Source organism: Lytechinus pictus, chromosome 10 (genome assembly GCF_037042905.1).
Source record: "Lytechinus pictus isolate F3 Inbred chromosome 10, Lp3.0, whole genome shotgun sequence".
Taxonomy (NCBI): Eukaryota; Metazoa; Echinodermata; class Echinoidea; order Temnopleuroida; family Toxopneustidae; genus Lytechinus; species Lytechinus pictus.
In genome coordinates, this window is record NC_087254.1 from 2,106,946 (window position 1) to 2,251,124 (window position 144,179).

Below are 144,179 nucleotides of genomic sequence, written 5' to 3' on the forward strand. Positions count from 1 at the left end.
GTGAGCACCACCTACTTTTGAAAAGTTAGTGAAAAATGATTTGCGCAGAACTTTGAAATAGTTATGCGAATAAAAGTAGACCTTGTTCATGAAGAACACGTGGAATTTAGCTAGTAATATTGATTTGAAGATATTTCTTACCTTTTTAAACTTGTTTCCTTGCCCAAAACACTTCGAAGAGTTCATTGCGCCCCACCCCACTCCCCCACACACCGAGGCCATAGTAACGATATTTGCTTTACACTGCGCTATGATTTACATGAAATGGCTTAGGCGGGATTTTCATTTTGTTAATCATTGTCAAGCTTGGGAAAAGTGTGGAGAAACAAGTATTAAATGAAAAATGAAATGTAAACCCACTTTAAATGATAAAAACTTAGTGAAAAATGCTGGGGATGCCTGATATAAACTTTTCATATTCAGTTATGTCCTCAGATCCAAGCTAGCACAAAAAGGGTAAAAGTTGTGCTTACGAAGTGTTTTTCTAAGTGTAAACTTTTTTTGGATACGCACTGTATTATATATATGTATATATATATATATATATACAGTGCGTCCCAGAAAAAACGAAACCAAGATTTAGCGATGATTTATCATAACTTCATCATAAATAAAATAGACAAATGACCTATCAATGTAAAGCTTAGAGTCTCCTCTTTCATCTGGTATTACTTAGATTATTCCTCATTCACGCATGAGTGAGCAAAAACAATTCGAAGAAAGGATGCCAAAAACTCATTTGGCGGGGGGTATCTGAATTTCAAAAAGAAAATCACATGACTAAAAAGTTCAATATCTACTCTTTTCTTTGATACCTTAATCACAGAAAATGGTCAAGAAGTAAAAAAGTTATGATCCCTCGAAACAATGCTTGTATTTCCATAATTTCATTAAATAAACGTGTTTTCAACGGTTTCCCACAGAAGCTATCGCACGGTAACAAAAGACTTCATGCATGGCTGATCGTCAACAAAAAGGAGTGTCGAGTGAGTTTGAACGCTAGCCTGTAAAACCTCTTTATTTTCTGAAATTATTGAAATTCAAGCCTTATTTCAAGTAACCAGAACTTCGTTATTTCTTGACCATTTTCTGTAATTGAGGTATCAAATTAAAGAGCAAATATTGAAACTTTTTAAAATGTGGTTTTCTTTTTAAAACCCAGATACGGCCCGCCAAGTAACTTTTTGGTATCCCCTTTTCAAATTGTTTTTACTCACTCATGCGTGAATGGAAAATAATCTAAGTAATTTCAGATGAAAGAGGAGATTCTACGCTTTAAAATGGTAGGTCATTTGTTTATTGTATTTGTGATTTAGTTATGATAAATCATCGATGAATCTCGGTTTCGTTTTTGTGGGACGCACTGTATATATATATATATATATATATATATATATATATATATATATATATATATATATATATATAATACAGTGCGTATCCAAAAAAAGTTTACACTTAGAAAAGCCCTGGGAATTAAAAATACACAACATGTGGGTATTAGTTCGCTAACTATAATGATACTCCGCAATAGGCCTATAATACCCCTCCTTATATATATACATGTAGGATGGGGGATCGGGTGTCCGGACACTTTATATTTTTGAAGCTTTCTTTTTTGTCTTTGGATTACACTAAAAATATGAATTCAATAGTTGTAATCATCTTCCATTTTGTTCTCCATAATATTTCCTTACATTTTGTACGAAAAATTGATGAAACTTCGCTTGTAAATTTTTCCAAATGACTTTCTAAAATTGATCGTCCGGACACACAACCTGTCCGGACACACAACAACTGGGTATATATATTATATATATATATATATATATATATATATATATACATATATATATATATATATATATATGGGGTATTATAGGCCTATTGCGGGGTATCATTATAGTTAGCGAACTAATACGTAGGCCTATACGAAACAAACATTTCTTTAGAACTTTTCGACAAATAAAAGAAAGGAATATACATATATATTTAAATATATATTTATATATCAATTTCGCACAATGGTGTGTCTGGAGTAGGCCTACATATCCCGGTGTTTGCACATAACACGGCTCCACACGGTCTTCAATCAAGCGAAAAAAGTCTGTCACAAATAATACTTTCATCTGATAGGCTAGACTAAACCCCAATATTGTGTGTGAAATATATGATCCCTATGTTGTAATGTTTTGAATTTCCAGGGCTTTATCAAAGCGTAAAATCTTTATTGATATGCACTGTACCATAGGCGGATCTGGGGGGAGGCCGAGGAGCCCGGCCCCCCCCCCTATTGGCGGAGAAAAAAAGGGGAAAGAAAGAAAAAAAAGAAGGGAAGAGAGGGGAGAAAAAAGAAGGGCAAACATAAGAGGAAGAAGAAAAGTGAATAGAATAAGATGAGGAAAATAATTAAGAAAATCTTTCATGTCACTCTAAAAAAAATTCGCTCGCGCTTTGCGCTCGCATCGCCTTTTAGGTGATTTACATATCTTGTTCAATATGGAGTTTAAATATCAAGTTTGGAAGTCAATATACAAAACATATTTCATCTCGGAAATCGAACTTTCATTATTTTGTGTGATTTACAAATTGATTTTAAAAAAGTGCTCTGTAAAAATGTCAGTTTTTTTGGTCTGAATAGTAACATTTTCTGCTCGCAAATTTTGATTTATCAGGTACCTATTATTTTCGTGTATTCCATAAAGTTTTCAAAATATCCCTTTTCAGGTCCGATTGTCAAAACGTATCAGCTAGCGCAGCCGCTTGCATTCTGATTGGCGAGCCATGCATGTCTTAATATTGATTATACAACAAACTACTTAAAATCCCCTTTTCATGACAGTGTATAAAAAAATAAGGCTCGCAAATTTGCGCTGGCATTAATGGTTATAATTACAAAAGTGATTGAAATGTCCAGTTTTCAGGCCATCATATCATCAGATTTCGCGCCCTCACTAGGCATTAATGAATAAGATATTAATTTAATAATTGAATTGTCCCTTTTGTTTCATCTCGAGCTTAGCAAGAGGAATAGGAAGACGGTCTTCATTTTCATATGACAGATCACAATATAAAAAATGTTCTGCTCTCGCTTTGTGCTCGCATTATTAGTGTAGAAAGTTTCCCTATTACTCATCCTTTTCATGATTTTCAAAACATGAATAGTGTCCCGTTTTTAGGTCTAAATCTCGATTTTTTTTTCTGAGCTTCGCGCTCGTATCAATTATTTAGTCATATAGCTATCTTGTTCATTATTATAAAAATTTATTAAAATTTTCCATTCTTTATGTAGATATGTCGAAATTTTTTCAGCTCGCGCTTCACGCTCGCATGATTTGATTGTTGAAATATGTAACGTCTTCATGGCTAAGTGGCAGTCCTCAATATGTAGGGGAAGGCGGGGTAAGTTGTGACACTTTTTTGCATTTTGCATGTTAGAATTGATATGACTAATAATATTGTAGAAATAAGTACCTAGCCTTTAGATTTGATTCTTGGGAAATATTTTTCACCTATATATAGCTTTCTACTCCCACACTGAAAGTCATTGTGACCTTTGAAAAAAAACGATGTAAAATGGCTCAACTTGCCCCATCTGTGGGGGTAATTTGAGCCACATTATGGGGTAATTTGAGCCACAAAAACTATGTACAGAATGTATGCAGGATGAGCCATCATGTCAATTTTTTTATTTTAAGTCTTTTTTACTTGTTAGTTCTCTGTAAATAGAGGTTTTCCCGTCCAATTTCGTCAAAATTTCAACCGATTTAATGATGTAATAATTCAATTTTGCAACTAATTTGAATGACCTATAAGATCAACATTTAAATGGCCAAATACTTAATTCAATTTAATTTCATTGGTATACGATTTCATGGTTATCTCATTTACACATGTATAAAGAACGATCAAATTAAAATAGCTGAAGAAGTGTTTTAAATTCGCACCAGTAGCCTCCTTGCGAACGTTTAGGAATTCAAAATTTTTCGTTGGTGTCTTTTAAATTTCTTTTGAATAATTATGGAAATGGGTTTTACTTTGAAACTGGATATTTACCATTTTACTGAAATTGATCATCCATCCAACAAACCATCATCGGAACAACGACTTGTTTTTGTTCAACTTTCATAACTATAGACTGTGGTCAATACCATGTCTCTTATCCCTTCCCCCAACACAATATAAATTACAATTATGTAAAAAAAAAAAGAACAAGAAGAAGAAGAAGATGATGAAGAAAAAATACCTGCCATAGGCATAGGTCACCCACCCACTCACCAATCACTAGAAGAATAACCGTTTACAACCATATCCTATAAGTGTTTCATGAATTACGTCTTTATCAAACATAATGGAATAAAATGAATCTAACTAAAAAGATCAGAAAAAAATAGAAAGATAAGATGAAGTTTGAACGAAGTAGTGAAAAACATTGAACACAGAACGTGTTATCTGAATTTGGAGGTTAAAGTGCAAATATGTGTGCCAATAAATGAAATTGAGAATGGTATTTAAGGCAAAATTAAACGATCAGTCCGTCGTAGCGAAATTAAATGACAACTTTGGGCCATTAATTTAAACGAATTTCTTTCTAAATTGAATTTCTACAAAATTCAAAGGAATGATATAGAACGGAATTGATATGCTGAATAAATGAAAATGAACTATGTGTGCAGAGGGTGGACAAAAATCTTTGGAATTTGAACTTCCTTTCATCAATTTGAATGCAACTCTGATGAAATTGGGCGGGAAAACCTATACTAACATCCTCTAAAAGTAAAATAATTGTCATGTGAATTTGCTCCTTTCTGCCTGCATATCAATGGCTTTTTAAGATTTTTTTTAATTATGATACATTACCATAAGAATTACTATGGCTCAACTTGCCCCATGTTGGCTGGCTCAAATTACCCCATTCCGAACTTAATGCGATATTTTCACATCCACACATTTCTTATGCATCCATCATCTAAAAGATTATGACAAGAATGAGAATTCATACCTGGACTAAAAAAGCACTTATCTATTTTTTCAGTAAAAAATTTTCAGCAAATTTCAGCAAAAAAGTAAAAAAAGGGTGTACCTTTTTTTACTTTTTTGCTGAAAATTTGTATTTTTCCCTCTAAAAAATTACTTTTAGTTTCAAAGTTGAAAACAATATGGTGGGGTTAAGGGTTATGTAATGGGTCATCAATACATGACACCGCTACAATATCTGACTCATTCATTATTGGCCTGGGGGTGGTGGCTCAACTTGCCCCTATGCTCAACTTACCCCGTCTCCTACCTTCTCGATCAGTTCAAGACGCATATGAAAATGTTCTGCTCGCGCTTTGCGCTCGCATTATTAATGTAAGAAAGATCTCCAATTACTCATCCTTTTCAGGATTTACAAAACATGAATACAGTGTCTCGTTCAGTAGGTCTAAATCTCGAAATTTTCCGCTCGCGCTTCGCATCAATTGTTTAGTTATATACCTATTCTGTTTAAGTTACAAAAACTGCTTAGAATTTCCATTTTTGGGGTAAAAATGTCAAAAAATTTCAGCTCGCGCTCGCATTATTTGATTTTTAAAATATGTAACGTCTTCATAGCTATAAATGCATGCAGTCTTTAACACGTACTTTTCCATCAGTTCATTTCTGCTTGCGCTTCGCGTTCGTAGTAATTATTTAGTTGCATAGGGGAGAGCGGGGCGAGTTGGCCCTCAGGGCGAGTCCGCCCACCACGTGATTAACCCCTTTGCTGTGATTGGATAAAAGTTTTGCTTATTATGTAATGACAACCTATCCATAAGTAACAACACACGTTGATGAGAGCTCACATGCTTGGAATCTGAGAATTATACATTTCGAGGCCACGTAAGTAAAAAAATAAGAAATAAATAAAAAAAATTCCACTTATGAATGCAGTTTAAGTAAGTTTTGTTGTTCGAAAGGCGTGATGTTTAGCTACTGGAATATACCGTTGATACATTGAAATACGTTGTACATTTTGCGTAGAACAAGAGAAAAGAAAATGGCTGCCCCTGGGGCGAGTTCGCCTACTTTGCGACGGGGCAGGTTCGCCCAGGGGGCGGACTTGCCCCACAGGGGGGCGAACTCGCCCCACTCAGTATGGCTATTTCTACCTATATGCATTTGTTTTTGGAAATTTTACGTTCATCCTTCAGATGTCGCTTAATAATGTTAAAATGCGTTTAAAATACACGGAATCTCATGTAAAAAAAACCCAATTTAATAACAGAATTTCAGTATTTCATCTCATTTTTAAGTGAACAGGCAATTTTTAGGGCTAATCAAAGTTCATAAGGAAAAATCGTCCATAGATTTTTTAAATTCATTTTTTTAATTTGGTGCCTAACGATTTACTGAATGTTTGTGTATTCTATCTGGACGACAAACATGAATTTGAGTTTATTTTTTTACATAATCATTAGCATTGGTAAAAACGAATTCATACGTTTGTTGCTAGTTTATTAAATGTTATTGAAAGAATAATTTCATATATTGTCAGAGTCAGAAAAGATGGTAGATGTCAGGTTTGTATATCCAATTTTAGTAAGTTCTTTTGTTTAATCAAAAACCCCATTACTGAAAATGCTTGTTTCTTTTCCTATGTTTGCAGAATGGTACGAAATTACCAACGGAAAACATGTAATGAGTCTATAGGCCATTAAATGTCAACAGAGGAAGGCACCAGGAAGACCTCCGATATATTTCAAATACCTCGAACAACATTGAGGAACAAAATCAAGAAAGTTAACGCTTGCCGGAGAGCGAACGGTCATCTGAGAAAGTCAATTTTGGTTTATGATCAAATACTTCTGCGGTCATATTCATGAAGTTTAAAGCCAGCACTCCCATTAACAAACTATCAATATGCTTTTTAAAAGTACCTCAAACTTTATCAATATAATTAGTATATATCACTCTAAAAAGAAATGTTAACTAAACATTTGAAAGGTTGGAGGAGTGACAACATTTTCTAAATGTTGCATTTACCACTTTAAATGGCTCTACTCAACACTTAAAATGTTGGATTCAGCTTTATACAAGGTTGGATGTAACATTTGGAAAAGGTTGTCACTCCTCCAACCTTTCAAATGTTGATTTAACATTCACATTTTTAGAGTATATATATATATATATATAACTTTTTGGGGGTGGAAAAACAATGCTACTATACGTTAAGGTTGGTAGGAGCATTTAATAATTAGTGTTAATCGTAAGTACAGTGTTGTTTTTTTACTTTCATAATGTGATTAAAGAAGCTACAAAATGGTCTCATATATATTTTAACAGAATCCACTTGCCAAACAAAATGGCTTTATTTTGACATAACATCTCATTTGTTTAATCTTAGGTTCACTCTAACGTTACTTATTTAATTATAGTGAAATTGCTTTCGAAGGAGATTAAATACAATTATCTGACTGGCAAAAGTAAGTTTCTGTTTTATGTGCTGTCATTAGTGTTATCAGATCAATTAGGACACATATATGATATTCATTTTAGATACGATAAATTTTTAGAGTTACAAATGATCTGGGTTTGGAATGGAAGTTTCGTCATAGAACTTAAAGAAAATAAACTCAATATGTACTTTGAAGATAATCATTAGACTAAATCACCTAATTTCATACACAGTGAAGACAATAGACAGATAAAAAAAGGATATTAATGTTATTAAGAATATTTTAAAGAATCCTCCATTGATACTGTTAAATGCCCTATTCAGATTCAAGTTTAACAACATATTTGGAGCCTATATTTTCCCACTAAAATAAAGTGTATAGGCCTGCCTGTATTGTAAACTGTAACTATCTGTATATGTTCAATTTTTCTACTAAATGATAATAATCTCTTAATGATAATAATTTCTGCTAAAGAAAAGAACAGGTAATCTATATATTGTTGCCATGCTAGCACTAAATTCTTCAAATTTGAACTTAGTTTTTTTTTAGGCATTATATATTTTACGCTGACTGTTAACTGCTACTTTATATAGGCCTAAATAACATATAAAGATAATCGTTATTAGAATTCATGGACATTTAAAAAAATACATATTGCCTTAGTTGTATTTTTTAAAACAAAACACCGAAAAGAAAAGGAGACTGTGTATAGGTCTGTTTTAAACATAGCATTAATACACAAGCAGAGGAATTATCAGGAAGTGCACAAAGTAGCACTGAAATCAAACTATAACTGCATTGATTGGTAAAAAAACTTTTTATACCTCCGGAAAACTTCTTGTTGAAGATAAAATTACAAGTAGGCGTATTAGGGCCTAATCTTCTACGCCCTGCAATTTATCTTAGTTCATTCAATTTGTTCCCATAAAACATGTGTTGTAAATTTATCTTGTTTCTTGTTGGCTGCTATCGAATAAATGTTTGTTACCTTTGAAAACATCATTTTAATCGTTTTATATATCAATATTTTGTTATGGGCGAACTCGCCCCACCCATCTGGCCAACTTGCCCCAAGGTGGGGCAGGTTCGCCCTGTAGCGAAGATTTTCTTCACGGCCCTTTTTTTCAAAACCGTGTGTATGTCCTCGATGAAAATATGATATTAGCTAGATATTATCTTGGCCTTTTATAATTGATAAGACACGACCTTCCTGCTAAAGTAAGCACGGCTCTAGAAGGGCGGGGAAAAAATGGGGCTGACTCGCCCCGCTCTCCCCTACACATCTTTTTCAGGATAACAAACATTGCCCAGAATGTTCAAATTTAGGAAAAAATACATAAGATTTCCAAAAAATTTAGCTCGCGCTTCGCGCTCGCATTGTATAGATAAGGATTATGATATTATATATACACAACAAAAAAAGTAAGTCCCCCCTTGAACAAACATCAATAATTTCCGAACCAATGCAAGTTTTTGATATACTTTTACATGAGCGTGTAGGTAATTTTATAAGCTACCCTCTGAGTAAATGTTATGGACGTATTTTACGTCATGCTTCAGTGAGCACCGTCAGAAGGCAAAAATGTCACTTTTCAAAAGTCACAAGCCAAAAATCATGACTTTGATTCCATTTTATTTGAACTGATTCCACATTCTCATCATGAAAATTAGTCAGAGGGCTTGTAAAAGGTACTTTCTAAAAGCCTATACAATTTTTTGGGCTAAATTTCACGGTTGAATAAACACAAGTCCAAATTTGCTATAATTGGGTTTTTTACACATTTTCATCAATAAAAATGATAGAATATGATGACAGTTATTTTTGGGAAGAGTATTTTCAACAATATTCATCGTTTCACGGTTCACTGAACATTTATTGAAAACAAAAAAATACGATTTTCGAATATCATAGGCAAGTATTGTTTCATTTTGGTAACTGAAACTGATCTTTTATCAACTTTTTCGTTATGTTCATGACCAATTAATATGCTTCAATGATTCAAAGGCGTTTAATTAAACATTCACGCTTGAATGAACATGTGGAATGTGATTAGCTCTTTTTAACGTTATTGGAAAAAATGCAATTTGTAACTATGGATATCTGTCACAAACCTCCTTGCATGGTTCATTTGATTTGATTTTTATGAAAATCCCGATGTTAAATGCATCAGTGAGCACACAATATTCGAAAATTATGCAAATGAGAAGAAAGTTCAAGGCCTTGGCCCCACTTTGTGCCGTATCGAATTGTTATTTTGGTGTGCGCGCCTTTTTGATAGTGTTACTTTGAAGCCGTGTGCGAAGTTTCATGAAATAACTGTTGGCAGAAGTAACAAAAACCGTCCATGAAACAAACCCCTTATTTCATATTTGTTAAAATTTTGACTTCCTCTCATAGACTTGTGTACATTATGGGTGCATATGTTTAAGAATAAGTAACCCCTTATTCAATATGGTGGAACTTTTTTTCAAGGCTGTATTTAGCAATGTCATTTGGCAGTAATGTTTATCAACCTATGGGCAGAATTCTGTGCAAAAATGAAATTGATTTGTTTATTTACGGATGAGTGAGCACGCATCAAAGTGGGAAAATGGGTATTTTCAATGTCACAGACTTATTTTAAAGGGTAATAAGGTGAATATTGGGGGCAGGTTCGGTTTCAAATGTCACCCTAATTGCTGTTGTTTTTATCATCCATCATTTCTATCACCACACACTTTCCAAACTTTAACATTTTCATGGTTGAGCGAGCACATTCGAAAACTTGGAATTAATACTCTTTATACTGCATAAATGTATTCTTTTCCAAACAATTTCTCATGATCAGTTTAATTTATGGACAAATCAGTGGTGGATCCAGAATTTAAAAATGGGGGAGGGGCCTATAATCGGGGGAGCCACCAACATTCTCAAATTTTAATATGACCTAACAAGTTATAGAGGATACTACCAAAAACCCTATGATGATACGTCGCAATACAGGGGCCGCGGAACATTTTCAAAGTGTGGGGGAGGGGCTGAGCCAAAAGTGGGGGGGGGGGGGGGGGCTGACCCATGCAAAAATCACAATCGTATGGTCATTTTTACATTTTTGTACATGCTTTTTGAAAAAAAGTGGGCCGGCCCCCACCCCGCTTCCGCGGCCCCTGCGATATTGTGCTCACTCAACCATGAACATACGATATCAAAATTGTGTGTGGAGTGGCTAAATGATGGATAGTAAAACAGCATAACACCATAAAATTCACCTAAACACAATTTTTGCCCAACTTTGTATTTGCACAATCTGAAAAAACGACTCTTGTGACTTTCAAAAATTGTCATTTTTAATTCAATCTTAAATTACTCATGCATGACACAAGCGATCAATCTTATTTTTCCCTAGGAGTTGCTTAATGAGTGTAGAAAACCACCTACGAAATATCATATCTCAAATTAACTCCGTTCAAAAGTTACAGCAATTTGATTTAGGGGGGACTTACTTTTTTTGTTGTGTATATATATGTTGATTAATAAGAATAAAGCCAAAATAAGACTAGCCCTTTAAAGAAACCAGAAAATCGTCTTCGAGCGGCCGATCGGGAAAATATGGCTGAAAAAAATTCTGCCCCCCCCCCCCTATTGGCGAAGGCTGGATCCGCCCCTGCTATACATGTACTGACACGAAAATTGCACAAATTAAGGAATCTTGTCTGTTTTCATGGTTATTATTACCTCTTTTTTAACTTTCAGTTCTCATTTATTTTCATCATAAACATGAATAAAGAGTACTAACGACGAAGATTCAAAACGGTGGAAAGAATGGGCGCACACAGGGGCGGATCCAGGATTTTCCAAAAGGGGACACAATTTCCCCAAGGAAAAATCTTTTTAATTGTGCCTCTCAATGGGGGGGGGGGGGGCATGAAGCAAAATAGCATTCAATTCAGAATATCAAGCAGCACCAACAACAAACATGAAAATAATCTCACACACAACATAAAAACTGCCAAATTCTACATGGTATTTATTTTCCTTTTTCTTCTAGCGCTTTGCTCTCTCATATTTATAACATTCTCACATGTAAAATATGACTGCAATTATGTTATTCATATAAAAAAGGAAGGTGATAATAATCTCACACACCATATAAAAACTGCCAAATTCTACATGTTTTTTTTCCTTTTCTTTTTCTTTAAGATGAAAGGGAGTATATTATCTCCACTTCTTCTGTCTCGGGAGATCTCTATGCCATCACCTCTCATCCCCTGTCATCTCCTTCTCCTCTTCCTTCATCTCCTTCTTCATCTTTATCCTTCTTCATCTTCTTCCTCTCTTTCTCTTCCTCCCTGTTTCTTTCGCCTCCAATCTCCCTCTCATCATCTTCTCAAAGTCAACCCTCTCGTTTCAACCTTTAAACTCATTCATGTGGATAACAGTAATCAAACAATGATAAATAATACTGTGAATAATAAGCATGATTAACATTTAAAACCCGTTTTCCAATTAACAACTTACTTCATTCAATATCATTCATTTGTATAAAATGGAATCAAATAACACAAGATTCATACAATATAAATGCTCCTCTTGTTATTATAATAATAATAATATGCAACATTTTAAAAGCGCATAATACAAATGTTTCTAAGTGCTGCATGCTATTACCCCGGCTTTAGCACGGTTACCCTGATCGGGCGCATCGAGCATTCAAGGAATTTCTTCCTCCCGGGTACCCATTTACTACACCTGGGTCGAGAGTGGCTAATATAGATAAACGCCTTGCCAAAGGACGCTAGTGCTGTGGTGGGATTTGAACCCCGGACTTATTTTCGCCCGAAACTTAAACAAATATGCATATCTTTATATCTTTATAGATGACATGATTTTCAATAAAATCGACTTAGCCGATTTTTACATATTATGGTCTTGAAATGAATAAATAACTGATGAAATTAATAGGTGACTTGCCATAGACAGACCACCTAAGGAAGAAATTACAAAGTAACATTGCTAACACACATCCACAGACGATGCTAAAAGGTAATTCTATTAAGAACGTCCATCCCCATATATGTGAGACCTTCCTAAAATGATCCCTCTCTGTTTTCTATTTCATATGAAAAGATCTCATGTTATCGCTTGAGCAGCTTATGAAGTTAAAATGGAGATAAATGAGGTTTAGGCATAGAGAAAGGTTTTAATTTCTAATTTTTATAAATTAGAAATTAAAACCTTTCTCCGAGTTAAAGCAAGATTGTATAATCTCTGGACCAGTCTACCTATCCTAGCTGCTACTGGGCACTCCAAATTATCCTTCACAATAGTAGTATTCCTCTAACTTGTGTCAATTAATTGGAAATGGGTGCAAACTATCACCTTTTGTGACACTGTATTGAGAAACATAACATCCTAAAATAAATAGTAAAATCAAAATACTATTCAAAGAGTAGTGTCATTTCTACAATGCTGCTTTCACTGGTTCATTAGTGCTCTCTTTCTGGCCATGACTTAGGGCAATCTGTTTCATAATTATATATTGAGTCCTGCTACAGAAAATCATACAAAACTTCAACCAAAATCAAACATAACTTGATTTTTAAACAACCTAGATGCAAAGACAAACTAACAGGCCTGTTAGCCATCATCCTCCCTTAAGGATCAATTCTTCCAGTATGTTAGCCTTTCCAAAATATTCACAACTCAATGTCACATTAGTGGCTGCGATTATTCAAGACTTGATTACAGCCTTATTCTTCCTTTAAGTGCCTCAATCAGTCCATGGATCAGTGATATATTTCATTTTACAACTGGAAACTTGACTTGAGATCCCTTGAAGATTGTTGATGTAAGGCATCGATCAGAAATCAATATCATCCTCATCATGTTTCATCTTTGCTAGGGTAGATTCCATCCCAGTTTTATTCTTTGACATGAGAGGTCTCAGAGCCGTTTGTAAACTGGAGTATAACCGTGGAAACAAAAGTTCCTGGGCAGCCAACAACTGCTTGACTCTGTGACGTTCCTGTATGGCATTGAAAGGATTAAAGATTACAGTAGGAATGACAGTCAGAATAAGAGAGATGATATTCGTTCAATAAACAAGGAAGTTATATGATTTTAGGCATATATCTTTCTCATCCCATTACACTGATTTCCTATCTAGTTCTCCCATTATGCCCCCCTTCCCCTCCCCCGATTGTACGATTGCAGCAAAATTAGCAGGCAAATAATCCATGACATAATCAACATGATTGCATTGTTAAATTTTATCAAATTTTTAATCCTTTTATTTATTGTTATTATCATATTGTCGTTTTGGTATATTTAGTAGAATATTTGAAAGAATGAACCTTTGGTGCTTCAAAGCAGGCTGGGCAGTTCTCTGGTATTACAGGAAGCTTGGCCTGTTAAAATAACAAACAAATACACTCTGATTTATTCTTTGAGGAAAAGAAATTGTACATCGACAGGGAGGTAGGAAAGAAAAGGAAATATATAAAGCAAGGCGGGAAGAAAAGACGGAAGAGAGAAAGAAGAATTTAAAAGAAAAAAAAAGGGGGAGATGTAAAGCAGGGGCAACAAGAGTGGCAAAAAATGTAGAGAAAGAAAGAAATAAAGAAAGAAGGAGAAAGAGTGAGAGGCAGGGGGTGTTGGAGGATAAAGAAAAAAGGGAAATGGAAAGAAACAGACTAACAAGAAAATGAATACTAAGACAAAGAAACAATGGGAAATCGCTTTCAACAACACCAAAAAGGAAGAAAAAGAGAAGAGGTCTCACCTGTTCAGCAAAGTCCCTAAGATCTTTTTCTCTGACATAAACAAATGGTCTAATAACCCTGAGATCACCTTCTCTGTAGAGTAAGAACAGAAATAAAGGACATATTGGAAATGAATTATAAGTATGAAGGTGGGGGGGGGGGATGTCTGCACATCTGAAAATTTAATATAGGATAAACATGAATGTTTATTTATTTTGCAAAAATTATCAGTTCATAATGTTCCTTGGTGCCAGAAATCTCATAAAAATTTGAGAGAAATGTAGGATTCTCTTGGAAAATACCTCGGCCAATCATTTTCAGATTGAACAAAAAAGTGGTGCCCCATGTCTGCGCACCCATTCACATTACAAACGATTTGGGGATTTTGATGAAAAATATTGCATCTTGAGGCTGTCACATGAAATGCCTGAAATTCAATATTTTCCACCATTTTGAGTAAGATTTTTTAATGAATATCTGATTATGCATTGCAGATGTAAATTTTGTGGTCGTTGTGTATTTTCTTTTAAGAGAATCGCGCAGATACATGTGTGCGCAGACATTGACATAAGAAAAGAATAATATCATCTATACTGGGTCTTTAGTAGTGTATTCAAAATGAATACTCTGGTCTGTTTGATATCCCTACACAATCTCAGGGGAGACTACATGATGCACTGATACCTGATAGATTACCATTGGCCAATGTACAAAACTTGCTGTGCACTATCATACTGTATTGCAAGGTTTAAAGAATAATGATCAATAAATATAACATTGTTAGATGGCTCTCCTTCATGAGACACCCAAAATATTCCACTTGTTAGGTCTAACATCGCACTCATCTTTGCTTTGTGCAATTCCTTACGAATCCAATATTCCCCGAATCTTGAAATATTTATGGTATGTATTATCCCATTCTGAGCCATAAAATATAATAACAGCTTGAAAATGTCAATATTGATTACTTAATACCATGTTCTAATGACCGACTTCAATTATCAAAATCTCATCTAAGTTTTATCCACGACTATGACAATTTATTTATCATATATGATTGTCTTTTTTCCTGATTCATAAAAACACTAAATATTATTATACTGAGTTATTTATGGTTCTTACTTGACTGTATAGTTGGCTTTCATTGTCCTTAGGAGACCATTATGGAACACAGACATCAAGAAACTAGAAATGAATAACAAAAAAAAAAATACTCTCATGTTTCGCTGGATGATATAATGATAATATCACAATATTGTGGTATTGAAACTATAAACAGAGGTTAGGTCCATGATAATATTTAATTTCATTAGGTTTCAAACAAGAAATCTTCCTTAAAAGCTATAAAACACATTCAACTTAAAAACTTATTGAAACTCATCATGTTTACAAATGTCATCATTAACCAGTATCATATCTCCATTCTATGTCTTGGCTTTTAAAAGGTGGCATGAAATCCTCACTTAACCATGTTTGACATTCATTCATTGGGAAGTAATAGGTTTTTACAGCTGATAATATCCAAATACCATTTTTCAATCAAAACATGAAAAGTATGGATTTAGAATACAGGTTTATAAGACAAAGATAAGAAAAAAAAGACAAAGAACAGAAATCTTGAGGATATAAAGTTTAATAATCTTGTATTAACATACAATTATTAGCATACAATTGGCTCATATCAAATTTAAATAAATGAATTCTCTCCAATATCTTGGTAATTTTTCATATAGAGCTTGTTCTCCATGGATAATTACAGCTAATCTTAAGATTTTTATTTAAAAGGCCAGTATCAGGTCTGTCTTAAAAACTCTATGATTTGATAGGCCAGTATAATGTTTTTCACAGAATAGGTTTTATGAAACAGGGCCCAGAAAACAAACCTCTAATTAAAATGAATAGTTAGCTTGGTAGAATCGCATCTTGTAGGTATTAATAGAATTCTAGAAGAACAAGTATTATTAGCCATATGCCCATACATGTATTCTGAGGTTCAATTTAATTATGAAAGGCCATGGTCTAACTCATGAAAAGCTGGAAAAGTCAAAATTTTGTTTACTTTGTATGTTTCTCAAGTTTACAGTTTTCTTTCCTCATGCCTTGATGGTGAAATATACTATTTTAGTTATCATTCCCAGATAATTCGGTGGATTCACAATAGGGTGCACCATGTATCGGTTGCAGCGGACAGGCCAATTTCTAACTTCGGTATCTACATCGAGCACAGACACACAGTGCTAGTGTACAGTAATGTGACTGCGATGCTGTTAAAAGTCAAAAGGATTTGGCAAAAGCGGAAGATGAATTCACTGAAAACGGTCTAAATTTCACAAGAAATATGCGGCAAATTTCTTTCCCCCTCCTGGAGGGGGAGCATAACAGAATAATTTCATGTAAGCCAGCCAAGCCGAGTCGGCCAGCGCAGCTTTATCACATTCATACACTATAACTAGCGGGCAACAGATGTCGACTTTTTCCCATGAGGCATTGCAAATTTCGGCCAGTCCGCTACAACCGATAGATGGCGCACCATATTGTGAATTGACCAAATTATAAATGATTTCAGTGTCGAAAGAGCTGAAAAATTGACCCTTGACTCTCACAAATTTGTGACATTATTGGCTTTCCAGAGTTAGCCCATAACTTTAAATCAGGGTTTAAATTAAACCAGAGATCAGAATATGGGCCATTGCCTTAAATTTTTTATACATTATACCTTTCAGTGAGGTCATCAAGATGTTGGCCCATTGCAAGGACGTTGTATCCCTCTCTCCTGGCACATGCATAAAGTCTGCCTCTCTTCATACGGGCGCAGAAACTACATATAGAATCACATCCTTCAGGCAAAGCAGCTGCTTGATCAATGATACCTTGGATTCAATGTATAGAATATTAAACCTTAGTGTTTCCAGAAATACTCATAATATAATAAACTAAATATGTATGTTTTCTCCAAGACGTAAGGTAAATCATTCAGATAGGCAGAGATTTTGTTTAGGTAATTGAGTGGCAATCACTGAAATTAATGTTTGATTGATTGTGTTTGTTTGTGTTCACAAAGTATGAAATGAGATCATTTCCAAATGAATGATATTGATTACAATCACTCCACATTTTTAAGAGCATGTTTGACATGCTCTTCTCATAAGAGCTACATGTATTCCATTATTTCTCTGTTTTCTAGTTCAAATAAAAGGTTACAATACTCTCAGATTATAATGGCTTGAGCAGTTCATCAAGTGACATAGCTCAGTTGGTTAGAGCACCTGTTTCAGATAAGATTGTATGATCTCAACATACATGGGTTTGAGTCCAGCTTATGCCGAAACACGTCTAACAAAAATAAGGTGGTTAACAAACCACGGGTCTCGCCTGATTTGGCGATCAATGGATTTGCAATGTGGTCTTTTGACCCCTAGATGACCTTTGTCCGTATCATCCTTATGAACACACGTGTGGTATTACCCAAGAATCATTTGAACTAAATGTGATCAAAATTGATGTAGAAATAAAGAAATGTGAGCAAGTTACATAAAAAGTTTTAAAAAAAAGGATGGACATTACCTCATATCTTTTGACCCCTAGATGACCTTTGACCCCAACATCCTCATGGATTCACATATGGTATTACCCAAGGATCATATGTACCAAGTGTGAACATAATTGAAACAGAAATAAAGAAATGAGAGCAAGTTGAACAAAAACTTGACATTTTGACCCCTAGATGACCTTTGACTTCATCAAAGCTGGCTCAGTCGGTAAAGTGTCTGCCTGTCAAACCAAAGGTTGTGGGTTCGAATCCACCACTGGCGGATGACTGAAGCATGCATTGGGTGTAAATGGTCATCCAGTGTATTGCACCTGCCAGTCCCAGGCAAACCACAATAGTACGATAATAAACCAGAAGGTGGTCTGTACTAACAGAGAGGAGGTGAAATGTCAATGGAAAATAATTGGGGTCAGATGGACAAAGGATGACCATTTAATTGAAGTGACCCTAACAGGTCTGTTACTCACATTGCTCTTCATAGAAGTAGGGCAGACCCAGTTTAGCAAGGTATCCAATCAGAGGTCGAGGATTGAAGGAGGATGTTTGTGGGTCAACAGTCACTGCTCCAAGGTCAAAGGTTATACCCTATGGAAAGGAAAGATGAAGATTCTTATAAATCATATCAGCAACGAGACAATGTAATGTATTGTTGTCTTTCTTTAACTGTTATTATGACAACTCCTGGAAATTTATATGAGCTTAATCAAACTATCACAATGTCTACAGAGTAATAAATACAGTCTCCCATTTACATCATTACACTTGTTCACAAAATGCAATACATAAAAACCATAGAGGCACTAACTGAGCAAGTAAACGGTAAATACAAAAGGGTGATGGGATATTTCACCCTTGTCACAAACCATATTGCTTTCAGAATAGTTAGAAAATCAATACATCAATCAACATATGGCAGATAAATGATATGTGCATAATTGCTCATGCAAAAAAAAAGGAGAATTCCTTAACATGAAAGAAATAGCCCCAAAGTTCAGCAATCACCTAATAATTCCTTCCTTGCAAGTAAATGTATATGAGAGAAACCTCAATCCTTCAAACTACCCTCTAACATTCATAACAATCATCAAAATATTTGTGTTATTACTCACATAATTTGTTGTGTCAGCCCACTGTCTTTTCATTCTATGAATGTATATATATCAAATTATGAAAACAACATAATATACTTACATTTTTCTTTGCAGCAAATTGATACTGTCTGAGAGTATGAAGCAGAGAGAGACTATCCTTGCCTCCAGATAAACAAACTAAAACACGATCTCCATCACGTAACATCTTATAATCCTCTAAAGCCTGAAATAAATCAATAAACCATGTCCAAGGAGCTGAATGTACAGGACTACTTATTCATATCACACTTTAAACATTAGCATTTTAAAATTACAACAAAGTCAGCACACTGTGGCCCGAATTAAAAAAGGTGGTTTTGAAAACCAACATTTCCTGTATAAATTATGCTTAATTTAGTGCGTATTGAGCGTGTGTAGAAAACATGTCCAATGCTGATGCGCGCATTTGTCAGTGCGCCAAATTGACGCCTGTTACCATAGTTAGATACGCTATTTTATTCATGAGTCCACTGTTTTAAGAGTGGACTCATGAATAAAAACAGTTGACTCATGAATAAAATAGTGAGTTCTACTTAGACATCATATAAATCATAAATGGCATAAATTACATCTGAAAAGCTCATATGCTTATACCAATATTTTAATAACTAGAATGCTAGATCACTAAAGGTTTTCATTTTTCTGAATCTAAAAGTAGTATTTCTTACCTGTAATGTAGGTTTGAAGATCTTCTTGGGAGGCACTTTGAATTTCACTGCAGGTTCTCCTTTGCTCTCATAACTCTCTTCTGGTTTTGGAAGAGTTTGAAGTTTCTGACAAACATCACTATCTATTAAGATGTTATCTTGTAATCCTTGTGCCTTGTCACATTGAGGTGCTCTACTCTGTTGTTGACATGGTAGGCAACCATCAGAATTTGTATTGCTACTAGAGTTTTCCTTTTGCAGAGAAAATTCAAGAGTTGCATCTATGTTCACTATGCCACCATTTTCTTTCGTCCTTGGTAAAAGGGAACCATCTTGGTCCAGTGTATCATCATTCACACTACAAAGGGTGTTTGCACATCCTGATTGCATCAATCGATCTTGGTCACTTAAACTTGATTCCCCAAGAATATCATGAACATCATCATTACCTTTCGACAACCTTGGCATTCTTCCACATATATCAGCTACCATGTCTCCTGACCCTTTGTTCTCTGATTCCTCTTGTAGTTTGACACAGTGTGTATGTGACTCACTACTATGAGGTGATGTATCATGTGATGTATCAGGTGATATTAAGGAAGGATCACATGACCCTCCAATCCCTTCATTAACACTATCAACAAATCTCTGTGCATTGCTGCTCCTCTGGTGAACATTCTTACTATCATCCAAGCTGTCATCCTCTCCCGGTTTCTGACCCAAGACCACATCCTTATCATTCTGTTTCAATCCATCTCCATATGATGACCCACTAACTGACCTTTGACCTTTCACATGGTCACAAATCTTTGTAGATGTCACTGAAGGCTGGCATCTTTTAAGATGTTCTCTCCTTCTACTCAGTTCACCCTCCATCAGGGGATAGGATGGAGGTTCAAAAGGAAGAGTCGAAGCTTGGATGGTCTTCTTATTGTCTTTAAGAACCTTGTTTGCTTCACTTGGAAGCATAAACCATCTAAGCTTGGTCGCTTCTTCATCAAACAGGATAGTCTGATCGGGTAAGTGGTGGTTCTGAGTCTGGAATAAAATCAAAGTTAAAGATAAATTTAAGTAATCACACAAAATATATAATTTCATGAAAAATTATTTAAAATCACGGTCAATTGTCACCTTGAAATGTTGATTTAAACCCAACATAGTGATATCATTAAATCTAGCTGAAAAGTGACAAACTTAAGATCGCCTACAGAAAAGAACCTATATGGGACAGTGTATTATAATTATTTGAAAAAAGACTTATTGCCACGCAGAAATGCAGTGTTAATATTAAATTCTGGGCAATTACACATTTTCTACCACAATTATTTGAGACATCGTTTATTTACAAGATTTGGATGGTCATTATACTGGAATATGTCCAACAATACTACAAATAAAATGGGTAACCCTAAAGCTTAAACCATCACAGATATTATCCCTTAATAAGCTTCCCTAAGCTAAAGTTGGCCCTTTGTTGATAAACTTGGATAAAACTTGTCATCAATATAAATTTACAAGCTACAATTAAAAGGTCCTTAATTAGTGCAATGTGATTGGCTGAGTGACAAGATTGTGATAGAATTATGGCAGTGATTTTGATGAAACATGGCCCTAGGATGATGATATGATAATAATAATAAATGCAGGGTATTTCTATTTCACATATCCACCTTATTAGGTGCTCCTACATGTATATTACCCTGGCTAAGCTAGTATACAGATTCTGGTGCTCACAGCTTTTTTGAGGAATTACTTCCTGCCCCTTTTACCTCACCTGGGTTGAGTGCAGCACATTGTAGATCAATTTCTTGCTGAAAGAAATTACATCATGGCTGGGATTTGAACCCATGACCCTCTTGTTTCAAAGTCCAAAGACTAATTCACTGGGCCACAACGCTCCATCAATGCTTTGTTAGGTAACTTGTGATGTGTTCACAAACTGTTAAAGTCATCTCAACAGTGAATAAACACAATTCATTGATGTCTGATAAAAACAAAGCATTCTATTATTGTAGGAAGAATTCTGTCATATGTATGACATAATAGGCAAAAGGAGATATGTTTGTTTACTGTAACCTGATAGACCCTTGTCAAACCTGCTCACTTTTTTATTCAAATTCAACCCCCCCCCCCCCGACCTTAATTTTCATTGTTTCTCCTACTTTTTTTTAATTAGCGAATGACAACAACTGAATGACTCCTTTTTTTAACCTCCTTTACGGCAAAAAAACATTTTTATCTCGGAGGGGGCAATAATGACAGAATTGTTTTTAAAACATCCCTTCATACCTTTGCTGCTTTCATAAAGAGTTCTTCAGCTAGCTGGAGGCAGTGCTGTATTAAAACAATAAATACATGAAAAATAAGAATTATCACTAATCCTCCTATCCTACAAAAATATTTTCCTCATTCTCTCTTACTATAATAAGGTTAAAAACAAAGTTCATTTCATAACACCATGAAAACCTGTGATTTATTGTAAGTGAACAAATTGACCATACAGTTCATCTCTGCTATGATGATTAATCAGTTCTCTACCCCATAACTACATGTACACTTACTTCAAAACAATAATGCATTTAATAAAAATTCACCTTATTTAATTCAATATATATTGACCACAATGGAAATACACTTTATTATACAGGCAATAACAAATATATATGAAATAAATAGAGAGTGGATACAGATATACAAGCATTATGTTCTGGAACAGCGATCTTCCGTTTCTGAAAACCCGTAATTCTTTTTTAAACTTGATCTAAAATGGAAATTCCATTTTGGCGTAGAAAATGTACATAGCAAAAGTAAGTTCAATGAATTTTCAGTACAAAAAGTAAAATACCAAAATAGATTTTCCTTCTTCATTTACCGATAAACAGAAAATAACCGTCCCTATATCAATAATATGAAATGGGATACCCCGATTAGTGACTAATAATTCAATTCATAGTTCATGTTAAATGATTTAATCTGGTTATATACTTCCAAATAAAATTCAAAACATACTGTCTACCTGATAGTCATCGGGCAGGGAACCTTTCTTCTTGACCACACGAGGTTCAGGATAGGTCATGTGACCAGAGGTATAGGAGATAGAACCAAGCCAACGACGATCCTCAAAGACCTGATGTCTATGATGCTTCCATTCTCCTGTCTCTGGGTTGAACATGTACTACGGAAGATAGATAGATAGAGAGGTAGAGAGAGAGGGAGAAAAGAGAGAGAGAGAGAAAGAGATTTTTTTTTCAACATGTTTTTATTAAGGATTTCATTCAAATGAATTGCATAAAATCCAGATAAATAAAAAAAAAATACAAATCTTCATTTTATATCAACATGGATATGCAAAAAAAATATATATATATATTTACCAAAAACTGAAGCAAATAAAGACGAAATGAAATTCTTATAATTATACTTTTATATCTAAAAAAAATTACTTAACTGAGCTCCCAACCCTCTATGTATTTTAATAATTACTATTAAATGACTAAATGATTTGCAGGAAAACAGAAATCAACCTACATAGAAATAGAGATAAACACACACACACACATAGAGAAAGAAGATAACGGAGAACAAAGTCAATATAAGAGAGTAAATGAGAACAAGTGTAACACCCAAGACAGTCTTGCCTCCACAATCACAGTCAATACAGCAATGGTATTGACATCATGACATTGAAATGTCAAAACATTTTCTCCATTTTGTTTATTGAGCCTTGAAACATAGGCAATGAATGCTTGTGGAAAGACAGATGCACAGCATCTCAATTTGAAATGTATTGTATTCAAACAGCTCTTCCTCAATTTATCGCACACACTTAATATTCAGTTTCACATACAATGAATTTTACAAAGTTGTCAATATATTTTGTAAATTTCATTTTGTATGTAGCAGAATTTCAAATTGTTTATCAAGAATCAGTCATCACAATTTATAAAGAACTTCTTGAAAGCTGCTTGATAGGATGAACCTAGTTTGAAACAAATTGAATTCAATAGTTCCAGTAGCATTAATCCTTATTCCTTCCACAAAAACAGAAAGCTATAGGTCCTCTCCATTCAAACATACAAGTGCTTTCTCTGTAGACAAGTAGAATGAAAAGTCAGAAGGTGTATAGAAATCTAACTAAGGCATTTTTTCAAATCTTACTTGTGGTAGAAGTTTCCATCCATTTTCCGCAACCATGGCAACAGCTTCCATGACAAAGTCTTTCTCTTCCTCGCTCATGAAGAATGGGAAGTTGAGTCTTGCAAAACCAGGTCTAGAAAAATAAATTCCATGTAAACAAAAATATCCACACCCTAAGTAAATGGAGTTTTGTAATAAATAAAAATAAAAAGTCAAATGACATTACAGGGAAGAACAAAATTTATCAAATTGAACTTTCCAAAAGAAATTTTCCTTGCTTTTATTTTAAAGATTCGCATTTGCTCTAAAGTTCATTGACAGCCTGAAAATTCTAGTAAACTGCTGGATAGTTGGTTTCATCATTTTTAGACAAAAAATATCAGTGGTGAGTAACACAAAGATTAGCGATTGAATTTACAATTGATTCACATTCTTGACTACACACAATGATCAACATAATCAAACCTAAAATTCAGACCGACAATCGACCGCTAAGTTTTGTGTGGAAGGGCCAAGATATAAAGTTCAATAGACAGAAATTTTATTTATGAAAAAATACAAATAGAATTATTTTCCAGTCATAAACATTCTATTGCACATGGTAAAATGCTATGAAACATTATGAATTACCTGAGAATCTCTTTCTCTGAATATTCACTGTACCTCCGAAGATGAACCCTATCAAGACGACTGGAGAATAAAAAGAAAAACACAATAACTGTTGAATCAATATCAATACCTTTATGTTTCTCCTTCCTGATACATATCTTCAACTTTATGAGCATAAATAAGAAGAAGAATGCAGTGTTGAGGGGAGAGAAGATTCCATGTCATGGGCTACGTTGTTGTCGGGAAATGGAATTTTGTGAAGGCGAAATTTATAAGGATTTAATTTGTGCGGTGAGATCTGCGTATCTGAACCAGGTGTTTCGAATATTTACGCTAGGTTACGTAATCGTACTAGGCCGAATTTACTTTTTTTTGAAGCGCATTGATATATGCATCTTTAATTAGGTCGTACTCGTACCGTTTCACGTGTGATAGCCCTTTGGGTGTGGTTTGATTAGGAGAAGGCATTTGAAGATCTACGTGCACGGACGTGTTTGTAGGCAGAGCACGAGAAGTTTTAAACGTGTGTTGGAGATTTCTTCGGTATGTAAACTTTTATATAGCATTTTAAGTCTATAAGAAGTCACTTTAATGCTGAGAATAATTCTAAGAGTATTTGTAACTATTTTAACTGGATTTAAGAGATTATTTTGAGTACTTTCCATGTCTTGACTTTGATGCGTCTGAAGGATAAGAATTTCGATTTCTGTAACAAATTGTGGGAAATGATGCAAATGCTCTGTGGTTATCTCCAAATAGAGATTTATCGGGTTTTCAGTATTTGATGTTAATGATTTAATATGTTAAAAGATAACAGGCTCAGATACTTGCTTGTTATAGGAGTGATTTAATTGTTTTTGGTTCAGCATTTACGAACGTAGAGGGCGCCATTTTATCCGACTTCTCAAGATGGCCGCGCCCATGAATCGAAGATATAAAATGTATGTATAAGATCATGAAGTGATTACACTGTAACATTACACTGAAAGCAAATTATAAGATGATTATTCCGTAAATAATATGATAATTCATATACTTCTGAGAGTATTTCGAGTGTAGAATTGTTGGTGATGAATAAATTAACTTCTTATTTATAGCTGGGAGAATTGGGACTTCAGCTGGTCCAATAGGCAGTGGGTCTACCTGTAGCAGTGGGTGGCAGTGGCTGGTAGTGAGCTACTGTGGGGCTTGCAGTGGCTGTGGAGTTTGCAGTCCAGGGGTTGCAGTCTGTGGGTTGCAGTCTGTTGTACTGGTAGTGGCAGCCTGTAGTTTGAAGCAGTTGATTGACCTTTTTCTGACCTTGGGTAGGCATCTTAGAGTTTTGTTTCTTATATCATCAGATGTGTATCATGTATTAATGTCTGATATTAGGATGATTGCATTAATGAGTTTATAATGTCTTATAATATTGTCAAACGGTGTTACAGAGGATTTGTTTTGACAGTTTAGTTAATCTTATACGAAATAGATTGAACAGATGCAAGAGTTGAGTGAATAAGCTGGTATTGGTATTATACTAGATATTGTTCGAGGTGCTTTGTACTAAAACAAAGAGGGATTTTATAGGCTTATGCTGAATTTATAGTAGGCAAGAAAATAAGTTGTTGTAAAAACATAATTATTTTGAATTCTTACAAGGGAAATAGTTTCGACTGAATTTAACTTGGTAAAATTCAAGATTGTTTGCAGCGAGGCGTTAAACTTTAATGACAAGAAGTCTGTTTCATTTTTGTAAGCATTACAGAACTATCAAGTGATGAGATGGGAACTGTTTACATGTGAACTTTGTCATTGATTATTTGAATCTGTAATATAATACATGTAATTTATTGCGGTTTTTGTTTATGTATCTTTACAGGGTTTTTTTTATGTTTCCTATGACGCCGATTAAATGAAACTGCCCTAGATCTGGTGTCCCGGTTTCTTTATTGAACTGTACGGTCCCTTAGCAAGGTCCAACCCCCACCCACGACAGATTTGGCGACGAAGATGGGATCACTGGTTCTGCGCAGTCTTCGCCGATGACCGTCAGGAGTCGAGGAACAAAACCCCATGGTCAACCAGTCAACCGAGAAGCCGTAATAGAGGTCAAGTCAGCAAGTCTTCGCAGTGAAGTCAACCAAGTCTTCACAGTGAAGTCAACCAAGTCTTGCCAGTCAAGAACGAACTTTAAATTGAGTGGTAAAGGTTAAAAATTAATTGTTGTCACTGATGTATACTATGTACTTGTGGTTATATTAAGTACAGTATATTAACCTTTTCTCCCGAATAAGACCAATCTAGCCCTTGTAACGATGCCCGGCGAAGAAGCGTCGATGTCCGAGATGCTGCAGGCCTTGACCGGTGTTCTGACAGGCCTTTCCGTGCAGCAGGCTCCGCCAGCTCCACCAGTAAAGCTACAGAAATTCAGAGGACTGCCTAAGGGGCCAGGAGAGCCCTCCCTAACCGAATGGCTCGAGGAGTTTGACACTTACTGCCGTAGGTACAAGCTAGAAGGCACGAACAAGGCCCAGGCTTTGGTTGAACATTTGACTGGATCGGCCAAAGAAGAGGTGCTATGTAGGAATTCCAGTGTGCGAGGCAACTATGATTCTTTGGTCACTGTCCTGAAGTCGCTCTTCAGTCCGGCGGAGTCCGTGCAATCGCTGAGTGCCGCTCTTCACTCAAGGGTACAGCAAGAAGGGGAGTCACTCGCCGAATACAGTAGAGTCTTAATGCGATTACACTCAAGAATGGAGCAAGCGGCCAGTTCTGAGGAAAAGAAGGCACTGGAACTCCTTAAGGATGGTTCGCTCAAAGAGAACTTCTTGAACGGCATTAGGGAGCCTTGGATGAAGAGAGAGGTACGACGAATTAAACTCGCCTCAAGAGGAAGTACATTTCTAGAAATGAGAGAGGAGGTTCTAGAGTTTTTCGAAGGACAAGAAACGTTTGCCAGTAAGGCTGTGCTGGTGAAAGAGGCAGTGGCAGAAAAGAGGGAGATTCCTAGCCCTTCAGAGATGGAATTATTGAAAAGTGATATTTCAAAGTTGGCTCACCAGGTCTCGAGCCTAGTTGAAGTTGTGAGTCACATGAATAAGGACAACAACCAGAGGACTGGTCGTAGCAGTAAAGCAAAAAGGGACACGACCTGCTATAATTGTGGGAAGAAGGGTCACACTAGATCAGAGTGCCAAGAACCTACTTTGTGTTACGGCTGCAAGGGGACTGGACACATGAAGAAGGACTGCCCAGAGGGCCGACGAGCTGTCATGTCAGAGCGTAACAACAGCCAGCATCCAGGGGTTAACATGGGTACAATCCAAGAGTCAAGCATGGGTGCTACTTCGTGCAGTGATGAGGGTCTATACGCCAGGTTGATTTCTTCATGCCCAAGGACGAAGATTCTGATATGTGGAGAAGAGCTTGACTGCGTTTTGGATAGTGGTGCTGAGACGTCGGTAATTCCTTCTTCGGTTTATCATAGCCACCTCAAAGACAAGTTGGGAAGCCCGAGACAATTGCCATTCTCCCTGAATGTGGTAGGCGTCGGAGGAGTCGCAGTTACGGAAGGCTATATTGAAGTGCCAGTTGAGGTGGAGGGACGGATGGTACTTGGTAGCTTCCTGATCACTCAAGACAGAGAGAACAGTAATCGTACCTCGATACTTGTAGGATGTAATATCCTAGACCAGATTAGGGACAAGGAGCGCCTAGTTGAAAGGCACCCCCTCTTGAGTGTGGTACAAGCAGATAGCATACTTGTTTCTCTGTGCAACGTTGTCACCGAGCATGAGCCATGTAAGGATGATGGAGATGGAGTTGGCCCACGCAGTGGTGATCCCTGCCTTCCCCTAGGTGTGCAATTAGATGGACTATCAGCTGATGAGAAGCAGAAAGTCTCTGAACTCTTGACAAAGCACACTGATGTATTTTCAGCAGGACCCTTTGACTTGGGGGAGTGTAGTATTGTCCCACATGAGATAAATCTGAGTGATGGCCCGCCAATTAGACTGCCTTATCGGAGACTCCATCCAGACCAGGCTTGTCGGAAAGTATCTGATAGGCAGAGAGAGGATGCCATGAAGGAGGAAAAGAGACAACAGAAGAAAGAGAGAGGATCTGTTGCTGCCATGGGAATAGGCGACAGGGTGCTACTCCATCGTGATGCATTCACAGGCAGACATAAACTTGTAGACAAGTTCTATGAAAGACCCTACATCGTTGTTGCAAAGAACAAAGAAGAGGATGTCTACCAGATCCGCCCGGTTACTGGAGGAGAAGCTACATGTAAGTGGGTAAATCGACGTCGCCTAGTTGAAGATCCTCGTCAGGAAGATAGAGGGATAGACCAGATTTTCCCTTACCCTCAGGATAATGTTGAAGCAGAGAGTGAACTTAGTCGTCACGTTGATGATAACGTTGATGATGTCGACATCGAGAACCGAAATGACGACGGCAATGATGACAGTGATGATGAGGGCGATATCCCAGGTTGGCTCTATCTATCGAGTAGACAGGGTCTGAGGAATCCGGAACTCGAAGTAAGAGCCCCGGTCCGACGTTCGGCGCGAAGTAATAAGGGTGTAAATCGATATCCTTTTCGATTACCCACGTCCTCCATCACAGGCCTTCCCACTTGTTAATGTAAATGTACAGATTATTTATGACACAAGCGGGGAAGGAGATACTTTGCACTTGATTTAATACATGATTAATGTTTTGGGGTTCATTTTTCTAAAAGAAAAGGAGGTTAATAGCAACAGTGGGAAAAGTATTGAATTTCCGAATTTGGCATTACTTTGTTTCCTGTTCTAGAGAAAAAGTGGTTTGTCAGTATATTCAAATATCTTTTCATTACAAAGATGCTGGTGCAGCTACTAATGGTTCCTTTTCCAGTAGTATACGATTGATATTTTGGAAATGTGACATTTGTTTTTTTTGTCATATATTGATAGAGACCGGTTTGTGACATATATATGTATATATAGGATAGGAGTATGAGATTGAATTATTTTGAGCTATGAAATATGAAATTCTTTGTGGGTCATATTATATATTGACAGAGAATGGATATAGTGTTCAGTTTCTGAAATATATTATAAAAGGTGTGAAATCAAATTTCATAGATATTCTGCTATAATTGTTTTGAAATTGATAAAATCAATGGATTTGTGTATCGATTCAAGTATATTTTTGGGGTTAATCATTATAGATGTAGTTTGTCGGGGACGACAACGTAACAAGCGGGGAAGATGTCGGGAAATGGAATTTTGTGAAGGCGAAATTTATAAGGATTTAATTTGTGCGGTGAGATCTGCGTATCTGAACCAGGTGTTTCGAATATTTACGCTAGGTTACGTAATCGTACTAGGCCGAATTTACTTTTTTTTGAAGCGCATTGATATATGCATCTTTAATTAGGTCGTACTCGTACCGTTTCACGTGTGATAGCCCTTTGGGTGTGGTTTGATTAGGAGAAGGCATTTGAAGATCTACGTGCACGGACGTGTTTGTAGGCAGAGCACGAGAAGTTTTAAACGTGTGTTGGAGATTTCTTCGGTATGTAAACTTTTATATAGCATTTTAAGTCTATAAGAAGTCACTTTAATGCTGAGAATAATTCTAAGAGTATTTGTAACTATTTTAACTGGATTTAAGAGATTATTTTGAGTACTTTCCATGTCTTGACTTTGATGCGTCTGAAGGATAAGAATTTCGATTTCTGTAACAAATTGTGGGAAATGATGCAAATGCTCTGTGGTTATCTCCAAATAGAGATTTATCGGGTTTTCAGTATTTGATGTTAATGATTTAATATGTTAAAAGATAACAGGCTCAGATACTTGCTTGTTATAGGAGTGATTTAATTGTTTTTGGTTCAGCATTTACGAACGTAGAGGGCGCCATTTTATCCGACTTCTCAAGATGGCCGCGCCCATGAATCGAAGATATAAAATGTATGTATAAGATCATGAAGTGATTACACTGTAACATTACACTGAAAGCAAATTATAAGATGATTATTCCGTAAATAATATGATAATTCATATACTTCTGAGAGTATTTCGAGTGTAGAATTGTTGGTGATGAATAAATTAACTTCTTATTTATAGCTGGGAGAATTGGGACTTCAGCTGGTCCAATAGGCAGTGGGTCTACCTGTAGCAGTGGGTGGCAGTGGCTGGTAGTGAGCTACTGTGGGGCTTGCAGTGGCTGTGGAGTTTGCAGTCCAGGGGTTGCAGTCTGTGGGTTGCAGTCTGTTGTACTGGTAGTGGCAGCCTGTAGTTTGAAGCAGTTGATTGACCTTTTTCTGACCTTGGGTAGGCATCTTAGAGTTTTGTTTCTTATATCATCAGATGTGTATCATGTATTAATGTCTGATATTAGGATGATTGCATTAATGAGTTTATAATGTCTTATAATATTGTCAAACGGTGTTACAGAGGATTTGTTTTGACAGTTTAGTTAATCTTATACGAAATAGATTGAACAGATGCAAGAGTTGAGTGAATAAGCTGGTATTGGTATTATACTAGATATTGTTCGAGGTGCTTTGTACTAAAACAAAGAGGGATTTTATAGGCTTATGCTGAATTTATAGTAGGCAAGAAAATAAGTTGTTGTAAAAACATAATTATTTTGAATTCTTACAAGGGAAATAGTTTCGACTGAATTTAACTTGGTAAAATTCAAGATTGTTTGCAGCGAGGCGTTAAACTTTAATGACAAGAAGTCTGTTTCATTTTTGTAAGCATTACAGAACTATCAAGTGATGAGATGGGAACTGTTTACATGTGAACTTTGTCATTGATTATTTGAATCTGTAATATAATACATGTAATTTATTGCGGTTTTTGTTTATGTATCTTTACAGGGTTTTTTTTATGTTTCCTATGACGCCGATTAAATGAAACTGCCCTAGATCTGGTGTCCCGGTTTCTTTATTGAACTGTACGGTCCCTTAGCAAGGTCCAACCCCCACCCACGACATTGTGAAATCTAAAGCTCCCTAATAAGGAGAATGCAGTGTTCAAATCTCTGTCACATTTGATCTATGGCGAGTAGAAAACAGCCGTTTTAACATTTTTTGTACCAACTACATATAGATGAATTGAATAAAACTGAATAAAACATCTGTTTTCGACTGAGGTTGTAGGGAGAGAATATTCCATGTCCTGGTTTGCGTTTTTTATTTTTATCTAAAGCTCCCTAATAGGGGAAACACAGATTACTTGATTTCTCAAAGAAATTTTTAAAATAATTTTGTTTAACCATATATCAGGTCAAAGTATAATGCTTTCAAATGAAATTCAATTTAAGAAGACTACTTCACTAATCCAATCTGTGCATTATATTCACTTACCTGTCTTCAAGTAACATATCTTCAAATTGCTCCGCCAAATCTTCATCAATACCAAGCAAGTCCTGTGTTGGGAAATGATCATATCAGTTTTGTAAATATTGTTCTTATTTTATTTCTTACAAAAACCTTGGGGTAACATTTGATGACAAACTCCTCCTAGAACAGTTTGTTACACAAAAATGTTGAACAACTCCATTTGTGATTTTATTGACCAAAAAACAACGGAACGTCTAGTCCATGCATTTGTTATGTGCCACTTTGATCATGTTGAGTTTTGCGTAATTTACACATTCACTTACCTCATTGCCAAATTCAAAGACTCCAAACTATCCAAAAATTCTGCAGCGCAACTTGTTTGTTGTACACATTTCTTGTACAAAGAAATGTGATAACATATCCCGTATCACAGCATCTACATTGGTTACCAGTCCAGTTTTTAATTTAATTTAATAATTTTTTTTACTAGTATATCAATTTGTCTATAGACTTGCTCCTTCATACTTAAATGATTTAGTAACCATCTATAAGGCAGCCAACACGTCATTTATGTTCACACAGTAAGAATTGATTGAATCGTTCCTCCAATATCAACAAAAACATATGGTGAATGTTCATTTGCTCATGCAGCTTCTGTTTTATGGAACAGTCTCCCAAATTAATGTAAAATAATTGATTCAGTTGACAAATAAAACATCTCTTAAAACTTACTTATTCGAAATGCACCTAAATTTAACAAAGTGAATTTAGCAACACGTCTTTTTTCTTTCTATTTTCTAAAGCGTATAGAAATATAGTTACATTAAGTGATATACACTCTATATACACTGATTATTAGTATCATTATAATTTTGTAAAAGATGATCATATAACTTAATAGACAAAGAACAATTAATAGCTATTTGTACCATGGTTCATGACTGGCTACATTTAACTTTGAGATATCCCATATTTTATTAAAAGAGATGCACAAATGCTTTATATGGCAACCACCCCCCCCCCAAAAAAAAAAAAAAATTAAAAAGAATAAGTGTTCAAAATGGGGTAATATAGAAATATAAAAAATACATATCATTAATAATAAGAAAAGCTGATGTCAAATCAATTCATTTCTTTATATACTAATAGAAGCTGATTCAAACATTGAAAATGAAATCATTTGGAATAACAGCAATATTACTTTTAATAAACGTATGTTGGTATTTGAGAAATGGAAGCATGCAGGTATAATTAGGGTAAAAGATGTTATAAGAAATCGTCAGTGGTTAGCACCAAATATTTTGAATAAATCTGTCTATTCTTCTCAAATTTTATTTGATTTAGAATATGCTAAATTAAAAAAGTCTTTCCTGTTTATTGGTTGAATAAGTTTGTTTAAGGAAAATTATCTACTCGAATTAAAAAAAAGTGAATGAATCTTAATTTCATTAAAAAGTGGAGAACAAATAACTCTAGATTATTTACCAACAAGAAAGATATATTCTTTATTATGTTCGGAGGTATCGGAAGAACTAGGCATTGTATCTTTTTGGTCTAATCTTTTCTCATTACCAGTTTCCGTTAATTGGAACCATGTATTTTATTTTAAGTTGCATTTAATTGTGGATAACAGAATTAGACAATTTAGTTTTGAATTTTTGGACAAGATTTTACCCTCAAGAGACAATTTATTTAAGTGGCATGTAGTAGAAAATAACACATGTAACATTTGTGGAGAAGTTGATACCACTTTTCATTTCATACTGTATTGTAAATATGTTCGATTTTTTTGGAAAATTATAGAAAGGTTGGTATTTTATATTTTCAAGATTACTATTACTATAGATGAAAAAACATTAATCATAGGTTATGATCTGCAAAGTTCCAGCAATGTTATGTGTAATTTATTTTGTGTTATTGCTCAATTTGTTATTTATCAAAATTACATAAAAAGTATATTCAAAGGAAAAAGATATGATGCGAATTCTTTATGGATTGAATTCAAGCTTACTATGATTATTTATTTAGAACGTTTATGTAAACGAAAAAGCAAGTTCGGAATTTTGAAAAAATGTGATATTCAAAATTAATGCATTAATGCACTAATGCATATTATTGCATTATTGAAGTGAATTGATTTTTTTAATTGTTTGTGTATATATGTACATGTTATTGTGAATAAATACCTCAATTAAGAGGATAAAAGAAAAAAATAGAAGCTGATATAAAATTGTTCATTCCTCATTCAAAGGTATCACTTGCAGTTTAAACTCTATGATATTCATAAATCTAAATGCACTCTAAGCCAAAGAGCCAAGCCATAGGTAACTGAATCAGAGACAAGAATGAAATAAACCGGAAGCTGTCATACCTGTGCATAGGGACCAGCACATGCACATCCTCCCCTAGCCTGTATACCATAGACATCGTTGAGTAGAGCACAGATGAAGTTATGATGGAGGAATTGTTTGGTGTGAGGATGACGGATCAGGAATGAGATGATAGGAAGGCGTGGCTGGGATGTACTCCCTAGGATGACCAGGTTAGGACAGGAGGAGAAACGTTCTAGAACAGAGCTGTGTGGACCAAGATAACAATTGAACATAATATATATTACATGTGACCGGCCATCACCATCTGTATCAATAAAAAGTTTACACTTTGAAAAAGTCCCCAAAATTGAAAAAAAAAAATACAACATGGGGATATATTTTTGCACGTATAGTCTTGGGCTTTGGTCTCATCTATCAGATGAAAGTACATTTTTGACAGAATGATACATCTGAATACTGGTAAGCACTATCCATTTATGTAAAGCTAACAGAATTTGGTTTGGGTAAATATGAGGATTTTCACTGTGTGTCAAGGGAAAAGAGTGAAAAACGGACTGACCATGCTGTGCAATTCTCTTTTTTTGGTATTTTGGGTCAATGGAAATAAAACAGATACAATGTAACTTTTATAACAACTTTGGATCCTGAATGAACATTTTAAGCCTAGGTTAACAACATAACTTTCAGCTTGTTTCTGGATTTAAAACAATAAATGTAAAAAAAAGTTAATTTCAGACACCTCTAGCATTTTCCTTTATTATAATTTTTCATTAAAGGAGATGTACGTTGCATTCATCATTTCAAATGTGTTTTACCACTTCCCTAGACATAGAAGAAAAAAAAATCATGCCTATTTTTTCATAAAAATTACTGCTACATTTAACCCTATGTAGGCTGGGGCCTCGGAGGCCCCCCTCAATGATTCGCGCAATATTTTTGCTGCGGAATTTTTTTTTGACTGCGCCGCTCGCTGAATTTTTACTTTCAAGTCTTGCTCATCTTTTGAGACCAAATTTGCGACGCCCATGTACGCGGTTCCGAAATTACGCAACATTTTCTAAGTGCATGTCAGACCAGAAATTGCAAAAAACAACATAATACATAAAAAATTCATCTGATATCACAAATTTTTTTCATGTACATTTGCTAAGAACACCACAAAAAGTTTCTAACCAAAAATTAGAACATTTGGAACTTCAATTAGGGAGTTAGAGGAAAGAGTATGATTTTGCATACTAATTACGCATAAATTAGCATAATCACTTAATAGCAATTTACAAGAAATAAATTAATACAGAATTTTGTAGGTTATATCCCAGACAACCTGCGTGCCAATTTTCTGCAAAGATCTCAAGGGGGGTCTCTCAGGCCCCCTTGAGATTGCGCGGCCATATGATCTCCCAAAGTACCCCCGGACTAGATTGGGTAAAAAGCAAGTATCATAACGATGGTCAAGGCATGTGGGGTGGCAGTGGCAATCGAGGGAGTGTTTTGGCCAAGGAAAAAAGTTAGAAAGGAAAGAGATGTCTTCAAAATAATGGCCTTAGCTAAAGTCCATGTGCTGTTCATGATAAACGTCTACTTCATCTATATAACTATTTGCAAGTGTTGGCCAAATTATTTTTCATGACCTTTTTAAAAGTAGGTGGTGCTTGCTCTAGCAGAAAACTATGTTGAAATAATATCATAATTCGCTTAAGGAGACCTGTACCAATATATAAATGTGGAAAAGACTTCAGAATACTATACATACCACGTATATCATTTTATAGGAATATTTCAAAGTATAAACTTTTTTTTGATACACACTATACAACAAGTCACCCAAAATGAATCGAGATTTTCAATGATCTTAAAAAAGCACATCCTCTAATTTAAAATGATAAATAACTTCAAAAAGTGATCAATAATAACCTACACAAGGACTTGGGTGAAGAAGAAGCTCAGCAAGATTTTCAAAGGTTTGAATTTCAAGGTTCACTCAAGCATAAGATGTGCATACTGTGCAATCTCAATGAAACTTCCAAACAGTCCACGAAAAATGGTGTCAAAGAAACCGTTGTATACAGTATCTATTCGTTCATTCAACTTCACAACTACAAATTTTGACAGTATAAAGCAGAAGGATTACTCTTTCAGATTAGCAAATTTTTACTTTTTAGAGAAAAAAATATTATTTTGGCTATTTATATTTATATTTCCCTGATGATTTATTGTTGGTTTGGTGGTCACATATTAGATGGCTCAGAATGGAATATTCAGAGTATGGGCCTATATCCTATGAATCATAGATTAGTACAATATTTCTGATATCTCATAAAGAATATCAATCCAATATCATTATTGTTACTTATCATTATTCATAAGGTATTGCAATAAGCCACAATATTCCAAGTTTGTTCATAAGTCAATAGAGTCAATAGGGGTTAATCATACTTCAAATAGCAGATTGCAAATTTTCATATGTGGCAACCAAATCTTTTTTCCTTCTAACAATGATTTAGAACTATGATTCAATTGAGATTACACTGTCATTTCATCTTTCTCTAAAATGTTTTATTGTCCCTTTTCAGTCCCCCCCCCAGTATTTTTTTAAAATTAGGTTGTTGCATTTTATATTGATCAATTCCTATCCATATCATCACTGTATTAAGCTCTGCATTTTGATGAAATAATTTTAAAATATGCATTTAAACATACTTTTAAACAAAACATTTAGCAAACTCAACAATGAAATCTTACCCCCATATTTCTTTCTCTCTTCTCATAATCATTTCATGTCCAATAGTTTCTTTGAGCTGCATTACCAGTCCTGCTCTGATAGCACCAACAATAGAGGGCGTCCCACCCTCCTCTCTCATCTCAATCTGCTTCAGATAACGATGAGCTTCTCTCCGTACCTATGGCACAGATAGAAAAACTCCATATTGATAACACAACTTGATTATTTGCTAGCAAAGAAAATATTCAAACTTGCACAAATCAATTTTGTACAATGCCCTGTTGATCTCATTTCCAATGTGTCTACTTAGTGGTGTTAGACCAAGTGGATATGACACAAAATGGGTATACCCTAAGCCTGATTCATCCCGCTTTTTTTTCTTTGACCAAGAAAATTGACAAATTCTCCTCGACACCATTATTTACATAGCTCTACTTGGTTGATTTAAAGTTAAGAAATATATATCATGTGAAAATTTTGATTATAAATCTAGAAAAGGAAATAAAGACTTGAAAAGGAAATAAAGACTTGAAAAATGTTTGATATTCATAGTCTTTGGGGACTCTGAATTTATTACGTTTTTCATTATTTAAGTGGTCCACTGGTCTGGAAGAAATTGCACCGGTGACCGACGACCTTGTGCAGGCACCGGTGGACCGCCCGGTTCGACTCGGGCCAAGTAGAGCCTAACTTGAAATTAGACCAAATGGTAAAGAGGTTAAATGGCAATTAGAGGAGCTGGTTGTAAGACCAAATGGCAATAAAGGAAATAAAGTTTGAATACTCACAAAGAAAACACTACCTCCACCGCCACCGGTTGGATGAGGATTAACAAAGAGGGCCTTCTTTGATATGAGTATCCCAGGAGTCTCTACACCTCCAACAAACTTATGAGGAGACAAGAAGATTGCATCTTTGGAGGTCACAGATGGCAGAATTCTAAAATACACAGCACAAGATAGAAATTGGATTGCACATTATAAATTTATGACTTTCTAATTTTACTATGAGGGGGGCTAAGTGGCCTTTTATTTCAAATAACAGGAGAAAGATTGATCTACTATCAAAACAATCTTTGTTATTAAAAGTTAAAATGTAAAGCAAGTTGGATTATTGAAAATACACAGCACAAGATAGAAATTGGATTGCACATTAATACATAATAAATTGATGACTTTCTTATTTTAGCATTAGGGGGATTTCAAATAACAGGAGGAGATGAAAGATTGAACTACTTACCTCCAAGTTATATGAATCAGATTAATAAATTTTCAAAGTTATGATGGTCATTCATCAAATACCCCCAACTTGGTCAAAGTTCATTGACTTCTAAAACAATCTTTGTTATTATAGGTTAACATGTAAAGCAAGTTGGATTATTGATTATGCAGTGGATAATTATACCTCCACCAATGCCAGATATGAAATCTATTACATGCTTATCTTCTAGAATTTTCAACAGCTTTCATGATATAATCTAATAAATACCTAAAAACATAATGCTTCCACCCACTGTAGGCAAAGGGACAAAAATATGTCTTATACATCATTAGAATCACTTATAAAAGGAATGCACCTCTTACAATCTCTATACCATCATGATTTAATGGTTCCCCCTTTGCTTTTCTGAGTGATCTTTCTACATTACACACAATCTGATGGTAGTAATCAATAGTGGAATATTTATACCATCATAAACTTTAGTTTTTCACAAAAAAAAAACAATTTTCAGAAAATCCCCATGATAATCAGGGAAGTTCTGCAGTTTCAGTGAATAATTCAATAATATTCTCTCATTCTGTAGTCGTAGTAAATTCAAACATGCCAGTTTTTTTTTTTTTTTTTTTTTAAACTTACCCTGCAACAACTGGATTCATGTCTATTTCCACATATGGTCCTGTACAATGCAATCAAAAGATTGAATAAAATAAGTGTATTCAAAAGGAATCAATTGATATTCTGCATGGCAAATATTTTTTTTTCTCCAGAATTTACATGTGAAATTTATATAAACAGCATGGATGAATTATTATCACAGTAGCTCTCGTAATTAATAAATGCTCCCTTCCTGGAAAATAATGATACGGTTTTCCATCAAGTTGCTACTTACAAATTAACTACATTACTTGGAATGCAGAATGCTTATATCATGCTGCTACATTAGGTATGCTTCATGCAAGCTTACAGGTTGTGAAGTTCAACCTTTGATTTAAAAGTATGCAGACAATATCTGAATAGTAATACATCAGCTTACCGGTACTTCATGTGAACAACTATTAATAGACAAGTTCTCAGTTTACCAAAACTACATTTGAAACTAACTACAATCACCCGTTAAGATTACATCTCATGAAATGGCATAAAAAAATAAGTTAGGAGGCTGGAAATCATCATAGATTGCTGCACCTAACAACATATAATGCAAGCAAAACATTTGTCTTGAAGCACTTTACACACACCTAGGCATTTAAATTCTAATATATTACAACATTGGACTGTTGAAGCTTACATCTTGTTCATACTTGATCATACTGTTTTCGAGATCAACCAAATATACAAAAGCAGTATCTTGAAAGAGATAGCATTATCAAATCAAGCAATATACTAACCGGCGGTAGCATAGTCCCAAAAGGCAAGGGCATTGTGTCGATGGAGGATGGTTGTTATGGCAACTGTATCAACTAGGATACCAGTTACATTGGATGCTGCTGAGAAGCAACCTATAAGCTGACGTCCTGTGCTCCTCCACGTCTGAAAGAATATCAATACGACCCATCTTATTATGAACATGAAGAATGCATTATGCCTGTCCTACACTGTAAAATCTGACATGCGACCCAATTGTAACTCACAACTTTGCATTTTAAAAGTTCAAACAAGTAAAATCATCTTATTTGAAGTTCAAAATAATGCTACTAATACAAAAATCATAATTTTGCTTTACTGTTAAGTCTTGTGGTCAGAGTAAAGTCCATATAGGCTTCCAATCGTAGCCCATAGCAAATTGCTGTGGCATCACTATGCTTTGGAATTGAATTCCTACAGGGAGACTCGCAATCAATGAAATTTATATTTAGTATCCATACCACTATTTATAACTTTGATCATTAAGATTTTATAGGTTGGATTGTTAACATTACATGCAATTACACATTTTCCCAAAATTTGATCACAAACAGATCATGTAGTGTGCACGAGTCTGGCTTAAAATACCATGAAAGTCAATCTTCATTATCATAATGATCCTCTATATTGTATCTCTGGAAACAGAGGTATTTTTTTATCGAATTCCCTGATTTTTCCCTGACTGGAAAAAAGTAAAATAATTTTCCCAGATGGGCTGGTAACCCTGGGAAAGAGTGTGACATTTCAGAGAACATGAATGTTAATGTTAACATGCCCCATCTTTTCATGATCTCAAACTATATAGACAGCCAACAACTGCATATTATTTGTTAGATGTATGATATAGATTTGGATTAATTATATCAATTTGACTCCTCGAGATATTCTCACCTGTAATAGTGAATCAAGGATTCTTGTATCAGCTTGACCATCAGCATCTTCAGGTATTCTTATGATCTGAATACAACAGAGATTACACATCAAAATTATAAACAAAACTAACATTTAATCTACATGTACATGTATGTTTGAAATATACCTCTTTGTAAATATGTACAATAGGAATTACTTTATGAACCTTTCACACAAAAAATATTATATAATGCATTGTAGCTCTGTAAATCTATGGTAACCCATGTACAAAATGTTCTAATTGATTATACATGTACATGTATATACAGGTCAAATATTTATATTACAGTGCAGTGATATCTCAGAAACAAATGATTCAATTAGAACAAAAACCAAACATATGGGGGACAGTGTACACACACAATGCAGAAAAAAGAGAATGTTTATGAGAATTATAACAGAAACATGCTTACCTCTGCTCCTGTCTCTCGCCATGGTAACAGGTTTGAATGATGCTCATAAGGTCCCACAAACACCACCTTAATATAGTCAGTTAAAAAGAAAAACTAGCACATCAATGATGTGGAGCTCATCCGGCATCTCGCAACGAAATTTAACACAATTTTAATTTCAGCCCAGTTGACACTGTAGCAAATTACATTGGTGACATAAATTGAGGATATAGAATTGAAATTGATGAAGAAATGACATACATGTAGAAGCATTTTTTGTGATCTATGAATAAATTTCATATAAATTAAGCATAAATAATTTTCTATTCAAAATTTCTAAACTCTGTGTAGAACCTTGGTGAACCTCATGTAGCTCTAAGATGGAACAAAAATAATCAAAATCGATCAACAAACAAGTATTTTTTGTGAGTTTTGAAAATATATGAATAAATTAGCATATTTAATGAGTTTCAAAATTCTGTGTTGAAATTTTGTATCACCACCTCGAGCTATCATATCAAGCAAACAAAATTGAAATTGATCAACAAATGAAGAAGAAAACACATTTTTTTTGTGATTTATGAATAAATTTTGCATAAATTAGCAAAAATAATTTTCTAGACAAAATTTCAAAATTTTGTGCACAAGTTTGGTGAACATCATGAAGTTCTACCAGACGGAAGAAAAAAAATCAAAATTGATAAACAATTAAAGAAGAAGAAGCATTTTATGTAAATTTTTAAAAATACGCATAAATTAGCATATTTAATGAGTTTCAAAATTCTTTGTAGAAGTTTTGAATCCCCCACCTAATGTTATCATATAGAGCAAACAGAATTGGAATCAGACCTGAAATGATGAAGAAGAAGCATTTTGAAATTCAGTCAACAAATAAAGAAGAGGCATTTTCTGTGATTTATGAATTTCGCATAAATAATTTTCCACTCCAAATTTCTGTGTAGAAGTTTGGTGAACCTCATGAAGCTCTACCAGATGGAAGAAAAAAAATCAAAATCCGTCAACAAATAAAGAAGAAGAAGCATTTTATGTGAATGTTTAAAAATATGCATAAATTAATTTCGCATAAATTAGCATAAAAATTGTTCTAGTCAATATTTCAAATTTCTGTGTAGAAGTTTGGTGAACCTCATGAAGTTCTACCAGATGGAAGCAAAATTTCAAAATCGGTCAACAAATAAAGAAGCATTTTTTGTGAATTTTTAAAATATGCATAAATTAGCATAAAAATTGTTCTAGTCAAAATTTCAAAATTCTGTATAGAAGTTTGGTGAACCTCATAAAGTTCTACCAGATGGAAGCAAAAAAATTCAAAATTGGTCAATAAATAAAGAAGCATTTTTGTGAATTTTGAAAAATGCGCATAAATTAGCATATTTAATGAGTTTCAAAATTCTGTGTAGAAGTTTTGAATCCCCCACCTAGTGCTATCATATAAAGCAAACAGAATTGAAATCGGACTTGAAATGATGAAGAAGAAGCATTTTGAAATTGTGGATGGACGACAGACGACGGACGCCACGCCACGGCATAAGCTCATCTGGCCCTTCGGGCCGGATGAGCTAAAAAATGAGACAGTTAGTACAAAATTTTGTTACAAATAATAAATAACAGTTAAAAAAATTGTTAAATATTTACATACTCTCAGATGAACTTTAAAAACTCTTGATCATAAAAAGTGGTGATAAAAGAAAAAAAAATCAATTTAAAGTAAACAGATTACTTTTAGGATTTATCTGAATTATGTGGATTGTGGAATCATAACCACCGTACTATACCTGTGCCAGCACCATAACCACTACTACCACAACCACCTCCACCACCCTCAAAACTACCACCAACACCACTTTTACCACCATGATCACCACCACAACCCCCTCTACATTTGTATCATCACCACAACCACCACCATCATCACCACCACAACCATCTCCACCATCATAACCATAACCACATCCACAACCACAACCACAACCACAACCACCGCCATTACTACTACCAGCACAGCACCAACAAACACCACCATCATCATCATCCTAGTGGCACTATACATACGTACAGGAGGATCAGTTAGGTGGAGTGCATTGACAAGTTTATGAATGGCAGCTGTACATCCAGTCCCAGTAAAGATGACTGCATCATGTTCACTCGCATTTACCGCATTCCGCACGATATCTCTGATAAAGAAAAGGAAATGCACTGACAGTTAGAATGAAAAAAAAAACAGAAAAACAGTTTTTTTATGAAAAACATGACAGTCATGACCATCCAAAACCACTGACAATCAAAAAAGCAAGTACCATAATGTGTTGATTACAAAAATTAAATTCTTATATAAATTCTATTAAAGATAAAAGATTCTAAATAAGTCTTAATATGTGTCATCACAGGCAGGTCATCGTGTATCAAACCAGCAATCAGTGTTATTATGTATACAGTATAATTCTCTATATGTAGGAAAACATTAAAGAAATGATATGAAACTCATAAATAATCCAATCTTGAATGTACTGTACCTTGCTTCGTGCCTGAAGAGAGTTGATTGAAGAGATGTAACAGAGGTGGTCGTATGGGTATTAGCATAGGTCGGTAAAACATTATTCCTGATGTAATCCTCTATGAATCCTAATGACCTAGTAAGAAAAAAACATATATATTTCAAGTGTTGGTATGTGATGGTATGGTTTACACAGGCATTTCCATTCTAATGCATAATAGTGTACTGATATCATATGTAATTCTAGTACTGGACATACATGTACATATCAATTACATAATCAGTATCAGCACTTAGATCCTCTTTATTTGAAGAAGAGTATTGACCTAGATTGGATGTATGTCCCCACATTGAAGGAAATATAATTGAAAAGTAGACATATAATATGTAGTAGTGGAGTGATACAATATTCTTCTACCAACATGTTTTACATTTGGTACTGGTTAAAGATTCTAAAAATAAATGATCTCAGATTGAATAACATACTTCATAAAACAGATTGAATAGCAATTGAACATTGACTTGAACTTGTGTTGTGTGATATGGCTACTACTACTGGTAGTAACTCATAAATTGAGATTGAATATATAATGAAGTCATATGAATATAGAAAACTAAAGAATATAATCAGGACTGCATGATCATTTAACATAAAGGCAGCAAATGAACTCAATATAATTAAGGAGAAAGTTGGAGCAACTATGACATGCCCCAACTCACTCGGTACAGTACAACTCAATAATCCCTATACAGTCCTGCTATACTTTTGGAAGATCAGGGCTCCGGACCACAAAGGTTAGCAATTAATCGCTAATTTGAAAGAATAATTCTGATTGGTTACTAGTCAGTCTACCAAGCAAAATGTGCATGCAAGGATGATCTTGATAGGCCATTTCATTTAGCGATTACATGTAATTGCTAACCTTTGTTATGGGGCCCGGAAGAGGATACCACAATATAATTTACATCATTGAACCTTAATTGTTGAACTACTTACTTTCCTGATGCTGTGTAATCACTGTAGGTAACTGAAAAATATAACAAAAATATATGCAAACTGCTAAAGAAAGAAAATTTAAAAAGTTTGATAAAAATGATGAAGAGACTTTAAAAAGAGAAAACATCTATACATATCTAGACCTCAGAGTTACAATGTAGGTCCACTGAGCTGAAAAATCTGTGATGGGTCGTACTAACAATAAAACAATTTTAAAGAAAGTTCAACAGTTTTGTAATATTTCTTCCTTCCTTTTAAACTCTTTTCAATCAGAAAAGTGCTTCAACTTTCCCTTTAACATCTACATGCATAGGGGCTGTGACACCTATTCAATAGGTATTCGATCGGGGGGCACTCACATATATTGGTGGTACGGGGACATGCCTCTTTGATGACCCCCCCTTTTTTCAGACCTAAAACCAAACAGCAACCATCTGTTGAACCCACTGTTTATGCAGATTTCCTGTATGAATTACGCTTATGTACCGCGTATATTGAAAAATGTCCAATGCTGATGCGCGCTTTTGTCACAGCTGTGATCAGATCAGATGATCGGCGACGCACACGCACGCCAATACCTAAAATCGATATCGGCAAAAAATATCGGAAATTTTAGTTGTTGTTTATCTCAATGTTTGGGGATATTTTATTGTTGGGACATGTTTAAAAGTGTTTTGAGGTGCTAGCGATTCATATATTAAAGGAAAGATATCGTTTTCCGAAAAAGAAATATACATGTTTATAAACCATCCATCGAGACATGTTTCAAAATATGTGACTATGAATAATTAGTACATATACTAATTATTTATAATCATGTTAAATTTTAATAATAATAATAATAATAAACAGTTTTTGTATAGCGCATATCACAATTATGAATAATGTCTCTATGCGCTTCCAAAGGACTTGGATATATTACCCCAGCTGTAGCTTGGCAGCCTAATTACTAAGATTACAGTGCACACGCATTTAAGGAATAAATTCCTGCCAGGTACCCATTCACCTCACCTGGGTTGAGTGCAGCACAATGTGGATGAATTTCTTGCTGAAGGAAATTACGCCATGGCTGGGATTCGAACCCACGACCCTCTGTTTTAGTATTTGTAAAATAATTTTATCTATAAACTGTTCTTCAAAACGGCATCGCTATTTGGAAGTACGTCATCACGAGGCAGTTCAAGGGTCAGGTCTATTTACTATTAGTATTGTCTTTTGCTTTGTTGACAAACGGATCGAGGGATCTACGGGAGATCGGGTCTGGTAAGAAACGTCTAATTTTTACCATTTAGGCCTATAGTGAAATAATTTTTATCTCTTCAATATACGCATTAGGGCCTGAAGGTTCATAGATTATAAATAAAATTTGACAATACCGTACTGTATACAAACCGATTTCACCCTCTAACTTAAATATGGATTTCCTAGGGAAATCCATCTTTGTGTACATGTGTCTCTTATACTTTATATGGACGGGGATTCAAGACTCCTTGATGAAGAAATACCATATAAAGTTAGGCATGATAGGCCCATGTCAAAATATAAAAAAAAAAACATCATGGAGTCCTCTGGCTCTGGGACTGGTTCAACCGACGGTTATAAAAACCACCTTTGACTTTGTCATTTTTGTGAATTACTGAATTATTTGGACCTTAAATGGTTTTTGTACATGTAGTAAGAGCACCTGGCTGTAATACATTAGATTGTCAAAGTAGAAAGTCGAGTCGCGGACGCAGTGGCGATGCGCTAGCCGGCCGGCGGGAAATAATAAGATGGCAAATATAGCGATCTTCAACGCTTATATATAAGCGTCGAAATTTGTAGCCATCTCCTTGTATTAGTCTATAATATACGACGTGTCAAATTGTAGCGAACTAGTTCGCTATTTCCAGATCTCCTCTATATATACGAGGGGGAATTGTAGCGAACTAGTTCGCTATTTTCCAGGTCTCCTCTATATACAAACGACGGGAAATTGTAGCGAACTAGTTCGCTATTTTTCGGATCTCCTCGATATATACACGAGGGGAATTGTAGCGAACTAGTTCGCTATTTTCCAGATCTCCTCTATATACAGTACATACGACGGGATTTGTAGCGAACTAGTTCGCTACTTTTCGGATCTCCTCTATAAAATTATATACACGAGGGGGAATTGTAGCGAACAAGTTCGCTACCATTCCGTCTCTTGTATATATAAAGATCAGAAAAATAGCGAACTAGTTCGCTACTTTTCGGATCTCCTCTATAAAATTATATACACGAGGGGAATTGTAGCGAACTAGTTCGCTACAATTCCGTCTCTTGTATATATAAAGATCAGAAAAATAGCGAACTAGTTCGCTACTTTTCGGATCTCCTCTATAAAATTATATACACCAGGGGAATTGTAGCGAACTAGTTCGCTACAATTCCGTCTCTTGTATATATAAAGATTAGAAAAATAGCGAACTAGTTCACTACAATTCCTCCTCGTGTATAAAATTTTATAGAGGAGATCCGAAAAATAGCGAACTAGTTCGCTACAATTTTCCGTCGTATATATAAAGAGGAGATCCGAAAAATAGCGAACTAGTTCGCTACAAAAGAAGAGATCCGAAAAATAGCGAACTAGTTCGCTACAATTTCCCGTCGTATATATATAGAGGAGATCTGGAAAATAGCGAACTAGTTCGCTACAATTTCCCGTCGTATATATATATAGACAGTAGAGGCGCTGGTCCAAAAATTGGGATTGTCCCAGAAAACAAGGATATCCTCATAAACCAAGACAAATCATGTCTTGATAAATTGAGACTGTCCTTGTTTATGGGGACGTTTTTTTTTCACTTCCCCCTACGGGACAAAGACAGCAATTACGGGAATTGAGAGTGCTAAAAATAGATTCAGTGACCTCAATTCCCCCCAGTTCACCGTCTATTTTTCATGACTTACTGTCTTCCAATAATCTTGTTATGAAACCCGATATGTTTACATTGACTAGCACACTTGATTGGTGTCGGCACTTGACAGGTGAATGAACTTTCCTAGATTTCTTGTGTGAAGAAATCCTTATAAACTGAGACAGTCCCTGTAAACTGGGACGATCCCAATTTTCTGACCAGCGCCTCTACTGATAGAGGAAATCCGAAAAATAGCGAACAAAACCCGTAGTATGTATCTAGAGGAGATCTGGAAAATAGCGAACTAGTTCGCTACAATTTCCCGTCGTATATATATATAGAGGAGATCTGGAAAATAGCGAACTAGTTCGCTACAATTTCCCGTCGTATATATAGGCCTAGGCCTAGGCCTATATATAGAGGAAATCCGAAAAATAGCGAACTAGTTCGCTACAAATCCCGTAGTATGTATCTAGAGAGTAGAGGAGATCTGGAAAATAGCGAACTAGTTCGCTACAATTCCCCCTCGTGTATATATCGAGGAGATCCGAAAAATAGCGAACTAGTTCGCTACAATTTCCCGTCGTTTGTATATAGGCCTAGAGGAGATCTAGAAAATAGCGAACTAGTTCGCTACAATTCCCCCTCGTATATATATATTATAGAGGAGATCTGGAAATAGCGAACTAGTTCGCTACAATTTGACACATCGTATATTATAGACTAATACAAGGAGATGGCTACAAATTTCGACGCTTATATATAAGCGTTGAAGATCGCTATATTTGCCATCTATAAAATACCGCCGGTGTACCGGCGGATCCTGCGCCTGGCAGATACTGTTCTAGGCACCAAATCCGCCGGCGGATATGGTTCTCCTCCGGCGGATTCAGTAACAAAAAAGGCCACTCCCTTCGGAAGATTCGGAAGATATCGTTCTTGCGCTATCGCGATATCCTTCATTCATCACGTTCACACGTCATGCATGCACGCGCACCGCGCGTGAATAACGTTGCGAAATGAAGTTCGAAGAAGAGGTGGGTTAGCCTTAGTCTAATTGAGAGCCAGCTACCTTTCGGATTCTAGTTACATTAGGCCTTGAAGAGGAAAGCCACAACATTTTGCCTTTATTCTGATGATTAGGGACAGAGTCAGACTCAGACTGACGTTAATCAGAGATTAAGTTTGCACAAAGAAGAATCTAACTTTGAGCTATTTTTTGGCATTATATTCAGTAAATAAAATCATATTCTACACTTTTCCTTTGCTTTTCTTTCCTCCTTTCTTTTTGTTCTTGTTTGTAGAACTTTTTGGGACCATAGCCCAACCCTTCCATATGCAGTGCTGTGCGGTTGGGGTCCGGAATTTCTTGATATCAAAGCCATTTAAACCTCGCAGATTGCCGCTATTTTAATCAAATCGCGGGCATGTACAGGATATAGCTTTTACACAACACATTTATTCAACCCAGTTGCGTAATGAACCAAATATTTTGAGGGGCAAAACATAGTAATGTGGGAAAAATCTGTAAAAAGTCGCAAAGCGATCGAGCTGGAAAAAAATGCCTTTTGAAATTAAATTCTAATTATGTAATTGATTTTTCCATTAGATTCAGCAACTAACAAATTTCATTGTTTCCATTCATTTCATTATACCTTGTCTCCTTTAATCTATTTTGTTTCTCTTGGGTGTGGAACCAAGACCCCCCCCCCGGCGCATGTGCAGTAATTGAACGTGATTGTGAACGGGAAGCGTTATAGAGCAATTTGAGGTTCAGTATAAATGAAGAGCCCCTACTGTGTGGGGTCTGGGGCAAAGCCCCGGTAGCTTATTTACATAAAATTTGGCTAGCTTATAGCACAATGTTGTATGCAGTCCATCTTTCTTCCCGCTCTTTAATTTCAATCATCGGAAGCCCGGTCGTGTTATTTTTTTTTTCTTGTCCCTTTTCTTTGTTTTCCAAAAATTAGCTTTTGACTAATTGCATTTTACCTTCGTTTCGCGCTATTGTTTGCCATTTTGTCATCTTTTAATTTATTTCCCACCGTGCTATTGCATTACATATGCCTGTTTTGGAATGATTTGTTCTTTCTCAAATGTTCATTTTCCCGATTTCCTTCCTTTTCCATTAAAAAGGGTTTTTTTCTTCGTTTTCTTTTCACTTTTTCCTTTCCTTTTCCCCTTATTCCCCTTTCCCTTTCTTTCTCCCTCCTTTTTTTTCCTTTCCCGTTTTTCTTTTATTCCTGGTTAAATCCGACAGGGGGCAACTCCCCCCCCCCCCCGCCCGTTACGTCATGAATATATATCCATTAGGTGGACTGATGATGTCACATCTCCACTTGTTCTTTTGTAATTTATTATATGAAATTAGGTTTATTCAAATTTTTTCCTCCAAGAACTAGAAAATTTGGATTGACAACTGATTTAGTGCATTAGATATTTATTGCTGCAACTTATTTCATTATAAGGGAGACATTTTATTCACACAAGTATGAAATAAATGAAAAAAATATGGTTTTGTGTAAGAAAACGGAAAATGGGGATGTGACATCATCAGCCCAACTAATGAATATTCATGATGACTGTTTTCACAAAATATTGCTTAACTTTAAACTTCAATAACTTTATTATTTGTTATCCGATTTTGATGAAATTTTCGGCATTTTGCTCAGTGAATTCTACTCTATGTATTAAGATATAAATATTTTCAGCCCGGACCATCCCTTTAATTCAGATTCCTTAACAAAAATATTGAAAAAAAAAAAGGAATAAAAAAAAAACAAATTAAAAATAGGCCTACAATAAACTACATAAGATATTAATCATGTTTTGAAATTCTTTTTTTAAATGTTTTCACAAAAAATTAGCACTCTACAAGCAATAATATGAGTTAACAGCAATATATATTCATAAACTAATTTGCCTCATTTATTTTGAAATTATGAAGTTTTAACTCGTTGAAAATCTGTAGTTTTATAAAAACTATAGGCCTATAAGGCTATATGGGGGTACAAATTTTCGCCAGTCTGGCAAACTTACACTAATCATGGTGTGAAAAAGCACAGTTAAAGATATCGATGCATACTGCGGACTTAAAGTAGTATAAATTTTCACGTAGGGCCTACAAAACAAAAGTGATGAAAATTTCATCAAAATCTGATAATAATAAATAGCAAAGTTTTGGCGCATGTGCCAGGTCTATGTATACATGATATATCGAGTCATTGTTTCTCCTATTCCCTCACCCCCATCGAGCCCTTCGTCAAAAGCTGTATGGATCCGCCCCTGAATAAGAATTCACTAAAAGTCTAAAGGCGGACGAAAATCCCCTCCCCCCATTGGTAACGACATTGCCAATGCCAGAGCCGCGCATGCGCGCGCTGCCGAGGTTGGACGTCTGTCCAAATAAATATTACACGTATCGTCAATAGAACCAAATCCGCCGAGGAACCAAATCTGCAAACATCAAGCCGCGTCAAACCCGGCGGATATGGTTCCGATTAAAAACGATATCGGCCATTAAGAACGATATCTGCCGGCGGATACGGTATCCGCCGGTGGAACCGAATCCGCCGCTACACCGGCCGGCACGACAGCGCAAGCGCTGGCGAGGCGGTCAGCGTGCAGCAAGCAGCTCGCAACCGCGACCAGAAAGAATGAGTGTTTCGTTACCTTTTCGGGGTCCAAAAGGCCCTGAGAATGTTAAATCATGCCCAATAACATTGTCTCTCATATACTTCAGAAATATATTTTCATTTTTCCGATGCAAAGTTTCCACACTTTGGTTATTTTCCTTTGGAAAGGTATAAAATATTCGTGAGCCATGTGTCAAAATCTTTTGGTCAATGGGCGCTGCCATGTTGTTTTGTCACTCGCCTCAAAATTGTAAATTCGTTATTTAGATTCTGCATCATTTATATATCATTTTTTAGGATATAATATTTTATTGATATAAATAAATTCTATATAAAAATAATTTATTGTCGATGTTGACGAAGTGTTTATATTTTTATTGTGTTAAAAATAAACAATAAAAAACACAATTCAAACAAGCCAGGGGAATCCCGGAATCGCAAGAATGTCGAACATTAATTCAGTGAATAAACAAACTGCTCGGTGAAACATTAAAAACAACAACTCGGTCTTTTTTTTTTACTTTGCAAACGTAGTGGCCGGTTAAACGACCTACACATCGCCGAGACTAATGATGAAAACGACGAGATAAAGATTCATGCAGTACCGTACCGGTACGGTGTGGACATGGGCGAATGAAAATAGGCACGACATGCTTTACTTTAGTCAGAGTTAGACAAGATCAAGTCTTCATTCAGTTCAAGAAGAGGTCAGATACAGAGTCAGAGGAAACATGGATATAATAATTGCCTTTTCACGGCAGGTAAATATATCATGTAGATGAAGACTGATGCCTCATTCTAGATAACTAAAGTTAGCCTTAACTTGAGCCTGAGGACTCCATGATGATGTTTTTTTTAATATTTTGACATATACCAACCATACGGTACTTCTTCATCATGGAGCCTTGACGCTCTTCCCATAGACGCAGAAGCGAGACCTAGACACCCGGATGGATTTCCCTAGGAAATTCATAGTTAGAGGGTGAAATCGGTTTGTACGGGTGAATTTTATTGATATTTGAACCTTCAAATGCCTAATGCGTATGAAGGTTCCAAAAATTGGTTAATAAAAAAGTGAAAATTTTAAGGTTTCTTACCAGACCGATCTCGTGTAGATCCCTCTCAATCTGTATGTAAACAAAGCAAATACAATAGGTCTGACACTTGAACCACTTCGTTATGACGTACATTTGATTAGCGATGTTACAAAATGCCATTTTGAAGAACAATTTACAGATACAAATTATTATTTAACAAATACTAAAATTTAATACGTGATTATAAATAATAAATATTAATAAATTATTATAATAATAGTAATTATTTATAATCACGACACGTAATGCACGTATGCCCGTTCCATAGCAATGCATACCCACTCACATGCAGGGGACTCGTTCCAAGGACCCCCGTTTTTCACAAACATTTGTAGTTTCGAAGCCCGTTCCAAAGCCCCCGTTTTTTGTTTCACCCGCGGCACATACCTACCACTTTTGTGGTCGAATACCCCCCCCCCCCCCCCCCCCGGGCATAGACTGTAGTTGACAATCAAGCCCCATACAAACTTATGGCTAAATGTACATGTACATATAGGAATAACTACATGTACTATCACCAGAGTGTAGCCAACCAATGTTACAGACTATGGAGACTACAAAGCCCAAATAGAGCTATTTGTTACCAATGCCTAATGCACCTGAAATTCAGTTGATTGATCGATTAGATAGTGGAGAGCTGACACCAAAAATTTGAGAAAAAAAATGGAAATCTTTAGTGCAGCTGGATCATGGTTTACTGTAATATAATATTATTACTTCATATCTGTTTTCTGAAACTACTCAAGTTGTTATAGTTGTACATCATGAACTCTTTGTTCATAACGCCAAGTTGCAATTTTAATATGCTTGTATGTTTTTCATTGTTCTCCTCCAGGCTATGTACTGTTTGGTTCATCATCATCATAGATGTATGAGATGGAAACAGCTTGGATCACTTGTTTATACAGGTAGAAGTCCCTACCAACCTCAATTTCATCAGTGTCATCATGATGCTTTCAACAATGACTTAAATGGAATAATACAGCAAGAAATTAAAGAAGGCAAACATAAAGAGAGAAGTGATATGAATATTGGAGATAATGGACTCACACTTGCAAAACAGAATAGGAGTGTTGAATCACCGTCGTTAATTGAAAATCAGGAAAACACAAGGAAGTCTGTAGATGATGCTAATTCGACAAGATCAACCTCAGATACCTCTCGGGTCAGTAGTTCAATGTCAAGTAGTTCACAGGATGACAGTATCAAGGGGAAGAACTCAACAAATGACATTTCAGAGAAAACAGTTCATGATGATGAATCTAGAAGGAAAGAACCACCAGTAGCCCCAGATCCTGAGACATGCTGTGAAAGTGGTTGTGTAAACTGTGTCTGGATCAAGTATGCTGAAGAGATCAAAGACTACTATCCAGATCATCAAGAAAGATTAAAAGAAATTCTGGATTTGATTGAAGATTACAATGTCAAGATGTTTGTCAGGATGGAACTGGGCATCAAAAAGTAGTCTCGACCCCAACTAGACATGGAAATGGAATAGTACTTCTACTTCTATGATGATACTCAGCAGGATCCATAAGTCAGGATGTAGTGCTAAGAAAGTAGTAAACTGTATGGTGCAATGTTTATATTTCTAAGGATACATGTATTTACAGTACATATAGACAAGATTCTGAATGCAAGTTTGCAATATGCCTCTATATTTAGATCTAGAAAAAAAGATTCCTCCTCTTCAAGATGGCTGGCAAGGAGCATGGCTTTTGTATAGTCATATTTCATCACTCATTTTTCCAACATTAATCTATATCAATCAGGATCAAAACAGTGTACACTTTGGACAATGACGTAATCAATTAGACTATTCTGTATCTATGTATTCTTACATAAAATTGCTTTATCTTTGTTTTCATATTGATTAAAGATATTTTTACAGTTTCCTACCCATGTACTTTTTATCAATTCTTTTAGCCACTTCAGGCAAAAGCTGTCACCAAATTTACTCTCTCCCCCTCTTCACTTTCTCAACTTTGAACTTGTGTATAGAAATCAAACATATAGGTTTTGAAACAGGGAATTAAAAGTTCTTAATGCTTGTTCTTTAATGACGGTGCATCTGAAATGCAAACACAATTTTTTATTGTCTTAAGTGTAAAGTTTCCATTGCACAAAGCTTATTCAGTATGTAGGCCCTTATCTGGAAAACAAATACTTTCAACTTTATTGAAAGCAAGAAACAATATAGAAAAGGACACATTTCAATGTATAAACTTGAACTTGGACTTAAAGCCTGTCTTTAACTTTGGTAAATCCCCAAAATGTGACTATCACTATTCTTATTCATTACTTGATTATATGAATGTTTATGCCCTGAAATAGTTATTATGTGGGGGATATGAAATGAATATGTTTTTTACAGTACCGGTATAAATTTTGTGATTTGACATGAAAAATATTTTGATCTGGTGCCCGATCAAATTAAAATCTCTGCATGGTTTTTCCATTTGATATAAAACCTATTCCAAAGCATGGACTGGGCAGAAAATTTCAGGATATAAACTTTGTTCATAGCTTCTTGATATATTATCCATAATCTTGTAAGAAAAAATGAAAATATCGCCGATAGAGGGCATTAAATATGTTTCATTTGAGAATTTAAATATTCACAGAGAATAGGCACTTAAAAAAAGATCAGATGGCTACTATGACTTTTTAAGAGTAGACTGTTGGATGATACTCAAATCCAGGAGGGGGGGGGGGCACTTACATTGATTAGTGGATACCATGCGCGACCAAAAAACATGTACAAAGGATGTCTTTTTCAAGATAGGGCACGTTACGTATGTAACGTAATAAGGGTGTCAAAAACACTGAAATAATGAATAAAGGGTATCTATTTCGCTAGGAAAGCTACATGTTTAGGGTCAAATTTGCGAGGGTATAAAGAATTAAGACTAAACTGTTTTATAAAGGATGTACTTTTTGCCCCAACAGTCAACACTTCGTGTTTAGAGTACGATTTGCGCAAGGTGTTGGAGGTAGGGCTGTACTAGACCCAATGATGTACATGTAGGTAAAGGTAAAACCGACGTCCGTGACATAACAATTAAAATTTGTACTTGTTTAGGGGTTCAATTCGGGGGAATACTTGCCAAGAGTATCATTTTGTTTCCAATACTTGTTAAGGGTAGGATTTCACACGCCAATACTTGTAGGGGTGCATTTTCCGAATAAGGAAAATACTTGTGCAGGGTGCTTTTCGAGACCCTATGGTCGCGCATGGTACAATGTATCCACTCATCAATGGAAGTGCCCCCCCCCCTTGGGACTCAAATATGATCCATCTTATTGATCCTTTACTAAAGACAGGCTTTAAATTGTCCTATAAGTATAGTTTGTAGAATGGGGCCTGAATCTGGATAAGAATTAACTTGAATTGACATGCTGAGGTATTTCATTACTATTTTATTTATTGTAATGAAAAAAAGGGTTCCGTAATGTTCAAACTACATTTATACTTCTCAGAGTGCTTTATAACTAAATCTTTTTGCTGCTTGGTTCTGTTTATGTATTTATTTTATTTTTTGGTATTTGATGGTAAATACAAGAATATAATTATCAGGATTCATTGTACTGTAATTAGAAGTGAGTGATAACACTCAAATATTTCATCATTCTTTGTTTAATAATATGTAGATGACTTTCTTGTCATTTCATGCAATACAGGCCTAAAGCTGTTCATTAGAATAATTACATATCAATATGATAGATAGGTACCATAAAGTTTTAGCATGTTTTACAATGACTAACCTTTTTCCAAATACTTATTACTAAGACCTGCATGAATGAGAGGTATTGTGTAAAGTTATGGAATGTGTGCAATATATTCAATATGGGAAATATTGTGTTAGAAGCGTTGTGATTTATTGGTTTGACACATAAATATTTTCTGCTTTTCAGATTCAATTTTTTTTTTTCAATTTGCAGAAAAAAATGGCACTGAAAACTATTCAGTGCTCGAATGGATAGAAACCTATAACTCTTCACTAGACTTTTATGATTTCTTTAGCTCTTATTGGGCCTAAATTTCTGTGTCAGGGAAAGTTGTTACACATAATCTGAATGCAGAAATTAGAAAGCTGCGCCAAATAAGCAGAAAATAAGGTATGGTAAAAACTATTCAAATGCTTATATTTCATCAAGTTTGCAGGAAATATATTTATGACATCTCTTTGTGATTATGAAGAAATTAAAATACGTAATCTGAAAAGCGGAAAAATCACCCAGATTTTTTTCAAAGTAGAGTTACCTGTATTCATTTTTTGATAATGGATTTGTTGAAAATATATACATGTATAGGGAGGATATTGCAGAGTACATGTAACTTACATGACTAAGCTACGTATAGATGTATCTCTTATTCTATATTTTCACTCATGTTTCTTCCTGTGTTTCTTATCTCTTCAATTTCCCCCTTTTTCATCTCTTGGAAAAAATAGTTGGATGGCCAAGGGGGAGTCTTGCCCTTCCCCCTTAAATATCAGGTGACAATGCTTTTAAGAATCGGTTAGTCTTATCTCTCAAGTTATCTACTGTACAATATATGAATAATTTACATTTATTCAAATGTTACAGTATATTCATTTTCAATTTAATTGATAATGGAATTAAAGAATCATCTACAACTTCTAATGAGAATTGTAAGGTGTTTTAGTTTGATCATGTGTCAAGCATGAGATTTATTAAATTTTCTTGCCTCCATTTCATCGAATGTTATTTATTTAAAACATTAACATTTGTGCAATCATCTTTTGCCCCCCCCCCCTCCCTGCACTCTTCCCTATCCTCACTCAACCCCCTTTCACTTTCTCTCTATGCTTTCCTTACTCTCCATCCCCCTTTCTGCTTCACTCTCCTTGTCATTCCGATCCCATCTCTCCTTCCCTTATCCTCTCTTTCTCACATTTCCCCTCTTCTTAACAATTCCCCCACATTTTTTAATTGTGTTTCTTGAATCTCTATAGACCTTATGCAGCATAACCAATCACAATGCCATGTTCAAGGCATTGGCTGACATTGATTTGATTTTAAAAGAAAATGAGCTGCAAGGTCTTACTTGTCACCTATGTCTGTGACTGATATATTACAAAAATGAAGCCCAGAAAAAATTGCGTCCGAAAATCATTATTTAGTGGTTCAAAAAATGAAATATACAGTGACCGGAAACACCATCTTAATTTCATCACATACACTTATGTATTCTATTATTATCGGCATGATAGAAATTACACAAAATATTCGATTATAGCATTATCAAAAGCATTTCTTTAAATTTTTTTGTTGGTTTCAGAGTTTTTAGGTTGATAGAAAGGCATCCATGTACATATTTCATCTCTCCTTTGTTTTACTTTAAACTACATGCCTATAACATTAACTTATGCCTTTAACACTAAAACGGCGGGGGGGGGGGGGAGGAGGAGTTGAATAACCCCTCCACATTTTTTTTCGCGATCATTCTGCTACGCAAATTTTGTTTTACTGTGCCACTCACTGTATTTATACCAAATTTGCGACGCCGGGTACATGTATGCAGTTCCAAAATTCTGCAACATTTTGTAGTGCTGGGCCAGAAATTACTCCAACAAGTGATTTGGTGGATAAAGTCAATGCAACTGCATTTTAGTTGTCTTATTCATAAAGATATGATTATTTTTTACTTTCATCAGCTGAAATTAATTGATTTAGCATAATTATGGTTAAAAAAGGTTCTGTTATAAATTTTGTAAAAAAAAAGAAAAACAAAAGTTCGTAAAACATAGAAGTACATAAATTTAGAAAACAATAAAATACATAAGAATTTGATTTTTAAACAAAAATTGTTTTCAAACACAATTGTTAGGAATGCTACATAGAACATAAACACCAAAAGTTAGCATTCTCGGAGCTTTATTTAATGAATTTATAGAGCAAAATAACAGCCAAAAACACGCTTGGCCTGAATAGGGTAGACGGAGTAGAAGGGCAAGTTCTGGTCTCGATTACTGTGGTTTGAACATCCCACAATGCAGCAAAAATGCACCATTTTAGAAAGATTTTAAGAAGTATCAAGTCCAAACTCAATCAGAATTACGCATGATCAAGTGAGAATGAGTGACCTCTAGCAATCTTACTAGTCCTCTGAGTGAGGGTACCCTTTGGTCTCTAGGGCTGTGGATGTGATGACACATGGATTATATCTATTCCTCTTTCTCATTCTAAAATAACTCTCACAAGAAAATTCAGTTATCGCATACTCCTCACAAAATGCTCTGTACTAACAGTGAAGTTGGGGTGTTGCTTTTTATTCCATCTTGCGTCATTTTCTCCTCATCTTCTGAAAAAGCATATGGACAATTATATGAACATTTTGATATCAACAGCATGAACATGTACATAGGAAAGTGGAAGGCCACAAAATATATTCATACTTTATATACATTCATCTTTTTGAGAAGCCTAAATATAATACATGTTCACCTTCATATATCAAATTATCATTATTATACATATCGGCCACATTGTAAACATCATATTACAAATCAATCCTTTTCTTGTTTTTATAATAAATTTTGACAATAAAGATTTCTTATTCACTGCCATGAGATCTTTCTATACATAACTTTAAGTTATACACATTTCCAGGTCAATATACATATATATCTATATTACTATCATACAACAATTTTATTCTGTTCACATAATTCTTTCAATACAAAAGCTTAGAGAAGGAACACGAGCTAATTTTATAACATAACACTTGTAATTTAGAATCTTAGAAATGAATTGCCTTTTGATACTAAGTCTCATGTGGCTTGAGCCTTGAGGAGTATCTTTAGCATATTACTATGCACCATTAAAAGCAGTTCAAATGGGATGTCTTATCCCAATGAGTACTAATCTTACACAATATATGACAACATTTCAAATTCAAATAAGATTGTGCTTTTAAAGAGCTGACCAACATCAGCGCCTGAACTATATTCATCTCTAGAGATAAAATAACATATATCCTTGGCACTTTGTATGCCTTAAACAATTACACATGCAAAAGAACGTCATAAATCTGATGTAAAAAGTCACAATAACTTAAGTAGAACATTGAGCAAGGTAATACAGGAAAACTCCATCAATATAAGTTATTGCTGCAATGGCAAACGCACTGAGTGTACACACATGTATCGCATATGCATATACTTCATTTAAAATTCAATATATATCTCTCCCACTTAAAAATAACCTGTGTTTGTTCTCACTCTTTTTTTAGAAGAATAGTGAGGATTTAATAGAATAAATACAACCATTAGATAACACAAAGGATCAAACTACATAGGATCAAATATATAGCAGATGAGTAGGCCTATTGAGTTTTCTTTCTAGGAAAGATTAATATTAGTATATTCTTTTTATCAAATCAATTTTAATTTTTATTGGAATTCAAAGAAGGTATAAATATCTATAAATAATTAAACATGTAGGTTCTGATATAAATGAATGATATAGATATCTTTGTTAGTTTTTCTCAGAGGTAATAACATAGTAGCATGGAAGAGCACAATATTTGTACTGTAAACATAATATTCATCTTCTCTCACATATAAATTGATAACATACTGACTACTCATTCTTAACGAACCTGGAAAGTATATAAATATTAATACTCGTTATAATTTCAAAAAGGTTTAATGTAACTCAAGGTATTATGTTTAACAAAATTCATAAAGAAATATGATGACAAGAAAGAACACAAAATGGTGAAGAATATCGCATGAATTTGCAGATATCATTCACAAATTTATAAACATGATTTTAGAGTTTTGAAAAAATTGAATCCTATTGTGGCATAATGCAAATAAATGATTGGCTATAAAGTACTTCATATATTCTAATAATTCTCAGGTCACAAACAATGAAACCGTTATACCACATTAAGGGGATCGGATAAGAGATAATGTCAGTATTATAGGGTTTTTAAATATTCTTGAATATTTACTTGTTTTCAGATACAAGGTTTTGCCGTTGGAGAAGTTTTTCAACCCGAATCAATCCAGACTAATTTATCATCACAAATGATTCATAAATAATCAGAAAAACTCGCCCACTACGAATTTGAACAATGTAACAGAGAGAACACAGAATTTTTTCAGGTCTAAATAACACAATACACAATAAAATTGAAGAGAACTTTCGGTGCATGAAGTTTGAAATCAAACCCGAGTAAAACATATGGTAGGTGCTATCGACAGAAACTTTAGCTGACGTTACTCTGTATCCCAAGTTCAATGTATTAATAATTTCATTTATAGTAGACAATTGGTCTGCTTCACATGTATAATAATCTAATAATCAAAGAAAGATAACCTACGTAGAAAGTGGAGAAATCTATTTAAGAAATAAACAATACTCCCAGAACACCCAAATGTGTTTATGTAAACCTAATCAAGAACTACATTTCTAGCCAGTAATTTAAATAACAGAGGCATTGATTTAAGTTTTTTAAAGTTCTTTGAACTAGTCATTCTAATCTCTCAAGGTTTATTTATTTCCAAGAATTTCCAACAACAAATCTGAAATATGCAATCATAATATTAGTTGTACACTAATATCACCCATTAGTTAACAAGCCGTTTGAGATATTTATAGAATTAAAGAGTAAATAAAATCTACATTAAAACAGGAAAGCTTCGAGACACAATAAAAATGCTTGAAACTATGATTTCAACTAGATCTTCATTAAACCGGAAGTGCAAAGTGACAAAATGACCTAAATCTAAACTCTGAATAGTTATATACCTCTGATGTGCATGTTCCTCTTCTATCAAATACACAAATAAAAAATCTTTTTTTTTAATAGCTGAATTACAATGTTAACTTGTATTATTCATATATAAAAACAAAGTTGCAGGGTGAAGTTTCTTACAGCTGTTCAGGGGGAGGGGGGTTCACAAAGAGTTGAGTGTAACTAAGGAGGTGTTACAAGAAAATATTTGCAATCAATTGCAAATATTCTGTTGCAATTTTACAACTGATAGATCAACGTTAGCTGTAGCAAATCAGATTAAACTTCTTGTTTCAAGGAGCAGATTAGCAATCAATCGCAAATTAGTGATGAACTACAAGACATGTGATTGATTTAGGGATTTAAAAGAAAGGCTTGCAATTGATTGCAAGTTTCTTGCAACACCCCATTAGAGTCATGCTTAAATGCATACACACACATGATATGTAAAGGCCACCGCACACCTTACGACTGTTCGCGATCCGATTTTGGAACAAATCGCATTTTGCTCATTTTCTGAAAATGTGAAAAGAACATATCATTTTATTTGAGGTTAAAATTAATTGAAAGAATACTAATATAATCATTTTGAAAGATTGCAAGCCTTTATTTTTCGAGTAAAGGCCAAATTAGTTTCAAATCGTAGCCAATCTTACGGCTGCTATGACGTCATTACGACTAGATATTAAATTTGATTTTATTCTAAGAAGAATGATAGCATAGTCACAGATTTGAACATAGGTATTTGTACGATGATTTGGAACATGCATGTAACACAGTAAGATATTCCAAGTCTTAATATTAGCATCAAATTCTACTACGTTTTATTCCAAAATTGAGTCGCAGACCAATCGTAAGGTGTGCGGTCGCCTTAACATGTAATCTGATAGGTGGATACGCGGTAGTGCACGTCCCAAGCGCATATGATCTGATCAATGTCGTGATGCATTTACTACACTCATATGGGAATTTAAGAGCCACTCTAAAGGCGACCGCACACCTTACGACTGGTCTGCGACCCGATTTAGCATTTTGCTCATTTTCTGAAGATGTGAATGGAACATATCATTTTATTTGAGGTTGAAATTAATTGAAATAATAATATTATAACAATTTTGAAAGATTGCAAGCCCTTATTTTGGAGTTAAGTCCAAATTAGGTTCAAATCGTAAGACTGCTATGACGTCATTTCGACTAGATATTAAATTGGCTTTTATTCTAAGAAGGATGATAGCATAGTCACAAATTTGATCATAGGTATTCGTACGATGATTTCGAACATTACACAGTAAGATATTCCAAGTCTCAATATTAGCATCAAATTCTATTACATTTTATTCTGAAATCGGGTCGCAGACCAGTCATAAGGTGTGCGGTGGCCTTAAGTCACACTTACATCTTTGTGAAACACCTCCCAGAAGTTACACATGACCTTACACATGACAGTTGACTATTCATGTTTTTACCTCCACTAGCATTTCAACAAATACTTAATTTGTATGACCCTTATCAAATTAGTTGATGTATTCTACCAGTGACAAGGGTAGGTAGACGATACATGAGGGTGCCTTGCGCAAAAGTTTAGGTGTAATATACTCGGACAGGCAAATAACTAGCACAACAGGTAGACACATCTAAGCATTAATGTAAATAAAACCTTGTATTGATGTGCTATTTAAAAACAATGTCATCTTTAAAAATCTGATTTTTCACTCAATAGCTGAATGACCGAATGAGAACATGATAGCAACCAAGAAAGGATCATAAGTCAATGTGTAAAGTCTTGTTATGAATGAAATACCTCTTCAGCTATGGCTATCATTCAACTCTATTCTGATGCCCTACAAAGCGAAAACCAATTCTAAATCTTAGAGTGGAGCATATGGATGATAAAAACTTGTTTGTAATCCTAACACACATTCCCTGAGGATCAAATCAATCTTTATGAAATGGAAGAGGAAAAAAATTGGCAAAAAAAAATCAAAAATCAATTCTATCATATTTTATGTCCCTTTGGTCCGTGATCCAAAAATATATAAAAAGAAAGGAAGATGAATAAAATGCAATTGAAAATACATTATTCAAGGAGCAGAAGCACATTTTTCAGTCAAAAAAAAAAAAAAAAAAAAAAAATCAATGACATGCAATGTTTCATTTAAAAACAATCATATTTTCATGCATAGACCTTTCACATCTCAAAACCAAGCAGTGCTTACACATCAATTCTGTAAAATGTCAATAACAAAAAAAATAATTTGGTATTTATTATTTGTTGCATATCTTATCTAGGTAAGTCTGGTGGGTGTTTCATAAAGCTGTTCGTAAGTTAAAAGCTACTTTAAGAATGACTGGTGATCCTTCATTACGCTCTAAATAATCACCAATGAACATTCAATGGTCAATATAATTTACCACAAGAAAGGTTTACCAGTCGTTCTTAAAGTCGCTCTCAACTTACGATCAGCTTTATGAAACAGCCCCCTGGTCGTAATCTATACTTATTTGACAGAAACAGTGTACCATAATCGACAACTATGCTAATCTATAAGGTCCTTCTTTTTTTCTTGTATAATAAATAGGCATATATATTCATTATGTACACATAGGTCTGATAACCTTCTTTATGAGCTTACCATGAAAGTAACATGTTTCAGTTACAACTGGGCCCCATCTTACAAAGAATTACGATTGATCCAATCAAACGTAACTCTATGGAAATCCATCAGTGTCATAATTTTTTCTACCGGAAATTTGCACGATGTCTTTTGTAAACAAAGGAGAACACACCAAATTGTCAAGAAATCGATGAATTTATGAATATACGTCATATCTAGAAAAAAATTTGAACAAAAATGCATTTTAAATATTGACTTTGCTGGCTTTCCATAGTTGCGATTGATAGGATCAATTGCAACTCTTTTGTAAGACGGGGCCCTGATTACAAACCCCATGGTTACAATCTGACAGGGCATCTAACAGTTACCGTATATCAATGGATTAGATTGATTAGATTATGAAGTATAAAATTTGTTGAGATATACAGTATGTAAGTTACATGGTTAATCACAGGATTTTAAAACTTCAGGTGAGTCTGCCCTTATCAAATCTAACGAGTCCACATAATTGTTCTTGATTTGAATTGATTTCAACTTTGAAGAGGAGAGTACACATGCTTTGCACACTCTGGTATGAAAATATACTAGGACTTGGGGAAAATATGTAGACTTCACTGCACATCTTTTTCTCACTCATATCACATTCACAGATTTTTCTTATTTTCAATGTGAATGATATAATAAATCAGATTCCCTGCAGTGTGAATGGTACAAGATAATGTAAATGATGATGTTCAAGTTTATATACAGAATATTAAAACATTTGTTTGAGAGTGTTTTCCACTCACTTTTCAGCATTTGACAATAGCACATTCAATGTAACCTGAATGGAAAATATGGTACTAGTAGGACCACAAGATCCACTCACCAGTTCACAAATGATGATCTAAGTTCTGATTCTGTATCACCTAACATTCATTCAATCAATTTAAGAACATGTTTATGAATGATTTGAAGGCTTGATCTTTCATTCTCCATCAGTTCTCAACTATAAGAATCTAAGCCCATGTAGTATATTACTCAGGCTCTACTTTTCTTTTGACCCAGACTTTCAGTTCTCTGCAAAATATGACAATGGCAAAAGTTGAAAGGTCCTTTACTGAAGACATCCAACTTCATGTCCTGAAATTCTACAACAGTTCATTTATGCTTCCTATATGTGACATCCTCAATCCTCTGGTCTGAGATGATAAGTCACCTATAGAGCATAGACGGAGTTGGAATCCCCTAAAGGACCAGGAGATATCAATCCTGAACCAGCTTATCAGGTTTTCATAGTATTGATAGGTGACCTTGACAGATGATAGGTGACCTTGACAGATGAGTTGAAGGTTACCTTGAGATAGATCTAACATTTTCTAGCCCATCATGCTATCCAAATCCAGAGCTAGATTAGCAAACATGGATTCAATGTCATTGAAAACTTCTTTGCTTTCCTCTGCTGGTTCCTCGCTGTAACAGAAAAAAAAAATACAAATTCATAATTTTTATGTCATACCTTTCCTTGAAAGATGAATTAAAGTAGTTGCAGTAATACTGATTTCATATGATGTAAAACCAACTAATAGTCACTATACCATAGTAGAAATAGATCTAGTACAGTAACATTCACTGAACATTGTGAAACCATGATATCTAATGTTTGAAGGTTTACATGGTGGTATGAACAATCCTGGAAGTGGTTTACGGTACAACCATGCGTAAAGTCATAGAAAGGGACTATAGTGGATAGAGGTAGAAGTGGAATGGAGAGGCGAGAAAGTGGAGATTAGAAATCATGAAATCTCAGCTGAAAAACCATCATACTAAAGTAGCCTATATGCTAGACAGAGGCTGCAGCTTTTGTCTGATGATGTTACGCAAAACGTTGGCAATACGTCTGATGCAGAAGACCATTGGAAGACCAGGAGTTGGTGCAGATATTTGTATCGAATATTCTGCTAGCGGACATTCTCGATAAAAAGAAAACAACTAACACAAGACGGAAGTGTAGAGGCAGTGGCGAAGCAGCCACGGTTCTTAGTCTTCCGCATCAGTCGTATTGTTGACGCATCGCGTAACAGCATCAGAGGCGTAAAGGCAAAGACAACAGCTACAGCCTCCGCCTAGCTTATAAGCTAAGTGAATAGGGATCTGGAATGGGTGTAGTCATCCTACCTGTTATAAGGTTCTGGCTCTGATGATGGAGGTGGTGGTGGTGGTGGTAGTGGTGGAGATGGGAGTGAAGGAGATGTTTGGGGAAGTTTGAGTACTGGAGCTGGTGGTGGAGTCCAGTCATCATCCTGCAGTTGACCAAGAGGATCCTCCATTGCCATGCTTCGTAAGATCTCTTCAAGCTTCAGGGTAGCTGGAGATGCAACAAGATGGAAAGGAAGCGAGATTAAATTTTTTGTCAAATATGTACATGACAATAACCTTTCAAACATAGCAGATACCCCTTTAAAACCAATCTTTACCTCAAGGATGAATAAGATTTCTAAACATTTCTAAATACAAATTTGTATCACAACTTGGATGAATGTTTCCTGGTTATTTGATGAGGAAGATGAGGATGTCAACACATGATCCTTGGTTTTGAATGTATTCCAAATTTTTTTTTCATTAGCATCAAGTATCTTATAATAGACAATTCATGTATGTGGAATATTTCTTTGACATAGTTTTCAGGATGTGATGTCCAAAGTAGTGGTATTGTGGCGTATAACTACTTGACTGTTTCTGTTGCTCTTAAGGGAACTCACCGTCACCTAGAGAGTCTGCATCTGCAGCAGCATCTTCAATTGGCATGTAATTCTTGGTGGCTGGATGATTAGAAGCAGATCTATCAACAGAGAATGGAGGCACAGAAGCAGTGATGATCTCTGCACCATAAGAGCCAGTCTCTCCGGAAGTCGGTCTCCTCGGGCTAAGTCTCATTGGCTGTTTCTTGATGGTGTCCGTGTTTTCATTTTCAAAACCAGTAAGACCTGTATCAAGTGTATCGCTACTCTCACTGCTATCAGAGTCCACCACCTCATCTTGATCCTCCAACTTATCCATATCAGATGAGAAAATGTCTACATCTTTAGGGTCTTCAATAGGGACAAGTCTGTTATTGGGAGACTTGATAGGAACAAGTCTACTTGATGGTTCCTCTATTGGGATAAGTCTGGGGGAGTGTGTACTTGTTGGTGCAGGGGTTGGTGTCTCCTGTGGTCTGGAAGGTTTTGGGGGAGATTTCGTCTTGGGCATGACTACTGGTGGGACAGCCCTTTTCTTCACTTCTACAGAAGGTGGTGATGTAGTAAGTTCCGGTGGAGGAGGTGGAAACTCTTTTAAGTCGCTAGAATGTACAGCTACCTCTTCATTAACCAATTCGTTCGGAGAAGCTGGTTTACGTTTAATAGTGTCTGAGTTTGATTCCCAGCTCTCCGATACTACAGGTACCTTCTGTCTTTTCTTCTGCCGGAGCTTAAGTTCAGCCATCATATCAACACCACCACCTATATCACCCATCATCTTCTTGGGTACACTGCTACTAAGTTTCCCATTGACTGGTTCTAATGCAGATGCTTTCTTGCTCTGCATTATGTTTGTCAGCTGCATGTTTGTTGGTGGTGGAGGGGCAGGTGGAGGGGCAGGAGGAGGGGTTGAATGAGAGACTGATGGTACTACTGGTGGTGCAGGAGGTACAAATGCAATAGGTGCTGGTGGTGGTGGCATGGGTGGTGATGGTAATGAGGACATTTCAGCTGGTCCCATTGGAGATAGTGGTGGTGGGGGTGGAAGGGAAGGTGATAAAGGAGAAGGTATCTTAGCAGGAGATGCATTGGATACCTGTACTTGTGTTTGAACTTCTAGTGTAACTGGAGGTGCGGATTTTGGTAATACTGGCACAGCAGGAGGTGGACCAACTGGTGGAGGAGGGACTGACCCAATTGCAGGGACAGATGGATTATGCATGTGAGGAAGTTGTTGATGATGTTGCTGAGGAACAGAGACTGGAACCACGGGGATAGGAACTGGCTTAGGTTGCTGTGGTTGGCTCACTGTCGAATGTCTTGGTGATGTGAGAGGACTTGATCTATTAAAGGAAGACATAGGTCGATCCTCAATTTCTTCATATACTCTGGGAGAGGAGGATTCATCTTCTGCAGAATTTGCATTCATATTACGATTCATGGTTTCAAAGCTAAAAGGAGCATATTTGCTGACTGGTGACTGATTGTACTCATCTTGCTCTGTAAATGATCTTGATCTTGATCTGAATTCTGGGGCAAGAGGTTCTGGTTTCTTTGGAGGTCTTTTCAAAGTTTGATAATTCAATGGTTGAGAGTCAGTATTCAAAAACTGTTTCTTCAGCTGCAAAAATGTTGCTTGCGTCTTGATGGGTGAATCTTCCTCTGAACCTTTGGAAGACGAGGATCCTTTAGAAGACGATGAGATGTCTGTTGTCAAATCCTCGTCAATTTCAGTATTTGAGTTTCGATTTTGATGTCTCGACCTAGGTCTCCATATTCCTTGTAGAGGATTTGAAAGAACAGGTTGTAATACTGGTGTACTGTCATCTGCTTGGGATTGTTTCTTCCAAAGCACTTCTGCGCTGCCTGGTCTTCGAGGTTGACCACTGCTATCAGAACTATTGCTACTATTTTCGCTGCTAGTAGCAGACACAGCAGATGCTGCGGATGCCCTCCTCCCAGAATCTAATACAGTTGCTGTAGAAGGTGGAGGCATCACAAAGCTGTAACTATTTGCTTGTTTCTCAATCTGTAAACTCCTCCCTATCTCTGCTGCCCTGTTTCTTGACAAAGACTTGGTGTGACTTTCGGGTAAAGAGCGACCTTGATCCCATATGCCAGTATTCGTGTTGGGTAGGTCAAGTATACCCTCATTGCGTAAATGTAATTTGGAATGTGGGTAGCTTCCATTTGGAAAAGTAGAGGCCTGTTGAGATTCTATTGCTTCAGACAGAATATTCTGTGCTTGTTTTATAGCTTGTGTTCCCACAGGCTTCTGATTACTAGGATGGTTTGGATCAGATACAAGGTAATTCTTTGGTTGCTCATTGGTTTTCCTAGGGGATTGAGGTACATTTATAGTTGAGTAAATTGGGTGATCTTGCATGGCATTCATATTCTGGGGTTGTGAAACCTCATGTCTAGATTCTTGCTGTACTTGTACATGGTGATTATGGGCATTTTGAAGGTGAACAGCCGTGTCCTGTTGAGGACTCATGAAAGGTGTTTGAATACCACCTTGCATAGACAATGATGAATTAGAATTCTTGCGCCCTACTTGATTGTGGTTATGTTTAGGTGAAGTCCTTTGAACTTGAGAAATATTCATTTCAACCTGTGGTGGAGTAGCACTTTTCATTTCATTACTCATCCGATCTTGTGCTTGTTGATATTGTGCATCCTTGGGAGAAGTCGTTCTTTGAACCTGTGGTTGATTTGCATTCATCATTTGATTTTGCATCTGATTAATAATTTGCTGTTGTTGGACATGCTTAGGAGAATTATTTCTTTGGACCTGGGGTTGAGGAAAATTCATCATTTGATTCTGATTAAGGACTTGTTGTTGATGGACATGCTTGGGAGAATGAGTTCTTTGAGCTTGCTGGGGATTTTCATTCACCAGTTGACTAGGTGTTTCCTGATGCTGAATGTGGTTTGGGGAAGTCCTTTCAACAGGAGGAATAACTGCATTCATCATTTGATTTGGAGCTTGCATTCCTCTTTGCATTGCATTTATCTCTTCAGCTTCCATCCTTCTATTGTTGGCATCTTCCTGTCCATCAGAAGGTGCCACGCGTGGTCCGGGTTGTCCGACTCCAGATCTCATGTCTGGTGTCACTTTTGGAACAGAGGGCGCTGCAGGGGGTTTAAAAATTACTTCCGACGATCGACTGATGATGGCCGACAAGGGCTCACTATCATGAGATTGTGATCTTTGCATTCTCTTCAATGTATCAGTTTTTCTTGATGGAGTCCTTTTGATAGTCGCAAACCCTGATGTAATCTCTGGATGCCTGGCCATTCCAGCAGCAACTGCAGACTCCCTATCGTGGAAAGGTTTCATGGACTTTTTCCTACCTATTGTAGCTGTTCTTAGTTTCTCAGGGTCAGGGACTGTCGTTATCATTGAGTTAGTCCTTCTTGGTGGTGCAGGGGGTAACGATTTCTTTGAACCCAATGAAGAATGATCCCCTGAACCAGACCCAGACCCTGACCCAAAACTTGATGCACTCTCAATAGAGTCTCTATTACTTTGCTCTCTCTTATGGATACCAATTAATTTATCAATACCCTGAGGTCCTTTTTGTACTGGCAATGTCTGTGTTGTATTGGCATTTGGTTGCTTGAAGGTTGAAAACGAACCATAATGTCCTTCTTTAGCATTCTTTGGTTCCGATGTTGGCGTATCTTTCGGGGAAGGAGTACGTTTCCCATCATCACCAACATTCATTGTTGCAGTCGCTGGTACATAACTTGCATCTGCATGATGCTTAGGATGCCTCAAGTGCATGATAGGTGGATGTGGGTCCTGTGGTGTTGTTGTGTCCTGTGATGATGAGCCTGCTGACCTGTTGCTGATATCACTACTTAAACTCTCACGGCTGCTCCGAACTCCTGAATGTTTCCTAGCGAGGGGTGGGTTCACAAACTCCTGCTGCGGTGACTGCGGTGATGCTCTCTCCTGGAGAGGTAAGTGTAATCCTGCAGGAAGTGGAGTGATGCCGTCCACTGAGGATTGCGGTGATCCACTGCCACCGGAATCACTGTTCAGTTGATGACCTGGTACCCAACCTTTTTTCTTCAAGTCCTTTAACCTCCTAACAGCAAGCATGATTTTCTTCTGGTGACCTAGGAAGAAAACAAAAGCAGGAAAAGGAATATTTTACCTTTCTTATAGACACACCAAGCTTTGTAAGCTATTTTTTTCAAATCATACTGTGCTTAACACTTATTTTATCAGAAGGCTCTAAGTGCTCGATAGTAATACACCATGTAGTCAACTATGACATTACATTTTTTTTCCCCAGAGTGTACAAAATCACTCCATGGGCCATTTCATGTAGCGATTGGACATAATGTCCAACTGGTGATCTTTTCCTGCCCTAAATAAGATCTACCAGAAATTATGAATGAACGAATGAATTATTTTTTTTTGCTTTATCTATTTCAGCTAATAAAGAGGCCCTTTTCCACCCCCAAGATAATTTACCAGTTTCAATTTATCGACATGACTTTGAAATGTTCATGGTACATTCTCTCAAGGATGAGATCACTGTAGTAAAGTACATACCTAGCTTATCAATGCCAATGTCCTGAAGATCTTCCCAAGTGATATGAAAGACTTCATCCATAACTCCATAGCTATTAGTCATCAAGGTATTATGGTACTGACTAAGATCTAGTAGTCTCAGCCATGTCCCAACATCCCCCTGTGGTAAAAAAAAATGATGAATTCATCTTATCCATGATTATAAAAATCCCAATTAAAACAAAGGCATTTCCAAGATCCATCAGTTAGTCACATAAAAGTCCTAGCCACATCATCTTAACCTCAACCAGTAGAATCACAAGCATAATTAAATTTGATATTTGAACTCGCCACAACTCTGTAATGTAAAGAGCAGCAATCATTAGTGAAAGTATTGGTAGATTAATCTGTGTCATAGTCTTACTCATTACAAACAACATTGAACTCTATGATAATTTTCTCATGATTTCAAACATTGGTCAGATGTAAATTTCAAAGCAGAAATCATGTATCCAGGGAAGGGGGTGAGTTTCATAAAGCCGTTTGTAAGTTACAATCAATTGAACACACGAGTGGAACATCCTCTTTGGTTCTAAATCAGATCCTTTATTTGTTTTTAAAGATGGGGAGACTTGAAGGAAAATTTCACCAAAAAATCACGGCAGGAGTTTTTCCTGTTGCAAAAATATTGCACAAAACTTTGAGTCCCCGCCCCTCCCCCAGGCTAGTTAGGGTTAAAGCAGATACCAACGAATAGCCCTAATAGCACCATCTCAAGTCCTCAACTAGTCATGTCTGGCCAGGTTCATTACCCATAATGCAAGTCTGAGCAGAGTAGTCTTGTAAACAAGACCCACTGGAGATGGATATTCACACTAATTTGCTCCTGATATATTCAAACCACATATTTATAACACACAATTAATGAGAGACCACAAACAGTATTGGTCAGTTCACTTCCCCTTGAACAGATATCTTCATGACAAGCCTTACTGGTATATATGCTGGTACTGGATCAGATTCTCTCATCTGTGCAATCATTGCTGTTATACGTTTCCTGTGACTAGGTTTGGTGATACCGATTGCTGTCAGATCCTGTAATATCAATAAGATATCGATTCATTAGGTATCAGTTTATTAGGTTTCAACCTCAAGCAACTGACAGGTCAATTTTAGGGGGGGGGGGGGTCAATTTGACGCTCGCTGACTTTTTACCTCCAAGTCTTGAGCATCTTTTGAGACCAAATTTGCGATGCCCGGGTACACGGTTCCAAAATTACGCAACATTTTGTAAGAGCATGTCAGACCCAACATTGCTCAAAAACGTGATTCCGTGTATAAAGTCAATGCAAATTGTGTTTTTCAACCAAAAATCATAAATGTATGATTATATTTACTTTTGTTGGATGAAATGTATTTATTTTATGTTATTTATGATCGCAAAGGGGTCACCGACAAAGTTCATCAGAAAAAACAATAAACAACAAAGGTTCTAAAAAAGAAAGAAATACATAAGAATTTAAAAACAATATAAAATACATATTTGTTAGAAATGTAAAGATTTATACTCCCATCCAAACTAGCATTCTACTAGCTACATAATTTGAGTTAAAGGCAAAAACACACACAAAAAACCAAATTTAGGGCAAATTTCATACGCTTATTTGCATAATTAATTATAAAAAAATATAAACAATTAATTTTTTGAAAATTTTACTACACAGTCTTGTAGTTTACATCCGGCTCTACGCGTGTGCAAATTTTTGCCGCGATCACGCAATCAACGGCCGAGATCTGACCCCCCCCCCCCCATTATATCCTGGTCTGAAATAGCCCACTTAAGATAGGGTTAAACAATGCTTTATTAACCATTGTGTAAAACCTGGAGGTTTCCACCCCATGTAATTAATGACATCCATGTTCTGCAATCCTGGACAAGATTCAATTCTGCAATACATCAACGTTTTCCTAACTTTAAGTAAGTAGACACGATATAACAGATCTAATAAACTTGCTGGGTGCCAATCACCTGGCATGTTTCCAGACACACTGTGTGGTTCTCTAAAACACCTGCTAATGATAACTGATAATGATGGCTGACGTGATGATAACCTCAGCTCAAGTCGTACCATATTTTGAGGAAGTCGTACAAACATAATGATGATGTCATTCAGGTTGATTAGTCATAATTTCAGTGTACAAAATATTAATTTCTCCCATGTTAAGTTAATAGAGTCTTTACTAAAACTTTGACTATGCTACATAATACAATTTCAATGTTTTCTGTAACATTTTTTTTTTACAAAGAAACAATTGACATCTTTAGAGTGTCAACATTTAAAAAAAAATGCCCCACCAGAGGAAATTCATACTTAAAGAGAAATTCCAGTAGTTGCAGTAAACACTGATTTCATGAGAAAGTCTGTAAAACCAGGCTTAATTGTCAGTATATCATCGATGATCTAGATCTGGTACAGTTACATAAATTGAACTTTGTGAAATCTGGAAATCTACGCTGAAAAATGTTCAGACTGAACTTCCCCAACACAGATAAGCGCACGTGGGACAGTGTATAATTATTGCTTTGAGCGTCGGGCCCGACGCTCTACCCGAATCCTGTGCTTATTTGCTGATTTCTCAGCAATTACACAATTTCTTCCAGAATCCTTTGGCACATGCGTTTTATTTATACAAACAGACACTTTGGTGGTCATTTCATTGGATTCTGTACGAACTCATTTTGATATCGTTACCAAAACTAGCATTTACCTTTAAATTCATATCCACAACTTTTCAAAACTGTTCAAAGAGGATGAAGCTTTTTTGTGGTATAGATTAGTGGATGGAATAAAGCAATAACTGTCAAGCACCTGTTGATATGCTTACCTCTGGTGTCATCTTGGCTATGGTTGGCATGTCATATCCAGACCTTGTGAAGTTGTTGGTATACTCCATTAACCTCTGTCTCCTTAACCATTCATATATTCTATCTGCATCCTGAAATCATGAAGAAATAAAACTTTTATTTCAAAGCTGAACTATGACCCAAAGATTAAATGCATAGGCCTGGGTTCAGAATTTTTGCGTTACTCCTTTGCTATTTAGATACTTTTATTCACTGTTTGTTTTAATGAATGACAAAAACTTGATCTAGAGAGGAAAGACTTTATTAACATATATCTAAACTGAATGTCAATGAGAGATATCTATTCTTACCTTAATACCTTCATGTTGAGCCGATATGGCATCTACATGGAAGTCAGATATACCATCACTATGAGGTCTTTGGGAATCTAAAGAATACAAGGTCACAAATTCTGTCAGTATGCGTCTTACCATTGATTGGTCAATCTGCTTCTCGCAACAAGAAATATAAACCTGATTTATTCCAGCTAAAATTCATCCTTCTTGTAAAACTGCAACAAATATTTGCAATGGATTGCAAATATTTTCATGCAACATCCTCGTATATATTTTCCATATGTCTTCTTGAAGAATGTACCACTGGTTAATACTATGAAAATATGTTCATATTTTGGGTATTTCAAATAATAGATTGTATACATCATGTTTACCCTTGTATAATCCATTATGGCCCATATTCACGTTCAAAGTTTAACTCTGGTCTAAAGTTGTGGCTTAACTATGGATAGTTAGCCAATTGTGACACAAATCTCTATCAGGTGGGTGTTTCATGACAAGAACGAATGGTGAACCTTTCTTACACACTAAATAATCACCAATGAACATTTAATGGTGAATATCTTTTTACCACAAGAAAGGATCACCAGTCGTTCATAAAGTAGTTACAAACAGCTTTATGAAACGACCCCCAGGTTCCGTTTATCAGCTCATCTGTTTCTCTGTTCATTCATACATGTAACTGTCTGGGAAAAATAAATTAATAAATTCCTTCGCCATAATAAAATGAGACATTTATAATGCGAACACAACTAGAACATTTTCAACTTCCCATAATTTTAGCAGAGAGTTAGACCATGTCCTAAACTTAACACCGAACTTCAGAATACAGACTGATCAGTTTAACACACATCCATGTTAGACTGGGTTAAGAACAATTTACATTATCACACTGCCATCAACCCATGGAATTTACAGTTTTGATTATTAAATCATTTTAGTAAGATATCAAATGAAAGTGAATACCATTGCAATGAAAGTCTGAAGCCAACATGTTATCCATACTATGTGCGGGATGTGTATGCATCATAGACTTGTTATGATGTAATGATTGATATCCCATCATTCCTCCTCCTCCTCCTCCTCCTAAATGACCTCTCATTGCTTGGCCCTGTCATTAGAAAGACATAAAAGAATAAATGCAGTGAGTGATGTAGGCAAGATCAGTTTTTTTTATAAAAGAAACACAAGAAAATAGACAGATATACATGGTCATGAAATATACCTTAGGAATATCAAATATTTTCATTCATATGTAATTTTGGTTTTCCATAACCTAGTTCTATTGACCAGATATGGTTTACAATATACCAAGCATCCATATCACCAACTTATAAGAAATATAATACACATAATTTTTCTCAGGAGTTAGAAAAATTCCATTTGGCTATACTTAGTGATCTTGAAGAAGTGTATTATCTTTCTAACATTACATAGCACAGGTCACCTTTTATTTCCAAGAAAATGCTTACATTTACAGTATGGTCCTCAGGACAGTCCATACCACTTGGAGGTCTATTCCAAGGTTGATAATGTCTTATGATTGATATCAAGATCATGCATTTGGTCCAGCAAGTGCATTTTTAAATAGTTGGAATATACTTGCCCAAAAATCTATTTCACTTGCCCGAAAAAATCCTTGAAAAAAAAGTTTTACTTCTTCAAAAAGAAGTTTTGCGGTTTTATTAACCATTGACCTTTTTCTTTCTTTCTTGTTATTACATTTCTTTTTCCAAAGTGATTTTATCTTGCCTGCCATGACCAAAATTAGGGTCAATATCATATCATATCGACCCTAATTTTGGTCATTCTACCGTGATAATTTTGCTCTCTTCTGTGTGAATTTGCTTGCCCAATTCGGTCAAGTAGTTTTGGTCTTTACTTCAAAACACTTGCCCGACTCAAATTTTTACTTGCCCCGGGCAATCGGGCAAGTGCTTATGTAGCACCCTGCATTCATGGTTAATCATAGACTTACAACCGATATCAATCATGCAACTGATTGTATATTCTACATCACAGGGCATACATAGGTCATATTTTGACAGGAAATGCTTACATTTGCAGTATGATCCTCAGGATAATCTGAACCACTTGGAGGTCTATTCCTAGGTTGATGATTGCGAAGCCATGGTGGATCATCAAAGCTGGGTTTATTTCTAAATGGTTGTCTACTAGGTGAACTACCAGCTGATGCAGGAAACTGAAACTGGTTGTAGTAACCACCATTGCCTAAGATCAATTCAGATATTACAAACACAGGAGTTAGTTCTTGTTCTCCAACTAAGCTTGAATAGTTGAAATACAATGTTGGATAACTAGCAGCCGATGGCACCCGAACGCTCTGTACAGAATGAAATCTTCCCTCCTAAGATTAATTTGATCAGGGGAGCGTTTCATGAAAGGACTTGTCAGACCTTTTAACAGTCCTGTTTTATCCAACGGTAACCATAGGAACTGTTGTCCTTGTCAGATGAAAATTGTGGAGGAAATGCTCTCCAGAATGTTCCTGCGCCACTGATTCTGAGCTACCGAACTGAACAAGAATACTTAGGCATATTAAAAGCTAATTGTATTATAACTTTTAGAAATATATTAATGCTTATACCTTTGGAAAGAAATGTTGAATTGATTTGAATGAAAGGATCAATTTAAAACAAGTTTAATCAAAATCGGTTATGAAATAAGAGAGATATGGATGTTTAAAAAGTCTTATTGTACTTTCTATGGGGAACCTCAAAGTGGAAAACATGCTTCAAAATGGATGAATTAGTGGACAACTCTCCATTTTCAATTTTTCCCCCATTATCTGTCAATTTGTATCTTGCCTCCTTCTGAGCACAACATATGTCATGGGGAAATAAAATTCATACCACATATGTCAAAGTCAGGGGAGATAATCAGAAATATATATTTAACATAAAGGGGGAAAATGTGAAAAATTGTAAAGAAAACAAATGGAAAATTGTCCACAAAATCAGCCATTTTGTAGCACATTTGCCAATTTGAAGGTCCCTATAGAAAGTGTTGCAGGCATTTTCAAACTTTCATAACTCTCATTTTATAACCGATTTAGATGAAACATGATATATGTTGCTCCTCACATTTTACTCTTTCCAATAAGATTGATTCTCTCCTTGGGTTTTAGTTTCCTAGTAGTCCTAAAATAGATACCGGTAACCCTTGAATCTAGGGTTAGTGTAAGAGGGATCTTTGTGATAGCGATAAGGCATATCAAACAAATATGGACTGCTCTGTATTCGGATGACAGTGGAATCATCACTCCCTCTGTGCTTTTCATACTGAGCCCTTCTACCACCATTCTGCCAAGGCATCGGGTCGATAGAAGGACCAATATTAAAAGCACATCGGAAATAAAAGTTTACAAAGTCATCCTCATGAGCAAGCAATATTTTTATAATATGCAAGGCATAATAAATATCCCTTAATAAAACTCCCTTGGATAAGACTTAAAACTGCTTGTCTGTTGGTTGCAAACATTGATTGGATTGGAATGAATTGTCTTACCACTAGGTGATTGTGGAGGGTAATGAGGTGAATTAGGAACACCATAGTGGTTCATCCTTGAGGTAGGACTAGGAGGTACCATGCCTGGTGATTGTACCCCATGCTGTAACATCTCAGGTGGTGGTGGTGGTAAATCCTGCAGCAATGGAAATATCAAAATTAACTTTCAATACAATTATGATATCATTCAATGATAACCAATAATATTTCAAGAACTAGAACAAAATATATAAACATAAAAGTTTATTCTAAATCATGACCAAAAAAATCCTTCAATTCCTAGAGAATTACCATTCCATAGGACAATGGTGGGTCCCTTGGGTAGGGGTGGGATAGGGGTAATGACTTACCATACCATGGGACATAGGAGGATCCCCTGGGTAGGTGTTGGGTTGGGAAGTGACTTACCATGACATGGGGCAATGGTGGGTCCCCTGGGTAGGTGTGGGGTTGGGAAGTGACTTAACATACCATGGGACATAGGAGGATCCCCTGGGTAGGTGTTGGGTTGGGAAGTGACTTACCATGACATGGGGCAATGGTGGGTCCCCTGGGTAGGTGTGGGGTTGGGAAGTGACTTAACATAACATGGGGCAATGGTGGGTCCCCTGGGTAGGTGTTGGGTTGGGTAGTGACTTACCATGACATGGGAAATTGGTGGATACATTGGGTAGGGGTAGGGTAGGGTAGTGACTTACTAGGCCATGGGACGTTGGAGGATCGCCTGGGAAGTGACTTACCATGCTATGGGACATTGGAGGATCCATTGGGTAGGGGTGGGGTAGGGTAGTGACTTACCAGGCCATGGGACATTGGAGGATCCCCTGGGTAGGGGTGGGGTTGGGTAATGACTTACCATGCCATGTGACATTGGTGGATCCCCTGGGTAAGAGTGGGGTGGGGCTAGAGATGATGAGTCTTGCTCATAACCTTGCTGTTGTTGTCCACCTTGGTTGTTTCTAACAGGTGTTGAGTGCTCTGTGCTCTCTGTGATAAACAAGGACAAAGACTCATAATGAATATTCAATCAGTTCATGTAAGGCTTTCAATATATCCTATTCATATTGGTCAGACTCAAACAAATTTGAAAAGAAAACAATTTCAATAGACCATGCCAACGATGGTCAATCCAGCCTTAAGATCTCAATGCACAACATGAATGTACAATTACAGTACACATGCAATGCATGCATGACAGAATAATAATAGGTGTGTCGTTGAGTAGTGATTCCCCGACTCTCGTCTATCAAAGAGCCGAGGGTTCAGATCTCTGCCATGTTATGTTTTCCTTCAGCAAGAAATTTATTCACATTCAGCTCACTATAATTTTTACTCTCAGGAACAATCTCTAGAACTGGTTTAACTAGACCCAGTTCAAGTAAGCAAAACAGTTTGTAGAAAGTGAAACCTTGTAGATAATTGGCTCAGTGCAAAAATGATGTGAAGTATAATTGAGCATAAAGGTCATGCCTACCAGATTAGTGGACCAACTGAGAGAAAATGAAGTATTGTACACTATATAAGCATGACAAGGCAGCATGTTATTACATGTTACAAGGGCAGAGGGATATGTCATTTGCCCCCCCCCCCTCCAAAAAAAAAAAAAGCTAGAAGCCATTATAACAATAATAATATTAATGCTAATCAGCATTTATCTACATACAATCTATTCCAAAGCCCATCATCACTATCCTGGCTTCGTGAATTTCAAAAATTAATCTTACTGGGTATCCATTCACTTCAATTGAGTTGAGTGAGTCCAGCACATTTGAGTACATCGTAGGTGAATTACTCGAAGATGAAAAACATGTTATACCTGGGATTTGAACCCACGACCCTCTGATGGAAAAACAGGAGTCAGAACCACTAGACCACAATGCATCCATCATTGACATGTGAGAATCATTACAAACCCGACAAGTTTAAATGTGTCATGTAGATAAAACACCTGTTAGTCGAAGGAGGTTTGAGGAAGGAAGGTATAGCTGCTGCTTTTTTACCATGCTGTATGTTTTTTGTTATGATTTCCTTGTTTCATTTCAGACAAAGTCAAATATAATGGAACCAATATGTAGAAAGTGCCAAAAAAGACAATACTGACACAAAGACCCATATGAATGCAATCGCTTCCTCTGCACCATATGGTATTGTTATAAAAACCTAACCATCTCCGGTATAGGAAACAGTGTGCAATGCCTGACAGATAAAGTGGTTTGAAGTGTTCTGGTTATTATCAACTAGCTGTTATTTGCTGTTGAATGTGCAGTGTCATCATAATGCAGACATACTGTATCATAAGTATTAACATGGAGCTAGCTCCATGGTATTGACTAAGTCAATAACTTGCAGGATTTTAATTCATACAATCCGATCCAATATTAAGATATTCTATGCTGCTCTAATAAATATTGGTTCCTTTGAAAACATTACTTCATATGAAACCTAAATATCTTTATACATTATCTATTTTTAAACATTGTTTTGAAGTACCTTATATAAACCTTGTTTCATCTAGACATCTCAGCTCCTTGGTCATTTGTTTTGTAATTAAAAAAAGGAGTAATGGACACAGGAACCAAATATTGCACCACTATAAGTATTTAGAGTCTATTTGTTCCTCTTTGTGGTGGTAAGAAATTGGAATTCCTGGTTATTCCCATTGATCTAAGACCCAATCTGGTAGAAATTAGATGTTCTGGTAACGTCTTATTAAGTTTCTCCTAGTTATCCCACACGCCCTATTACAATGACCCATTATACTAATGTCCTTTTTGCACTGTATACATAAACCAAAGGTCTATGTGAAGGAAGCATGCATGGATAATGCAAGAGCAAGCACTATAATAAAGCTCATAAATAGTTAATGGTGGGGAGGGGGGTACAATCCCTACCCCTGGAAAGTGGCATCTGCCTGGTTCGCCCAATCCCATTGTACCTTAAATATACCACTGCCCATAGCTACATGCATTCTTTTTTATATTTCATTGATAAATGGCTTGGGGACTAGAGCGAGGGTGGGGAGGGGAGGGGAGGGGGAGCTTAATACCTCTATTTGACCAGGTGCCTGATGAGCTAGCCGATGCTGTTGAACCTGTAGAATATCTATGATTGGTAATGTTATCAACTGAAGGGCTTCTAGATGGGTTCCTGTAGGGACCAGCAGGCATAATGTTGCTACCATAGCTTGGAAGAAAAGCTTGGCCTGGAGGACAAATATCAAAGACAGGTAAAAGAGATAGGAAAAAATGAATAATAAAACAGATTTTTACTGCACAGTCATTTGAAAAATATAATCTGAAATATATCTAAATGATGATGTGAAGTACTTTTTAAAATATTCACTAAGTACAGAGCCATTCGACTATCCTCGGTTTTAACCAGTTACCTACTGGCATCAGGAGGTCAAAGTTCAAAGCCTACATGTATGTGGATTACAGAATTCAGAAATCAATGGCTAACAAAAAAATACTTATAATCATTAAAATGATGACCTTTCAAAAATTGATTAATCAACAGAATTACGCAATATCACTCCTTTCAGTAAATAATACCATCAACTAACCTAGATATCAATCTTTTAAAGGAGAATGAAACCCTTGAAACCAGCTGAATCCATATCAAAGAGAAAAGTCAAAGAAACATATTGTTGAAAGTTTGAGGAAGATTGAATGAACAATAAGAAAGTTATGAGCATTTGAATATTGAGATCACTAATGCCATGTAGATCCTCCTATTGGCAATGCGACCAAGATCTGTGATGTCACAAACGTACAACTCCCTCATTACTTTAGTACTTATTTCACTTATATTCTCACTTTTATAGAGTCTATCACAAGGTGAGGTGTTCTCTTTATGAGAGGACAAGTACAGAGGTTTCACAACATTATATAATTGATGAATCGTTTGTCATATGATTAGAATGAGCAAAAAGAGATGTTTTGGGGTATATTTTCAGTGTCCAAAAGGGGAGAGTTGTTCATCTGTGACATCATAGATCTTGGTCGCATTGCCAATGGGAGGATCTCCATAGCATTAGTGATCTTGACATTCAAATGCTCATAACTCTTCTATTGCTAGTCCTATTTTACTCAAACTTTTGTTGATCTTATTCTTTGATTTTTCTGCTTTCACAAAAGCTAACTTGCTCCAAGAGTTTCATTTTCCTTTAACCAACAATTAAGTAACCAACATCGCTAATCAATCTTTGCAAGAGAATTCAAGCAATTTCCCTACATATCATCACATGCAAGTCCAACCCTACCAAGTTACCATCTCATATGGCACAATATCAACAAGGCTTAAAAACAAGCCCACATCTCTATAATGTCCCATCAATTACTCGTAAATGACACTTATGAAAATTACTATAGGATATCATCTGAATGAAAAAATATTGATAAAATAATTTCCTGGTCAAGGCCAATACAGAGCTCAATGGCCAATAACTTGTTGAACATACACTTAAAAAAAAAATCAGCCTGGAGGCCCTGGAGGGACATAGTTTGGACCAATGACTCTAAAAGCAGTCAATATTTAATAAGCAATATTAAGCATCCAATTGGTATTCAAAGCAGCCAGTGATGTCCTTTTCACTCATGCTCAATCCTTAACTAGGCCTACTCTTCAGAGTTGTGAGTGAAGGTCATACTGAACTCATTACAGAAAGAGCTCTCAATTTTTAATATGTACAGGAAGCTTGGAGATTTGACCAAGCTACAAATAATATCAGTCTATTTCATAAACAAACACAGTGCTTTTAAAGATCCAGCTCACAGTGAGTTTGGAGAGTTCATTTTCGGTATTTATCTCTTAATGATCGAACACTGAGTTAATACGTTTCATTATTAATGTACATTTACTTTATTCACTACATTGTTTTGACCTATTCATTTAGTCAGTCACATTCATTCAACAAGTACAACAGATGGGAGGAGGGTGCAACGAAAAACAAATTTGAGGGAAAAAGATTTGAATAGGTATAAATGTCACCTTCAAGTTTGAATCCTCAGTAATCTGATAGAGATCTGTATAAACTTACAGGTACATGTAGTTGTATGGATCGACAATAGAATAGTATTACATGGCTATAAATTTATGATCATTACCAGCAAGAATGTGAAGTCCTCTCAATATTTATGATCATAAATTACCCAATATTAGAGTGTTTAATGATGATGGTAGGTAACTCTATATAAGAAACTCAAGATGAGAGTAACTATACCAAACAAATCATATCGGGCCATTCTTGGTCACATGTGTGACCAAAATTATGAGAAATCTTGTCTTTAATTTGTTACAACTCTCACAAGATTATAGATTTAGCAATTGTTCAAGGTCAGAGGTTAAAAGAAGTGGGTCACGTGTGTGGGTCACGTGTGTGGTGTCACACACGTGACCCACTTCTTTTGACCTCTGACCTTAAACATGCATGCTGTTGTCAGCATGAAATATTTCCAAATGATAGTTGATCAAACATGTTACTGTCAGATAAACATTAAATAAGTAAATCTAATAACTTTTGAGAGTTATAACTAATTAAAGTAAAAAATTGTCATTATATTGGTCACATAATTGCAAAGAATGGTCCATTATATCATTAGGGAAATTCCCTCTTACAATCCAGAAAGAGACAGAATGAATGAAAAAACAAGTGGGGCGCCTCTGGCAGTCTCGCCTGCATTACGTGATTCAATATAGCAGCAGTACTGACTTTGAAAATGACTAAAATAATTCACAAAAAAAAGCATTCATATAATACGCTACTACGTCCTTTGACCCTAAATGACATTTGACCTTGATCAAGTGACCTACAACTTGTGCAAGATGAGCAATGCTACTAGATTACCCAGGCTATGTCCACATTCCATTAACTATATCCATAGACTTTCAAAGTTATGATGGCAATTCAACAATTACCTACAACATGGCCAAAGTTCATCGACCTTAAATGACCTTTGACCTTGGTCATGTGACCTGAAACTCGCACAGGATGTTCAGTGATACTTGATTACTCTTATGTCCAAGTTTTATGAACTAGCTCCATAAGCATTAAAAGTAATAATGGAAATTCAACAAATACCCCCAACATGCCCAAAGTTCATTGACCCTAAATGACCTTTGACCTTGGTCATCTAATCTGAAACTCAAGCAGCATGTTCAGTCATACTTGATCAACCTTATGGCTAAGTTTCATGAACTAGGTCCATATACTTTCTAAGTTATGATGACATTTCAAAAACTTAACCTTGATTAAGATTTGATGTTGACGACGTCGCCACCCGCCGCCGTCGGAAAAACGGCGCCTATGGTCTCACCGTGCTATGCAGGCGAGACAAAAACTATTTCACATAAAAGTATTGTGCTCTTTACCTAAAGTATTTGGCTCTTATGAACTTTGTTTTATCTCTTTTAAATTCATTATTGAAATAATTCTCCTTCCAAACCTACTTCCATGGATGTACAGGTGTATTTCCATACAAGCTATCAATCACTTATTACTTGATTTTTCCAAATATACACATGTGCAAGTTCAACTGATGCATCCTATCTTAGATACCATCCCGGTATTCATAATATTTTGATTTGAGTAAAGCATATTGACCAAACAAGCCACAGGGGTTGGGAATACACACAAACCCATCTGCATAATTTGTAAGGGGACTATGAGCTTTTGAATGTAAATCCCCTGTCTATCTCCTGCTTGTTGAGATGTATATTGCCTGGAGTAGGATCTCACCAACCATCAAGAAGACTCTGAGCAATAAAGCGCTATCCATGTTCATTGAACTCTACTCCAGTGCGCATCTCCTATGGGTACATTCACACCAAGGGAAAGACCATTAACAGTCAATATTAAGAGGAACAACACAAAGGTTAGCAATCATCGTAGGACCATTTTTTTAATACAATTGATTGCATTGACTACCGTGGCCAATTAATTGCTAACCTTTGTGTTACGGGACCATGATGGGCATGTACGCATATGCCATTATCATGAGAGAACAACAATCTACACCTGTTGACCAGTAATGCATCATATCCTGTTGGCTCTTTTTGTAATTGAAAAATAATAATGGATTAGTTGAAATAGCTGATTTTAAATAATTTAATGGTAATTTTGTAATTTGTATCCAGGTTATAAATGTCAGATTCTCAATGATCTCAAGAAGGCAGAATTAAATGCACAAGAAAGCAGTATCCTTGGCCCCTTACAAATTCTTTCTTGACCCATTGAATATTGAAATTGGGAGATCTACGGTATGGAGCCTATATTACAGAATTCAGATGTCAACATAATATAACTCATACATCACACTGTCGATTCAGAATCTTAAAAGATGATGTTTAATATTGTTCAAAGTGAGTTTTAATCACATTTATTATGTTCTGTATAGTCCAGCATACCATGTCGTGTGAATGGAGTTATAACAACTCCAAGGGAAGTCATCTCAAGAGGCCAATGGAGCTGTTGGATTCAAGCCAGGCATCTTGCTTTAGAACCTCTTACTTCTATTGACGTCAGGGCATAAACAATCCACCTTCATGGAGGAATTTAGACGAGCTCAATTTCCCTCCTCCTACATTAACATTGGTATATATTGTCTTTCAAAAGCCAGAAGGCCGTGAACATAATCTTACATTTTGTTAAAGCTAAATGAACGTAGTTGCAGTAAAACACTGATTTCGTGAGAAAGTCTGTAAAACCAAGGTAAAGTATTGATATATCATCGTGGATCTAGATCTGTACAGTTACATAAACTGAACTTTGTGAAATCATAATATCTAGCTAAAAAACGATCACACTGAAGATCGCCAACACAGATAGGCACACGTGGGACAGTGTATTATTATTGCTGGAATAAAGACCCGACGGAAGTGACCGAATCCGCGCTTATTTTGCTTATTTCTCAGCAATTACACAATTTCTTCCAGAATCCTTTGGCACATATTTTTTATTCATACAAACAGACACTTTGGTGATCATTATATTAAATTCTGTAAAAAGTCATTTTGAGATCGTTCCCAAAACTGCAATTTATCTTTAATGCCCTTGAAGGTGACAGGGTGAACATACAAGATGATGCTTGTCATGGAGGTTAACTTTCCAAGTAGAACAGCTCATCAGATTTACATAGAAAGCCTCCTCATCCCATTACTCATTGTTTCTATGGTTCATTAACATAGGGGAGTGAGTGAAACCATGGTGATACCAACACAGATCCATGGTGAAACCAATGGAACAAGTTATACCCCTTTCATACTGGACACTTTCCCCTTCGCTGGCGAACTTCGCCGGTGAAGTTCGCCGGTGAAAAGCGCAATATGAAAGGGGTATTAGATTGGAAGAAAACAGAAAAATCGAAGAACGAGATTGATGAGATTACTTATGCTAATTGTGATAGGATTCTCATCGGTATTTGCAACAAACTTAGATGCGTGATGTAGGCCTAAACACATCATCAAAATTATTCCCTTTGATAGAAAAAAAAATAACCAAAGTAACTCTATTCCCTGAATCTATTGATGGTACTAACTCCTCAAAGTCAATAGTTATATTAATGGTTAGCCTAAGCAATTTGAAATACATCTGGTAGATTGTTGATAGCAAGTTCAGTGGTGATGTTTTGGTGGTGATGTGAGCGTGATATGAAGCAGGTTCTGGGATAGATCTCACAAGCATTCAATAATGTGATTTGGAATATTCTCATAAACTCACATTATACCACTTTCATACTGACAGCCAAAGTGGAGTTATTCCGGAGTCCAGAAGGAGTTACTCAACTTGGGAGGGCAGTATGAAAATTCTAGGATTATTTCGATCAAGATTCAAGGCGGAGTACTCAACCAATTTTGAGAAGAAGGTTACAAACGGAGTTGGTCTGCACCGGAAGTGCGGTATCGCCCATCTCGCGCGTAACTTCATTCATTACCACATGGGGGAGATTCCGTGCGCCACATATATGGCATGAACTCGCTTGGAAACCACAGAAAAGACTGCGGTACACCGCTGCGGAGCTTGCCAGTTTGAAAGGGGGTGTAATGTCGGTCCACAGTACAAGCGTATCAACTCAATCCGGAGTTACTCTGGAGTAACTCCACTTTGCCTTCAGTATAAAAACACCTTTAGAATTAAGTAATTTAGATGTCTTAACCAGGGAAGGGAATCTATAGTACTCTTTAGCACCAACATCAAACTTGAACACACTTAATCTAGCTATCCACCTTTTAAAGAAGTTTCAGCTGTCAGTATGAAACTGGTATACGAGAGTCATGTAAGATGAAACATCTTCTTGAAGACAAGAAAGAGAGAATATAAGAACTTATCTTCTATCACTATCAGCATGACCATATAGTAGGTCCATGGCATGACCAACAAGAATGGAACATTATTTTGATGCTTCTTGCCTGGGCTTCGTACCCAAATTCTCTATGACAACTTCAAGTTAGATTTTTTTTCCAAATCATGTCATTTAAAACTACTCACAAAAGGTCAAAGGTCAAAGTTTGGGAGTACAGGATCAATGTCCTATAGGCAGGGGGATCATATTACGCCATAAAAAGTTGGGCTTATGTTGCCCTCTTCAATTCCCATAGGTACAATATATCATAAGGCACCCATGAGAAAAAGACAATAGGTGGTTTTTAAACTGCCTCGATCACAAGAATCCCCGTTAAATTACGAGAACTTTTTCATGCTAAAAAATACCAGATAATTATTCTCGCATTCAGACCGCCCCGAAACACACTCTTTGGGGGAAATTTCCCTAAGTTATGAGCATGCGTAGTACTGTCTGGTAGCAGACGAAGAAGCGCGCGCTTTTAGCGGTAAGATCGGGGGACGGCCGGGGCGGGAGATTCGCCTGCAGCCGGTCTAGCTCTAGCACGTACTAACTATACTCGATCGTATGCGCAAATCATTTGTTCTCTTGATCATCATCTGCAATTGCACTAGATTTATCTCCACATAGAAATTAAGGCCTTGGTGGCCTCCTAACTCCAGTGCGATGTCATCTGGTATGAAAATGTAGAATACCGGTAAATATCACCCTTAATTCGTAAAACTATTTTTAAGAAGAATCAACCGACGAGTCAAAGTCGAACCCTGAGTCACGTCGTATGAAAAGTGTACGTATGTCCATCGCTGCATGCACTGGCGCTGGCTGGCTGGCTTGCTCGCTCGGTAGGCCTCACATATCCATGCAAATCGAACAGCGCGGGCTATGCACCGGAAATTCACTTATCGCGATGATCGATGGGATACAAGTTCTCGTAGTTTGCTTTCAGATTGCAAAAATACCCACGACCTTGGAAAAATCCTCGCGAAAGTTCTCGTAATTCGCCAAGTACCTACTATTTAGCGGGTATTTTCTTTCGGGGATATTACGCATAGTTTGCTTTCACATTACCAAAATACCTGGTATTTTCTGATTGGGGTAAATTTCCCGATCAGAGAATACCTGGAACTGACGAACTTCGAGGCGGTCTGAAACCACCTAATGTATTGGATAGCTGAAATCATGGACTGTAACTGTAAGACTGTAAGAAGATTACGCTAACCATGGACCTAAATGTACTAGGTACATGAGCTAACTAGAACATACTTGTACTGCAGTTAGCATAGTAAATTGATAAATCTCAAGAAGGATCTAATACACACATTATGGGATTTTTCAAATAAGAGTCAGAAACTGAAAAAAAATATATTAGTTGGATTAGATGTAGGGCCTACTAGGGACAGTGATTTTCTGCGATCGCGGAAAACGGAGGGAATTCACGGAATCGCATAAACGCACCCTAAATAGTATAATTTCATCGCTCTGGAATACTGAAATAAATCAGAATAGATTCAAGTGAGTACTAGTACTTAAGAGGAATATCAAATGCTAAAATTCTAGCAAAATTCTTTAAAGATCATAGCCAGTTCTAGAGACATCTTTAGGCTTCACAATATATTCACTCCACACAAAATCAACTGTTTGGATAGTCAAAATAAGTATTGGTTTACCTTCTGATTGAAATGATACTGTATTGTTTGAGTGGACTGCGGACATTGACTTTTGATCTTTGACCTGAAATCACATCACCAGATCTTTTCTAAGAAAGCAACTATTGTATATAGGTGGTTTCAGACCGCCTCGAAGTTCGCCAGTTCCAGGTATTCTCTGATCGGGAAATTTACCCCGATCAGAAAATACCAGGTATTTTGGCGGTGTGAAAGCAAACTACGCGTAATATCCCCGAAAGAAAATACCCGATAAATAGTAGGTACTTGGCGAAATTACGAGAACTTTCGCGGGGATTTTTCCAAGGTCGTGGGTATTTTGGCGGTCTGAAAGCAAATTACGGGAACTTTTAGCCCAGCGTGTCGTTGGGTGCGGCGCCGTGCATGGGTTGCTGCTGGGCTAGTGATTTTGAATTTCGCGCCTTGCTGCTTATCAGACCATACTGCGCATGCTCGTAACTTCAGGAACTTATCCCGAAGGATATGTTTCAGGGCGGTGTGAATGCAGGAATAATTAATGGGTATTTTTCAGCCTAAAAAAGTTCTTGTAATTTAACGGGGATTCTTGTGATCGAGGCGGTTTGAAACCACCTTATGTAGTAGGCCTACATATTAATATACAAGCAGTACCTTAGTCTATAAATGATTTTGTTGATTACCTTGATTTCATTTCAATTTCCAATTCATATTCAGTTTTCAAGCTACACAAGATAAAAGAAGCAATATATCAATAATTCTTCTATTGCTTATTTTTGTCTAAATCAATTATCAAAAAAGGGTTTCCCTTATTTGTCAGACCCAATGAATTTAGTAATTGTTGTGCATTTTTATAACTAATACATGTACATAATTCAACTACATGACATGCAGATGAATTCAGACAAAGAACTACTACCTTTACCAAGGAGATTTTTTAAATCTCCTTGCCTTTACTAAATCAACAAAAAATGAGCTACTTGGTGAGACTAATAGGTATATGCATCCTATTATAGACCTACATCCTATTATGTAGAAATAGAAGGAAAAGATTGTCATATCGACGATGGGGAGCCTGGGAATTTCCTTTCACAAGAAACAACTGATATTACAATGAAAACAATTGATGTAAATGATGGCGCCATGTCATAACAGCATGCAATGTCAACTTCCAATGTCATAACACAATACAAGTCCACAAAGCTCACGTAATATACAATGTACTAATGCAGCAGCGTGGCAGACGTATACAGACCCACATGGTCCAACAATACATACAGCTTTCTGAAATACTGAATTAGATGGCTTTTTAAACAAATCAAGTTCAGTAGTTTTTCACCATAGAGTTGGTTCGTAAAAAGACATTTAGACCTATATTCTGTTAAAAATAAAAATAAATATCTTGCATACTGATTAGTATAAGTATCTGTCTGCTAGCTTCCTGTGGGAAATCAGCCTGATATCTAGATATATTTACTTTCAATTGAGGTAGAGGCTGCATGGGCCAACATGTGAACTCTATCATTTAGGCAGTTTAAGATGAATTATCAGTATTTGGGTTCTTTTGTTTTTTAACTGATTGACCCTGCGACCCCAAAGGCCCAACCCATGACGTACACAAGAATGTGCAAGAATGTATTGATGACCCTGTGCGTTTATTTCATATCAATCATTTGAATGGTTTCTTGCACATAGAGCAAGTCATCCCTATGATGAGGTGTGTTCAGATCAGTGAAACATGATGTTACAAATCACCTCTGGCTTTACCACCCTTGTCCATTTCTACAACTGTTATGTAACACTATTTACATGACCATAATACAATGTTTATGAGTTAGGTAAGAATGTTTATGTAGTGCACTCAGACAATGTGATCTATAAATAACAAGGGGAGACATGTAATCACAGCCTACATGCAACTTTCAATGTTCACTGCACTAGGCCTACACCACTCCCCCAAAAAACCCCGAGTTTCATGGCAGTTTCACTCTGAGAGCTAAAATGAGAAAGGAATGAATTGATAGAATTGTGCATCTCTACTGACAATCACTCAGGATCTATTCACTGTGAAGCACTTCAAATGACTCCCTTCACTATTTATCATACATCCAACTCTATAAAAGAAGGCAGGGCAAATCTAAATTGCTCCCAATTCTGCACCAAGAAACTCTCCACCGACCATACTAAATGTAGAATTGAATGAAGAGACCAGTTGGGATGTATTACACTTAATACAGTGATGGCAAAGGACGAATTGGTTTGAATTGGATGAAAGTGTACAATTTGTGATTTGTGATGCCTTACAATTCAAAATTTACATCACTGCAAAGAATACCTCCTGATCATCCAAGCATTAACACATACCACAATGTATGGTATCAAATAATTTGGGAAAACATACTCTTTCAGGCCATATATAATTATTATGTGTTCATGACATATTTTTTCCCTAAATTTGGGATTTTTAAGGTGTCAAATTTTTGTAACTCACGCGGCATAATAAGTATATCACGGGTTCTTATAATTTTTATAGCACAGTACAATATAAGCCTATACTATGTTGAAGAGTTTATGTACTTTATTAATCCATTATCACTATCATTGCTATAGGCCTATATATTCATTCAGGGAATTAAGCGCATATGGACATGATGGGGGCCTACTATACAGTAAAAGATCTTCAAAGCTGAACATTGCAATCCAAACCCTGGAATCCAAGCAGGACATCTGATCTATCATGTCTACCTGTTCTAAAGTACAGCGAGCACAATGAAAGCAATATATGGCTCCATTGTTGGGTGGTTTGGAGAGGGATAAAATACACCCCCTGGGCTGTATGCATCTACCCCTGTCTGTACAACAACCAGTCCATTCATATGGTTCCACACATGGGCAAAATATCACAACAGACAAAATATGGTTTCCGTTGTAGTATACATGGTGTATCATCACAACATTAACAAGATATAGAATTTGTCATGATATGATTATATTCAAAATATGCAGCAAAATGAAAACATACCCTAACCGTAGATGACTTACTAGTATCTCAATACATATATCAGTTACCAAATATTACACTGATAACGAGATATAATAACAGTGCATGGTAAAGACAGACGCAGAAGGTCAGATCATAAAAAAGTAGAAGTTACCCAAATATCAGATTCAGAACCATAATAATATGCAGCAGAGAGATATATTCAATGATCATGATGATGGTGGTAGTGGCTGATTCATCTATATACCAAGTTATTACCTGGGTGTAGTATATCCTTCTGTAGACACGTGTCTGACCACAAAACAAATCAAATTAACCAGGTGAAACACTGCGCAAAGCATGAAAGACACATCCACTTTTTAGATCCAAGATCCATTGGTCCACTAACCACACTCTTTCCGATTCAGCACCACACCATGTTTAAAATGATATGAAAAGACCACTGATATTCATTGCATTCTAACAGTGACAAAGCCTCAGATCTGACCTGTAAACACACACATACACATAATACGCTGTATATACACAGTCTCTCTCAGCTTGGCTCTCAAGAGCATGGTACATATTCCATATTTAGCCTGCATATGCAGACCCATGGTACCTTTATCTGATCAGAAAATAACTTCTCATTTCAACTGGAGATAAGACGAGTGCTTGAGTGATTTATCAAAACACGAACGCTCTTCAATTTATCTACCACAGGTTAGTAATCAAGTCACCTATCTCTATATTAGATGAGTAGTCTCTTGTGATTCAGTGTATACCAATAAAGAGTCTGATACAAAGACTAACAAACAGCATAGTCTGTGCATGAGTAGAGTGACCAGATTGAAAAGGATGTCCCAGATAGGCGAAGGGAGCAATTATCAGCTGCTTGAGTGGACTCTAACTTCATTTTCTGGTTTCATTTTCACTTTGATTCAATAAAGAATGCACAAATTTACCGCTATAAGCCTGTGTGGTCAAATCGTAGAATAAAAAGGTTGACATAGAAGTTGTGACAAAATCATTCAGAACGATTCAAAAGATAACTTTGTATTTCAATTGGATGGGGCAATCTTGGGGAAAAGATTTTTGATGACTTTGTGATTTAACCTTCGCTTTATATAAACCTGGAGTTGTTGATACAACCTCTACAATATGTATTTTACTCACGTATTTCCCTATTCAGTAGATCAAAACAATGCAAAGTAACATTCTTTCATGGAAATATTGGTCATAAACAACATTCCAAGTTTCTCAATCAGTGTGAAAAATATGTTAGTCATGGTATGTAGACTGACAAGATTATCAATGCATTGTTCTTCAAACTATTGTAGAAAAAATTATCATTTACAGATTCACAGAAAAAAATGCAGAAAAAGTGTCACTACAATGTAATACATAGGCCTACATATATTTTAATGGTTTAAAAAAAAAGAGAGAGAAAGAGCAAGAGAGAGGAGTTTCAATCTTTAAAGGGATAGATGAGTAGGGGTACATCCTGCTAATAGTACTCTCATTGTAATCTACACCTAGGGCCTCTTAGAAGATATGTATTTGAATTTGGGTGACATTCTTTCCATGAATGCTGGCTATATGTCAACAAGAAGCGCAATATAACAGACAAACCGAGTGAGAGATGCCTTCATGCCTACAAGCTCAACATTCAAACACACAGCTAGTACTTCAGTTCGTCGGTGCTCATCTGAACCGTCTCAGTCAATTTGGGTCAAAAAAATGATTGTAAGATTTTTCCAGAAAATGAAAGTACAAGTCCTATTCTATTCATAACTAAATTTCTAGGCAGCAATTTATTTTTCGTTTCTGAGATATTTGGGGATTTTCACAGCGATGCCATGCAAATTATTGATAAAATGCGCATATCCCATAGGAAACATGTACTGTAGCAAAGCAAACAACAGCTGCGCACGCTTAATATGCAAATGCGCGGTCAGTCAAAATGTTGTATCGGCACTGCATTGACTTTGCACATGAAAAAGCGATACGTTTTGACTGATCGCACGCATTGAAATCGCGGTCAGGGTTGTTGTATCCCCTATGGCGTTTTTTGTACACGGAAAATCTAAACCGCTCAAACCGAAATTAAAAGCATGTAGCTGTTTTGCGATATTTTCTCTGATCCTTGGTTTTGTGTAAAAAATAAAGATACCAATGTCAAGCAATTGTCTTGGTCTTTCCAACCATGTATTTTTCTAGCTATGACTATGTTGTAAGGCTGGGGAACTAAGTGTTAATATTACAGTAAACTTTCTCTGAAATGGGTTTTCACCGTCGTCGTATGACCGCTGTCGAGTTGTAAAGATGAGCAAATGGAATTCCTCTTATAGTTATGTCTGTTGGTATTTTAAGTAATTAGAACAATGCTGATGCAAAGAGAGACAACAGATCATGTTTTTATATATATATATTTCAACTATTTCTGGATTGAATTCTAAATATATTCAAAAGTAGCAGTGGCAGATCTAGCTTTTTGCTGAGAGGGGGGGGGGTTGACAAGTTGGTTTGACATAAAGAGTCCTCCCCCCTTCCGTAGATCCATCAGTGTTTTGCTTGCGGGATTCTTGTAAAGAGGGAAGGGGTGTTTGAGTTTGATCCCACACTCCTTTTTAATTATTTCATTACGGAGCCCGAGGTGGGGGTTTAAACCCCTACCCCCCCCCCTAGATCCGCCACTGAGTAGTCATTCAAGATTGTGATATATACTCAATTTATTTCCAGCTGACAAAAGTAGTGTAATAAACCAAAGTGCCTTCTCTCCTACTAAAAATCTAACCACTTAATGGGAAAAGGAAGGACACCAAAGAATGGTAATAATATGAGGCTCAAGAAAAAAGTCACATCCTAAATTATTAAATTTAGATAGGGTGTACCAGTAACCCTAAGAATTGGGATAAAATTGGTAAAAACCTACTAACTAACCAGAATGATTTCCCACAGATAGAGGTTGAATCGTGAATAATAATTGCTTCTATACTGATCAAAAGCCCATGGGAACAGAATGTATCTTACTGCACAATATAACCATTCCCCAGTGATTTCACGCATTTAAATCCTATATTGCTACAAAAAGATCCTCCTTTAACAACAAAAAAATAAATAAAGTCAGGACTCTTTGTAATTGAGAAATATTCACGTAGAATGCTATACCCCAGTATTGTAATGTGTTCTACAGTATGGATGTACTAGGCAAGTCAACACTTATACATTTTGGGGTTCTCACTCAGTAAATTCTAACTTAAGATACTTTAATATGGAAATCTTATAATTGTCACCATAGTTTTTTTTTCTAAAGTTTAATGGCAAACCAAAAATCCCCAAAATATTAAATATTCGATAATGGTTTTATGATTATGTTGATATGTAGCAGTAACACGATATGACCAAAATATTGTTGATTATGAAAAGTTAATCAAATAATTAATACAACATAAAAAGCAGACAATTGTGAACATGAATCAATAATAATAAACATCTAACATAGGCTAAAATAATTCCATAGACAGAGAGCTCTAATTCTCTCCAAAACCTCAACAAATACTCTTCATGTTCTCAAAGACATCAACAAACACTGGCAGCATACATTATCACATGCACATTACAAGCGCATTATTTAATGATATCATATTCTTTTAACGTCATCAAAAGACAATTACAGCATCAAGATAAAAATCTCTGAGTCTGAACTCGGTTTCAAAGGTGACAATAGACAATTGTATTGTACCAACATAAATTACTGATAATATTATAAGTTGATATACATTGACAGTACTTGAAATACTTTGAATGACACTGTGGATAATAAGTTGTTTGTCTTGATAAAAGCTCCCACCACACACACACCACACACGATTAGCACTGAAACATTTCAAGTAAAAAATGCAAATCTTGCAAATGTGTATAGCGGAGGCCTACTTCCTAATTTTTGCAGTCCATCTATTTCATTATCTTTCATCACTTATCAGAAAATGTTTATTTTAAAGTTCTACTCATAGCTGATCAATGCAAAATTACAGATTTTTTCACACTTGCTTAAATATTTTGGATTGTTTAAAAGTTTAATATGTACCATGCCAATCGATATGTTAGAGGCCGTTCTCATTAAGCTTTCTAAAACTAGTTTACTGGAAACCAATTCAGGAAACCAGTTTGGAAGATCGCTTTGCTAGAGTTCCCACTTGATCACACGAAAGTGGTTTTCAAAATCACTTCATGTAAAGTGATCTTGTTGCTATGGAAACGCTCTTAGTGGGGTGACACGTTTCGTGCCAAATTCGAAACCGCAGCGTGGGCATTCTACACATCGTGTGGAATAGCGCACTCAAAATGTGCGAAGATCGCTTCCCGAAGAACGGTTGTGTCGTCACTTACGCTAAAACCAGTTTTAACAAGGCAAAGCGATCTTGAAAAACTACATCGCGAGGTGGTTTTCCGAACTGGTTTGGAAGATCGCTTCCAAGACCACTTCGACCGTTCTCACTACGCGTTAAACTAGTTTCCAGTAAACTAGTTTTAGGAACGTAGTGAGAACGGTGTCTTATTCTCATTTACAACGTCCTGCATGTTCTGTTTAATGTCCAGAGCATCCTGTGATGTTTGCTTTCATGCCTATATGTTTGTTATGATTTAAATGGTATATTTTTTTAAAGTGTTTCTTCCTTGAGCAAACTAACAAACATAGACCATAAAATAACATATTCAAGGTCTCAACATATTATATTTCAACCTTTCATTCTGTCCAGATCACAAGTATTATATGGCAAGATGTATTTTCAAGGAAGTTCTTATATATTAAATATTATATTACATTCCATGATTCTCATCTGATGTTTCAATCAAAGGAAACTTATATGTTCAATGTAATCCAATAACTTGTAAATCCATTACTAATTTGATCACCAACTGTGTATTAATCAATAAATGATAGAATGAATTCATTGAAACTCACTGTATAGGCCTATTAAGTAATACATATACATTAATTTAAGGAAGTAATACAACTTAAACCATATTCTTCTTCAATAGAACAGTAGTGTCAATTCATTAATCAAATTAATCCATCAGTAATAGTCAAATTTGCTCTGAGCCAATCAGATGCAAGGATTTCAGTAGCTTGCAACAATAGTCAATGAAAATCAGTATTTGTTTTATGAAAAGTTCCCAGATGTGCACACAATGATGGACAGAATAAACTTCCATGAATGAAGGGCATGATTCTCATCTGTATCTCTATTGTTGAATGGAATCTTGTCTGAAAAATAACTTCTGCTTCTCATGATGGTGAAAAATCACAAAAACACATTAATTCAATTTTCGTACGAACAACCAGCACCCAAGTAACAATATCCTGAATGATTACTGTATTATATAAGGCCAATAGACTGCATGTAAACCACCAGAATCCATAAACCCATACCGTACACTGAAAAAACATTGCTTACCATTTATAAAGTGCAAGTTCCTGGTCGTAATAAAGTCAATCACAGAATACAATTTGCTAGAATCGTAGGAATAATAACTTGCCTATCCAATTATGCCAAATTTCATTGACAGAAACATGTAAGTCCCAACTGAAAACTTATTTGTTCCTCTCCCATTAACAATTCTTTTCTTTTTCCATTTCATTTTCAATTCTTGTTCATGTATATTTTCTTGAAGCTCAATGAGCACTGAAAGGTGGACCTGTGCATATAAAGCATAATGCAATCCAAATTGATTGCTTGAAAGATTCTCTTCATGCCAGAATAAACTTGAAATCCACATTCAAACATAAATAGTAAATAAACTTTAAACTTGTTTTATCTGTACGTCAAATATATCTTCATATACATGTATATTACCCATACACACAGGTATGAAAATGATCCATTGATTCTTCATAAACCATTAAAATTGGTAACTTTTACTTTATTATCATTTGATGGACATTCATCAAACTTTCCTCAAAGGGGAAGTTCATCATCATGATAAGTTGGTTTTGATAAAAGAAAAAAAAACAGAGGAAAATATTGGGGAAGGTTTGATGGAAGTCTAACAGAGTAAAATACAGAATAAGTTTATGATTTTTTTTGTGTGTGTGTGACATCAGAGACAAGCAGCTTCTTCATATGTCATATGGTATATAAATTAACCGAAATGCAATCTCCTAGAAGAAAATTAAAAGTGATTTTATTTTTGCCAGGGATAAGTCATCAGGCATATCATTTCATACCCCTTTCTTTAAGAAAAAATATTTTGTATCAAACATTATTATTGTATTAAAAAGTCGAAATTTGTATTAAATCATATGTGGGGAACCTGCTCATATTTGACATCACAAATTAAAAAATTTATAAATTTCCTAACGTTTCAAATCTTAGCTGGATTTTCATCGAAAATTCACCAATATTTTCTCTATTTTTCGGTTTTATTAAAACAAATATTGTCAGGTTGGACTTTCCCTTTCATATCTTGGATATTTTTCTCTTACTGTATCTACAATTCATTTTCTATTGCTAATGCTAAGTACATGTATCAAAACTAAATCGAGGTTAGGATCTTCCCTTTTAACCCAATATCTTATTCATTCACTCACATAAATGAATTTTCAACCCAAAAAAATGTTTGAAATGAAAAAAATAACCTTTCTCGTATACCGAATTCCTGAATCAAATGATATTTTAGAAGTCGGTATATAAATTTCTGCTTCATTTCTACATGTAGTAGACAATGTTTCAATCAAAGGAAACTTATATGTTCAATGTAATCCAATAACTTGTAAATCCATTACTAATTTGATCACCAACTGTGTATTAATCAATAAATGATAGAATGAATTCATTGAAACTCACTGTATAAGCCTATTAAGTAATACATATACATTAATTTAAGGAAGTAATACAACTTACCCCATATTCTTCTTCAATAGTACAGTAGTATCAATTCATTAATCAAATTAATCCATCAGTAATAGTCAAATTTGCTCTGAGCCAATCAGATGCAAGGATTTCAGTAGCTTGCAACAATTGTCAATGAAAATCAGTATTTGTTTTATGAAAAGCTCCCCAGATGTGCACACAATGATGGACAGAATAAACTTCCATGAATGAAGAGCAATGTACCTTCTCTGATCAATTGGCAAACGTTTATATAAACAAGCCTGATTGTGATAAAGCCTTAGTGCTCAATAAGCACTTCATAATATCGTAAGATTAATGCAACCAAAACTATACAACCCCGAGAGTCTTTTTTTCAATAACCTGAGAGTCAAAAATCGCCACAACATAACAAGATCTTCACCAGAAACTGAAAGTTTGGTAGAAATAAGAGAGCTCTGTATCCTTCTCCACTCATTGGTATCTGCTGGTGACTAAAAGTGAGAGAAAGTCCAACCCTCGTTTGCGTGAATTGCATTGTGGGATTAATCAAGGAATTAATCAGAACGTTTGTTTTAAACATCAGTGTACAAGATGGCATACAGCCAAGCTAACCACACACAGAAAGACAACGATCTAGGCACACTGCGAGTACTTATGATATGAATTACACAATGTTCAAGGATTCTCTGCGGAATAACTTACAGAAAAAGTCATTAGGAACTATCCGGTCTGATTTACAAAAGGAAGTATCAGTGAGTGTTAATGTTCAAACATGATAATCTCCATGATCGCTTATAATTTCTAATGCGAGACCTGATACATTCTCTGTCATTTTGTGTTGATAATGAGCAGGATATAACAGATTATGATCATTCTAGGGTGATTTGGTCATGAATATTCACTACATTATAAATGTTTTATCATTAATTTACTAAGCAGGTAAAATAGGGTCATCAATGTACATAGATTTGACACAAATTGGTTAGTCCTCAAAACAACAATTTCAAACATCAATCCTTATTCCTCTCAAGGCTTTTGAAACTAAATTCTAACTTCACAGTGCATGTACAGTTCGACCAAATAAAGTTGAAAAAATGTTGAATTAATCTACCAGTTTTGTCCCACTGTTTCCTTATTGTACCACTTGCATCCATTATTATAATAACAAGAAATTCATATCGACTTGAACGATCAGCAATGTGTGTGAATCATTTTCTTCATAATTCTTTCTCTCTTTCTTTCTTTTTCACTTTTCTCTTTTTCAAACTGAATGACACTTTCTTTTCAACAATATGACTGCACAAACAAGGTGAATTATATAGTTTAGGCTGTATTGCAAATATAAGTGTAAATTTCTTTACCACCTCTGGGAATGAACTGTATAGAAATATCATTCAAACCACTTTCTCAACTGTGCACGCATATGTCATGCTTTGCTTGGAGCCAACATCTTTCATCAGTTGAGAATGTCAATATGGCATGATCCTTCAGGTCATAAATCTCCATGCTCAGATCACAACATGGTGGTACTGAATATAAACCTGAATATAATGACCCACATTCTCAATACCAGGAATAACATGATAGAGATCTAAAAATTAATAAAATAAACAAAATGGTAGATCAGAAAGTAGAGAATGCATGCCTGAACAAAATGACCCGATTCTCATTATGTTAAATAGAATTCTAGAAACCCAATGATGGTAAGTGGTAGAAAATACACTAGTAAAATCACCCTCTTTTATTACAAAGACCTGGGTAAGATTATAAAGAAAAATCATACATAAAAACACTGTGTGAATATTTCAGATGTCACTCCGTAACCGTCACTCTGTAACCGGGTATGGGTTTTTGTTTTAAGTTGTAATTAATGAAAAAATACACCAATTTTTTAATGTAATGCAGCATATAAAAAGCTAGAACATAGAATCCAATCAATAACTTGTGATAGCCATTTAAAGTTCACAGAGTTTGAGCAATATGTTTTCTCCTTAAATATGCATGTCCATTTTACGTCACTCCGTAACCATGTTTATGAATATTCATATCTCATTAATTCAGTGGATCAAAATAACAAATGTTATTATTTTGAAAAGTGGGTTTCAGCAACTACTGTCAGGTACCATTTCTTTGCGAATGACTATTTAAATATGGGTGATATCTTTGTTTGAATGCTAAAAACTTGTTTCTGAATTCCACTCCGTAACCTTGGAACTGCCCATTTCACCTATTCCGGAGAAGTGTTTCACTGACAATCTTGCTCTGAGCCAATCAGATGTAAGGATTTTGGTAGCTTATAACAAGTCAGTACAAACTAATATTTGCTTCGTGAAATAATCCCATGTGGTACCAGGGTGGCCAGGCATTTACTCCTGAAACAATTACTCCTGTCTGAGATTTCTTGATAAGTATCTTTTCATTTCTATCCAGTGATTCTTTTTAACCCAAGTTGTTTACATCATAAGACAAAACAGTTTTTCAAACATAGTTAAAGAACATTCAATGCACCGTTAAATAATTCAAATATTCACTTATCAACAATTCCAATTATAAACAAAATTTTCATGAAATCTTTCCCTTCAAATAAAATAAACTCTTGTCAAAATATTTGTAAATAGCAACTTTATTTATTTTTCATAATTTCCCAACATACTATCACCAATGGGTGCAGGTATAATATAAATTCATAGACCTTACACCTATTTTACTTTAAAATGCATGTGCCTCTCACCTTTCTAAAGGTTTGGGTTTCAGGGGCGAGGAATGAGCAAGATCCAAATGAAGCCAATCACAACATTAGCATGAACGATAACTCAAGCAGACAAACAGGTAGACAACCACCTACTCATTCACAGATCCGTTAATGAATGCGTACAGGCATGAACTTGAGCAAACAAGCGCAATGACTATGCATGCACGCATGCTTCCATCGACAAATACTGGCTGACAAGTGTGAAGTTTGAACAAAAAAAAACAAAAGGATGTTTCCATGTTCGTACAAATGAGCTGTGCCAGTGTTTCAACTCAACCCATCGCTATAGAAACAAAACATGAACAAAATAAAAATCAAAGAAAAGAAGCATTTCCTGATTTTTTTTTCTGAAGAATTTCCACCTACACCTTTTCTTTACAAATGATCAGCTTTCATTCAAACACATCAGAAATAGGTCAAATCAAACTTCTAAGAATTTCTTTTATCAGGCTAAGTAACAGTAGAGGCGTAAGTGTCCTATTTCACATCATAGATGTGATCAAAGATAATTTCAAGTACTTGGGTATAATCTATTGTTGCTCATTTTTACTGGAATATTTGTATTATTTGTCATATTTTTAACAAACCATCAACTTGCTGTAAGAATCAGAATGTGGTCTAATATATTCAAGTGTATGCTTTATAATAAGGGTGAGTTGTATCTGAACAGTGACAAAACAGTCAATCATCACAAAGCCACTACCATCAGCACAGTCATCATCATCATCATCATAATCATCATCATCACCCTATCATCATCATCATCATCATTATCTCCATCAGCTGCAGCAGCAGCAACCTTTACACTTGTTTACAATTACTTGCAGAATATTTGCTTTGTTCACTTTACAAAATGTAGTTCTGCTTCCCATTCAACAACAACGTTGAATAACAGGGAAAATCCCTACTTTGAAAGTTGAATTCTTGAAAAGTTTACACAGCTCGAATTCCACGTGTCAAAATAACCTTACAGTATTCATTCTAAGATGAATGGCATAACTAGCATAGTAGCGAGACCATTCAATTAAACCATCGTCTTCTATTCAACCTTTGCTCTCATTCTCAATGTAAAGTGTGACAGACTCCTTCTCAGAATATGCATTTTATATGTGAATTATTCTGTTCTTACCTCCAGAGGGCGGTCTACTGATAAGTTGTACATAGTCACCAGGAAAGTACCCTATAGATTCTGTACCTCCTTTCATAATAGATCCTTTCCATCTCCCATCAGGATGTCTCTCTAATACCTGGGGGGGGGGGGGGGAGGAGAAGAAGAAGGGGGATTTCCCATCCTCGTATTATCAATTGTAAATGACAAAGCATAATCAAGAAGTGTTTGATACTGACAAGATGAACTCTTTTAGCCTGGGGAATGTAGAGGAAGTTTTTTTAAGGAAGTATCCATTCCAGTCATTGGCATTTATTAGTTGAAGACATGTAAGAAGATGCAAATGTTTCACAACCACAGTTTGACACACTCTAAATAACATTTTGAATACTTTACCGAGTATTCAGGGGGGTGTTTCACAAAGATGAAAGTGTGACTTATAGTCTCTCTTAAATTCCCAGTTGCATGCGGTATAAAAGGCATCGCTATATTGGTCAATTTATGCTTAGCACACACATGCTACTGCATATTAATCAATAAGTTCCCATGTCGTATGTAATTATTTTGCGAAGATTGGCTTCTTTTCCAGCTGATACAAGATAATTTTTCACACAATCACAATGGTCCCAAATAGTTCTACGACCAATTGTGAAAGGGACTCTGAAACTTTGCTAACATAACATATAGGGATGAAGTAAAAATATTGATGTCAAACAAGTTCATATTATGCCTCCAGGAGCTAGATACATCTGAATGTTGTCAGGTCACTAAACACGATCTAAGGCAATAATAAACAGGGCTCTTTTTTATACATCTGATTCAATTACAGTAGATTAAACAAACTTTCAAAATCACAAGGGAAAGGGTAATGGCAATATTGATCAAATCTAGCACCACTAGCATTCAAGAGTGAATGACCCTGTGTGTGCTGTGTTACAAGATGCATCTAAAAGAAGATAGCTATTTGATGAACTTTTCCATGGTAGTACAGTAATGGAGGTCCTTGTAACAAGTTGGAATCCCCTGCCACTTCATTTTTTGTGTTTAGTTTGGTCAGTAATACTTATGCAAGCTTTGGGTAATATTTTTGCCTCCACGCAAACAAAAAATCAAGTTGATTATATTCTCTTTACTACATTAATTTTTCATATGTACAGGAAGTAAAAAAATAATAAATAAAAGCAATCAATCGATTAAATATAATGAAGTATGATGTGAACAAGGAGAATAACACTTCTTAACATATATAAAATGTTCACATGACAGAGACCAAAGACATGTCCCTGTGGCACCCCTCCTACCAGTAGGACATATTGAAACTGGGAGGCGTGTTTCAGCATCCCTTATCACACCATTAATGAGTGACTGAAAAAATATGGATGAGTATACTAAGCAACAAAATATGATTTTTCAATTAATCAATATCTGCCACAGGTAATCAAAATTGTTTTAATAAAATACCAATGCCCATGGTGTACATTCCTCTTCATTTTATAATAGATTACAACTAATATCATAAAGCAATTGAGCCTAACATGAGACAAGTAATTAAATGTCTTCTCATCTAGAACTCCTTGATATTACTTACCGTTAGTATGTCCCCAGCCTTGAACGAAATGGCTGACCTGTCATGGATACGTGAATAGTCCTTGATCGCTTGAGCTTGACAGCCTCCTATCGCTTCTGTAATTACAACAATAAAAACATCAACAATACTTTAATAGATCCTATACTTAGCATCGGTCAAGGTACAATCATTGAAACATAGGTTATTTGAACACCATAATAACTAATGAGTATCTTATCCTGATGTAGTAGTCAAGAGCTCTTTCATGTCATACCAAAATTGAGCATCCATTAGAAAGTGGTATGCTACTTGTGAGCATGTTAAAAATGGCTCATAATTTGATTGCTCCTAGGAGAATGGATGTGCATACATAGTATGGATAAGTCTGAATATAATGAACCTAGTAATCCCTTCATCTTCAGTGATATATATCTCACTACATGTATATATCTCTCTATTCAAACATAAAATATCATTTTGATTACACTTCATTGCAATCCTAATTTTTATAAACATTGTATCTTTGATTAATAATAGAAACTTTGCACCCCATAACACAAAGGCTTGTGATTTAATTGCAAACTAAATTCTGAATGCTTTACTGGTTAGTATTATGAAGATAGTATTCATACAAGAATAATTTTGATTGGTAAATATAAGTTTTGCTTCTGACTGCCACTCTCATGTTAAATATTAATCCAGGGTCCCGTCTTACAAAGAGTTGCGATTGATCCGATCAATCACAACTATGGATAGCCATCAACATCAACATCTAAAATGCAAATTTGTTCAAAACATTTTCTAGAGATGATGTACATTCATCATTCTCTTGAAGGTTCAGTGTGATTATCTTTAATAACTAGGAGATTGTGCAAATTTCCTGTAGAGAAATTATGGTATGGATAGATATCCATACAGTTGAGATTTATTGGATCAATCATAACTCTTTGTAAGACTGGTCCCTGGAGTATATTCATGTATCAATCATTCATTGGTTAGCAATGTCATTTATTTGAAACACTCAATTATTCCTTTAAATCTCTAATAAATGTAAACTTTATTTCTAGTAAACGTATCCTTTTCCACAAAATACTCTGCTCTTATTTTCATATTGTAATATTGATATTATTGATATTATTGTCACCATTGTACTCATACTCCAAATATAGAATTTCAATTACTTTCTTCAACAAAAATGCAAATATTTCCATTTGATTTTAATTCTCATAGAGACGTAAGAATAATAATAATCTCTATTAACAGGCCACACATTAATTTCCTATTTCAACACCCGGTAATAATCGTAACTGGCGAGGACAATATTTACACCTTTGGGTATGCTTGTAAGAGCGGAGGGGTATCCCGCTGGGGCCAAGCATTCCACCCCCCATATCCATCGTGTGATTAATTTTATGGTCCTCGCATTCAGCTGCGCAGTCAAACTCCAGAGGGAGCCAATTACTATCACATTCATGCCGATGTAAACATAATGTCATGAACTCCACGCATCGCTACACGCACTCAAACATAAACATAAACTTACTTGAGCTATGGTAAAACTTACTAGCCATGCTAACAGTATCCCAAATGCAATTTATTATGAAAATAATTACTTCATTATAATCATTGATAATTAACTTTAATTAAAAAAGAATGTACCATGAAATAATAATCTTGGACCAAATTCCCTAATCACACAATGGATATGGGGGTGGAATTATATTCAATAGATTTGCAAATAGTTTTGTTTTTAATATAAATCTACAAAAAGAATACAGTTCATTAATTGCAGTGAGTATACTTTCCATTCACTTTTCTTGAATTTATATTACATTTTATAGCAATCACTTAAGGATGTTCCACAGTTAAAGTGAAATCCATGTCATTTTCACCAAACTTTGCACATAGATACTTTAGAACCTTAATATTCGAAATATGCAAAAATTAACATAGGTCCATGTGCTTGATTTTTTGCTATAGAGCTTCAAAGTTCACCCAAATTGATGTTCTTAAGAATTGCGCATTCATAAGGATTTGGCATTTTTAGACCGCCCAAGATTACTACAATGAGTTTAAACCTCCATTACTCATTCAAAATACATGAAAAAGTCATCAAATTTCGCAAGAGAGTTAATAATTGTATCGTTAGAATGGAGAATCTATTAAATAGTGCTATTTGTTTGCAATTTTAAGTTTAACATCACTGTCAGTTCTTAAAAATGGCGTAAAAGATAACAAAATCCCAATCTGAAAAATATAAAATTGCAGTAACAAACTACAAACGTACAATAAATGCTGCACTTTATTCAAAATCCATGTCATTTTCACCAAAATTTGCAGAGTTGTAGAGGAAGGTATACCCAAGAGGTACAAACATTTTAAAATAGGGGTTCATGTGCTTGTTTTTAAACTATCAGCATTTTTATTAGAGCAAATGTGCTTTTTAAAACACCAAAAATGGGCCGAATGCTTAGTATCTATGTGAAGAAAAAATCAAAACCACTCTACCATTTATTCAAACTCGGGCTAATATTCGTGATTCTTGGCAGCACTGCAGAGTAAAGTATTTTGAAATTGTAGAGAATATTTTTTTGAATGGTCCATGGAATAATTCAATTTTTTAGCTTCATGAAATAACGCATCGGATCTGCAGTTAAAGTGCAGAAGATGAGAAAAATCAGCTCATACCCGCAGCTAATTAATACCTGTTCATCCATTGTGACGTCAGCGCGCAGAGTGTAAACTATGCGCAGATCATAATGCGCACAAATATAACTGTGGAACGTCCTTAAGAGTCATAAAATAATAGGTGTTGTGGTTCAGTAAATAAGTCTTCGGACTTTGAACCACAAGGTCAGGGGTTCATATCCCACCGCAGCACTAGCGCCCTTTGGCAAGGCGTGTATCAACCCAGGTGTAGTAAATGGGTACCCGGTAGGAAGGAATTCCTTGAACGCTCGATGCGCCGATCAGGGTAGCCGTGCTAAAGCCAGGGTAATAGTATGCAGCAATTAGAAACATTTGTATTAAGCGCTATATAAATGTTGCATATTATTATTATTATTATTAATGTTATGACACATAAGGGCAAGGTATTAACCATGTAAGATGGTAAAATGGCAAAATCAATAATACTGCACAGGGCATGAAGGAAATTAATAAACTACATGTACTACTATGATCAGTTCTAATTCATTTTCTACATGTAATATGAACTAGAAATATTACTGAAGGTTATTAAAATCATTGCCTTGTGGCATTACCATGGTAATGCAGTTATGAACATATTTAGAAAATAGATCTTGCATGTCTTTACCCCAAGACAAATATTTGTGTCAACTTTTATGATCACTGGCTAACAACTAGGGAAGTAGTTTGATCCGCAGGAGTTTTCCTGGATTTGGGGCTAAGATGTGGTTACTATGGCAATGCAATTTCTGACAAATGTGTCTTGCACATCTTGCCTCAAGACTAGTGTGTGTGCCAAATTTCATGTGAATTATTTAGAAACAGATGAAGAAGTTTGAATCACATTTTTACCTAATTTTCACCATGTTACCATGGCAACATTTCTGACACACAAAGAAAATGTATCTTGCATATCTTTACCTCAAGACCAATGTGTGTGCCAAATTTTATGAGAATTGCTTAAAAACTGAGGAAGTTGTTCGAACTGCAAGATTTTTACCTAGTTTTTGCTATGATATACTGTTACCGTGGCAACACAATTTCCAACATATGCGAATTCCCAATTTCATGAACATTTGTTAAAATTGAGGAAGTAGTTCGATGTGCAAGATATGCAATGGACCAACAGATAGACTGATTTTATCATTTAAAATCAATTCGTTCCCGGACCCTCAGCATGTGACGCTCCCTCAACAGCGGAGTGACAGACTCACATGAATGATGATTTGCAATTAGTCTAGTGGCTGAATTTTGTACTCTCTGCATTTATCTGAAGCCTGAATTGTTAAAAGGGTTGAAATTTTAGCACTTATCCAAGCGTGAATTTTTGGAAGGAGTGTCATTTTATCATTTTATCTGAAGTGGTACCATTCCAGCATTAGCCCCAAGTATTGTTCATTCTATGTACCACTGGATGTCCAACCCTAATGGAGTGATTAAAACTACTGTTAAATCAAACTCATTAATGATCCATCACTGATAATGGCACATTAAATCTACTTCTAACAGCCAGACCAATGATACTAGGTGGTTATGTGGATGTCTGGCAAATACATTCTTGAAATGTTAGTCATGTGATAATATACTTAGCATGATCTTCAGCTGATACACATGACTGATAGAGTACATTATGAGGGGTTAGATCACGGCAAAGAATTGATTTTTTAATTCCTGTAGGCGATTATCCCATTATCGATAAAAAAATCTAGAAACTTGACTCATCCAAAAAAGATCTCGTAAGAATTAATCCTGATTCATGCCCCCCCCCCCCCCCCCATTGACTATTTTTCTTTATCAAACAAAGTTATACATCTCTAGTCAACCATATTTCGCTTCCGGTGATACCTGTACCATTGCTGTGAATACAATAGATACATTAAGATAACACATGTGATTGATCCTCTAATAGTAGGACATTTGAATGAACTACCTGCTTGTATCAGGAACTAATGCATTTCTTTTGTGTGCAAGATGTCTATATGAGCAAAATGATGAGAAGATGACTTCAGATCAAAATTCGAATTGACCTTATCCATGTTAAATGGATTAGCTTTGTAAAACCTGGGGATATTTCAAGGTGTGATTTTGAGTCATTTTTAAACGCAAACGCATGTTATTTAACCCCACTTACATTGACGAGTGGATACCATGCGCGACCAAAAAAACACGTAAAAAGGATGTCTTTTTCAAGATAGGGCACGTTACGTACGTAACGTGATAAGGGTGTCAAAAACACAAAAATAATGAAAAAAGGGTATCTATTTCGCTAGGAAAGCTACGTGTTTAGGGTAAAATTTGCGGGGATGATAAAAAAAATTAAAATGTTGTATAAAGGATGTCCTTTTTGCCCCAACACTACATGTTTAGAGTCCGATTTGCGCGAGGTGAGGAAGGTGCATGGGGCCGTACTAAAAAAACAAATGGTTTGTAAAGGTAAAACCGACGACCGACGGACCCGTGACACAACAATAAAATGTCGCTGTACTTGTTAAGGGGTTCATTTCAGGGAATACTTGCCAAGAGTATCGTTTTGTTTCCAATACTTGTTAAGGGGTGCATTTTCAAAATATGGAAAATACGTGTTTAGGGTGCTTTTCGAGACCCCATGGTCGCGCATGGTATCCACTCGTCAATGGAAGTGGCCCCCCCGGGTATTTAACATGTAATCTGATCCATTGATACGTGGTAGTGCATACACCATTGCGCATGATCTGAACAATGTGGTGATGCGTTACATTAGGCATGCAACTAAAATTAAGTGTGACTTAAAGTCACATTTAAATCTTTGTGAAAACACCCCCAGGGTCTGGTACAATGACAAAGCTATTTGGCTAATATTTTACACATACTGACATTGTTTTACTTCAATTTTGGATCATATTCTAAACCTACTCCAAACTATAAACTTTATCCTTTATACCTTCTACACCCTTTCCCTACACCTTCAACTATGCCTTCACCTACACCGAAACCTACCTAAACTCATAACCAAAAACTAAAGCTAAACCTACACCTCAATACGGACCCTAGACGAACAGAGCATGACCAACATAAAACTGTGTTTTTTTTTTATTAGGGTAATAATACACATCTGTAAAATGCTAAAATACTAAAATAAAAGCCTAAAATTATTGTTGTTTATCATAATACCATATCATATAACCTTTCTAACCAAATACTGAAGCACAACTGATACCCAAGCCAACAATAGCCTTTAAACAAGGCCCTGTGTCTGTTGTGATATTTATATCACATACCTATCGACTGGAAAAAAGACGATTCGCAAAAAGCCGAGTGAGTGCGAGGATTTCGAGCTCAGTCACAGGGCCTTTAGGAACCTGACTTGAATTTCTGATATTAACAATTGTTTCCGAATCGAAATCGCTACCTGAGAGGTAGGGGCCAATTTTTAATTGACAATTTGAAAAGTTCTCTGTCAACTTCGATGAGAAGGTAACATCCTGGAGAGCAATTCATGATATAAATATTGATTTTCACTGAATTGTTATAAGCTACTAAAATCATTGCATCTAATTGGCTGAAAACAAATAAATTCAGTGATAACTACAGACTGTTTGCTTTATAAAACACTCCCCTTATGAATTATGACATAGCTCGTACGTTCAATGCTGAAGATGTATCGATGAACGTTTTCTGATGACAACACCCATGCTTCATCTATCACTACTATGCAGAGATAATAAACAACAATACTTCTACCACATCAGCATATTGACAGATCCAACATAATCGCTGGGATTTTGATTAAAAAAGAGGGGCTTAGCGAGACAGGAAAGCTGTTAATAGGAGGAGTTTCCTGCTCTCAGCCTGGTTACATTCCCTTGATCAGGGTCAAACGCCAAACCCAGTGCACTTTCAGGAGGCCACTATCATCAAACGTAATAATAGGTATCACGCATCTCTCGATACCTTGATCCAAAAGAGATAGCTGGCGACACATCCAGCGAGGGGCCGTATAACATAAAGCTTAGCAATTGATCACGAGGTTGATTTCTACGATTGATCACACACAATGATCAAAGCAATCAATCATAGAAACCAGCCCTATGATTAATCGCTAAGCATCATGTGACGGGGGCCCAGGTAATGAAATTCACATTTATAGGAGCATAGCTCCTGGTATATACAACTCTCATTGCAGGATTTAGAGTTCCGTCATCATCATGTAAACACTTTCCCACATTCATTAATAATATACATACTCCTCTTATTTTCAGTTCTTTAGACCAATTATAAACCACTATTCTCCCTTCCTATTGTGTTGTTTATATGTTTATGAACCTTATTAATGCAATTTATACTTCTTTGGCAGACTATTAATGGATTATAAATTGCCATGATTATGCTCACACCATGCTGTTATCATCTGAGTCATACCTCAAATCTGACGACATTCTGAGTGTTTCATCAAGCACTTTGTTGGTGGAAGTCACTGACAAATTTGCTCAGTAGCTTATAACAAATATGCAGCCAAATATCATTGACTATTTGTTTTATGTTATTCCCCCACCCCAACTCATGTGTCCTAAATCAAATATAAGTTCTGTTTGTGGTCCTCCCCCTTCTCTCATGAGTATGGTGGATTGTGTGTTTATGCTTCCATTGCGGAGACAGAGTCTGTTTGATTGTGAATAATTAATAAAGTGATGATTTAAATACAATTTTGAAAAATTTTCTTCCCATAATTTTGACATAGAATTAGACCATAGCGTAAACTGGACCTCAGATTAAGGGCCCCAAGACTCTATCCTTGTCTTAAAGGAGAATGAAACCCTTGAAACCAGCTGAATCCATATCAAAGAGAAAAATCAAAGAAACATATTGTTAAAAGTTTGAGGAAGATTGAATGAATAATAAGAAAGTTATGAGCATTTGAATATTGAGATCACTAATGCCATGTAGATCCTCCTATTGGCAATGCGACCAAGATCTGTGATGTCACACACGTACAACTCCCTCATTACTTTAGTACTTATTTCACTTATATTCTCACTTTTCTAGAGTCTATCACAAGGTGAGGTGTTCTCTTTATGAGAGGACAAGTACAGAGGTTTCACAACATTATATCATTGATGAATCGTTTGTCATATGATTAGAATGAGCAAAAAGAGATGTTTTGGGGTATATTTTCAGTGTCCAAATGGGAGAGTTGTACGTGTGTGACATCACAGATCTTGGTCGCATTGCCAATGGGAGGGTCTCCATAGCATTAGTGATCTCGACATTCAAATGCTCATAACTCTTCTTCTATTGCTAGTCCTATTTTACTCAAACTTTTGTTGATCTTATTCTTTGATTTTTCTGCTTTCACAAAAGCTAACTTGCTCCAAGAGTTTCATTCTCCTTTAATGATTCTAGAAAACTATCTTTATCCAGTGGAAAGTGATATTTGGCCGATGAGCATTAAAGGCGTCATGAGAGTGTATGTCACCAGCACAAATAAAATAACCCAAGCCAAAACCAAAGTGCATCACTGCCTGTAATTTAGCTACATAATTTATTCCAAAAAATGTGTTATTGCAAATATTGGGATTGCGACGTTGAGATTAAGCCAACAAATCATTTTGATAACTGTGTCTTCGTTACAACCATGTTCTGATCTGGATGATTTACTGGATCACAAACAGTGAGATAATTTGAAAAACTTTGGTTGGTGGAGATGAACCTCGTATTTTTAAGTGACCTTTAATGACCTTCAAAGGCCCAGTAAGCTTGTTCATAACAAAGGAATCAGAGATCCATGTCTAACAAATTGACTTTAATGATAAAAGGCCTTTATTTCTATGGAATAACTAGATGAAATACAAAAATAAAGAAAAATATATTACCCTGGATCCATTTGTAGTTCTGATAATCATCAAGCATTGTGCCCAATTTTGGCTTTGACAATTTTTTTTTCCAGCCAGAAAACCTTGCTTTTGAATAAAGAGGAAAGGGTCAACTGGAGTTTGTTTGTATTTGTGATTCATGCCTACACTGGGGCAATCCATACATGGACACCCATTCTCACTACCTTCCTAAAACTAGTTTACTGGAAACTAGTTTAACATGTAATGAGAATGGTCGAAGCGATCTTCCAAACCGGTTCATAAAACCACCTCGCAATGTAGTTTTCAAGACTGCTTTGCCTCGTTAAACTGGTTTTAGCGTAAGTGAGGACACAACCGTTCTTCAGGAAGCAATCTTCTCACAGTCTATTCCGTAGATGACTTCATTCTCAGATTGTCTAACAGTATCATAGCTAGATCCATTTGGTCTACTATTTTTCTTCCAATGGCCAGTTGTTCCAACAATCACTTGTTCTAATATTCATTTGGGCCAACTGTCATTCTTCGTCTCCTACTTACTTTTGTTTTCACATATTGTAAGATGAAACTTTAGTTTAGAAACAGTTCACCAAATCATATAGGCTGTAATGTGTTAGAGTAAGTTGGTATTACACAAGATGGGTATACTATGACTGGAAATTAGACAAAATAGTAAATTAGCCAAGTGTTAGTTAGACCAAATGGTTGGTAGGTGAACTAGTTGAAAACAAACTAGAATTAGAGGCCGTTCTCATTACGCTTTCTAAAACTAGTTTACTGGAAACCGATTCAGGAAACCACTTTGGAAGATCGCTTTGCTAGCGTTCCCACTTGATCACATGAAAGTGGTTTTCGTAAATCACTTCACGTAAAGTGCTCTTGTTGCTATGGAAACGCTCTCAGTGGGGTGACACGTTTCGCGCGAAATTCGAAACCGCAGCATGGGCATTCTACACCTGTCGTGTGGAGTAACACGCTCAAAATGTGTGAAGATCGCTTCCCGAAGAACGGTTGTGTCCTCACTTACGCTAAAATCAGTTTAACGAGGCAAAGCGATCTTGAAAACTACATCGCGAGGTGGTTTTCCAAACTGGTTTGGAAGATCGCTTCCAAGACCGCTTCGACCGTTCTCACTACGCGTTAAACTAGTTTCCACTAAACTAGTTTCCAGTAAACTAGTTTTATGAACGTAGTGAGAACAGCCTCTTAGACCATGTGGGATGAAACCAATTGGCAAGAAGACAAAGTGGATGAGAGTATTGCATCTTCTTTACCTCTTAGTATCTGTTTAATATCCTGGGCAGCTCTTGTTGGAGTGAATTTATTGACAATGTCTAATGCTGTTTGGCTGTGGGAATTCTTTTTATGTACATCAATGCCACTCTGCAGAAACAAAGAAAAGGAAGTGGAGAAAACAGACAAAAATATTAATATGTTAATAAAAATCATTGAGGCTTATACGGCTTTGAGTGGATTGGATCTGATAATTAGGTAAGTGTAGGTTTCTATCGTTACTATTAATGTTTACAATCTTTGCTTGAACAGATCTGTTATTCCATGTCATACTCACAAAAAATGATACAGTATTAACAAATATATAATTCCTCATTTAGAAGCTAATTGATTTCACAGCTTTCATATCAATATTCAGTGACATGATTTTTTGTTATCATTAATGGTTTTATATCTCAAAATTTCACCTCATATTCTATCTTTATAAAGAAAAATACCACTGTTGTGTTCTGAAGTTTAAATGTATGGTAACCTCTTTTGAAATTTCAATAAGAAAAGAAATCATTCAATGTGGTCATACATGTGCGTCACAGTCAAAAGTAAATACGCTAATACTACGTCACCTGCAACAATCTGAATGAACATAATGCTACTACATTACTATTGTGTAAATCTTTAGTGTAAATGATACATTGCATGAAATTCTGCAAAATACATGATATTTACATCATATCGGTATGTAAATAATGTGGTCGTCACATGAAGGATCTTTTAAAATTGAAGAAACATGTCAGTTTAAAGTCAAGGGCAAATTACACTAAAATGAATAAGAAATCATTCCTATCATTGCAATGCAGATTTAATCACTTCATAAACAAAAGCTTCTTTTTTAATCTAATTCAATCGATTTTGCTACCATTATTGTCAAAAACTTCTACTTTGAAAATATTGTGATTGAGAGGTCAGCTCACTCGTGCTCATCTTTGAGAATAAAAAAGCGTGAGAGACTCAGTTGGGCGTCATTCACCAAAGTAAGAAAGATGTCCGCCTACATGTTGGTAAACATCTATTATTTCACATCTTCTCGTATAAATGCAAAAGTCTCACTCACTGATTGTATGTAATACCTGTAAACTATTCAAAGTTTTTATCAAATTTGACTGCTGGTATCAAACACTTGCCACTGCAATTTTTTTTTCAAACCATGCCCTGAGGCTAACTATGACAATATCCAGTCAAAAATGAATCAAATTTTTTGACACTGTTCTCAGGAATTTTGATTTATTTCCTTGCTCATAAACAATATATTTTCATTATTTTCAGAAAAGGCAGACCTGTTGGCAAAATGAAGGAATAAAAGAAATGTCAGAGAAAATAAATCTAAACATTGCATATTGATCACTACCCTAATATTAACACTGAACATGCAATCATTTCTTGTCACACTTCAAAGCTGGGTAATATTCACAATTATTGTATCATCAAACACAATTGCAAAAACTGAACTGAATGTAGTAAATAAGTTGTTGCAGTAAAACTAATAGCAGTAAACAAATGTATTTTAAAAAAAAGCACGAGCAGTGGCAATAACCTTAGTTGAAACCATGTACTTCTTATTTCTGAGCACTTTTTAACAGATTCAGATTCTGATGACAAACTTAATTGGTATAAGTCTTGATAGGTTACCATAATATAACAAAAAAATACTAGTTAAGTCATTAAAGCTTACTTTATGATCCTATCCAGTAAGAAAAAATGCTTGAAGTGTCTGCCTCAGGTAACAAGTAAACCAATTCAAATATGCCTCTCATTCAGTATGTCCCCACAAGGCACTGACATGTTAAACTCTATTGTGAATGCCATTCTCAAGGATGAACGGAACTGCCAAGTGCTTGAACCCATGACCTAAGAATTAAACATCAAGTATCCCAACCACTCGACCGTGACACCCGACACCTATAGGGGGACGGTCTACTCACCATAATCAATAAACGGACAACTTCTGATTTGCCTGCCAGCGCCGCTTCATGAAGGGCTGTCCCGTTAGGTGTTTCTCTGTTTAAGTCAATGCCGGCATCAATGAGGGTTCTTATATGGAAACAAATCAGAAATAAATGGTATTCTTTACATTAAACTGCTTCAGGGTGGATTTGGAGACTATGCGGTACTCAGCAGTGAAGACAAATAAATTCTGTCTCAAAAAAAGATCTGACTCATTTGCGTCATTTCATCAGTCAGTTCATTCTATTGCATAAAACTACATGTAACTGTTCTATTCAACGGTTATTGTCATGTTCCAAATTAATTTCGGAATCATCAATATTAAGTTTTTTAGTAACTTCTTAATATGTAATCATATGAAATATTCCATATTTCTACATTTTTATTTTTTTAATCAAAGTGGTTAATAAAATTTCAAATGAATTTAAATTTCAATGGAAACCTTAACAGAATCCTTGACTGTTGGACTTGGTCACATAGGCAGATACCATTGGAGCCAATATCTACTGCACACATTTGATTTATTATATATATATATATATATATATATATACTGATTTATATAGCGCAGAAACTATGTGCATATATTCTACTGCGCTGCAATTAAGAGCTGGTGAGATGCTTGAGAACAAAATTAGAAATGTATGGGAATTATTTGAACAGATAGGTTTTTAGTTTAAGTTTGAACGTTTCTACTGATGGACAGGATCTTATTACATACGGCAAAGCATTCCATAATTTTGGGGCTGCACAGGCAAAAGCACGATCTCCCAAAGTTATCTTTGTATTATGAGTGGGGATATGAAGGAGCAAATTATCATGAGAACTGCGCAGGTTGTGAGAGTGTCTGTGAACTTTACTTTGTAAAAGCTCAGAAATATAACTGGGGGCTTGGCCACTTAGTGCCTTGTATACGATTAACAAAATCTTGAAAGATATTCGTTGGCGAACTGGAAGCCAGTGCAGATCTTTTAAGACAGGGGTGATCCTTGAAAATCTAGATTGACTACAAATCAGCCGTAGAACTGTAGAAACTGTAGATACTGTAGAAACTTGAATTTCCAAGCAAATCTTGTGATAATACAATACAGGTAATAAATGAAAAGAAACTATTAAGTGAACTGTCTTGAGGTGATACGGGTTATCTGCCATCAGGTTTCCCTGACTAGTATATCATTATGTCAATCTATGATCAAACATTGTATATTATTAGAAATAACAAACACTCAAGCAAAGGGTGAATATTGCGATTAAATGTCACTACACATAAAGCAGATGAGTTGCTTTATGCTTGCATATGAATATCTTAAATATTTGTGGACTTTACATCTTTTTGTCAAACCTATTATATATTTAATATATGTTCGGTATAATTATTACAATGCTACTTTATTTTCATTGGTCATAGAAAATGCAAAATAAATAGCTTTAAACTATCTACATAAACACTAGAATTCAATTAATCTTATCAGTTAGAATTCTTAATGTAAATTTTAATTTACTACCATTATATTGTCAAGTGAACTGTTATATTTTCTACAGAGTCAAGATTGAGTTATCCTGGGTATGGGACAAAATGGGTTAAGAATACTTGTATCATATTATCTATTTCATTTGAGATAACTGCCCAGCATCTATCACATCTCATATTGCAATCAATTTTCTTTACATAAAGCAATCTATTCTTTTAAATGGATGATCGATCTAGACCCTATGGCAGTATCGTCATGAGAGTCATCACCATGACAACACTGATGCATCTCTTTTCTCCTGTTAATCATGAACATTTATACACCTTATGTGAACAGCCACATTGCTTGGCTGTCTTGTATGTCCATAGTATTATAGCAAATATTCAGAACTTAATCGGAAAGTTCAGCAAAAAGGCTTCAGAAAATGGTTTTTAAAAAGTCAGTGGAGTGATCCAATGCTGAACATCATATTGAAGCCATTTAGTGGATTCCAAATTTGTGACAGGACTGCTATAGAGTAGTCATCCAGCATAAACTAGCATCAAATGCACTAAACACAGCGTCAAATTGCCATCATCTATCTACGACCCTGTTCTCATTACCGCCCTAAAACTAGTGTACTAGAAACTACTGTAGTGGAAACTAGTTTAACGTGTAATGCAGGGCGCGACAAACCCGCTTGCCCGCTTGCCCGGGGCAAGTGAAAATGACGGGCGGGCAAGAATTTCTCAAAGTCAATTGCCCGATCGGGCAAGTGAATGTTTTGAAAATAAATGTCAGTGATAATCACAACTATCTCTCATATATTGTCAAACCAGTCAAAAAACAATGGAAACTGATGTAAAATCAGCGCCAAATACAGATAATTTATCGCGAGGTACCTCGTTCGAAGAACCGTGCCATCTCATCTCACGTTCTATGTGCGCATGCGCTACTATCTTGCGCAATTTGCCGATGCAACCCCCCTCCAAAAAAAAAAAAAAAAGGAAAGGCAAAAGTGGCTAAAATTTCACTTTATTAATTTTTAAATACATGAAATGGACGTCTATTTTTCATATTACCTTGAGATTGTTTTGATCTAGTTGGAAACAACCCCCAAAAATGAAGAATATTAAGCTCTTTCTTGACTCTGATTTTGATGATGTTACGCTCGGTAAATGTTTTTTCTTACTGTTGTCCCACATGTAGACTTTCATGGTGTTGACCAAGTATAATGTTGCAACACCATGAAAGTCTACATGTGGGACCACAATATAAAAAAATAGTGACCGAGTGTAACATCATACTAGTATTACGATGATGAAAAGACAAGAGAGAGGTGAATATTCTTAATTTTCTTGATAGTTTCCAACTAAATCAAAACAATTTCAAGGAAATATAGAAAATAAATGGCATGGATTCAAAGATGCAAAATGTGAAATTTTAGCCATTCTAGAGTTCAGTTGGTGAAGGCCTTTTTTTTTTTTTTTTTTTTTTTTTACATCATAAAACGATCTTTTCCAGAATCAAGAAAGAGCTGAATATTCTTCATTTTCTTAATATAATAGTTTCCAACTAAATCAAAACAATTCCCAGGAAATGTGGCAAACAGATGACCATTTATGGATTTAAAGATGCAAAATATGTAATTTTAGCAACTTTTGGGGAAGTTTTTATTTTTATTTTTTTTTTACTTTTTTTTTACCGTTAACGCCCATTTAGATCTACTAGTACTATAGCAAAAGTTTTTTTTTTCTTCAAAATAAACGTAATGACTCAGGCCTACTTTGCTGAAAATATACTTATGATTATAAATGTGTGTTCTTTACTGTACATGATTCTCAATTGTTTTTATTTTTATTTATTTATTTAGTACCGTCGTAAAAAAAAATAATGAAAGAAAATAATTAAAACAAATTGGGCAAGCAGTTTTTTCTATCGGGCAAGCAAATATTTTCATCACTTGCCCAACAGGGCAAGTGATGAAATTTTTTTTTGTAGAGGCCTGGTGTAATGAGATGGTCGAAGCGGTCTTGGAAGCGATCTTCCAAACCAGTTCGGTACACCACCTCGCGATGTAGTTTTCAAGATCGTTTTGCCTCATTAAACTGGTTTTAGAGTAAGTGAGAACACAACCGTTCTTCAGGAAGCGATCTTCACACAAATTTTGAGTGCCCTACTCCACACACTGTGTGTAGAATATCTGTGCTGCGGTTTCAAATTTCACACGAAACATGTCACCTCACTGAGGGCGTTCCCATGGCAACAACGCCACTTTACGTGAAGTGGTTTTGAAAACCACTTTCGGCTGATCAAATGGGAACGCTCACGAAGCGATCTTCCAAACTGGATTTCCTGAACCGATTTCCAGTAAACTAGTTTTAGAAAGTATAATGAAAACTGTGTCTATGTCAATAGTAAGACTCTTTATTTGGATACATTCTTATTGTAACCGTGTTTTCTTTAATACAATCCTGAAACTTTAACTACACATAGATCAGTCATCCCAGCAGCACTAAAAAAGCGATATCATACTCTAGAGAAGGCATATATGAAAGGAGCTGCATCCCTGCCATTGCCACTGAAGTCTATATAATATAGTGATATGAAATTCAGCTGTCTGTGATTGGTATGTCATCAATCATAACTATCTACAGATAACAAGAAACCAAGCCAGATGTCACCATCCTTCAGGGTTATGAGGATAACCGCCAGTTGCTACAACGTTTATGTAACATATGATTACACTCTGTGTGGCATGTTGATGTTCGCTTGCAATGTAAGGCAGAGACATACGGTATCTCATGAATGGAGAATCAAATGAGATGTAGAATGCAAACTACATGCCATAAAGTGTGCACAAATATTGCTTTAGACAATACCATGTGCAGACCCTGGATCTATCAAATTCTTTTATTCATTCAAGAAAACAATCATCTTACCTATATGAAAACAGCAAAACGATATTTGAATTTTCATTCTCTTTATTTCTTGGGGCACTAGAAATCTTAAAATAAGAATAAATCTTAATAATAAAATCTAAATTTTTATCTAATTCAGTAGATATTGAAGCAGGGATAGGCCATCAAACATCACGTCTGTGGATGTTCTTTTGATTGGCCTCAATGCCCCACTCATATGCACTTTGTATCTTTTTTAAGAAAAGGCCCAATAGAAATATTTTCATTATTATCATTATTCTTATTTAACCCTGTAGGTTTGTTGTGCCCCCCCCCCCTTTTTTTCAATTGATGCTGTAATATAGAAATGTGCCCAATAAATAGTGGCCTTTCCCTAACAATATTGAAATTAAAGCCCTGTCCAAGAAGTAGAAATGACTAAGAGACCATTCTCATTACGCTTTCTAAAACTAGTTTACTGGAAACCGATTCAGGAAACCAGTTTGGAGGATCGCTTTGCTAGCGTTCCCACTTGATCACACGAAAGTGTTTTTCAAAATCACTTCACGTAAAGCGCTCTTGATGCTATGGAAACGCTCTCAGTGGGGTGACACGTTTTGTGAAATTCGAAACCGCAGCATAGGAATTCTACACCTGTCGTGTGGAGTAGCGCGCTCAAAATGTGCGAAGATCACTTCCCGAAGAACAGTTGTGTCCTCACTTACGCTAAAACCAGTTTAACAAGGCAAAGCGATCTTGAAAACTACATCGCAAGGTGGTTTTCCAAACTGGTTTGGAAGATCGCTTCCAAGACCACTTCGACCGTTCTCACTACGCGTTAAACTAGTTTCCACTAAACTAGTTTCCAGTAAACTAGTTTTAGGAATGTAGTGAGAACAACCTCTCATTGTATCTAGGTACAAATTTGAGGGTTCATTTGCAAGAAATCTGAAGAAAGGATCTGATTCCTGAAACTAGGTCACCATTACAAGGTTCACAAACTATCTGAATAATTGCTTCTTAAGAATTATGATGGAGGAGGATCTATTTTAATCTAACCAGATGTGTGTATCTAATTCTTGTTGACCTATAATCTCCCTTTAAAATGAAAATCACTTTTGAAGATTACGATGGAAGTTGTAGAGCCGACGAGGGTAGACGAATCTGAATTATTGAGCGAGTGATTAGGGTTTAATAACCTCATTATATAGTTATTAGGATCTCTGATGCATTTTAATGCAAACAAAGCTTCATGAATAACTTCAATTAGGTGGGTATCTATATTGATCAAGTTCTACTCTGTTGATAGTTGCTCCATGAATACAAATAGGAGTCATATTTTTAAAAGGTCAAGTCCACCCCAGAAAAAAAAAATCTCCCTCATCTGAATAGAGACCAGGGGCCCGTTGCATAAAACTTTTTACCTGAGAAAACTCAGGTTATTTTTACCGGAGTTTTTGCCCTGTGTTAAAGTCAATGGCAGAAATCAGACTAACCTTAGTTTCCAGTTTTTACCAGAGTTTTCTCAGGTAAAAGTTTTATGCAACAGGCCCCAGGATGTGCATATAAATCTTTTGTGAAATTAACTTTAAAATGTCATAACTTTCTTATGTTACGTCTGATTTTGATGAAAATGAAATTTTCAAGGTTATAATCACTTTGTCTTCAAGCATTTGGTATACTTTTCAGATAGTCTAATACCACATGGGCAAAACACATTTGGTCTACTTGGTCAATTTGGACCAATTACCTTTTGGTCTAGATACTACCCTTTCCCTAGTACCAACGTAGTCTAATTCCAATTTTTAGTCTTATGCCCCGTTGGTCTATTTTCCACTTATCATTTTGCACTGCATTGAATGAAAATTTGGCTCATAAAAAGTTCATCTAACCATGATATAGACTGAGTTGTGTAAAACCAAGTGATTATTAGATGAAATTGGGAAGTCCAACGGGAAATTCCACAAAATAGTAAATGGGCTAAATTGCAATTAGACGATTGGTTAGTAAAGGCGGACTGGGATTGGATCCTGAGGGATGAGACCATAGATAGAGCAGGTGAAAACCAACCTTCAATTTACCAATAGGTGGTTTCAGACCCTCTCGAAGTTCGTCAGTTCCAGGTATTTTCTGATCGGGGTAAATTTCCCAATCAGAAAATACCAGGTAATATTGGCAATGTGAAAGCAAATTATGCGTAATCTCCCCGAAAGAAAATACCCACTAAATAGTAGGTACTTGTCAAAATTACGAGAACTTTCGCGGGGATTTTTCCAAGGTCGCAGGTATTTTTGCAATGCGAAAGCAATTTACGGGAACTTTTAGCCCATGTGTAGTTGGGCGCGGGCGCCTTGGGTGGCTGCTGATGAGCTAGTGATTTTGAATCTCGCGCCTTGCTTGCTTCTTAGACCATACTGCGCATGCTCGTAACTTCAGGAACTTATCCCGAAGGATATGTTTCAGGGCGGTGTGAATGCAGGAATAATCAATGGGTATTATTTAGCCTAAAAAAGTAATTTAACAGGGATTCTTATGATCAAGGCGGTTTGAAACCACCTTAAATATGAATAACCTACCTTATGACATCACTATGGCCATTCTTAGCCGCAAGGTGTAGAGGTGTATGCATGGTAACACCTGTATGTGATGTGTTTGCTATGAGAGTGGTGCAGTGCCTTCCTTTCAGCAGTAGCTCTGCCACACTCCCTTTCCCAAATTCTGCTGCTAGATCCAAAGGTGTCTTTCCTTGCTTGTTCTTGGCAGTTGGGTCAGCATCATACTGAAGTAATGCTTCAACCTAAAAAAAAAGGATGAAAACAAACAAGGTGGAATATTCAAGAAAAAGATATACAGGTGTATGTGAAACAAATATATTAAAAAATTGAGAAGCTTGAATCTCAAAGGAGTTTACTAATTTTTAGATGAAATCAAATCACACTACTATCAGATATTACAAAACTTAATGAAGAATTTTGTCCAAAGTTAAATTAGTGTACAGCCCTTCTTCTGAAAAGTCTTCAAAGACATAGGGCCTACGTAGATTGCAAAAGGGTAAAAATAAGGAACGAACAATGAATATTCAAATTTTGTCTGTCATAATTTTAGTTTTCATCAGATAGATGTGTAATATGGAAGTGTTGAGAGCCTTGACTAAGCGGTGCCCTCTACAGTCAAAGAGTGCACTAGGTCACTCCCACTTGAGAATGAATCAATCTTACTACCATTCCCATTCGGGTACAACTAACCTTCACCGACTTATTAACCTTTGAACACAAGCAATGGGGTCTGGTTTACGCTTACTCTTTGAATCAAACCAAGTACAATACTAGATACTACACCTCAGGTTCTATAGACAGGTTGTATTCTCATAAAACATTTGTAATATTCAGGAAAAGGTAATACTTTTATTGAAAACATTCACACCCATCCCTGATTTTGAATTTGACTATATCAAACTGCTCCTCATCCGTCACCTCACATTCACCACCCCCCCCCCCCCACATTCACTGCAGCATTTTGGAGATGCCTATCATTACTTGTCCCTAAAAACATTATTAGTTTTGAATTATGATGCCTCTTTCTCACTTTCGTAACAACCCACCCCTAAAAATAACAATCAATCAACAATAATAAAAGTAATGAAAGAAGGGATTAGACAAGGACCACATCCATGAATGTCAATAAATGGTTACATAGATTGTCTGTGTGACTTTATTTTTCAAACTTTTTTCAAACTAAGTGCAAAGTACAGATTAAAATCATGTAGCATGCTCACACTATCATACTGGATCATGTCCCAAACTCCCATTGCCACCCCTTTCCAATTTGAGGCTCACGTACAATTATCTGGGGTCTAATGTTCAATTTCCCAAATGCTCCGATTCCCAGGCGATTAAAGAAACAAATGACTTTATGATATCAATTCAGGTCATTTACAGGTAACCCTCTGCAAAGAAAACAGACAAATACAATCTTATGTTTCACCTAAACAGTGACAAATGATCCCCAAATGAATGTACAACAACAAGAGAACAAACAGTGTATTTTGTTTCATTCCACAATCAGAATTCAAATTAATGCTGGATTTCTCCAGAGGACTCGTAGCCTTGTGAACCTCTGAAAGTTGTGAGAAAAAATGTGGAAAGAAGTCTGTTCTCACAAACGTCTTTGAGTTGGATATTATCAAGAATAAATCGGAAACAGGGAAATGAACTACTTTCCTGTATGGTCACTTTGGTTAAGGTCTGAATATCAATCGTTTCTGGAACCAATTTACTTGTCCCAGAACAACTGTGGCATTCTGAATCCCCAAAGTTTTAGAATATGTCAAGAGCCAGCTGTTCAATTCAGAATGGTTACTGGTATTCTTGCTAGGTATGAATGAAAGTAGCTGACTTGAAAAAGTAGGCTTAAGACAAAACTATGAATTTTGCCTCTGAAAGGTAATGCAAGGAGCAAAGAGAGCAAGCAGGTAAGAAAAGGATATATATGAACAATGCTCTAAATTAATAACAAGGTGGTTCATAATCTTTTGACTCCTAGATGACCTTTGATCTATTAGGACGGTCTGCACCAGCCCGGATTTTCAAATTAGCGCACTATTTCTGATCCGGCAAATTATCCTGATCTGAACAATCTCAAGATTATTGGAGACGCAATTATTGCACTAGTTCGCAGGATTAATCTTGAGATTGCAATCCCAAGTCAACTTGGGATTATTTGCAAAATAGCGCGCTATTTTACGAATTATCCTGCTAATTCGCAGGTGCAGACGCACTCTGGATTATTATATTCACAGGATCAGACCATAATGCATCAATGCCTCGCTCAAGCAGGAATCGCTCTTCTTGCGATGGTGAAGCCGGGGTTTCTTGAATCTCAAGATTAATCCCGAAGAGGGCTGATTGTGCTAAAATCTTGAGATTGAGCAAACTCGGGCTGGTGCAGCACCGCCTAATGGCCCTCATGAACACACCAGTGATATTACCATTGACCTTCTAGAGAGGTCCATCATGGTATTATCAAATGATTATTTTGATTTTATTTGATTTATTGCTTTCTTTTGCATTCAAAACATTTGTATACAATACAATTTTCATTACGTATGAAACATAATATATCAGTAATTGATTTTGGTATGAATCATTAAGAAAGAAAGAAAAAAAGTCATTCGAAACAAATATGATCTACTACCAACAAAGAAAATTTAACATTTACACCATTTGTACCAAGTGTAAACACAATTGATGCAGAAATAAAGAATTGAGAGTAAGTTGAACAAAAGCTAAACATTTTTTGTAACAGACTAACAGGAAAAATGATCACTAGGTCTCTGCGAAACTGCAGACGAGACAAAAATAGCAATACACATACAGAAATTGAGATAATTTTGACCAGACCTGCAAGCTAGAACTTCAACATACTGCTCCTAATAAATGCATTTGTGAATCCTCATCCAACTGTCTGGTTTTCAGTTCAACATATGTGCTGAAATCCACAAACATTCTTGATGATTATGATGTAATTATCAACAAAAAGCAGCGTAACAGTTCACTGACACTACATTGTCACCATTGCCATTAGCTAGATCAGACTTGGTGGCGATAGTCATCAGCAGTATAAATCAACAAACAACTAAACAAAATTAAAATGATGATTAACTAAAGTGATGAACAAAAACTGCAATGAAAATAATAAGGTGTCACACCATTGGGTCTCAACTGTGATGTATCATTGCTTTCTGCAATAAGATAAACTGTAAAATGTTATAATGCACTATAAATTCACATCTAATTTTGATTAAATTTCAGTGTTATGGTTGTTTCGTTGTTCTCTATTTATTCAAATCAACTTTTTGTTGCCAGGGCAGACTTGATCTTTAAAACAATACATACTTTATAGATTTTTTTCATGTTGTTTTGTAACATTAACATAAAAAATTGATTAATTTTTTTTTAATAGCTTTGATTGAGTCTACAGCTTAAACACATAATTTGTATAATATAAAAGAAACATTGAAGAGCAACATTCTGTATTCATTCATATTGAATTTTGTCTATAATTAAACAATATTGATGTCTACCTCACAAGTTCATGAACTCTATAAGTCCAAACAAATAACATTTCTATTCTTGATTGTTAGCTTAATGTAACCTCTTACAGAATACATTTTTAAACAAACTATTCAAACTATTAGGATCTAAATCAACCGGTGGCTTAGACTGTAATCAATTTATAAATAGATTCCAATATTGCAATAGATTCTAATTATTCATTTATGTATCTATTCATAAGCTGAAAAAATAATACTTGTAATTTCTTTATAATTCAATGGAATCTACCAAATTCTTAGTTGATTGGGATCCTAATAAATGTTTTTTTTTAATGTTGAACTATTTCAAATAAAACTAGAATATCAATATAATCAAAGATATCACACCAACGATAATAGGTTTTAAATGAAGTGATTATTATTACATATCAATTTTATTCACATGCATGTTGATGTTCTTTTAGGTCTTCAAACTTTCCAATGACAAGATGAAAATTTATGTCAATGTAATAAACAGATCTTTCAATCATTCTTTTCAAGTCAACAGACCATTTCAAATTCTCAACTTGAAAGCACACTCTACAATTGTGAAGTATTTGAAAGGGAATGGAGTGACTGAAAAATGATATTATTTTTTGCTTCATATTTCTCTCTTCTCCTCCACCATAAACAGGTGTCACATGACATCATTATGACAATCTCAGACATAACAACCCTGACCTATTACCAGTAACAGCAGCAGTTACATCAAACTGCACAAGTCTGTCAAAGACTAGACAACACAGTTCCACCTACATACGAACCAGACTAGACTAGAGGTCTTAGAACTTGGGCCCTGCGGATATGGGTGGAACTGGGGACCCTCCTCTTCCACTTCCTCCAACCTCTTGGCACTTTAAAGATCGTGTTTACACAAATCTGAAAGTCCTTGCCTCAACTTCACCTCATTTGCTTCTTATTATCCGGAGCTTTGATCCTGACCCTCGACCTACAACCAAGCCCTTTATGTCTGTTCTCACGATCAAAGATGCACTTTAACAAATCCTTTACAATTCAACAGTATGCAATGCACATACTTCACTTCGTAAATATTTTTGTCATCCATGAAAAAAATGTTATATTTTCATCTTCATTCTCGACGATATCATGTTGATTATGATAATTACATTTAAATAAGAAATCAATTCAAAGTCATTTGAAGCTGTTATTTTTTTCATAAGTGTATTTTACTTGTCATCTGTTAGGTGCTAAGGAAATAAGCAATCTGGGCTTTACTGTCAAGTATTTTTATCCTCTACATTCAACTTCTTATGTTATATCTGATCAATAAAATCAATCAATCTCTAAAAGAATCATATTGCATTTGGGAGCCTAAAGAGAGCTTTGAAGTTAAAATGAACTACTTTCTTTCCAGTTGTGATTCAACTCAATGTAATTCAACCGGGGGGGGGGGGGGGGGGGGGGGTACTCAAATTATAACATGATACCTATGTGCCGCGCCAACTCAACTCGAAAATGGGGGCTCTGGAACTAAATCTTGGTCTTAACAGGGGTCTCCGGAACGGCTCTTGGATCAACGATTGCTAAAAATGCAATGCTCTGGAACAGACTACACAAAAACGGGGGTCTCCGGAACTCATTAGATCGTAGGCGAAAAACGCGTGCGTCTTGCTAGATTCATATCGTGCCAGCGCAAGTTAGCTGCGGGCGGGAGCTTCGGCGGGCCGGCATAATGGCTCCGCGCAGATCGAGCTCGCCGCTCTGACCAGCTGAGTGATCAGGACAGGCTCTCTCTGGAGCGAGAAATCACAAATTTGAGGGTCTCCGGAACAGGAAAAAAAATTGAATTTCTATAGCTTTCTGAATTGGTCATGCTCTGAAACAGAATTTTAGGCTGAAAATGGGGGTCTCAACCGCGGCACATACAGTACATATCATACATTTATACCGAGTACGGTACCCCTCCCCCAGAACCACTTCATATTAAGTGTTCTTGTTGCTATGGGAACACTCTCAGTGGGGTCACATTTTTCGCACAAAACTTTAGAAAACGCAGCATAGTATCTATCCACTGTGTGTACTTGACACAGACATATTTCCCATTGAACGTTACAATGGTTTCCATTAAACTGGTTTAAGAAAGTAGATGAGAACAGGGTCTAGCAGTATGAGAGAATGTATATATAACAGGTTACAAATTATTGGTATCGGCCATGTCACATTTACTTTTAATGATATATTTTTTTAATTTGTCGGTTTAATATGGTTCTAGCTTTTCAATAGAAGGTAAACAGGGATTAAGGCAATGTCATCAAGATATACTGTGTACAAAATAGAAAAGACAACGGGAGGATTAAGGAATATACTAGTAAAATGTAAGCTGTAATACAAAGAGGCATTGAGGAAAATTGAGTTTTAAAAGTGTCTCTGCATTAAAATTCTCAGAGACTCTTTCCATTTCAAGTATGAACAAGGCCAATACCATTTCCCTATTCTGATAGCACCATGAAGGGCCTACATAACAAAGCGTCATCCAACAGAAAACCAGTGTGAACAAGCCCTATGTTGACTGTTGAGTCTAAGATCCAGCCATGACTTCAGGCATGACCCTTCCTTACACTGAGGGGGTGGGCTCGGCCCACACACAACAACACCAATCCCCAACCTGCCAATCCCAGACGACAGTCAATCCAATCACTTCTACATAATTCCACATTTCAACCGATCCTCAACACCCCTACCCCATCGACGATACCCCGTCTGCATCTATTATTGCGCTACCATCTTCTCCAAGAGACAGCGCCGTGAGAGTGACGAAGATCGTGTTGCCTCCTTGAGGATGCAACCATTTTGTAACATGGACCTCAAGTGTCCGTCCAAGCACAAAACACATCCACATGAATCCATGTCAATGGATGGAATGCGAGGGACCCCCTACTACTTTTGTTGGATGCCTCTCCATTTGATGAGGTTAGGGGATGGGAGAAGACAGCAAATGAAACATTATCTTGATGGAAAGAGAACACCACAAGTCAGCCTTTCTAGGCTGGAGGAAAGAGTAGAAGACAAACATGGTTAAAAGCAAAAGCTGTGCCTGCAATATCTGGCTAACGAGAAAGGGTGCCCGCCAGTATTTCCAGTGGATTTTCTTCAGGAACATGGGGAATTCTGGAATGGGGAGAGGAAGGGGAGGGGGGAGTACTGCAATTGCAAAGTGGACACCATGGAAATACATGGACTCTCGCAATGAACCCTTGACAAGTATCATTTCTCAATCAAGGGAGGTCAATGAGGGGTCTCGGGGGCTATCAATACCGCAAAGTATCTTTTCCCCACTATAAATAATGCCTCAAATATCCCATTTTCATGATAAGCCTATCAACAGTTGAAAAATATACCCTTTTCATCGCTTGTACGTCGCTTGACCATACATTTAAAAAAATACTTTTGTGTATGAGCATGGTTTCCACCTTGTAGACAGTGGACCTCCCCCCCCCCCTCCCCTCCCCCTCCCCTCCATGGGGGTAGGTTATCATTGAGGCCGTACTCATTACGCTTTCTAACTAGTTTACTGGAAACCGATTCAGGAAACCAGTTTGGAAGATCGCATTGCTAGCATTCCCACTTGATCACACAAGTGGTTTTCAAAATCACTTCACGTAAAGCGCTCTTGTTGCTATGGAAACGCTCTCATAGGGGTGACGTGTTTCGCGCGAAATTCGAAACCGCAGCATAGGCATTCTACACCTGTCGTGTGGAGTAGCGCGCTCAAAATGTGCGAAGATCGCTTCCCGAAGAACGGTTGTGTCCTCACTTACGCTAAAACCAGTTTAACGAGGCAAAGCGATCTTGAAAACTACATCGCGAGGTGGTTTTCCAAACTGGTTTGCAAGATCGCTTCCAAGACCGCTTCGACCGTACTCACTACGCGTTAAACTAGTTTCCACTAAACTAGTTTCCAGTAAACTAGTTTTAGGAATGTAGTGAGAACAGCCTCATTCATGATACTTTCTCTTATGAAAACCAATCTTGCTTTAGCAGCTTTTCTGGTATAGAACTTACCACTGAGTAGCTACCATACTGTGATGCAAGGTGTAGAGGTGTCTCTGAATCTAAGGACATCTCATTAGGATTAGCTCCAGCCTGTAGTAGTAATCTCACTGGTTCTAATTTTCCTTGCCATGCTGCATAGTGAACAGGTCTCATTCCTAATCAAAGCAAAAAAAAGTTCAAAATAAATATTTATTGTTTTAATACAACAAAGAGGTTTCATTACTAAAAAATAAATCAGAGCTCATTGTATAAAAGTTAGTACCATTGTGGTAACCTTGCTTTCTAAATATTATTACCATGGTAACAATACTCAACAGCCAGTCAAAACCAAGAAAAAAAAACTTGATAATTGTCAAACTTTCATTATTCATTCATTTATTTACTTATTTTTATTTCTTTCAATATTTTCCTGGGTGGTGGATTAATATCGAACAACAAGTCAATTTCCAACTGGTTAAATATCAGTTCTCATTTCAATATTTTAAACTTGAAGTAATTGGTAAATTACTAAAACAAGAATATTAAACCAGCCATGAATCTGAATACATGTAAATTCACAAATATATCAATTCTCTTAGGAAATATGTATTAAGCAATAAATGAAAATTACCCCACATTCAAATTTGGTTGAGACTTCTTATACCCCTTTCATAAACCCAATAAAACCCAATTATGCGGCTAATAGCAGCATAATTTGGTCGTAAAATCAGAGGAGGACAAGAGTTATCCGCATTATTCTGATGCTGCTATTATCCGCATAATAGCGGCATCGGGACAAGATTTTGAGTTTATGAACGTATTTCCAAATAATGCGGATAATTGCCATGGTGCGGTCACAAGGTCACCCTTTTCCAACACAACCCCATCGGAGGGGGCGTGTCCAGTTGTCATGACGATTATCCGCCTTTTTCAGGACGGGCGCTCGTAAAAATAATGCGGATAATTTTCGGAGTTTGTGAACGCAATTTTTATTGAATTATCCGCATTACTCTTAGGCGGCTAATTGGAGGATAGGTTTTATTGGGTTTATGAAAGGGGTATCAGTTTAAGAATTTGAGCCTTTTCGAGTCAAATTCAGTAGAGCTCAACAGTTAAAACATTTGGGGTTTTTCTACCATTTATTAACCTTACCACAAGAAAGCAACATTAAAACTGGGAAACAGCCAAAAAAAACTGGGTAAACCAGGAAGCATGGTTGACTTCACATAATGTCAATAAATCTATTTGCTGAGCAAACTTTATATTAAAATGTTCATGAACCTGTCTTAAAATACAACAGCAAACAACTGAAGGATCAAAATGTGTTTTTAATTCATTTTCAATCATCTGCCTATATACACTCTATGCAGAAAACTTGAATAAGTTTTATTGTCAATTTCAAATCTGCTAGTTATGCATTTGACTCTCAAAAGACCTTGTTATGCAGGATGCATTCAATGTAGGAAGGATGGGTGTACTATTCATGTACATGTAGCTTTAATTTTCATCAGAACATATCAATTTCATTTTCAAAGCTAGCATACAATTCACGATCAATACATATGAAGAAAAACATTGGAAAGGGATGAAGGTACTATATGATTAAAAGTTTTTTTTCTTCATATTACGAGTTTGAAAACATGACTTATTGTGTGTAGTCCCATCCATAGGACTTTGGCACCTGAGCTCTTGATCAAAATAAATCCATTTGAGTGAAAATAATCTTTGAGCCACACCATGTTTACATCCCTCTTCAATGGAAAATGGTTGAACTTCTGAACCCTAAAGCAAGCTTGAATAGAAACTCACATTTTCTTAGCTTTTGTCGGCAGTATTACACTAAACTGTTCCATTTCTTACTGCCAAATTTAGAACATTTCACAAACACCCTCCTCGCAAGGTTGCAAATTTATGGAATTTAGTTTTCACAAACATCGAGAATTCATGTGAATATGTGCTTATTTGCAACAACAAAAAATCACTATTCAATTCATCAAAACAAAACCTACAGAAAAGGCGGTGCTGCACCATCCCGAGTTTGCTCAATCTCGAGATTTTAGCCCGATCAGCCCTCTTCGCGATTAATCTCGAGATTCAAGAAACCCCGTCTGCACCATCCCACGAAGAGCGATTCCTGCTCGAGCGAGGCAACAAGCCCGATATTACGAGCATGCGCACTTTCGGATCTTGGAGTTTCAACGGCCCGCGCTTTTGAATAACTTCCCGCGATCGCAAGCAATGTACTCCTTTCCACTTTCGCCGAATTCAACCGGTGTTATGCAACATTCCTCTCAGCTCAGCGAGTGAAGAAGTGATGTATTCTTCGTTAAATATGATGGCGGAGTAGGAGGCAACGACAGAGAGAGAGAGGGGGAGAGAAGGAGGAAAGAAATGCTATTTGCTCACATTTTGCGAAGGAATAAGACAACACTGCTGTCAGTGTTGTTATTGAATATGACCATCGTCGATGAGCGCCTCCCCCTTCGGTCTGGTCTCTCCCAAAATCCATTCACTGGTGGGACACCATCGTTGCTTATGAACGCTATTCGCATGTATAAAGTTGACTTCCGCACGTGTTTATGTTTTGACCAAGGCGGAAGTGGAACGCGAATTGCATTATGGACTGACGTCATGAATAAATTACCCCGAGTCCAATCTCGAGTGCGTCTGCACCGACGAATTAGCGGGATAATTCGTAAAATAGCGCGCTATTTTGCAAATAAACCCGAGTTGACTTGGGATTGCAATCTCGAGATTAATCCTACGAACTAGCGTGATAATTGCGTCTGCACCGCCAACTATCTCGAGATTTTTCAGATCGGGATAATTTGCCGGATCAGAAATAGCGCGCTAATTTGAAAACTCGGGATGGTGCAGACGGCCCTATAGAGGAGACATATTTTGAAATAGTTTGACACTGGAATGTCAAGTCATATTTCTGAAAGTGTACACAAGAACAATTGGGCAACTGCTCACATGACACAACAAACGCACACAAGAGACTGCTATTATTGGCACATTAGTGGCTGATGCCTTTTACAGGTGTGAATAATGGCTGGGTAATTTAGGCCACTAGCCAGCAAGCATTGACCGCTCTTGACTCAGAAAATTTTGAAGTCGGAACAGTGTGACCACCTGCCTTTACTGAGGCTATATTGCCTTGAGTTTCAAGTGTTGAACGACAGTTGAATGAGAGAATACTAACAGTAAAAAGATATTTCCCATGCATGCATGAAATACAGCTACATGTTTCAATTCGATTTTGAGATTTTTGCAGAAAATGATAGTACAAGTCCTATTCTATTCATAACTAAATTTCTAGGCAGCAATTTATTTTAGTTTCTGAGATATGAGGGGATTTTCACGGCGATGACATACAATACAGCCTATTCCTACTACTGCAAACTTTTTTCTTTTCAAACAAAAATACATGGTGTAAGATAGCGAAAATTATTGAATAACTGGAAGTATTCTCTATTCCAGCTCTCAATTCATGTCAGATTGAAACAGGTGACATGCGTCATTTGCGAAGTTATATGAACTTTTATTTTAAGTATCAATTGTTTCGGTTCAAGATATGTTTTTATTTTTCTCTTAAAATGTTACTTTGAGCACTTCTCTGTGAAGATTAGATATCAGAAATCTACAAAATCTAAACCTTTTTTTCAGCCCAGTCCATGCAAGAGAAGTGATTTTATATCAGAATTGATATAATTTAATTATTTGAGGATCAAGCACCAATCAATATCAACCAACAGGTTAAATCACTGAATTTATAAAATGAGAAATATTTCTTTCAAATCATGTTTAGGACATACACATTCACATATGAACTGGAAAAGTGCCATTCCCCCTTTTTTTTCGGGGGGGGGGGGGGTTACAAAAACTTGAAATAAGCTTAAGTTTTGCAATTTCATATCCTAGATATCTGTTTGCATCTGTGCACTGTAAACGAGTCTGGGAAAGTCTGAAGGTAAAGCTTTCATAATGACCATCAAAGCAATTGACCTTTGACACTCAGCAAATGACCAGTACCATGTAAGAACGATTACATCTCATCTTAGCACAGGTATTTCAATCCAGAGCTTCAACAAGAAATGTAAAACCAGCTAAGGTCAGTATAATCCATACCCCATTTATAAATAAAAGGTATTGTTATGGTCTTCCTTATAATAATACCTTCACTCATACAGTGTTCTGGTTGGACAGCCATGCAAAGGATATAGCTGACTGCAGATCAATGGAGAATCCTTTCTCATCACTCTTTCACCTAAGTGCTTTACCTGCCACATTCTTAGGTTCATGATGGAGTAGTGGATTCATAATGAGACAGGGTTTGAAAGCATAAGACATCTTTGTTTGATCAAGAAGCTACTTGGTTTGATCAGTTTGCTCGCATCCACTTTCTCAAGTTAAAGGTAAATGCTAGTTTTGGTAACGATATCAAAATGAGTTTGTACAGAATCCAATGAAATGACCACCAAAGTGTCTGTTTGTATAAATAAAACGCATGTGCCAAAGGATTCTGGAAGAAATTGTGTAATTGCTGAGAAATCAGCAAATAAGCACAGGATTCGGGTAGAGCGTCGGGCCCGACGCTCAAAGCAATAATTATACACAGTCCCACGTGCGCTTATCTGTGTTGGGGAAGTTCAGTCTGAACATTTTTCAGCGTAGATTTCAAGATTTCACAAAGTTCAGTTTATGTAACTGTACCAGATCTAGATCATCGATGATATACTGACAATTAAGCCTGGTTTTACAGACTTTCTCATGAAATCAGTGTTTACTGCAACTACTGGAATTTCTCTTTAATGCCTCAAACTAGATTCTTGGACCGTATTTTCACTGGATTAACACGCTGCATAATATGCTATATCAAATCACTGATGTATTCATGCCAAGTTATTCCGCAGAAAAAGCATGTGTATTTCATTACACATCAAAACCTTTAAATTCAAGAATATTAAGTGCAAAGATGTTTTGGATTATGTAAAAAAGAACGACAAAACTTTATTTTTTCAGCCTATTACACCAAAAGAGATTATAGAAATTGTCAGTGGGTTTAAGAATAACACAAGTCCTGGATATGATGAAATAACAATCAAAATTCTTAAGAGAGTTGTTCATATTATTTGCATACCACTATGTTCTATATTTAATGCTTGTCTTGCCATGGGAGTCTTCCCAGATCAACTTAAAATAGCCAAGGTTGTACCTGTGTTTAAGAATGGAGCCCGTGAAATTTCAAAAAACTATCGTCCAATTTCTGTTTTACCAATTTTCTCTAAGGTTTTTGAAAGATGTATATACAACCGTTTATTAAATTTTATTTCTGAGTGCAATATTTTAAATGACAATCAATATGGCTTTAGGAAAAATCACTCCACTGCTTCAGCATTAATAGATTTTATTCACAAGGTAGTAAATGCTCTTGATAATAAGAAAACAATGATAGGTCTTTTCCTTGACCTGAGCAAAGCTTTTGAAACGTTGGATCACATAATACTATTACGTAAATTGTTTCATTATGGAATTCGTGGTAATGTTCTTAAGTTATTTGAAAGTTATCTTTGTAATCGTAAACAGTATGTCACTCTTGCCAACAATAAATCTTCACTTCAACAAATCACTTGTGGGGTTCCCCAAGGGTCAATTTTAGGACCACTTCTATTCACTCTATATATCAATGACTTGCCTAACGTATCAAGTGTTATCAAATGTATTTTATTTGCAGATGACACCAGCATGTTCATGTCCCATAAAAATCATGATTTTTTACAAAATGTATTCAATAGAGAACTACACAACATATCCAACTGGTTCTTAATAAACAAGTTAACTTTGAATATCTCCAAAACACATTTTATGATTTTTTCAAATAAAAAAAGAAATGATATTGATATAAATATTCAATTAAACAACATTCAGATTCAAGAGGTGTCTTCGTTAACATTCTTGGGTGTAACCGTTGATAATAAGCTTACTTGGGGTGAACATGTTGGTGTCATCTGTAACAAGATTGCAAAAAATGTTGGTGTATTATACAAATTATGCAGCTTTCCTAGAGAGATTTTAATTCTTTTATATAATACTTTAATTTTACCTTATTTAAATTATTGCAACCCAGTCTGGGGAAATTCTTTCAAATGTCATATCAACAGATTATTTCTTTTACAAAAAAGAGCAATACGAATAATAAATCATGCCCCATACCTTGCCCATACTCAACCAATATTTTGTCATTTGAGAGTACTAAAATTTGAAGATATAGAGGCTGTTCTCACTACGTTCCTAAAACTAGTTTACTGGAAACTAGTTTAGTGGAAACTAGTTTAACGCGTAGTGAGAACGGTCAAAGCGGTCTTGGAAGCGATCTTCCAAACCAGTTTGGAAAACCACCTCGCGATGTAGATTTCAAGATCGCTTTGCCTCGTTAAAGTGGTTTTAGCGTAAGTGAGGACACAACCGTTCTTCGGGAAGCGATCTTCGCACATTTTGAGCGCGCTACTCCACACGACAGGTGTAGAATGCCTATGCTGCGGTTTCGAATTTCGCGCGAAACGTGTCACCCCACTGAGAACGTTTCCATAGCAACAAGAGCGCCTTACGTGAAGTGATTTTGAAAACCACTTTCGTGTGATCAAGTGAGAACGCTAGCAAAGCGATCTTCCAAAGTGGTTTCCTGAATCGGTTTCCAGTAAACTAGTTTTAGAAAGCGTAATGAGAACGGCCTCATATTTAAGTTCAACATTGCAATTTTCATGTACTCTCGCCATAATAATGTTTTACCAAAGACACTGTTGCAATATTTCTGTACAAATAGTTCCATACACATGCATATGACTAGGAATGCATCAAACTTTCACTTGCCATTTTTTAAAACCTCTTTGTATAAAAAATCAATATTTTATCAGGGTCCTGTCATTTGGAATTCCATTCCTTGCCAAATTCGTAACAGTAAATCTCTAAATGTTTTCAAGAAGAAATATAAGACTTTTTTACTGGATCATTATCATTTGCATTAATATTGTAGGCTCTTGTATCGTAGTTTTGTTTTTGTCTAGGGTCTGTACGGTATTTTGTTTTCTTAATTTTTAGTATAATTGTGTTATTTCAATTTATTTAATGAAGTATCTTGGGTTGGCGTTTATAAGGCTCGTCCTTTTTTGCCACTGCCCTCACTCATGTTAACTGGATTTTATTGTATATTCGTGTCATCTATCTTATCTGTTTATATGTTTGTACTTTGTTGATTTCTTTTTATGAGTGAAAAATAAATACGAATTGAAAAAAAAAAAAAAAAAAAAAAAGAATATTTGCTAAGCTCAAAAACTTGTAAAGAAACCCACACAGTTCGATGTGCTATTGATACGGAGTTACTGCTAGACGTACTTATACTGGCAACGTCCCACAGCTCCAGATTGGATGCTTGACGATCTGTTCATTAAGATGCTACATTTATGCACAGCACTGTACACTCTCAAGACTGGAGGAAAAGATTACATGAAGGCTCGGGGAGATTTCGCCCCCGAAATGCTCAAAATCTGCAATGTTCAAACTTTAGGCTGTGGGTGTGAAAAGTAGCCCCTGAAAGTTAAAAAAAAATAACCCAGCTAAGGACAAACTTGCTTTTCTCATACAAAATTCAGTCATCTCGGACTATTGGTAACCATTCATGAGCAAATATCTCTGACTGGACAACAGCATTAGCTGCGTTGCCGCTAGAACCGTCCTTTGCTTAGCTGGGTTTCTTTTCTCATGATGACTACTAACCGCCTGACTTTAACACTTAGACTAACACCTCAATAACCCGCCTAACCCTGTTATTTTGCAGGGCCAGATAGTCCCTTACAATAATACCCTTTTTATACACGCTAAAATTTCCTTAACCCCATACTATAGGTGGGGCTAAATTGCCATTTAGCCCCACCTATAGTACGGGGTTAAGCTTAGCCCACTTTCTTTTTACACAGCATTTTTGCAAAGTGGGCTAACCCCACCTTTAGTACGGGATTATTTAGCCCTGCAAAAAAGCAGGGTTATCCCAGCAATTGCGGTGCTAAGAGCGATAGTACGGGGTTTAGATCGCTAGTGTAAAACGAAAGTGGGCTAAGCGCTCCCATTCATGCCCCGCAACAAAGCCGGCCCTGTTGTCCAATCAGAGGTAAGCATAATGAATATTCATGAACAGCGAACACGGCGATGAGAATCAAGCAAATAACGTAATTAGGTCTATCGTATTGCCGGTAAACAATTCCGAGTGAAGTACTTGTACTACGAATAATCGACAAATGTATTTAAAGCGCGCTGCGCGCGATTTTGGATATGACCCGAATGCGCTCGTGAATATTCATGAGCTACCACTAGTCCGGGGTTAGCGAGTTTCATGTGTGAAAACCAAGCATTCCTTATCCAGGGTTAGCAATAACAATTTGGCATGTGTGAAAAAGAAAAAAATAGTACGGGGTTAGCGATAGTCCGGGGCTAAGAAAATCCTGTGTAAAAAGGGTATAAGTGGGGTTAGGCCTAGCCCACTTTGCAAAAGCGTCATGAGAAAAGAAAGTGGGTTCAGGTTATCCCTGGACTATAGGTGGGGCTTACTTGCCAGTCAGCCCCACCTATAGAACAGGGTTAAGGAAAATTTTGCTCGTGAGAAAAGGGTATGAAAATTTCTTAAAATGGTACGTCAGGAAGGAACGTAGGCAAAATATTTGGCAAATGAACGTTCACCCCACATACATATGGCATCATTACAATTTCATATTGAATTACTGCTCAACCTTCTCAGTCTATCAAATCTAAGAACAAAATACATCTTCTCTTATTAGCTTTTCATATCTTATCTCACACTACCACTATTATATTGTGTACCAGTATACCATATTTTAAATTTACATTGTAATTGTCATTTTAATTTCTTGATTCTTTTGTAATATTGTTTATTTGTTAATTTTATATGTTTCTTTTTACTTGTAAATCATCAGTCAATTCAGCTTTTAAGCTGCAATCACTTAATTGTTTTCATAAATCTTGAATCATGAATCATGTTTTTCAGATGCAGAGAAGAGGTCTGTCATGAGCCATTCCTCAGTTTGAGGGAATGCCAATATCTCATTCCTTCATGAGCATGTTAAACTGAATTGACTTTCCTAATCCTTCATCAATTAATGATCCTTTACTAATCAATATGGTAGTAGTCTACAATCTCAGACTCTGAATGACTGTCAGTTGCATTCAGCGAGAATAATGAAAGACAAACAGGAACCTCCAGGTTATACAAAGATTCTTAAACATCATGAAAATGTATTTTCACTTTGACTCCTGAATGTGATACTCAGAGCTTATTACCAATATATCATTGTATTCATACAATAGTATGTCAATCAATACAAGATTGACTGCAATCTTTTCTGGAATTGAGACTACAGATACATCTACTCATACAACAAGCTTGTAAATTGTCCACTGCGAGACACTTAATAGGTACTCATTAATACTTGACATACCAAGCAGTTCAATAAGAACATTAATAGAAGGAGAAGACCAATCAAAACATATTCTACTGCACTTATGTACCATAGGCTCACAGCTTCTTGAGCTCTCTCATTCATAGATCTATTGGTTTTGAATGACTATGTTCACATGAGGGGTCTGTATCTGTTCTACAATAGTTTAGTATGTAGTACACACCTTTTATTTGCTTCAAGTAAGTTTGAAGTGCAATTTTGCACAAGCCTCAACATACATGTACTGTACATTAAACATATTTAAAGATCAATTGAAATTTGGAAATAAGATGATCATCTGATCAAAACAAAAATGACAGATATTGCTTAAAAAATTACTTACATCATCTACTTTTCAGTGATGATATAAAATTGGGTCCATAAAAGCCTTTTGTATACCAAGATATGAATGCTTTCTTTACTTTTATATTTATATGAAACATTTAATCCTTATTTTCTTACATTGTAACTTACATTTTATAGTTTTATCAACATTGTAATGTTTAGAGATTAAATATACCATGATGACCATGAATATTAAAACCACAAACTAAATTTAAGTTCAAGGACTTGAGTGTGAACATTTCTAATCTACACGTAACCGCTCCTCTAAATGGTGGGTAGACATTCAAATAAACATGATACCACGCCTCTGTGTACTACAAACAACACACATCTTCATGTGAAGTTCAATAAACTTTTATAAACACCTACACAATATAGATTTCAAAATTTCGATGAAAATAAATGGCTACATGTAGTAAAAGACCAGATGCTATAGAACTATGCAATATATTTTATACCTAAAAAAATATATAGGTGGAATTGCCAATATGATATCTATTGTAATTCGATCGAGAGCTTCCTTACTGCCAAATCTACAAAATTAATGTATTCTATACCATTAGTAAAATACAAATGAAATAGTGAGGACATAAACATCACAGCTTTCGCATGTGCACATGATGTATAGATAATCGAAATGTACATACATGTACATACATACATGGATGTAGCCATTTTGAGAAAAGTGTAAAAATTAAAATGTCTTTCATATTTCTCAACCAATTTTGATGAAATTTTCAGTGTTGTGCTTTTTAGATTTTTCAATATTCAAATCAAACTGTTGATTGGGTCAACTTGACCTTTAGGATGAAAAGTGTATTTTCCTCTTTTTATATCACCTTCTTATTATCAATCGCTCAAGTTTTATATCTCCATTAACAATACCATCTTTATCACTTTATTCATTTTCAGTCTTGATGGAAAAATATTCCATATGATCATGAACAAGAACAGAGCTGATAATAGTTCATATGTGCAGCACATCTTTTTTTTTTTTTGAAAACGTGCCATTATCATATGGAATGCCATATGGTCCTTCAGCTATTAATAAGTGAAAAGGATATATCAAAAGAACATCGAGCAATAGATGCTTTGGGGGAAACACATGTAGAGCCTGAAGTTATGAAAAAGGCCTACATGTATATAAGGCTTGTATATGTTCCATTGGTCGATTAATAGGGCTATGGGATGATTATCTCTGGGCTACTTCATCTGTTCATTCCGCTTGAATGACATGCTTCAAGGTTGGCGATGCTTACTGATCCTTGGTTTCACACCCAATACATCCAGGAGAATCGCTCGTTTGAAGCGAGAAGCACGTTGATATTACATTAATACCAAGTTAAAGGAAACTGAATTCCAAGAAATAAATTCAGTTATTCCATAATATCATATTTGTTGGTAAGCTCATGTCATGAATAACCTTGGATGGTGTGTGTACTCTCACTGAAGAACATTTGATCATTATTCAGTTTCAAGTTCATAGCATACAAAAATGAGTTGGTTTACTTATTAAATGGGAAAAACTCTGTACTGAATCCCAGCACAAAGTTCACCAGAAAATTCTGCAGTAAATTATTTTATTTATTTATTTGTTTTCGTTATTTTATGCTGCAGGGTAGGCCCGTTCAGTTATGCAAATCTGCTTTCCAAAGGTGCCCTACAGTAAATGATTACAAATATTGGAATGGTTGTGATAAAAGCATGAAGAATGGATGGCCTGCACTTCAGCAAGAAATTTATCCACATTGTCCTGCACTCAACCCAGGTGAGGTGAATGGATACCTGCATGGGCATGGGCGCATCCATTTTATTCCATTGTATGTTTGTTTGTGATCTTAGTTACTCCACCACTACTGCCCCTTTTAACAAGAAATCACAAACACAACAAAATGGCTGCACCCATGCCCACTCACAAAAGCAATGGCACCAGTGATATCAATTACAATCACATCCTTCCTACAGACAGACAGATACCAGTCAATGACAACATAGTCCACATGAATGTTGATCATTCTACATCAAGATCAACTGTTCAAGCTACATAAATATCAAGCACACTCTCTCCCTGTTCATTCTCTGTCTTTAGGTGGTTTCAAACCGCCTCGATCACAAGAATCCCCGTTAAATTACGAGAACTTTTTTAGGCTGAAAAATACCCATTAATTATTCCTGCATTCACACCGCCCTGAAACATACCCTTCGGGATAAGTTCCTGAAGTTACGAGCATGCGCAGTATGGTCTGATAAGCAGCAAGGCGCGAAATTCAAAATCACTAGCCCAGCAGCAACCCATGCACGGCGCCGCACCCAACGACACGCTGGGCTAAAAGTTCCCGTAATTTGCTTTCAGACCGCCAAAATACCCACGGCCTTGGAAAAATCCCCGCGAAAGTTCTCGTAATTTTGCCAAGTACCTACTATTTATCGGGTATTTTCTTTCGGGGATATTACGCGTAGTTTGCTTTCACACCGCCAAAATACCTGGTATTTTCTGATCGGGGAAAATTTCCCGATCAAAGAATACCTGGAACTGGCGAACTTCGAGGCGGTCTGAAACCACCTCCTGTTCATTCTCTGTCTTTGTTTACATTTATTCATCCTATTATGAGTCTGGAAAACAACAAATTAGCCTTTGTGGGGGGAATGATTTGAAGTCAAACCCCATGAGAGTAAAGTTCAAAATCAACCTCAACAAATAAAATACCACTGAAGAGGGTTTCCCATTCCAGCCAACCTTTTGCCCCCTTCTCCCAGTACCAAATTACAATTTGATTTGATTGTTTGCTTTCATTGTGTTAATGAATAGAGATTGGATGGTTTGTTGATCAAACTTCCGCTCTAGCTGAAGGCAATGCTATTGAAAAAAAAAAAAAAGGCATGTTAGGGTGACTTCAAGCACCCACTATTGGCCAAAAGTCGAAAACAACCCAAAAAAGATTTTTAAGTGTTCTAGAGAATAATTTGTTACATGTCCCTGTTAAGTGATAAAAATCAAGATTAAGATCTGAATAGTGCCTTTAAAGTTGTATTGAGGTAATGAAATGAATGATTCGCCCCGTTGATATTTCTTATCAGGTATGGGAAAAATGACTATTCTCACAATCTATATAAAAAAAACATGTTGTACACCAAAGTTCCCATGGAATTTGATTTAAATCTTTACACAACATTAAACCTTGACTGAAAATAAGCTAATGTTGATACTCTGCATTTGATAACTAAAAAATGTGGAGAAAACATTATTTTGCATTAATAAAGTCAAAGAAACTCAATTATCATGATAAAATAACTAATATTTCTCAGCATATACATACACGGATATACTCAATCTCATACCACAAGCTTATACAAATTGCCATGTGAACACATGTCAATGAAACTCAAGCGTCTACTTCAAGGTGTGCATGCGGGTCAATTAATCCCCAAGGAGTTCAAATAATAATAACGTGACCTTTTCAACAAAATACATGAAGTCTTACAAGTTGTATTCCAAGCACGATGCCTACAACTAGTACTACATACTTTGACGAGATGCATGATTTGTCAAAGCAGCTTGTTTCAATATCTCCTATGTTTGAATTCTGTAAAATGTAGGGACAGCAATTTTACATTTATCGATATTGACTCAAAAATGGAAAGTCCATTTGGTTCTTTACTTTTTATGAGAAAATTCATTGAATTTACCTTTGCAAAATGGAATTCATTTTCTTGCATTTTTTTATAACAAAACAAGAATTTCCATTTAGATCAAGTTTGAAATGGAATTACAGATTTTCAGAAAAATCAGTTCTGGACGATTGTACCATTACTGTATGACTCTAATGAATCACTATAATCCAAATTTCATATCTTGCCGATTCATTTGAATTTGTTACTTCTTATACACTTTATAGATTATACATCTCACAAATGACATTTTCTGCACAGCTGTATCTACATATATGTTTTAAATAGAGACAAAATTCTATCATCATTATAACCCAAATATCCTTATGAAAACTAAAATTGTGTTCATTTAAGAATTATCATAAAGCAATATAAGTGACATGTATACAGAATAAAAGAAAGAAGATAAAAAGTGCTCTTTTCCAAACACAAAGAACGAAAATCCAATTGATTTTTGGATGTAACATGTAGAAGAAATACTGGGATCACCATCTATTACCTGATTTGAAGGTAAATCTGACAAATTGGTTTGAGAAGCTTATCAACAATAGGAAAAGGATTATGGTTTACTATCCAAGGCAGTTATTTCACAATGCTTCAAATCAATGTTTACATGCATCTACACTCATTGCTCTTGAAATTCATGTTCGCCTCACATTGAATAGAAACCCATATTATGGTTTATTCAAATGACTTTACAGCAAAAATGTGTAATTCAAAAAAAAAATCATTATAATTGGGGAAAATCAAAATGTGAATCTGAGTGTGTGATCAAGTGCTTCATTCGTATCAACTCAAAATTGGGTTGTTTAAGGAAATTATTTAAAATACTTAAAGGACAAGTCCACCCCAACAAAAAGTTGATTTGAATAAAAAGAGACAAATCCAACAAGCATAACACTGAAAATTTCATCAAAATCGGATGTAAAATAAGAAAGATATGACATTTTAAGGTTTTGCTTAATTTTGCAAAACAGTTATATTCACATCCTTGTCGGTATGCAAATGAGGACACTGATGACATCACTCACTTACTATTTCTTTTGTATTTTATTATGTGAAATATGAAATATTCCAATTTTCTCCCTGTTGTCGTGTGTAACAACGATTAATTCCTCCCTGAACATGTGCAATTAGCATTGTTTAATACTATATGGTTCAGTCAATTTGGTCCTTATTGTCA

At 35.9% G+C, this 144,179-nt stretch overlaps 4 protein-coding genes across 4 annotated transcripts; 1 reads left to right on the forward strand and 3 right to left on the reverse strand.

Annotated features, from left to right (window-relative positions):
- Window positions 1–11,879: 11,879 nt before the first annotated feature.
- On the reverse strand, window positions 11,880–50,818 carry LOC129269590 (uncharacterized). The gene is made up of 24 exons (XM_064105116.1): window positions 50,604–50,818; window positions 44,050–44,080; window positions 43,072–43,188; window positions 42,615–42,732; window positions 40,559–40,624; window positions 40,125–40,190; window positions 39,218–39,359; window positions 38,466–38,505; window positions 37,397–37,547; window positions 36,629–36,786; window positions 33,925–34,129; window positions 31,578–31,639; window positions 24,254–24,313; window positions 23,645–23,756; window positions 22,503–22,661; window positions 21,776–21,820; window positions 19,508–20,524; window positions 18,901–19,023; window positions 18,177–18,294; window positions 16,876–17,029; window positions 15,282–15,344; window positions 14,180–14,252; window positions 13,752–13,805; window positions 11,880–13,423 (listed from the first exon to the last, which is right to left on the reverse strand). Exons 1-24 carry the CDS (start codon window positions 50,788–50,790, stop codon window positions 13,259–13,261), a joined length of 3,486 nt encoding a protein of 1,161 aa, XP_063961186.1. The 5' UTR covers window positions 50,791–50,818; the 3' UTR covers window positions 11,880–13,258.
- Window positions 50,819–51,001: 183 nt separating this feature from the next.
- Window positions 51,002–56,337, forward strand: LOC129269730 (uncharacterized). Its single transcript, XM_054907227.2, has 2 exons — window positions 51,002–51,327; window positions 52,499–56,337. The coding sequence occupies exons 1-2, from the start codon at window positions 51,298–51,300 to the stop codon at window positions 53,126–53,128; spliced, it is 660 nt and encodes a 219-aa protein (XP_054763202.2). The 5' UTR covers window positions 51,002–51,297; the 3' UTR covers window positions 53,129–56,337.
- Window positions 56,338–61,476: 5,139 nt separating this feature from the next.
- Window positions 61,477–80,228, reverse strand: LOC129268942 (nascent polypeptide-associated complex subunit alpha, muscle-specific form-like). The gene is made up of 12 exons (XM_054906393.2): window positions 80,072–80,228; window positions 77,882–78,012; window positions 77,026–77,161; window positions 75,557–75,729; window positions 74,464–74,608; window positions 73,513–73,589; window positions 73,183–73,293; window positions 71,290–71,391; window positions 70,339–70,477; window positions 65,790–69,896; window positions 65,206–65,395; window positions 61,477–64,500 (listed from the first exon to the last, which is right to left on the reverse strand). Exons 1-12 carry the CDS (start codon window positions 80,190–80,192, stop codon window positions 64,407–64,409), a joined length of 5,526 nt encoding a protein of 1,841 aa, XP_054762368.2. The 5' UTR covers window positions 80,193–80,228; the 3' UTR covers window positions 61,477–64,406.
- Window positions 80,229–99,115: 18,887 nt separating this feature from the next.
- Window positions 99,116–129,647, reverse strand: LOC129269732 (caskin-2-like). Its single transcript, XM_064105117.1, has 6 exons — window positions 129,504–129,647; window positions 121,966–122,186; window positions 115,017–115,125; window positions 113,079–113,187; window positions 103,310–103,404; window positions 99,116–101,860 (listed from the first exon to the last, which is right to left on the reverse strand). Exons 1-6 carry the CDS (start codon window positions 129,645–129,647, stop codon window positions 101,717–101,719), a joined length of 822 nt encoding a protein of 273 aa, XP_063961187.1. The 3' UTR covers window positions 99,116–101,716.
- Between the last annotated feature and the right edge of the window lie 14,532 nt (window positions 129,648–144,179).

What these genes read in the sequence shown, in the direction of transcription:
- LOC129269590 (XM_064105116.1), bottom strand. Translation starts at nt 50,790, where the DNA reads ATGGCAGCGCCCATTGACCAAAAGATTTTGACACATGGCTCACGAATA. An exon ending in TCCACCTAACTGATCCTCCT is followed by an intron (nt 40,625 to 42,614) that starts GTACGTATGTAT and finishes GACTATATTAAG; the next exon opens with GTGGTGTTTGTGGGACCTTA. An exon ending in GTGGAGGTAGTGTTTTCTTT is followed by an intron (nt 36,787 to 37,396) that starts GTGAGTATTCAA and finishes TCTGTGCCATAG; the next exon opens with GTACGGAGAGAAGCTCATCG.
- LOC129269730 (XM_054907227.2), top strand. Translation starts at nt 51,298, where the DNA reads ATGGATATAATAATTGCCTTTTCACGGCAG. An exon ending in TAATTGCCTTTTCACGGCAG is followed by an intron (nt 51,328 to 52,498) that starts GTAAATATATCA and finishes GTTCTCCTCCAG; the next exon opens with GCTATGTACTGTTTGGTTCA.
- LOC129268942 (XM_054906393.2), bottom strand. Translation starts at nt 80,192, where the DNA reads ATGCCTGCTGGTCCCTACAGGAACCCATCTAGAAGCCCTTCAGTTGAT. An exon ending in AGGCACCTGGTCAAATAGAG is followed by an intron (nt 78,013 to 80,071) that starts GTATTAAGCTCC and finishes TGTTTATCACAG; the next exon opens with AGAGCACAGAGCACTCAACA. An exon ending in TTCAGACTTTCATTGCAATG is followed by an intron (nt 73,590 to 74,463) that starts GTATTCACTTTC and finishes TGTATTCTTTAG; the next exon opens with ATTCCCAAAGACCTCATAGT.
- LOC129269732 (XM_064105117.1), bottom strand. Translation starts at nt 129,647, where the DNA reads ATGAGACCTGTTCACTATGCAGCATGGCAAGGAAAATTAGAACCAGTG. An exon ending in AGTATGGTAGCTACTCAGTG is followed by an intron (nt 122,187 to 129,503) that starts GTAAGTTCTATA and finishes CTTTTTTTTTAG; the next exon opens with GTTGAAGCATTACTTCAGTA. An exon ending in TATTAAACAGATACTAAGAG is followed by an intron (nt 103,405 to 113,078) that starts GTAAAGAAGATG and finishes TTGTAATTACAG; the next exon opens with AAGCGATAGGAGGCTGTCAA.